Source organism: Salmo salar, chromosome ssa04 (genome assembly GCF_905237065.1).
Source record: "Salmo salar chromosome ssa04, Ssal_v3.1, whole genome shotgun sequence".
NCBI classification, from domain to species: domain Eukaryota; kingdom Metazoa; phylum Chordata; class Actinopteri; order Salmoniformes; family Salmonidae; genus Salmo; species Salmo salar.
Window position 1 is genome coordinate 83,126,793 of NC_059445.1, and position 112,952 is coordinate 83,239,744.

Genomic DNA, 112,952 nt, shown 5'->3' on the forward strand with positions numbered 1-112,952 from the left:
TGTGACCATTGCCCAGTCATGTGAAATCCATATATCAGGGCCTAATGAATTTCACTTGACTGATTTCATTATATGAATTGTAATTCAGTAAAATTGTTGAAATTGTTACATGTTGTATTTATATTTTTGTTCAGTATAGAATTTTCCTTATACCCATCACGAGTTTGCTACAACCTAGCCTATGAATGAAAGTTTACAATGTAGGTGCATAGGTCAAGAGACATTTTGTAGTAATCAAGGTGACAGACAGTGAGTGACACATTCATTACTGCCTTGCACACTATTGCATGCATCTAGCTGATCTAGGGTGTAATCATTAGTCCAACAGTTGCAAACGAAAGTTTCTGTTGGACAAATTCAGGTATGTTTATCCCCGTTTTGTTCCATTTTCCTCCGTTTAAGAAACATTTTTCAGCAGAATCGACGGAATGAATACACCCCTGATCATAAGCAAACACAGTTCACTTCCATAGCAGCCACATACAAACAGCATGATCACCGACGGAATGAATACACCCCTGATCATAAGCAAACACAGTTCACTTCCATAGCAGCCACATACAAACAGCATGATCCCTTCCATAGCAGCCACATACAAACAGCATGATCCCTTTCATAGCAGCCACATACAAACAGCATGATCCCTTTCATAGCAGCCACATACAAACAGAGCAAGCACCGTATGGGTTTAAGCAAGCACAGTATGGTTTAGTATGGTTCGGTGTGGTTCAGTATGTTTCAGTATGGTTTGTACACTCTGTGTATACATAAAGCCTTTAAATTGCTGAAATAAGTAAATAAGAAAATCAATGATGAGAGAATAGTCAGATTAACGAATATCTTACACAGACATGGTGGCGTTGCAGGAACATCAGCACACCGTCAACCAAGAAGTTGTGAGTTCAAATCCCAGTAGAGGACATGTTGAATACTAATGACTGTATAAATGCTCAATGTAATCATGTCTGTCAAATGTGTATGTTACAAGCACTGTGTGTGTGAGTATCTGTAACCTTGCCAACAGACAAAGAGCTGTGAATGGATCAGTGGTTCACCAATCAGCGACTTGTTGTGTAATTATCCTTTTTTTTTTTGGACACAAATGTTCTTTCAACATTCCCATGAAACATGTCTAGAACATTCATATCTTAAATTCTGAGAACATTGTAACCACGTTCTGGGCACGTTCTATTTGACATTAAGGGGGAATGGTCTCTTAGAAACATTCCTTGCACATCACGGGGACATTCGTATGAAAACGTTAGTTAAAATGACCTAATGAGATTTTTATGGGAATGTTTTCTAAAGTTTCGGGAACATTTGTTGTTAGCTGGAATCACCCCAATCTCTTTCTGAATTGCTTTACTCAGCTGTATAGGAAGGAAGTACTGGGAACACAACCATAACTTTGTAGCTCTCTTCTACAATCTCTTTGTCTAGAGTAGTCCTGTGCTTTGCTGAAGATCTACTGTCAACACTACTCAATGTTTACTGCAGCTCTACTGTCAACACTACTCAATGTTTACAGCAGCTCTACTGTCAACACTACTCAATGTTTACAGCAGCTATACTCTCAACACTACTCAAAGTTTACAGCAGCTCTACTGTCAGCACTACTCAATGTTTACAGCAGCTCTACTGTCAACACTACTCAATGTTTACTGCAGCTCTACTGTCAACACTACTCAATGTTTACAGCAGCTCTACTGTCAACACTACTCAATGTTTACAGCAGCTCTACTGTCAACACTACTCAATGTTTACAGCAGCTCTACTGTCAACACTACTCAATGTTTACAGCAGCTCTACTGTCAACACTACTCAATGTTTACAGCAGCTCTACTGTCAACACTACTCAATGTTTACAGCAGCTCTACTGTCAACACTACTCAATGTTTACAGCAGCTCTACTGTCAACACTACTCAATGTTTACAGCAGCTCTACTGTCAACACTACTCAATGTTTACAGCAGCTCTACTGTCAACACTACTCAATGTTTCCAGCAGCTCTACTGTCAACACTACTCAATGTTTACAGCAGCTCTACTGTCAACACTACTCAATGTTTACAGCAGCTCTACTGTCAACACTACTCAATGTTTACAGCAGCTCTACTGTCAACACTACTCAATGTTTACAGCAGCTCTACTCTCAACACTACTCAATGTTTACAGCAGCTCTACTGTCAACACTACTCAATGTTTACAGCAGCTCTACTGTCAACACTACTCAATGTTTACAGCAGCTCTACTGTCAACACTACTCAATGTTTACAGCAGCTCTACTCTCAACACTACTCAATGTTTACAGCAGCTCTACTGTCAACACTACTCAATGTTTACAGCAGCTCTACTCTCAACACTACTCAATGTTTCCCCAGACGTATTCTTCCCTCCATCACCCTCATTGTGATTTCTCTTGCTTTTGCTTTTCCTACTTACAACAGGTGTAAATAGCTGATCATCAGTAAGAATTATTATTATTGTAAATATCAGTTGACCTACTGCTACCAACTAAACCATATGGACAACAGACTACAGTTAGACTACAGTTAGACTACAGTTAGACTACAGATAGACTACAGATAGACTACAGTTAGACTACAGATAGACTACAGTTAGACTACAGTTAGACTACAGTTAGACTACAGATAGACTACAGTTAGACTACAGTTAGACTACAGTTAGACTACAGTTAGACTACAGTTAGACTACAGATAGACTACAGTTAGACTACAGTTAGACTACAGATAGACTACAGATAGACTACAGTTAGACTACAGTTAGACTACAGTTAGACTACAGATAGACTACAGTTAGACTACAGATAGACTACAGTTAGAATGTTAGGCCAGTAACTGAAAGGTTGCTGGTTCAAATACCTAATCCGACATGGTGAAAAATCTCATTTGCACCAGGTGTACCTCTACTATTTTGGCTGACGCTGGAAAACAACACATTTCACCGCACCTATCTGGTGTATGTGACAATCCAAAAAAGTATCATAATTAAAAAAAAATTTTTAAAGATCCTGCATGCTGACCAAAGTAGAGTTGTGCTAATCATACAACTTTGTTTCAAACGCTCAGTCGTATCCACGTGCTATCTGTAGAGACTACCGCCTTGCCAGCGAGCTTGCCCTTCCGCTGTAAATACCGGTTGGACTCATTCACATGCTTTGAACTTGTTGAGAAATGCCTTGGTTAATGGCCAACAAGCTGCATTAACAATAAACTAAAATGACAGTTAACATGCTTGTAAACAGAATATAGAGTTCAAAACCCTATTAATAGATTGCTTTTTATAAATAATGTTTTGCTGTTGCATTTAGCTGCCGAAAATGCTGTTATCCAGGTCATTTCCTTAGAAGGTGGGGTCAGAGGTCAACATGTAGGCGGAGTCAGAGACCAGGGATGATAGACGAGTTTTCTACTAGTAATTACCAGTTGGAGGTCTGTTCAAGTGTTTTTTTTTCCTGTTGTATGTGGTAATTCCCACTTCCCAATTGGTTACGAACACAGCATGAGTCCAGGCCTGCCTCATGCTGTGTTTATAATTAAGTGGGAAGTGGGAATTACTGTTAACTGTTAACTCAGAACTGGGAAATCTTACTTCAGTGAGTTCAAGACAAATGGGGAAATACGTTTTGAATGGTCATCCAACTCGGAATTGTAAGTCGGGAATTCGGGCCTGAAGATCACTGACGTCATCATGAATCAACATTGTTTTTTCTGAGTTCCCAGTTGTCTTGAAAGCACCATAAATCCAGAGAATGCCAGACTTTGATGACAAAGTTTGATGACAAATTGTACCCACGAAGGACTGCCGCACCACCTTCCTGTTCAAGTGAGCACAACACAACAACGTGAGTCCAAAATGTCTTGTATGCTGCTGCATAAAAGATGTTCTATGCCAGGGAGATATGTATACTGTAGCTTAGAAAGTAATACTAAGTGTATGTTGTGTAGTAAGATGTTAGTAGCCCATGTGCCTCATCCCAAAAATGTGGTCTATTTTCCGTTCTTAATTTCACCTACTGTTCTGACTTGGTGGTGCACATATAGCCTATAACCAGTTTTAGAAAAATTTAATCATTGAATATTGTAAGAGCTTTCATTGTCTGCTTATATGCCCCCTTTATTTATCCTACAGTTCTGACTTGGTGTATAGGGAGAACACTGTAAGTACACCCATGTTCTGAATTCTGTCTCTGTACATTTTAAAAGTGCTAAACAAGTAGTTATATTGACTACGTCCATCCTAGCTCACTCATTAATGTCTTAATCAAAATTACAGATTGCCTTTTATCTGCTTGTTGTCCCCTTTATGCCATAGTTTGTACATCTCAATTGTCATTAGAAACCACATTTGTTTAAGCAAGTCCACCATATCAGCTATGTTTTTTTTAAAAGCAGTAAATGAGGCTGAATGAACTGTTTCGCTGCCAGACAAGGCTCTACTGATAGCCAGCTATAGCGGTGGATTCACTCCATGGTGCTGAAAAGAAAGCTGATGTTTGGGGGTTTGGGGGTGGGGTTACTTCCGATTTTGGGGAGGGGGGATTCCAAGTAATGGCCTACGTTCTACCACACCACCTTCAGAGATAGCTGCACACATGGAGATGTTTCCTCGACGTTGTCCATGCTCTTGGCCGATGAGGTTCCGCCCACAGAGTCGTGTTTAGGCTCGGTTGAAACCCGCTTTATCGACAAAGATATACTTGTGATGGTTCACAGCAGCATCAAGCACCATCTTAAAATATATTTTGGTTAGTTATTTTTACAGTATAATTCCAATATGATATTTTGAAATAGCATGTGCATCAAATAGTAACAGATACACAGTATATAGTGCTGTACCTGAACATACTCGGCCCGCATTTGTTTCACCCGGTCGTTGTTTATCTCAAAAGGCACCAGGTAGATGTGTTTCATAGACACCTGCTGACTCTTCAAAAAAGCCGGGCGATTGTTGATAGGCTGACGGATGCAAAATTGGCCTTCTTTATTTCAGACAGCCACATGTCATTGAAAATGTGCTTCAAGCTTTTTGAAAAACAGCCTTTTTGATCATCTGCTTTGAGTTTTGTACTAAGAGTTGTGAAATTCTACCACATACTTGTGAAAATAGTACCAAAGCGATAAAAAAAAACACAATCTATCCTGATTGTGAAAATAGTACCAAAGCGATAAAAAAAAACACAATCTATCCTGATTGTGAAAATAGTACCAAAGCGATAACAAAAAAAAAAAAAATCTATCCTGATTGTGAAAATAGTACCAAAGCGATAAAAAAAAACACAATCTATCCTGATTGTGAAAATAGTACCAAAGCGATAAAAAAAAAAAAAAAATCTATCCTGATTGCCTAGTCACTTTTACACCTACCTACATGTACATATTACCTCAATTACCTCGTACCCCTGCATGTTGACTCAGATGGCTCATTCATCACAAAATCAACTGATATTGCCAACTACTTCAATGATTTTTTTCATTGGCAAGATTAGCAAATTTAGGCATAATATGCCAGCAATAAATGCTGACACTACACATCCAAGCGTATCTGACCAAATTATGTCATTTTAAATTCCGTAAAGTTAGTGTAGAAGAGGTGAAACAATGATTGTTGTCTATCAACAATAACAAGCCACCGGGGTCTGACAACTTGGATGGAAAATTACTGAGGATAATAGCGGACGATATTGCCACATCTTCAATTTAAGCCTACTAGAAAATGTGTGCCCTCAGTCCTGGAGGGAAGCTAAAGTCATTCTGCTACTGGCTCAAATAGCCGACCAATCAGCCTGTTACCAACCCTTAGTAAACTTTTGGAAAAAATTGTGTTTGACCAGATACAATGCTATTTTACAGTAAATAAATTGACAACAAACATTCAGCATGCTTATAGAGAAGGACATTCAACAAGCACAGCACTTACACAAATGACTGATGATTTGCTGAGAGAAATTGATTGTGGGGGGCTGTTTGGTTAGACTTCAGTGCGGCCTTGGATCATAGCCTGTATTTGTATTTGGGACAAATCATTCACTAAACCCTAAACCTCAACTAAATCTTGTAATAAATAATGTGGAAATTGAGCAAGTTGAGGTGACTAAACTGCTTGGAGTTACCCTGGATTGTAAACTGTCATGGTCAAAACATATTGATACAACAGTAGCTAAGATGGGGAGAAGTCTGTCTATAATAAAGCGCTGCTCTGCCTTCTCAACAACACTATCAACAAGGCAGGTCCTACAGGCCCTAGTTTCTACCTTCTTAACAACACTATCAACAAGGCAGGTCCTACAGGCCCTAGTTTCTACCTTCTTAACAACACTGTCAACAAGGCAGGTCCTACAGGCCCTAGTTTTGTCACACCTGTTCAATCGTGTGGTCAGGTGCCACAAAAAAGTACTTAGGAAAATTGCAATTGGCTCAGAACAGGGCAGCACGGCTGGCCCTTGGATGTACATGTAACAGTGTAGGTTCCGTCCCTCTCTTCGCCTCAACCCGGGCTCGAACCAGGGACCCTCTGCACACATCAACAACTGACACCCCACGAAGCATCGTTACCCATCGCGCCACAAAAGCCGCGGCCCTTGCAACGCAAGGGGAACAACCACTTCAAGTCTCAGAGCGAGTGACATCACTGATTGAAACGCTATTAGCGCGCACCACCGCTAACTAACTAGCCATTTCACATCGGTTACATACACAGAGAGCTAATATTAATGATATGCATGTCAATCTCTCCTGGCTCAAAGTGGAGGAGAGATTGACTTCATCACTACTTGTATTTGTGAGAGGTATTGACATGTTGAATGCACTGAGCCGTCTGTTTGAACTACTGGCGCACAGCTCGGACACCCATGCATACCCCACAAGACATGACCCCAGACGTTTCTTCACAGTCCCCAAGTCCAGAACAGACTATGGGAGGCACACAGTACAACACAGAGCCATGAGTACATGGAACACCTTATGGAACAGCGGGGACTGTGAAGCAACACAAACATAGGCACAGACACATGCAGACACACATTATAACAATGGGGATCCATAATAAATACAAATAGAAATATAGCGTCGTCATTGTTATTTTATTGTTACTATTTCCATTTTTTATTTAGCAATTATTATTTTTTAACTTTTTATCTCCTCATTGTTGTTGGGATAGGGCTCTTAGGGAAGCATTTTCACGGTAAAGTCTACACCTGTTAGTTGATTTACATTACCCTTACAGAAACATAATACTGTAGTTGCATATTTTACCACTAGATGGTAGTAAACAGTCATTGGATAGGTTAACGTCATGCTGCTCTCGCTCAAGGAAAGGTGATAAAAAGGGAAGCCATGTAAACTATGTTTTTACATGTTTTTAATGTGACCTTTATTTAACCAGGCAAGTCAGTTAAGAACAAATTCATATTTACAATGACGGTCCTACCCCCGGGCCAAACGGTAACGATGCGGGGCCAATTGGCCCTATGGGACTCCCAATCACGGCCGGTTGTGATACAGCCTGGAATCAAACCAGGGTCTGTAGTGACACCTCTAGCACTGAGATGCAGTGTCTTAGACCGCAGCGTCACTCGGGAGGCTGAATATTGGTGGTATTGAGTAACGGTGGTGTGTAGACATGCAAAGCTAACAAGAAGACTCACAAAAGAGTTAAGTTGGCAACAGACACTGTTTTGGAAAAACAAGCACACTAATTAAACATGCTTTTACAATCTAAATTAAAATTACAACACATTAATTACATTTTCTCAGCACATTAGAAAAATTATTTAAAATTAATATAACTTCTTCCATAACTACATGCCACAACTTTTGAAAAAAAAAAGATAAAAGAAAATAAGAAATAAATTAATATAATGTCCAAAGCTCAGTGCAACTACACACCGTTGCTGGCAGGTGTATATAATTGAGCACACAGCCATGCAATGTCCATAGGCAAACATTGGCAGTAGAATGACCTGTACTGAAGAGCTCAGTGACATTCAACGTGGCACTGACATAGGATGACACCTTTCCAACAAGTCAGTTTGTCAGATTTCTGCTCTGCTAGAGCTGCCTCAACTGTAAGTGCTGTTATTGTAAAGTGGAAACGTCTAGGAGCAACAACGGCTCAGCTGTGAAGTGGTAGGCCACACAAGCTCACAGAACGGGACCGCCGAGTGCTTAAGTGCGTAGAAATCGTCTGTCATCGGTTTCAACACTCACTACTGAGTTCCAAACTGCCTCTGGAAGCAACGTCAGCACAAGAACTGTTCGTCGGAAGCTTCATGAAATGGGTTTCCATGGCCGAGCAGCTGGCTATAGTGGTGTAAAACTCGTCGCCACTGGACTCTGTAGCAGTGGAAACGCGTTCTCTGGAGTGATGAATCACGATTCACCATCTGTCAGTCCGACGGATGCCAGGAGAACGCTACCTGCCCCAATGCATAGTGCCAACTGTACAGTTTGGTGAGGGAGGAATAATGGTCTGGTGCTGTTTTTCATGGTTCAGGCCCCTTAGATCCAGTGAAGGGAAATATTAACGCCCCAGCATACAATGACATTCTAGACGATTCTGTGATTCCTACTTTGTGGTAACAATTTGGGGAAGGCCCTTTCCTGTTTCAGCATGACAAAGCCCCCATGCGAGGTCCATACAGAAATGGTTTGTTGAGATCGGTGTTGAAGAACTTGACTGGCCTTGACAGAGCCCTGACCTCAACCCCATTGAACACCTTTGGGATGAATTGAAACGCCGACTGCGAGCCAGGCCTTATCGCCCAACATCAGTGCCTGACCTCACTAATGCTCTTGTGGCTGAATGGAAACAAATCCCCGCAGCAATGATCCAACATCTAGTGGAAAGCAGAAGAGTGGAGGATGTTATAGCAGCAAAGGGGGGGACCAACTCCATATTAATACCAATGATTTTGTAATGTGATGTTCAACCAGCAGGTGAGGTCCACATAATTCATGGCCAAAAGTATGTCAGACTAATTTGCACATTAAACACATTAAAAGTATGTGATGGTGAGTTGAGAAGACAATCAGAAATACTGTTACAATGTTTTTCAATTGACTGACATAGCCCCAAATAAAAAAATAATCGTTGGCTGTTAATACTCTCTCTGTGTATTTTACGTTTTATTAGAAACTTAAGGTGTACATATTATATATATATATCCTCTAACTAAATACTTACTTGTAGGTTCTTTCCTCAGTAGGGGCTCGTAGGTCAGCATTTCACTGTAAGGTCTACAGCTGTTGTATTCAGCATTTCACTGTAAGGTCTACAGCTGTTGTATTCAGCATTTCACTGTAAGGTCTACAGCTGTTGTATTCAGCATTTCACTGTAAGGTCTACAGCTGTTGTATTCAGCATTTCACTGTAAGGTCTACTACACCTGTTGTATTCAGCATTTCACTGTGAGGTCTACAGCTGTTGTATTCAGCATTTCACTGTGAGGTCTACTACACCTGTTGTATTCAGCATTTCACTGTAAGGTCTACTACACCTGTTGTATTCAGCATTTCACTGTGAGGTCTACTACACCTGTTGTATTCAGCATTTCACTGTGAGGTCTACTACACCTGTTGTATTCAGCATTTCACTGTAAGGTCTACTACACCTGTTGTATTCAGCATTTCACTGTGAGGTCTACTACACCTGTTGTATTCAGCATTTCACTGTGAGGTCTACTACACCTGTTGTATTCAGCATTTCACTGTAAGGTCTACTACACCTGTTGTATTCAGCATTTCACTGTAAGGTCTACTACACCTGTTGTATTCAGCATTTCACTGTGAGGTCTACTACACCTGTTGTATTCAGCATTTCACTGTGAGGTCTACTACACCTGTTGTATTCAGCATTTCACTGTAAGGTCTACTACACCTGTTGTATTCAGCATTTCACTGTGAGGTCTACTACACCTGTTGTATTCAGCATTTCACTGTGAGGTCTACTACACCTGTTGTATTCAGCATTTCACTGTAAGGTCTACTACACCTGTTGTATTCAGCATTTCACTGTAAGGTCTACTACACCTGTTGTATTCAGCATTTCACTGTAAGGTCTACTACACCTGTTGTATTCAGCATTTCACTGTAAGGTCTACTACACCTGTTATATTCAGCATTTCACTGTGAGGTCTACTACACCTGTTGTATTCAGCATTTCACTGTGAGGTCTACTACACCTGTTGTATTCAGCATTTCACTGTGAGGTCTACTACACCTGTTGTATTCAGCATTTCACTGTGAGGTCTACTACACCTGTTGTATTCAGCATTTCGCTGTGAGGTCTACTACACCTGTTGTATTCAGCATTTCACTGTAAGGTCTACTACACCTGTTGTATTCAGCATTTCACTGTAAGGTCTACTACACCTGTTGTATTCAGCATTTCACTGTGAGGTCTACTACACCTGTTGTATTCAGCATTTCACTGTAAGGTCTACTACACCTGTTGTATTCAGCATTTCACTGTGAGGTCTACTACACCTGTTGTATTCAGCATTTCACTGTAAGGTCTACAGCTGTTGTATTCAGCATTTCACTGTAAGGTCTACTACACCTGTTGTATTCAGCATTTCACTGTAAGGTCTACAGCTGTTGTATTCAGCATTTCACTGTAAGGTCTACAGCTGTTGTATTCAGCATTTCACTGTAAGGTCTACAGCTGTTGTATTCACCATTTCACTGTAAGGTCTACTACACCTGTTGTATTCAGCATTTCACTGTAAGGTCTACTACACCTGTTGTATTCACCATTTCACTGTAAGGTCTACAGCTGTTGTATTCAGCATTTCACTGTAAGGTCTACAGCTGTTGTATTCAGCATTTCACTGTAAGGTCTACAGCTGTTGTATTCAGCATTTCACTGTAAGGTCTACAGCTGTTGTATTCAGCATTTCACTGTAAGGTCTACACCGGTTGTATTCAGCATTTCACTGTAAGGTCTACAGCTGTTGTATTCACCATTTCACTGTAAGGTCTACAGCTGTTGTATTCACCATTTCACTGTAAGGTCTACAGCTGTTGTATTCACCATTTCACTGTAAGGTCTACAGCTGTTGTATTCACCATTTCACTGTAAGGTCTACAGCTGTTGTATTCACCATTTCACTGTAAGGTCTACAGCTGTTGTATTCACCATTTCACTGTAAGGTCTACAGCTGTTGTATTCACCATTTCACTGTAAGGTCTACAGCTGTTGTATTCACCATTTCACTGTAAGGTCTACAGCTGTTGTATTCACCATTTCACAGCATTTTCACTGTTGTATTCCTCGCGTGTGACAAATACAATTTGATTTGATTTGATTCTGGACAATGCAACAACTAATAAAATATAATAATAAACATAAAGTAAATGGTTCGGTAGAATAGAATATATTGTTTTAGCATAAGTATAATACAGGAATGAACAATTTATAGTCCAATATTTACACGTGTTTTGGGGAAGGTGGAGATTGGAGGGGGCAAGTGTTTAAATTGTGAATTATTTAGAGATAATAGGAGTCAGGTAGAAGCAATTGTGATGTATGTGTAGCATGAATGTATATTATATGTATGTGTCTATCTGTATGGGTGTACACTCATCCACACACACACACACACACACACACACACACACACACACACACACACACACACACACACACACACACACGTTTCCTTCAAAATGTCATACATTCCAGAACTTTTTATAAAAGGAAAACTTTTTTTGTTGCAAACAACCAATTGTAAAATATTCTCATGTGTTCTTCTTAAAAAAAATACCTTCATACAGAAGTAAAATTGTCAATACTAAACATATGAGTATCAAATACGTAACAATCAGCAGTTTTGAAGAGTACACTGACTCCGCCCTCTCCATCTGCTCAACAAGAGGCATCTTTCTGGTAGGGAGGGAGGCTGAGGAGCGCTATCTGTACCCAACATGTATGACACACCCTGCCCTGATAACTGTTCCTCCTCACACTGGGAGGAGTTGATTGCAGGAACATCCCCTACAGACAGACATCACACCGGGAGTTCACTGTTCATAACCTCCCCTATCAAGAGGACCTATATTCAGAACTGAAACACATCAACTCCACTGTAAATGTAGCCTAAGTCAGGAAGCAAAATGTGTTAGCAAAACGGTAACAAAAAGTGTCTAGAATTGCAGGAAATTAGCTTTTAAAAGTGCTAAATTCTCTCTCTCAACCTCATGGCCAAAAAAAATGTGTAGAATAGCATAAGGCCTATTCTCGCTCACTCATCAGTATCTGGTTACAGGAACATCCCATAATTCACTGGGAGTTTATTGTTTATAACCTACCCAACACAGGAACTAGCTGAATTCCAAACCAAAAAACATCAACTCCATTCGACCTGGTCATACAGTGCCTCCCATTCATTACAGTTTCTTACAATTGCTAACAAGCGTTTACCTGTACTTAAGATACTTTTACTAAACTCTTAACACAGCAACACACCTACATCACACAATTAGACAAATAGTACATTTTCTGCTCGAAAAACACATTTTGTTTATTAAATACCAACTCTACATACATTAACTCTATCAAAACTGTGGCTGGGTGCTAGTCTGTGGTTGGGTTCTAGTCTGTGGTTGGGTTCTAGTCTGTGGCTAGGTTGTAGTCTGTGGTTGGGTTCTAGTCTGTGGTTGGGTTCTAGTCTGTGGTTGGGTTCTAGGCTGTGGTTGGGTTCTAAGCTGTAGTTGGGTTCTAGTCTGTGGTTGGGTTCTAGTCTGTGACTGGGTTCTAGTCTGTGGTTGGGTTCTAGTCTGTGACTGGGTTCTAGTCTGTGGTTGGGTTCTAGGCTGTGGTTGGGTTCTAGTCTGTGGCTGGGTTCTAGTCTGTTGTTGGGTTCTGGCTTGCTACCTATAACTGGGATCCTACAAACTGTGTGATTAAAACTAACTAACTACACTGGGTTCCAAAATGGGTTCCAAAATGTTCTTCAGCTGTCCCCATAGGAGAACCCTTTTTGATTACCGATTGAACCCTGTTGGGCTCGAATTAGAACCCTCTGTGGAAATGGTTCTATCTTGAACCCAAAAGGGTTCTACCTGGAACCAAAAAGGGGACAGCCAGAGAACCATTTTAGGTTCTAAATAGCACCATTTTTCTAAGAGTGTATCACACTGTGTGGAATGATTGACTTTAGCTGTTTCCTCGCCAATCTATTTTATTTGTGTAGATTTAAACTGACTTTTTCCAAAATGGCGTCTGTCACTTTCCACCATACGAGGAAACAGACTTTTTTCCAGATTGGCGGCTACCAACTTCAGAGACTACGGTGATTGTTTCATCACATGTAGGAGCTGCACCTATTTTGCATAGTTCCTGGATAGTATGGACCGGCCAAATTTCACAGAGAGGAACTTTAAAAACTTAAATGAACATGATCTTAATTTTAGTGACCTTGATTATATCTCAGGTATCCCTGAACCTGATTTAGCTTTGAGCCTTTATGCGGATGTCTTCTTCAATGCTATTGTGGATAATTATGCTCCCTTCAAAAAATGAAGGGTTGAAGGTAGATGGAATGCCTGTTACACTCCAGAATTATCAGAAGTCATTCATAAAAGAGATGATGCTTGGGTCAAGGCCAGGAGAACATAGGCTTAGGCCCTGACTGGCAAACTTTTATTAAGCAACTGAGGAATCATTGTGTAAGACAATTCACAAAGGCTAAATCTGATTATTATGTAACCGCTCTTTCGGCTTGTAATGGGAATCCGGCTAAATTCTGGAAAACTGTCAATTCCCTGAAGGATTCTACTTCCTCCTCTCTGCCACAACAAATGTATTCAGACACTGGCCTCATTACGGAAAAAAAATACTATGATTGATGCCTTTAATCACCATTTATTTCAGCTGGCTATTTCTCTTTGAAATAACTTCTAAGCCTATTCACAATGATGCTGGGCTGGATGCTGATAGGGGGAAACTTGCTGAATGATCCGAGAAATTATAGTCAAAGCTTTTCTTTTAGGCTATTTACAGAAACAATAAGTTGTGGATTCTTTGCTAGCAATAGACAAGAAATCCACGGGGGGGCCGACCAATTGGATAGGCTAAATGTGCATCACCCATCGTTGGCAGCTCAATAACCCACATGTTTCATTTAGCATTGTTATCAGGAAATATTCCAAAAGTATGGAAATCAGCTCTTGTGCTGCCACACCATAAGGACGGGGATGGTAGAGATCTTAATCATTAATCGCCCCATTTCAAGGCTTCCTTCACTGGCTAAGATTCTTGAATCCTTGGTAAAATGTACAACTTTGCTTGTTTTTATCTGAGAAATGTATTTTGAATGTTATCCAATCAGGGTTTAGGCCTGGTCATAGCACTATTATAGCAACCACGTTAGTTGTTAATGATCTTGTCAACGCTTTAGACACTCAAATGAAATGTGTTGATTTGTTTGTAGACCTGTCGAAAGCTTTTGATTCTGTTGATCATGTTATTTTATTGAATAAGTTGTCCTCGATGGGCTTGAGCTCTGATGCCTGTTCATGGTTTCATCATTATCTTGGTGACAGAACTCAGGCCATCGTGATTGTCTGAATTTTTTGGAGTACGTAAAGGGGTACCACAGGGGTGTATTCTGGGACCTGTTCTCTTCACTGTTTATATAAACACTATTGGTCAATCTGTTTTAAAAAAAATAAACTTCATCTACTGTATAAACACTGAGCATACAAAACATTGCTCTTTAAATAAAATAGACTGACCAGGTGAAAGCTATGATCTCGTATTGCATTCATTCGTTAAATCCATTTCAATCAGTGTAGACGAGACAGGTTTAAGAAGGATTTTTAAGCCTTGAGACATGGATTGTGTATGTGTGCCATTCAGAGGGTGAATAGGCACGACAAAAAATGTAAATGCCTTTGAACAGGGGTATGGTGCCAGGCACACCGGTTTGTGTCAAGAACTACAACGCTGCCGGGTTTTCACCCTAAACAGTTTCTCGAGTGTATCAAAAACGGTCCACCACCCAAAGGACATCCAGCCAATGTGACACAATTGTGGGAAGCATTGTAGCCAACATGGGCCAAGCATCCATGTGGAACAGTTTCGACACCTTGTCCATGCCACGACGAATTGAGGCTGTTCTGAGTGAAAAAGACAGGGGGTGCAAATCATATTAGGAAGGTGTTCCTAATGTTTGGTGTACTCAGTGTATACAGGTCATTTGGAAACCTGAATTTGGGGAGTTTCTCCCATTCTTCTCAGCAGATCCTCTCAAGCTCTGTCAGGTTGGATGGGGAGCGTCACTGCACAGCTGTTTTCAGGTCACTCCGGAGATGTTCGCTGGGGTTCAAGTCTGGGCTCTGGCTGGGCCACTTAAAGACATTCAGAGAGTTGTCCCAAAGCCACTCCTGCATTGTCTTGGCTGTGTGCTTAGGGTCGTTGTCCTGTTGGAAGGTGAACCTTCACCCCAGTCTGAGATCCTGAACGCTCTGAAGCAGGTTTTCATCAAGATTCTCTCTGTACTTTGTTCCATTTATCTTTCCCTCGATCCTGACTAGTCTCACAGTCCCTGCCGCTGAAAAACATTCCCACAGCATGATGCTGCCACCACCATGCTTCACAGTAGGGATGGTGCCAGGTTTCCTCCAGACGTTACACTTGGAATTTAGGCCAAAGAGTTCAATCTTGGTTTCATCAGACCAGAGAATCTTGTTTCTCATGGTCTGAGAGTCTTTTAGGTGCCTTCTGGCAAACTCCAAGCAGGCTGTCATGTGACTTTTACTGAGGAGTGGCTTCCGTCTGGACACTCTACCATAAAGGCCTGATTGGTGGAGTGCTGCAGAGAGGGTTGTCCTTCTGGAAGGTTCTCCCATCTCCACAGAAGAACTCTGGAGCCCTGTCAGAGTGACCATCGGATTCTTGGTCACCTCCCTGACCAAGGCCCTTCTCCCCCGAATGCTCAGTTTGGCCGGGCGGCCAGCTCTAGGAAGTTGGTGGTTCCAAACTTCTTCCATTTAAGAATGATGGAGGCCACTGTGTTCTTGGGGACCTTCAATGTTGCAAACACTTTTTGGTATCCTTCCCCAGATCTGTGCCTCGACACAATCCTGTTTCGGCGCTCAACGGACAATTCCTTTGACCTCATGGCTTTGTTTTTCTCTGGCATGCACTGTCAACTGTTGGACCTTATATTGGCAGGTGTGCGCTTTTCCAAATCATGTCCAATAAATTGAATTTACCACAGGTGTTCTCCAATCAAGTTGTAGAAACATCTCAAGGATGATCAATGGACACAGGATGCACCTGAGCTCAATTTCAAGTCTCATAGCAAGGGTCTGAATACTTATGTAAATAAGGTATTTCTGTTTTTTATTAAAACATTTTATTTTCAAAAAAATTCTAAAAACCTGTTTTTGCTTTATCATTATGGGGTATTGTATGTAGATTAATGAGGGGAAAAAATATTTAATACATTTTAGAATAAGGCTGTAACGTTACAAAATGTGGAAAAAGTCAAGAGGTTCAAATACTTTCCGAATGCAATGTAAATAGGTTGGGTATAATGTGTATATTTATTTTGTATTCACAGGGCACATTTGTAAAAGGGACCTAGGTCTCAATATGTCTTCCCTGTTAATTAATAGAAAGGTTAAATAAAAATAACAATTTCTGACTGAGGGCAATATTGACACACCCAACAGTAGGATTTGTGATAGTTACACGATTCTTTAGTTTGTACTTGTGAAACATTCTATTTTATTTTTCATGTGTTTTTTTTCCAGTGCAAAAAAAAAACAGCAAGGCTTTTGAATGTTTAGAACCGCTACATTTCAATGATTTTGTAAAAAGAAAATAATTGAAATCAGTGACTACTACCACTAGGTGGGGCTTCGATTGATTTATCCATGAGAGTTCTCTTTTCAAACTGTTTTCACATAAATAGTCCAGCTGATATTGTTCAATGCATCGGCACAATTACTGTCCTTTTAAAATACTCTGGTTCTAGAAATCGCCTGTGTTTACATCTCTTCTAATCTAACATCTCGTTTCCTTCAACATGTCATACATTCCAGAACTTTTTATAAAAGGAAAACTTTTTTTTCAAACAACCAATTGTAAAATATTCTCATGTGTTCTTCTTAAAAAAAATACCTTCATACAGAAGTAAAATTGTCAATACTAAACATATGAGTATCAAATACGTGACCATCAGCAGTTTTGAAGAGTACACTGACTCCGCCCTCTCCATCTGCTCAACAAGAGGCATTTTCACACACCCATTGTATTTGTTCCAGAACATTCCCTGTTAGGCAGTATAGCATGCCTGTGGTAGGAAAACTGAGTAACAGTAGCACTGTCTATCTCCGTCTGTTCTCTATGGGCAGCTCCTGACCCCTTTCACTGTCCTGCTCCAGACCACTTTCACTGGCCTGCGCCAGACCCCTTTCACTGGCCTGCTCCTAACCCCTTTCACTGTCCTGCTCCAGACCACTTTCACTGTCCTGCTCCTGACCCCTTTCACTGGCCTGCTCCTGACCCCTTTCACTGGCCTGCTCCTGACCCCTTTCACTGTCCTGCTCCAGACCACTTTCACTGTCCTGCTCCTGACCCCTTTCACTGGCCTGCTCCTGACCCCTTTCACTGGCCTGCTCCTGACACCTTTCACTGGCCTGCTCCTGACCCCTTTCACTGGCCTGCTCCTGACCCCTTTCACTGGCTTGCTCCTGACCCCTTTCACTGGGCTGCTCATGACCCCTTTCACTGGCCTGCTCCTGACACCTTTCACTGTCCTGCTCCTGACCCCTTTCACTGGCCTGTTCCTGACCCCTTTCACTGGCCTACTCCTGTTCCTGACCCCTTTCACTGGCCTGCTCCTGTTCCTGACCCCTTTCACTGGCCTGCTCCTGACCCCTTTCACTGGCCTGCTCCTGACCCCTTTCACTGTCCTACTCCTGTCCTGACCCCTTTCACTGGCCTGCTCCTGACCCCTTTCACTGGCCTGCTCCTGACCCCTTTCACTGGGCTGCTCATGACCCCTTTCACTGGCCTGCTCCTGACCCCTTTCACTGGCCTGTTCCTGACCCCTTTCACTGTCCTACTCCTGTTCCTGACCCCTTTCACTGGCCTGCTCCTGCTCCTGACCCCTTTCACTGGCCTGCTCCTGATCCTGACCCCTTTCACTGGGCTGCTCCTGACCCCTTTCACTGGCCTGCCCCTGACCCCTTTCACTGTCCTACTCCTGTTCCTGACCCCTTTCACTGGCCTACTCCTGATCCTGACCCCTTTCACTGGCCTGCTCCTGCTCCTGACCCCTTTCACTGGCCTGCTCCTGATCCTGACCCCTTTCACTGGCCTGCTCCTGTTCCTGACCCCTTTCACTGGCCTGCTCCTGACCCCTTTCACTGGCCTGCTCCTGTTCCTGACCCCTTTCACTGGCCTGCTCCTGACCCCTTTCACTGGCCTGCTCCTGACCCCTTTCACTGGCCTGCTCCTGACCCCTTTCACTGGGCTGATCAAATCTAATCTAATCAAATGTATTTATATAGCCATTCTTACATCAGCTGATATCTCGAAGTGCTGTACAGAAACCCAGCCTAAAACCCTAAACAGCAAACAATGAAGGTGTAGAAGCACGGTGGCTAGGAAAAACTCCCTAGAAAGGCCAAAACCTAGGAAGAAACCTAGAGAGGAACCAGGCTATGAGGGGTGGCCAGTCCTCTTCTGGCTGTGCCGGGTGGAGATTATAACAGAACATGGCCAAGATGTTCAAATGTTCATAAATGACCAGCATGGTCAAATAATAGTAATCACAGTGAACAGGTCAGGGTTCTATAGCCGCAGGCAGAACAGTTGAAACTGGAGTAGCAGCACGGCCAGGTGGACTGGGGACAACAAGGAGTCATCATGCCAGGTAGTCCTGAGGCATGGTCCTAGGGCTCAGGTCCTCCGAGAGAGAGAAAGAAAGAAAGAAAGAAAGAGATAATTAGAGAGAGCATACTTAAATTCACACAGGACACCAGATAAGACTGGAGAAATACTCCAGATATAACAGACTGACCCTAGCCCCACGACACATAAACTACTGTAGCATAAATACTGGAGGCTGAGACAGGAGGGGTCAGGAGACACTGTGGCCCCATCCGATGATAACCCCGGACAGGGCCAAACAGGCAGGATATAACCCCACCCACTTTGCCAAAGCACAGCCCCCACACCACTAGAGGGATATCTTCAACCACCAACTTACCATTCTGAGACAAGGTCGAGTATAGCCCACAGACCCCTTTCACTGGCCTGTTACTGACAGTCTGCCCTAATAACCAACTAAGGGATCCTCCAAAAAAACAGGACCCTGAATTTATCCTGACCACCTGATCTGACTGGGACAAAGTCCAGTACCTAGTTATAGCTTATAATAGTTATATGTTGTAACTACATAGGACCAACTTCAGGCACTAGTTATAATGTATAACTACATGGCTCCCACTCCAGGGCCTACTTATAGCTTATCTCCATAGGACCCACTCCAGAGACTTATACAGTGCATTTGGAAAGTATTCAGACTCCTTCCCTTTTTGCATATTTTGTTACGTTACAGCCTTATTCTAAAGTGGATGACATGTATTTATTTTCTCATCACACAATACCCTGAGCAGGACTGTTTTTTAGGAATGTTTGCAAATGTATTAAAATTTTAAAACAGAAATACCTTATTTACATAAGTATTCAGACCCTTTGCTATGAGAGTCGAAATTGAGCTCATTGATCATTCCATTGATCATCCTTGAGATGTTTCTACAACTTGATTGGAGTCCACCTGTGGTAAATTCAATTGATTGGACATGATTTGAAAAGGCACACACCTGCACACACCTATATAAGGTCCCACAGTTGACAGTGCATGTCAGAGCAAAAACCAAGCCATGAGGTTGAAGGAATTGTCCACAGAGCTCTGAGACAGGATTGTGTTGAGGCACAGATCTAGGGAAGGGTACCAACAAATGTCTGCAATGAAGGTCCCCAAGAACACAGTGGTCTCCATCATTCTTAAATGGAAGAAGTTTGGAACCACCAAGACTCTTCCTAGAGCTGGCTGCTCGGCCAAACAGTGAAATCGGGGGAGAATTGTCATAATCGTCGTAATGGACAGACCAAGGCGCAGCGGGTAAAGTGCTCATACTTAATTTATTCGATGAAAACACTTCAACAAAATAAACAAACGACGAAAACAGTTCCATAAGGCATCGAGGCTATACAGAAAATAACCACCCACAAAACACAAAACAAACCTCAACTAAATATGGCCTCCAATTAGAGACAACGACAACCAGCTGCCTCTAATTGGAGGTCCTACCAAAAACCCAACATAGAAATAGAAAACTAGATTTAAACATAGAAATAGAAAACATAGAACCTAAACCAAAAACACCAAAACACACAAAACAAACACCCCCCTTACCACGCCCTGACCAAACTACAATGACAAATAACCCCTTTTACTGGTCAGGACGTGACAAGAATGGCCTCTGACAGAGCTCCAGAATTCCTTTGTGGAACATCTCTGGAGGGACCTGAAAACAGCTGTGCAGCAATGCTCCCCATCCAACCTGACAGAGCCCTCAGAGGACCTGCAGAGAAGAATGGGAGAAACTCCTCAAATACAGGTGTGCCAGGCCTTTAGCGTCACACCCAAGAAGACTTGATGCTGTAATCGTTGCCAAAGGTGCTTCAACAAAGTACTGAGTAAAGGCTCAGAATACTTACATAAATGTGATATTTCAGTTGTTTTTTTAATAAATTTGCACACAAAAAAATGAAAACCTGTTTTTACTTTGTCACTGTAGGGTATTGTTTGTAGATTGATGAGTGGGAAAAAACAATGTAATCCATTTTAGAATAAGGCTGTAATGTAACAAACTGTGGAAAAAGTCAAGGGTTCTGAATACTTTCCGAATGCACTGTAACTACATAGTATCCACTCCAGGGACTAGTTATAACTACATAGTATCCATTCCAGGGACTAGTTATAACTACATAGTATCCACTCCAGGGACTAGTTATAACTACATAGTATCCACTCCAGGGACTAGTTATAACTACATAGTATCCACTCCAGGGACTAGTTATAACTACATAGTATCCACTCCAGGGACTAGTTATAACTACATAGTATCCACTCCAGGGACTAGTTATAACTACATAGTATCCACTCCAGGGACTAGTTATGACTACATAGTATCCACTCCAGGGACTAGTTATAACTACATAGTATCCACTCCAGGGACTAGTTATAACTACATAGTATCCACTCCAGGGACTAGTTATAACTACATAGTATCCACTCCAGGGACTAGTTATAACTGCATAGTATCCACTCTAGGGACTAGTTATAACTGCATAGTATCCACTCCAGGGACTAGTTATAACTACATAGTATCCACTCCAGGGACTAGTTATAACTGCATAGTATCCACTCCAGGGACTAGTTATAACTACATAGTATCCACTCCAGGGACTAGTTATAACTACATAGTATCCACTCCAGGGACTAGTTATAACTACATAGTATCCACTCCAGGGACTAGTTATAACTACATAGTATCCACTCCAGGGACTAGTTATAACTACATAGTATCCACTCCAGGGACTAGTTATAACTACATAGTATCCACTCCAGGGACTAGTTATAACTACATAGTATCCACTCCAGGGACTAGTTATAACTACATAGTATCCATTCCAGGGACTAGTTATAACTACATAGTATCCACTCCAGGGACTAGTTATAACTACATAGTATCCACTCCAGGGACTAGTTATAACTACATAGTATCCACTCCAGGGACTAGTTATAACTACATAGTATCCACTCCAGGGACTAGTTATAACTACATAGTATCCACTCCAGGGACTAGTTATAACTACATAGTATCCACTCCAGGGACTAGTTATAACTGCATAGTATCCACTCCAGGGACTAGTTATAACTACATAGTATCCACTCCAGGGACTAGTTATAACTACATAGTATCCACTCCAGGGACTAGTTATAACTACATAGTATCCACTCCAGGGACTAGTTATAACTACATAGTATCCACTCCAGGGACTAGTTATAACTACATAGTATCCACTCCAGGGACTAGTTATAACTACATAGTATCCACTCTAGGGACTAGTTATAACTACATAGTATCCACTCCAGGGACTAGTTATAACTACATAGTATCCACTCCAGGGACTAGTTATAACTGCATAGTATCCACTCCAGGGACTAGTTATAACTACATAGTATCCACTCCAGGGACTAGTTATAACTGCATAGTATCCACTCCAGGGACTAGTTATAACTACATAGTATCCACTCCAGGGACTAGTTATAACTACATAGTATCCACTCCAGGGACTAGTTATGACTACATAGTATCCACTCCAGGGACTAGTTATAACTACATAGTATCCACTCCAGGGACTAGTTATAACTACATAGTATCCACTCCAGGGACTAGTTATAACTACATAGTATCCACTCCAGGGACTAGTTATAACTACATAGTATCCACTCCAGGGACTAGTTATAACTACATAGTATCCACTCCAGGGACTAGTTATAACTGCATAGTATCCACTCCAGGGACTAGTTATAACTACATAGTATCCACTCCAGGGACTAGTTATAACTACATAGTATCCACTCCAGGGACTAGTTATAACTACATAGTATCCACTCCAGGGACTAGTTATAACTACATAGTATCCACTCCAGGGACTAGTTATAACTACATAGTATCCACTCCAGGGACTAGTTATAACTACATAGTATCCATTCCAGGGACTAGTTATAACTACATAGTATCCACTCCAGGGACTAGTTATAACTACATAGTATCCATTCCAGGGACTAGTTATAACTACATAGTATCCACTCCAGGGACTAGTTATAACTACATAGTATCCACTCCAGGGACTAGTTATAACTACATAGTATCCACTCCAGGGACTAGTTATAACTACATAGTATCCACTCCAGGGACTAGTTATAACTACATAGTATCCATTCCAGGGACTAGTTATAACTTATAACTACATAGGACCCAAACCTTTCCCTGATCAGGTATCACAGTCAGGAAACAATCAGGACACAGTGAGGAAGCAGTCAGGAAACGGTCAGGAAACACTCAGGAAACAGTCAGGAAATAGTTAGGAAACAGTCAGGAAGCAGTCAGGAAACGGTCCGGAAACGGTCAGGAAACAGTCAGGAAGCAGTCAGGAAACGGTCAGGAAACACTCAGGAAACAATCAGGAAATAGTTAGGAAACAGTCAGGAAGCAGTCAGGAAACGGTCCGGAAACGGTCAGGAAACAGTCAGGAAACACTCAGGAAACAGTCCGGAAACAGTCAGGAAATAGTCAGGAAATAGTCAGGGCCATATCCCAAAAGCATAATATGTTATTATGGGTGCTCCATACTGAAAGCCCAATTGAAAAGATCAAGCTGAGCTTGAGCTTACATCTAGATATGAATCACGTTCAGGGATTTACAGTTGATCTTTTTGATAGAGGTATGCCAATATCTCTCCATGCGATCACATTTCTGATTTTTCACACTGTGGCATTTGATTACACAGCCTATACTCTAGCTTGGTACACTAACACCATTCAGGTGATTTTAAATTAAAGGCACTTATTTCCCCCAGTCGTTTAAAAATGTATTCTGTTTTACATCAAGATTATTTTTGTGTTTAATTGTAGAGTTTTTATCTCTCTCTCTAGTTTAGAACAAATGTCATATTTACAGATGCCATAAAGAGACTGTTGTAAACACATTCAAATCACTATAACTCTCCTAGCTGCCTCACCTCTGCCCGAGCAGCAGGTCCACAATGCCCCCAGCATGCATTGCTTACGGAGCAATTCCACTATTTAAAGCTTTCATTTGTAATTTGCTGACCAGTTGCTGACTTGAGTTTTTATCCTTGTAGCCTGTGGTCATTTAACTGGCGATTACATTACTAAAGAGCTACAATGGACTGGACAATGCCAGAGAGCTTTACATGTCACTGATGTCATTGGCTGCAAAGAATAGGATTCTGCAGCTGGTCAGAATATCACAGTGTTTACAACGAGAGGCCACCACAGGGTTGAGAGAGAGAGAGAGTTTCTGGTTAGAAGGCGTGTGTTTATAGTGTGTTGGTTGAGCATGGTTCTATGGTTGAGCATTTGAGAGTCTGTGTGATGGTGTGTTGGCAGGCAAAAAGAGATGATATCCTTTCCCACAAGGCAACATGTTTTTTGAGATCCAAAGGAGTCTGGGTTTTAGACTTTTAATTTTCTGAAATGAAAGTTGTAATTTAAGTTGGTAATTAATATCATAGATAAATGTGGCAAACAAAATGACATTTATTGAATCTAATCTCATCATACTCTACTGTACCATCAAACCTGTCACGGGCGTCGTAGGGATTGGACCAAAACGCAGCAGGAATATGTATACTCATCTTTTTTTATTGAAGAAGGAAAACAAAAATAAACACGTATGCAAAACCAACGACGAAACAGTCCTGTAATGCTACTAGGCTATACAAAGAACAACTACCCACAAACCCCATAGAAAAAACACCCCTACTAAATAGGACCTTCAATTAGAGGCAACGAGGAACAGCTGCCTCCAATTGAAGGTCAAAACAATAAACTAGACATAGAAATATAAAAACTAGAAAATAGAACATAGAAATACAAAACATAGAACACAACCCAAAAAACCCTGACAACACAAAACAAACACACCCTCTGCCACGTCCTGACCAAACTACAATAACAAATAACCTCTTTTACTGGTCAGGACGTGACAAAACCAATCACCTATACCAAATATATCCTTTAGTGGACAGACGGATAAACTACATGTATCTATTTTATAGAGGGTGTGGATTTCCAGAGGGTATACATGTGGTGGGTATGTTATAACCTCACTCCCATTTAAAATATAATCATCCCTCTGTTACAGTACACATTCACCATTTAGTCATCTGCTTCAGGGCCACTCTTATCACACCAGATACTGTGATTCTAATATGAGGACGTACCGTATAGATTGCGGGAGGTCAGATAGAACAAAATGATACAGATAAAGCCACCAAGTATTAGGTTTAGTTGTGGAATTTGTTAGATATTACCTGTTAGATACTGCTGCACTGTCGGATCTAGAAGCATAAGCATTTCACTACACTCGCAATAACATCTCCTAACCATGTGTATGTGACCAATACCATTAGATTTGATGGTATTTAAATTAAAAAAAATCTAATGAATGTAAGGATACATAAATTGTGTTATTGTTTTTACCGTCTATCAATCAAACATGCTTGTGTTTTTAAATCATAAGGAATGGGCACTTCCCCAACTCATTAACATAAATGGTGTTACTGTTGATAACCATGTCATTCAGCTTCCTGCTAACATGCATTCAGCTTCCTGCTAACATCTTCCACAGAGATTGTAGCCTGAGTCTACTCCCTTCAACATTATCCCTGCCTGGTCCTGGGCTAATCCGTAGAATAATGAGCAAAACGATCAGGCTCCCTTCAACATTATCCCTGCCTGGCCCTGGGCTAATCTGTAGAATAATGAGCAAAACGATCAGGCTCCCTTCAACATTATCCCTGCCTGGTCCTGGGCTAATCTGTAGAATAATGAGCAAAACGATCAGGCTCCCTTCAACATTATCCCTGCCTGGTCCTGGGCTAATCCGTAGAATAATGAACAAAACGATCAGGCTCCCTTCAACATTATCCCTGCCTGGCCCTGGGCTAATCCGTAGAATAATGGGCAAAACGATCAGGCTTCAAAGGGAAAGACAGACACTTGTTGACCCTGTGTGTGATCCTGAGTGGCCAGCTTGTTTGTCTGTCAGCTGGCTAGTTGTGGGTACTGGGTAGGTAGTTAAAGTAACAGTAGTCAGATAGTATTAGTAGTAGTAGTTAGATTTCAACTAATTTAAACATTCTGTCATAAAGAACACACGTCCATAAAAAACATGTTTTCCCATCTCAAAAATACTATAGTAAGTGCCTATTAAGTGCCAAATAAAATAACAGAGTTGACAATTGTATCTTTTAAATCAGCCATAAATCCCCTTGCGACAGAGGAAATGGAAGCTTGTTGTGTGCAACAGGGAGGGGCAATTGAAGGCAAGCTTCACAAAGAAAATGCAATTGTTCTATTTCTAGGCTGTGTATCTATGGGTAACATAGACATGTTGACATGTTATGCTCGACACCCTCATTTCCCCATCACAAAACACCAGAAAATGGCCGGGTCACCTGCCACCTGCCACTATGACTTAACAATTAGATGTTGTGTTTTTTTTTTTAAATATATATATTTTTTTAAAGGAAAAGTTATCCCATATTAAAATGATAGTTCAGTTCACATAACAAGGTTGACCTGAAAATGAGGTAAATGAATCACTAATCACATGCCATAAATAAGAATCTTCAGAAATGACTTTATCAAAGCAACAAAATAACTAGGGCTTTACATTGATGGTGAAAATTTGAGAAGTTTGGGGATTAAGTTGAGGGAGGGACATGTAAAAAAGGCTGAATTTTGTCACTTAACAAAAAAATATGTCAATAAAGGCTTTCTAGAGATTTATAATTCTCTATGTGGTCTACGGGGGACCAGTACGGGAAGAAAAAAAAAATCAGTAGAATAATGAGCAAAACGATCAGGCTCCCTTCAACATTATCCCTGCCTGGCCCTGGGCTAAAAAAATAAATAAAAAATACATAAAAAAAAATATGTATGAAATGTATTCGCTACTGTAATTCGCTCTGGATAAGAGCGTCTGCTAAATGACTAAAATGTAAAATGAAATGTAAAATGTCTATATTAAAATAGCACTTCATTTAATATAACAGGCTTTTAATATGCAGTATTGGTGCGCAATTTCTACTTAAAATACGAAAGTCACTAATTTAAGCCACTCATTTAATTGAACTCATTTTCAACAGAGGGCCCTAGGATCTCACGTGGGTTGTTTACTACAGGCCCAGAGATGCATGTCAGGGTTTGCAGGCCTCATCATGTCCACCACTCCCATGAAGCGTAGTAGGTGTAACAGGTGTCACTATTCCTGTTTAACAGACCCAGTAATCCATTAGAAACACTATGCCTGTTTAACAGGCCCAGTAATCCATTAGAAACACTATGCCTGTTTAACAGGCCCAGTAATCCATTATAAAGACACAGGGCTAGAGAGCGCTTAAACCCTCCTACAATTGTCTGACTGCCTCAGTGTAGTGGTGAGGGCTCTTTCCTTAGTGGCGACATCACAGAGGATGGGAAGGACAGTTGTAGCCCAATGGAGTGTTCTCAGGGCGTGGACCTGAGAAATTCCCCAGGGGAAGCTCCTAGGCTGTAACTTTCTCTCTCACAAACGCTCACTCTCTGTCATCACCACTAGCTGGCAAGCAAATCCAACAATATTTACAGATAACTAGCTAGGTAGTTTAATCAAAGGAAAGTTAGCTTGTTACCTAGCTGGCTAAATTGACATGATTTGTCATTAGAGTACCCCAAATGTGAGTCATAATACCCATAAAACCTTGCAGTCAAACACGGAAATGGTTCCAATAGTTTTTTCACTATTCATTTTTCCCCATAGGGAATTATAGAAACACTTCAAATAAGGGCTGTGTTTTGTGTAGGCTTACCCTGGTGTGGCATTTTGATAACCGTGTAAATCACTCTCGGACAAGCTGACTTTTATCAATATTTTGCCTGTATTTACCCCCCAAAGTGCTAATTAGCCGCTAATGTGCCTATCATACAGAACCACACATGCCTGTCCAAAGCTTCATGTCACTCACCAGTGCAATGATGATCTGGACGAGACTGACGTATCAAGGCAAAGGTTCGAATCCAGGCCCCAAATCCAGAACAAATTCAAGAAAGCGTATAGTATTATATAGAACCCTTATTGCATGGAACTTCCTTCCTTCTCATATTGCTCAAATAAACAGCAAACTTGGTTTCAATAAACGGACAAAGCAACACCTCGCGGCACAACGCCTCTCCCCTATTGGACCTAAATAGTTTGTGTGTATACATTGATATGTAGGCTACGTGTGCCTTTATAAAAAAAAATGTATGTCATTCTGTCCTTGAGCTGTTCTTGTCTATTGATGTTCTGTATTATGTTTCATGTTTTGTGTGGACCCCAGGAAGAGTAGCTGCTGCTTTTGCAACAGCTAATGGGGATCCATAATCAAATACCAAATACCAAAAATAATCTTTGCTAAATTCAGTAATTCATATATTGGCTAAATTTGTTTAAATGGACAATTCTATGAACTGTCTTGGGCAAGTTTTCAAGTTTACACACTACATGTTATCTAGCTAGCTAGCTCGTGGTTGCTTGATAGAAAATGAGTCTAGCTAGATGTCTAGATTAGGGCTCTATTTGTCTACCCATTTAAATTGCACGAGAAATGTGTCATTCAAACAAGTTGATCTTTTTTGGGGGGGGGCTTTTATAAACCAACAGTCTAGCTTGATAGTTAACTAGCTACCTAACTTAGATGCCGGTCTTGATAATGTTGATTTGTGTCTTTGTGAGTTAGTTAGTTACTATTATGACTACCCTAGCTACCCTAACTAGCTGGATTATTTAGGTTTGGCTTTTTGAGAGGTTTCAGAGATGGACTGATTTAGCATCCTCTCTTGAGTCAACAGTGTGCTAACTTTACTGCGAGAAGACATTGATCTGTTTGCTGTCACCCTGTCGTAGGGTAAAGGTCAAGACGCAGCGAGAAAAGATATACTCATCCTCTTTTTTATTTGGTAAAGAAGGAAAACACAATAAACGTATACAAAAAAAAAAAAAAAACTGGACAGTCTTGTCAGGCACACAGCTAAACAAGCACAATCTCCCACAAACTAACAGGTGAAAACAGGGCTACCTAAGTATGACTCTCAATCAGCAACAACGATGTACAGCTGTTCCTGATTGACAGCCACACCAGGCCAACACAAAGAAATACAACACTAGACCAGCCCCCTAGAAATACAATACAAGAACATACCCAACAACCCGGAACACCTAAATCAAACACCCCATCTTACATAAATACATATCTATTAAACCCCGAACCACTTAAATCAAATACCCTTTCGACATAGATACACCACTAAACCCAGAAACACTCTACACAGAATAACCCTCTATATAAACACATAACCAAAAAACATGTACAACAAATACCCTCTGCCACATCCTGACCAAACTACAATAACAAATAGGCCCTTTACTGGTCAGGACGTGGCACACCCTCCGCTTATTAGTGTAGCTACTACGCAAGGTTATGTAACTTTATTTAGTCCTACCTGCTATGGTGGGTTTTAAATTAATTGATATTCACACGTTTGTTGTTAAATTATAATTACTGTCATATTACTGATGCCAAATTGCAAACTTTATTTGCCACTTCTCTATTCTAGAACCAATGGGTGTGCCTGAGTCTCATCACCTCTCAACTAGTTCAGCTGGTTCAACCTGGAACACTAGCCTGAGTCTCATCACCTCTCAACTAGGTCAGCTGGTTCAACATGGAACACTATTCTGAGTCTCGTCACCTCTCAACTAGGTCAGCTGGTTCAACATGGAACACTAGTCTGAGTCCCGTCACCTCTCAACTAGTTCAGCTCGTTCAACCTGGAACACTAGTCTCTTGCTTTGGGCTGTTTCAGTCGTTGTAGGAAGTCCTGAAAGAGCAAGTGTGTGTGTGTGTGTGTGTGTGTGTGTGTGTGTGTGTGTGTGTGTGTGTGTGTGTGTGTGTGTGTGTGTGTGTGTGTGTGTGTGTGTGTGTGTGTGTGTGTGTGTGTGTGTGTGTGTGTGAAGGGTTTTGTCCCAGCCCAGCTCTAACACCTGACTTAAATAATAAACTTAACGAATCAAGGCAATAGGCTATGAGCTGGGCTGGAACAAAACCTTGCACACACTCCTGTCCATTCAGATCTGGAGCTGTCCACCCTTCGATGATATATATATATATATTTGGGCTCCCGAGTAGCGCAGTGGTCTAAGGCTGCATCGCGGTGCTAGAGGTGTCACTACAGACCCTGGTTCGATTCCAGGCTGTATCACAACCGGCTGTGATTGGGTGTATTGGATGGTACTGTATGTGCCTTTAGGTTCCTCTCCATGTGCAGGCTATTGTACTGGCCTGTGTGGTACAGTCTTTCATATGTGTGGTAGTTTGTTGCATCGTTTTGCTTAGTTTATCGTTTGTGTCAACTTTGAATTAAATCAAAGCCACAGATTGTTAATGTCCTCCATTTTTGTCCTTGACCTTTATAGACGCAGACCGGATGACGTTCAAGCAGCACTTTGAGAGCAAGTATCCCTTTTACTGCAGTGGGCTAAATCAGAGTGTTTCTTGGTAGTCTTAAACAAATCTACTTTGAAACAAAAGTATACACCTCACACACGATTCTAATTATTATTATATATTTTTTTAATGTAACCTTTATTTAACTAGGCAAGTCAGTTAAGAACAAATTCTTATTTACAATGACGGCCTAGGAACGGTCAAACCCGGACGACGCTGGGCCAATTCTGCTGCCCTAAGGGACACCCAATCACGGCTGGATGTGTTACAGCCTGGATATGAGCTTAAAAAAAAAGAAAACACCATGTGAGAGATAGAGTTGAAATGTATTCAATTTTGAGTTTGCATGCCAATATTACACTTTATATACATCACAGAAGAATGAAATATAACAAAACTGTTTGACATAGAAACACCGGATTTTGGGCATTAAAAAATGTATATGTTTATTAATTATGAAAATATGAAAAATATTAATAATGTTCCACCCATGAGGCCACCAGAGGGCGATATGATAATTTGACTGCAGGAAAGGGCTACAAGTGTTGTACTGTTTTTGCTACCTTTTTTTTTTTCACCTGTGTAATGCTGTCCTCATCCTGCTTATTCTGGGGTTCAGACAGAGGTAAATGTGCTGCTCACAATTGACATTAGTGTGCTTGCCCACATATAGCTGCGTATAGGCTTCAGTGTGGCTAAACGACTGTTTGGCTAATGACTACACTCCAGTTGTTTCTCCATTTACAACTCACCCACCAAAAATAACTATATGCTATTTTACATTTTATTTATTTATTTTTATTTCCTATAATTCCCGAAAACGGAAAATAATATAAATCTCTCTGCTCTCGGATAGTAATAATAGAATGAACAAAAATATAAACATAACTTGTAAAGTGTTGGTCACATGTTTCATGAGCTGAAGCAAAAGATCCTAGAAATGTTCAATATGCACAAAAAGCTTATTTATCAAAAATGTTGCGCACAAATTTGTTTACATCCTTGTTAGTGAGCATTTTTTCTTTGTCAAGAAAAAGATAATCCACCTGACAGGTGTGGCATTTCAAGAAGCTGATTATTATACAGAGTGATCATTATACAGGTGCACCTTGTGCTGGAGACAATAAAAGGCCACTCTAATATATGTAGTTTTGCCACACAACACAATGCCACAGATGTCTCAAGTTTAGAGGCAGTGTGCAATTGGCATGCTGACTACAGGAATATCCTCCAGAGCTGCTGACAGAGAATTGAATGTTCATTTCTCCACCATAAGCCGTCTCCAACGTAGTTTTAGAGAATTCGGCAGTACGTACAACCGGCCTGACAACCGTAGACCATGTGTAACCACGCCAGCCCAGGACCTCCACATCCGGTTTCTTCACCTGTGAGATAGTCTGAGACCAGCCACCCGGACAGCTGATGAAACTGTGGGTTTGCACAACCAAAGAATTTCTGTACAAACTGTCAGAAACCCTCTTGGGGAAGCTCATCTGCGTGCTCATTGTCCTCACCAGGGTCTTGACCCGACTGCAGTTTGGCGTTATAACGGACTTCAATGAGCAAATGCCCACCTTCGATGGCATGCTGGAGAAGTGTGTTTATTTTGTATTTTTTCACCCCTTTTCCTCCCCAATTTCGTGATATCCAATTGGTAGTTACTGTCTTGTCTCATCGCTGCAACTCCCGTACGGGCTCGGGAGAGGCGAAGGTCGAGAGCCATGCGTCCTCCAAAACACAACCCAACCAAGCCGCACTGCTTCTTGACACAATGCCCATCCAACCCGTTCGTATTATTATATTTTATAAGTTGTTGCATTGTCGAGAATCAAATCAAATCAAATTGTATTTGTCACATGCGCCGAATACAACAGGCCTTACAGTGGAATGCTAGGGCCTGTAGGACTTGTTTTGTTGATAGTGATGTCAAGAAAGCAGAGCAGCGCTTTATCACGGACAGACCTCCCTCCATCTTAGCTACCGTTGTATCAATATGTTTTGACCATATCAGTTTACAATCAAGGTTAAACCAAGCAGTTTAGTCTACTCCACTTGCTCAATTGCCACATTATCCATTACAGGATTTAGATGAGGTTTAGGGTTTAGCAGGCCATTTGTCCCAAATAAAATGCTTTTAGTTTTTGATATATTTAGGACTAGCTTATTAATTGACACCCATTCTAAAACTTACTGCAGCTCTTTGTTAAGTGTTGCTGTGATTTGACTTGCTGTGGTAGGTGGCGTGAATAATGTTACATTATCAGCGTACATAGACACACACTTTACTCAAGGCTAGTGGTAGATCATGAGTAAAAATAGAAAAGAGTAAAGGACCAAGACAGCTGCCTTGAGGTAAAGCACAACTGGTTTATGTTTGAAAGGCTTCCATTAAAGAACACCCTCTGTGTTCTGTTAGATAGTTAGCTCTCAATTCCCAAAATGGCAGAAGATGTAGCAAATTATGATCGATAAATCTCAAAAGCTGGTCTGAAGTCGAACAAAACAGCTCTCACAATCTTCATATTATCAATTTCTTTCAGCTAATCATCAGTCATTTGTGTCAGAGCCATACATTTTGAGATATATATATATATATATATATATATATATATATATATATATATCACTGCTCCAAAAAATAAAGGGAACACTTAAACAACACAATGTAACTCCAAGTCAATCACACTTCTGTGAAATCAAACTGTCCACTTAGGAAGCAACACTGATTGACAATAAATGTCACATGCTGTTGTGCAAATGGAATAGACAATAGGTGGAAATTATAGGCAATTAGCAAGACACCCCCAATAAAGGAGTGGTTCTGCAGGTGGGGAGCACAGACCACTTCTCAGTTCCTATGCTTCCTGGCTGATGTTTTGGTCACTTTTGAATGCTGGCGGTGCTTTCACTCTAGTGGTAGCATGAGACGGAGTCTACAACCCACACAAGCGGCTCAGGCAGTGCAGCTCATCCAGGATGGCACATCAATGCGAGCTGTGGCAAGAAGGTTTGCTGTGTCTGTCAGCGTAGTGTCCAGAGCATGGAGGCACTACCAGGAGACAGGCCAGTACATCAGGAGACGTGGAGGAGGCCGTAGGAGGGCAACAACCCAGCAGCAGGACCGCTACCTCCGCCTTTGTGCAAGGAGGAGCAGGAGAAGCACTGCCAGAGCCCTGCAAAATGACCTCCAGCAGGCTCAAACAGTCAGAAACAGACTCCATGAGGGTGGTATGAGGGCCCGACATCCACATGTGGGGGTTGTGCTTACAGCCCAACACCGTGCAGGACGTTTGGCATTTGCCAGAGAACACCAAGATTGGCAAATTCGCCACTGGCGCCCTGTGCTCTTCACAGATGAAAGCAGGTTCACACTGAACACGTGACAGACGTGACAGAGTCTGGAGATGCCGTGGAGAACGTTCTGCTGCCTGCAACATCCTCCAGCATGACCAGTTTGGCGGTGGGTCAGTCATGGTGTGGGGGGGCATTTCTTTGGGGGGCCGCACAGCCCTCCATGTGCTCGCCAGAGGTAGCCTGACTGCCATTAGGTAGCGAGATGAGATCCTCAGACCCCTTGTGAGACCATATGCTGGTGCGGTTGGCCCTGGGTTCCTCCTAATGCAAGACAATGCTAGACCTCATGTGGCTGGAGTGTGTCAGCAGTTCCTGCAAGACGAAGGCATTGATGCTATGGACTGGCCCGCCCGTTCCCCAGACCTGAATCCAATTGAGCACATCTGGGACATCATGTCTCGCTCCATCCTCCGACGCCACGTTGCACCACAGACTGTCCAGGAGTTGGCGGATGCTTTAGTCCAGGTCTGGGAGGAGATCCCTCAGGAGACCATCCGCCACCTCATCAGGAGCATGCCCAGGCGTTGTAGGGAGGTCATACAGGCAAGTGGAGGCCACACACACTACTGAGCCTCATTTTGACTTGTTTTAAGGACATTCCATCAAAGTTGGATCAGCCTGTAGTGTGGTTTTCCACTTTAATTTTGAGTGTGACTCCAAATCCAGACCTCCATGGGTTGATAAATTGGATTTCCATTGATTATTTTTGTGTGATTTTGTTGTCAGCACATTCAACTATGTAAAGAAAAAAGTATTTAATAAGATTATTTCTTTCATTCAGATCTAGGATGTGTTGTTTAAGTGTTCCCTTTATTTTTTTTAGCAGTATATATATATATATATATATATATATATATACGAGAGAGAGAGAGAGAGGGGGAGTTGAAACAGCAGGTCCAGGACAAAGTAGCACGTCCGGTGAAACAGGTCAGGGTTCCATGGCCGCAGGCAGAACAGCAGAACTGGATTGGCAGCATGACTGGGTGGAATGGGGACAGGAACAGCCAGGAGTCGTTAGGCCAGGTAGTCCTGAGGCATGGTCCTAGGGCTCAGGTCCTCCGGCTAATCTGGCTTTGAATCTGCAACAGAACATGTCAACAAGGTACTTCTGAATTCTGACACCACGAATTGAAATAGATTTCACCTCATTATAGTTGGCAGAAATTGTAAGGGATTAAATATTAGACCACTGGCTGAAGAAGTAGAGGATCTGGTCAAATAAGTGTATGTTGCTAATATCATCTAGGTTGCAGAAAACTAGCCTATTCATGGCACATTGTAAATGTCATCGACTGTGTCATCGACTGACAGATTGCTATACCATATGATGTGGTTAGCTGATACGCACAAATACCTATCCAGACATTTTAAGATCTAGCAGGCGTCAGCAACGCCTGGGCAGAGGAGCGCGGCCATGATGTGGTTAGCTGATACTTATGCCTCGTTCACATGCTAGGAAACTCTGAAATGTTCTGGTCCATTCGCGTGCTAGTCGGATCTAGGAAACTCTGAAATGTCAGACTCACTAACTGGTTGTCGTTATACACGTTGCGCATTCAACAAATCAGCATGTCAGAAATGTCAGAGTTTCCTAGTTCTGACTAACATGTGAATGCGGCATTCGACTTGCTAACTGGTTGTAGCTATACACGCCCCACATTCAACCAGTTAGCGAGTCGGAATATTTTTAGTTCTGACCGGCACTGGAACGCAGCATTAAATTCCTACTTCACTCTCCTTTTCAGCTAATTTATCACCTGGTTAACTTAAAACAAAAGGCACATCTCAATAGGTGGTCCAGGTATCCTCACGACATGGCACAAGTGGAGGAGTGTGCCTTTGCTCTTTTCTTCTCTAATGCTCCTCCATTGTTCCTCGAGCAAGGGAGGAGACCGATGACATCACGAATTCCCATCAGATCAACTCCTTGAATGCCCTACTCATGGAAATTTGCAGGTGTCTAAACAACACATTTCTTTCTCATAACGAATTTGTTTACCCTTTAGTGTGTGTTCTTTACTGTATTTATACTTGGGATATCGCTTTTCAACAGTAACAGTTAAAAAATAAAAAATAAATGTTGGAGGATGTCTTTAAAACACCTATCAGAAGTTGTAAGATCTTGCATGCATCAGCAACGCCTGGGCAGAGGAACGAGCCCATTCTCATGTCTGTCTTCGGCAGGAGCAATGGTGACTAAACGGTCTTAAAACAATGTTGATAAGGGGATAATGTTAACTATCTAAGTTACAAGTTTTAATGTCACATGCACAAGTACAGTGAAATACCTTTCTTCACTGTACTTGTGCATGTGACGTTAAAACTTGAAACTAAGCTAGCTAACATTATCCCCTTATCAACATTGTTTTAAGACCGTTTAATCACCACTGCTGCTGCACAACGAGACAGATATGACAATGGGCTCGTTCCTCTGCCCAGGCGTTGATGATGCGTAGGTACATTGGTTGGAGAAAAAAAAGTACATAGCTAATTTACCACAATGTTTAGGCAGATTTACAAAGTTCCTGTAAACATTACTTCTAGCTAGCTTGCTAGATGGGCAAATGTGCCCTTCTGCTGCTTGACAGGCAGAAACCACCACTTTTGACTGGTACACAGTACCAGTCAAAAGTTTGGACACACCTACTCATTTCTTTATTTTTGCTATTTTCTACATTGTAAAATAATAGTGAAGACAACAAAACCATGAAATAACACATATGGAATCATGTAGTAACCAAGAAGTGTTAAACAAAGTAGACACCCTTTGCCTAGATGACAGCTTTGCACATTCTTGGCATTCTCTCAACCAGCTTCAACTGGAATTCTTTTCCAACAGTCTTGAAGGAGTTCCTACGTATGCTGGGCACTTGTTGGTTGCTTTTATTTGAGCTGTTCTTGCCATAATATGGACTTGGTCTTTTACCACATAGGGCTATCTTCTGTATACCAACCCCTACCTTGTCACAACACAACTGATTGGCTCAAACGCATTAAGAAGGAAATAAATTACACAAATTAACTTTTAACAAGGCACACCTGTTAATTGAAATGCATTCCAGGTGACTACCTCATGAAGCTGGTTGAGGGAATGCCAAGAGTGTGAAAATCTCAAATATCAAATCTATTTTGATTTGTTTAACACTTTTTTGGTTACTACATGATTTCTACAATGTAGAAAATAGTACAAAATAAGAAACACCCTGAAATGACTAGGTGTGTCCACATTTTTGACTGGTACTGAATATGGCTAAAACATTTACCTAAAAACAATACTTGTCACGTAGAGTACACTTGTATTTTATTATTATTATTATATCACTCAAATCGAATTAAATTGTGGCCAATATTGAGAGATAGAGGTATACTCCAGCGATGTTTATGCACTGTAATCCATTGGAGCGGGGTGTAGGTTTGCCACCCCAGCTGGGAATCGGATTGCTTCTTAGACGTAACGAAAATATGGCGTTATTGATAACAACCTATTGCGCGCACATCTTTGCGTGGTTACGCCCCTCCGTCGTACGTGCGCGCACCCTTCTATCGCGTGGTGGTGATCATCCATATTGCTGCTAGTGGTGGAGATTATCTTGTAAATTTTAAAGTCTTTCGGACGCTTTTTTATATGTTTTAATTCAACACAAACCCACTCTGCGTCTTAGACTGAAGGCTATTTGGTCTAGGGGTGGAGTGGAGTAACGATAGAAACGAGTTTACTCGAGGAATACTGAAACATTTTTCATTCTTGAGTTGAAGGCGAATTTGGGGATATTGTGAGGAAAAGGGGAAATGGCCACTCAGGTGGAGACTCTCCTACCCAACAATCCTCTTATCAAAGAAGAGGAGCATGGGCATGCGAGCAAGATGATACAACACGGAGAGGACTGTCTGGAAAAGGGGGCCAAGCAGACGGGTGTTGCCGACGACGGTAGCAATATGAAAGCAGACAACTCGGAACTGGGGGTGGTCGCAATGAAGGAGCAAAACTCCAAACAGGCTAAAGAAGAGAGTAACAATCAAGAGAAAGACATCCTCGATCAAGAGAAGCACACGACTGGACAAACGGAAGACTGTGTGAAATGTAACAAAAAGGAGTTTGCTGAAGCACCCCCACCCAAGGTGAACCCATGGACTAAGAAAATGAATGCGGTGACCGTGGTCAACGTGAATGGACAAGCACATCATGGTTTGTATTCCTCCCATAACAATTTTTGTGTGTGTGTGTGTGTGGTGACTACTGCGTTTATGGTGCATTCACCTGAGCCACTTCAATGCCAAACATGATCTGCTGTCAGATATGATAGTGGCGAGTTCCTCGCAGGATAATGCTGCATTGCAAGCTTGCTCGCGTCTACTAGACTGCTCTAACTAGCTATATATAGAGCAAGGCCCCAAACTATTTCTGGAATAGTCGATTGTAAGCTTCTTCTACGATCTAATTGGAGTTGACGTTCCAAACATGGTACTCGTCTCTTTCAGAAGAACACCTACTTTGTACATTTGTGTAAATGCAATAACAAACATTGGCTAGCTAAGGTTTTTTTTATTTTAATTTTTTGTTGCCAGCGTCAGGCCTCAGTCGGGTACAAGTTGAACCAAGTGAGGTTTCATGTGTCGTGATATTTTAACACCATCGGTTACACTTACTAGACGCCTGGGCGTAATTTTCTTTGCACAATTGTATCTCTTTGTGCTAGTTGCCGATGAAGTGACTTGCTAACTAATTTATCTAGTTAACATGGCTGTATAGACGAAGTCTGAACTGAAACAGCAATGCGAATGACTACCATTGTCACGGGTGACACGCGCTTTAGGCTTTAACTTTTACTATTTAACACCAGATATAGTTTAGTCATTTTTACTAGGCACTTTTTTTTTGGGGGGGGGTCGTCCAGGTTTTGCGAAGCACTGTTTACAGTGACATACTACCAGTTTTGATATTTGAAGGTCCTGTTTTCAGTTGATAAATAGTAGCCTAGCACGCTGAAAGTGAGTGCTGAATGCTAACAATAGCGACTAGGCCAAGGTAGCTAATCCTCATGTTCCAGTTAGCTTGCTAAAGCAGACAGCTACCGGAATCCAAATCACCTTATTTTATAAAACACTACATGTTTGACACATTGCTAAAAATATATATATAATGCAGCCCCCGTAGAAACAATTTGCACATTTTTATCTTAAATCTTTATTAAGTCGTTTAAAACAAATGGCTACGTTTATTGGGACGTCACGTGTCCTCTCCACGTGTTCCCTTCCACTAAAATGCATAGGAACAATGGTTGTATTTTTAAAAAATGTAGCTGGCATATGTTTTTATTACGAATTTCTAACAATTTAATTGGTGTCTGTCGTAGAACACGCCAAGTTGTGTGTTAAGATTAGACTGTCAATACGGGCAGATGGCTTGCTCTTAAATTGTAATGATTCATCATGGCTACATTCATCTCATGGTCACATGCTAGCTTGGAGCTAGCCACTAAACTAGCTAGCCCTTTGCTATGCTAACCACTCAGCTAGATATATATATAAACGTGGACAAATCCGATTTGATTGCTTGTGGACCTGTCTCCAAGAGACGAATAGTCGGATCCGCTTGATAAAGAATAATATGTAGAAAAGACGTCGTTTTTAATAGCTAGTTAAGTTTGCCGTGTCACCCACATGCGTTTGACACCACCGATATTTGGGAGGAGACCGGTGCAAAATGTGTGTATCCCAGAATCCCTCAGTAGTTATGTCAAGACAACGTGGTCCCTCGGCCATGTGATTTTTTTCTTTTTCTTCTCTTTTTTTCTTCTATATCGTCGATTTATAACAGCGATAACTAATTGTCGGTACATTCTAACAGCACACCACAGCAGACTGTGGTCGTTGTCGTATTATAACGGGGCTTTGTTTGCTTGGCTTTTTTCGGTAAGGACAAAAACGGGCGTAAACAAGGTAACTAGGCCTCAGTACTCAGACGCGCTCCCCCTCCCCCACGCACAGTCAGCCAGCTAGCCACTAGCTAGTGTCGCTAGCATCATCAAGTCCTGCCACATGTTGTTTTGAAACATGGCGAAATGTTATGCCTTACTGTGAAATCTAATGTGAATTGATTCAACACAGTTTTTCTTCTTAATCACTAAAGCTGTCATTCGGTGTATGATTTAAAGTAGTTGACATGTACAAATATTGTCGTGTTTGCCGTAAAGTCTTATTTCATGGCATCTGATTTGCCTGAAACGCCAGTGATACTCAAGAATCATTGTCTACCCCTTCGAGAAATGCTGATTAGGAATCCAATACGGATGTACAGTGATGAGCTGTACATGAAGTATGGTACACGTTGTGCAATAGGCCATATGTCTACATCTTCACACATCCCTACTCGTTTCTCTGATATTATCATGCTTCCTTGAAGCATGGACTATCCCCCAATAAACAGCTTTTAAGGGACTGTTTTATTTTTTATTAAATGAGGACATATAGCTAGATTTTATTCAACCAATGTCTTGGGATGTGGCTTCATTTTGAGTTAGACTAGAGGTCTGAAAACATCTGACACTTTTGATTTGAAAGTTTAATATCCTTTTAAGTATTTTTGTTATTTGTCTGGTTGATATTTTGAGGTTATTTCCATATGCCGTTCGGTACTAAACCTGTTTGTGTCCTATTACCCCTTACAGATGCTTACTTGTTGCCATATTCTCACCAAGTTGGATAAGTACAGGAAGGAAGGGAGGGACTGAAGCATGTTTTGAAGAGTTAAACTGACCATATATTTTTTTTTTTTGTCAAATCTCGTCTTAGATGTTTAACTTGAGTCTAGTATGCATGTATGCATGTACTGTAAGGGCTCAGACACCCAATAGAGATTTGAGTACACTGATTTTTACATTGTGTGTGTGAAATATCGGCAGTCAGACGTTTACAGTGGGTGGTCCCTAAAACACAGCGTACTGAATGATTGGCAGCCGAACGTTAGATCAGGCGGGACTCTCCAACCCTGTTCCTATAGAGCTTAAAGCCTATTGGTGCTTGATCCGGAGAAAGGTGGTCAGAGGATCCGTGTGGAAGGTGTGGCTCAATTGCTGAGCCTCCGGAAGCATGCGGAGGCCAAATTGATCTCCGCATCGCTGTGCGCCTCCCAAATTTTGTAACAATGCGGAGGGCTGTGTATAGCTCTGCATTGACATGATTGATTGATTGATTGATTGGTAGATGGGGGGGCGAGAGCATGTATAAACTCAAACTCACTTCTTTGACAAGATCTTTGAATGCCCTGACTTATGCAGAGGCTGTATCACCAGAAGGGGCTGCACGGACAAATTCAGGTGTCGGATCGACCATGCAGCGCCGTTTACCGTCCTGTAGGTTTTTACCGCCAACCCTAATCTAGCACACCTGATTCTAATAATTATATTATCTAATAATAATTTAATAATTAACCGGGTTAGTTACAGCTGTGGTTGGAGTGAAAACCTACAGGAAGGAAGCTGTCCAGGAATAAGGCTGGTTTCCTGATCTAAGTGCGGTGCGGTGTGTGGAAGTATTGGTCGTATTGCTGACTTGTTTTGGTGACTCAGGAATGACTGTCAGGTTTAGTCCTGAAACGTTAGCATTCCTTTAGTGCTCTGGAACCTTCAAACAAGTGAAAATGGAGGCACTTCTGTTTTGAATTGCATTCGTACTAGTACAGAGCTCTCTAAACATGTTCCTGAGGTTTTTTTTAGCTCCAACCCCAGTTGTAACTAACCTGATTCAGAGTTTAACAACTATTAGAATCATGGTGCACTAGATTACGGTTGGCGTGAACCTACAGGACGGTAGCTCTTCTGGAACAGGGTTGGAGAGCCCTGTAGTAGAGGATCCTCTGATTTCTGGAACAGGGTTGGAGAGCCCTGTAGTAGAGGATCCTCTGATTTCTGGAACAGGGTTGGAGAGCCCTGTACTAGAGGATCCTCTGATTTCTGGAACAGGGTTGGAGAGCCCTGTACTAGAGGATCCTCTGATTTCTGGAACAGGGTTGGAGAGCCCTGTACTAGAGGATCCTCTGATTTCTGGAACAGGGTTGGAGAGCCCTGTACTAGAGGATCCTCTGATTTCTGGAACAGGGTTGGAGAGCCCTGTACTAGAGGATCCTCTGATTTCTGGAACAGGGTTGGAGAGCCCTGTACTAGAGGATCCTCTGATTTCTGGAACAGGGTTGGAGAGCCCTGTACTAGAGGATCCTCTGATTTCTGGAACAGGGTTGGAGAGCCCTGTAGTAGAGGATCCTCTGATTTCTGGAACAGGGTTGGAGAGCCCTGTACTAGAGGATCCTCTGATTTCTGGAACAGGGTTGGAGAGCCCTGTAGTAGAGGATCCTCTGATTTCTGGAACAGGGTTGGAGAGCCCTGTAGTAGAGGATCCTCTGATTTCTGGAACAGGGTTGGAGAGCCCTGTACTAGAGGATCCTCTGATTTCTGGAACAGGGTTGGAGAGCCCTGTACTAGAGGATCCTCTGATTTCTGGAACAGGGTTGGAGAGCCCTGTACTAGAGGATCCTCTGATTTCTGGAACAGGGTTGGAGAGCCCTGTACTAGAGGATCCTCTGATTTCTGGAACAGGGTTGGAGAGCCCTGTACTAGAGGATCCTCTGATTTCTGGAACAGGGTTGGAGAGCCCTGTACTAGAGGATCCTCTGATTTCTGGAACAGGGTTGGAGAGCCCTGTACTAGAGGGTCCTCTGATTTCTGGAACAGGGTTTGAGAGCCCTGTACTAGAGGATCCTCTGATTTTAAAGTCTTTGTAGTAGGGCCCTCAGATGGTTTTCTTAGTCAGCATACTCCAGTTTCAATCTAAAACACATTTTATTTAATAATTTTACAAAGACTTCTATTTAACTAGGCAAGTCAGTTTAAGAACAAATTCTTATTCACAATGGCGGCCTACGCCAATTATGCACCGCCCTATGGGACTCCCAATCACGGCTGGGTGTGATGCCGCCTGGATTTGAACCAGGTGCCTCTTGCACTGAGATGCAGTGTCTTAGACCACTGCGCCACTTGGGAGCCCAAGTGGTGGTAGTCAGGTCAAAATTAGCATGGTGACTGTCACTTCAGTGTCTGCGTTCTCACCTGTCTGTCTCCACTTTAGTGTCTGCATTCTCACCCACGAGAGGAGACTTCTTTGTTGTTACCCTGAAACAGAAGGCTACTAGTGAGTTGTCCTGAGCCTTTGTAGTTTCCTGCTGGGGTCACGACCTGGAAGTGCTGATGTGTAGATGGCTAAAGTGGCATCACAGTGCAGGACATCTTTATTCATGCGCTATGAATGAAAGTTAAGGCGTCGGCGTGCTTCAGTTCGGCTGGCGGCTAACCTGTAGGTTCTACCTTCAGTTCGGCTGGCGACTAACCTGTAGGTTCTACCTTCAGTTCGGCTGGCGGCTAACCTGTAGGTTCTACCTTCAGTTCAGCTGGCGACTAACCTGTAGGTTCTACCTTCAGTTCGGCTGGCGACTAACCTGTAGGTTCTACCTTCAGTTCGGCTGGCGACTAACCTGTAGGTTCTACCTTCAGTTCGGCTGGCGACTAACCTGTAGGTTCTACCTTCAGTTCGGCTGGCGGCTAACCTGTAGGTTCTACCTTCAGTTCGGCTGGCGGCTAACCTGTAGGTTCTACCTTCAGTTCGGCTGGCGACTAACCTGTAGGTTCTACCTTCAGTTCAGCTGGCGACTAACCTGTAGGTTCTACCTTCAGTTCGGCTGGCGACTAACCTGTAGGTTCTACCTTCAGTTCGGCTGGCGACTAACCTGTAGGTTCTACCTTCAGTTCGGCTGGCGACTAACCTGTAGGTTCTACCTTCAGTTCGGCTGGCGACTAACCTGTAGGTTCTACCTTCAGTTCGGCTGGCGACTAACCTGTAGGTTCTACCTTCAGTTCGGCTGGCGACTAACCTGTAGGTTCTACCTTCAGTTCGGCTGGCGACTAACCTGTAGGTTCTACCTTCAGTTCGGCTGGCGACTAACCTGTAGGTTCTACCTTCAGTTCGGCTGGCGACTAACCTGTAGGTTCTACCTTCAGTTCGGCTGGCGGCTAACCTGTAGGTTCTACCTTCAGTTCGGCTGGCGGCTAACCTGTAGGTTCTACCTTCAGTTCGGCTGGCGGCTAACCTGTAGGTTCTACCTTCAGTTCAGCTGGCGACTAACCTGTAGGTTCTACCTTCAGTTCGGCTGGCGACTAACCTGTAGGTTCTACCTTCAGTTCGGCTGGCGACTAACCTGTAGGTTCTACCTTCAATTCAGCTGGCGACTAACCGAACAAGTGTGCTCGCTAGTGCCGTCCCAGGCAACAAGAAGTCGTCTGTTCTTTCGACCAGTCGATTAGTCTAAATTTTAAAATCTCTATTTTTTTCCCCCATATATAGACACCGTATGTGTTTTAGTGAAATCGACTATACAGGCACTGTTTGCTGAAATAAGTTACAAACGACTCGAGGGAACCAGAAATCAAGATAACCAGACGAAAAATAACCTTAACCTTTCCCGTCCGTCCTCTACTGGCTTTCACAGATTCTGCTGTTACTCTCCGGAAGTTGCCGGTAATGGTCCACGTGAGGAATTGGCAAACTTTCATGTGGAATGCCAGTTTATCTTACAATTTCTACCGATCTGCGTGCTAGTTATGGTTTTTCATATGCACATTGTTGTGGAACAGTTTCATTTATATCTTTGTATCTCAAAATAATTGTGGTTTAATCAAAATTCTATCTAAATGAAAATGATACAAACTTAAAAAGTAACTTTTATTGCCATTGCCAACTATATAAAAACAGCCTATAAAGCCAACAAATAAAAACATTGCAGCCTGCAGGTAGAACATTTCCCGATTTAAAAAAAAATAATAAAAATAAAAATTTGGCAAAACTTTGGTCCTATAAATCATATTGGCCAAGCATGGCCCTTCTGCAATGAACTTGAAACATTGTATTAACTAATAACTTGGGTCCAGCCTGAAGCTCCTTAAAACAATGTATAAAATATTCTGGGCCCTCAGAGTTTACTGCACCATTGTGCAGGTAGGCCTATTGTATGACTTTCCACTGGATTAGACTATGACATTTTTCCCTTTCACGTTGAGTGGTTATCAAAAGGGGCGGAGCTAGAAAGATTTTAAATACCATCAGACCCCCAAATGGAACATTTCTATGCCTACATTCGTGCGCAGGCCTGGTAGCCTATAGGCCTACTTCTATGTGTAATCATTGACATGAGAGGTCCAAACAAAAGACAATGACTCAACTCGTAAAAAGAATGAAATTAACCAAAATGTATTTCTCGCAAGTGTAGCGCTCTGCAAACAACGTGTCCACTCTGACAATGACAACGGTAAAAGACTGGAATAATATATTGACTACATTAACAGACCTTACCGTAACCAAACAAACATTGTAGATTAGGAAATTATATTAATTAATGGTAAATATGAAATGGGGAATAGATAGATGCTAACAATCAAAAACAATTCACACAATGAAGTTATGAAACAATGAATGTGCACAAATTGGTGGGAGAGAGCTCATTCTGGAGAGAGAAGTGCATTGTGCAGCCATCCTCCCATTCTTGGGACTGTAAAAGACTGGAATAATATATTGACTACATTAACAGACATTACCGTAACCAAACAAACATTGTAGATCAGGAAATTATATGAATTAATGGTAAATATGTACTACTGGGGATATATGTAATGGGGAATTGATAGATACTCTTCCCTGTGGCCTTCGCAATGGATTAGTTCACTGAGATGGGCGTGAATAAGAGGGTATCTTGTGTGCCTATCTATCTATCTATCTATCTATCTATCTATCTATCTATCTATCTATCTATCTATCTCAGCAACAAAAAAAAATGCATCCCTTTTCAGGACCCTGTCTTTCAAAGATAATTCGTAAAAATCCAAATAACTTCACAGATCTTCATTGTAAAGGGTTTAAACACTGTTTCCCATGCTTGTTCAATGAACCATAAACAATTAATGAACATGCACCTGTGGAACAGTCGTTAAGACACTAACAGCTTACAGACAGTAATGAAAACATAGGACACTAAAGAGGCTTTTCTACTGAAGAACACCAAAAGAAAGATTCCCAGTGTCCCTGCTCATCTGCGTGAATGTGCCTTAGGCATGCTGCAAGGAGGCATGAGGACTGCAGATGTGTCCAGGGCAATAAATTGCAATATCCGTACTGTGAGACACCTAAGACAGCGCTACAGGGAGACAGGACGGACAGCTGATCGTCCTCGCAGTGGCAGACCACATGTAACACCACCTGCACAGGATCGGTACATCCGAACATCACACCTGTGGGACAGGTACAGGATGGCAACAACAACTGCCCGAGTTACACCAGGAACGCACAATCCCTCCATCAGTGGTCAGACTGTCCGCAATAGGCTGAGAGAGGCTGGACTGAGTGCTTGTAGCCTTGTTGTAAGGCAGGTCCTCACCAGACGTCACAGGCAACAACGTCGCCTATGGGCACAAACCCACAGTCGCTGGACCAGACAGGACTGGCAAAAAGTGCTCTTCACTGACGAGTCGCGGTTTTGTCTCACCAGGGGTGATGGTCGGATTCGCGTTTATCGTCGAAGGAATGAGCGTTACACCGAAGACCTGTATTCTGGAGCAGGATCGATTTGGAGGTGGAGGATCCGTCATGGTCTGGGGCGGTGTGTCACAGCATCATCGGACTGAGCTTGTGTCATTGCAGGCAATCTCAACGCTGTGCGTTACAGGGAAGATGTCCTCCTCCCTCATGTGGTACCCTTCCTGCAGGCTCATCCTGACATGACCCTCCAGCATGACAATGCCACCAGCCATACTGCTCGTTCTGTGCGTGATTTCCTGCAAGACAGGAATGTCAGTGTTCTGCCATGGCCAGCGAAGAGCCCAGATCTCAATCCCATTGAGCACGTCTGGGACCTGTTGGATCGGAGGGGAGGCCTGGGGCCATTCCCCCCAGAAATGTCCGGGAACTTGCAGGTGCCTTGGTGGAAGAGTGGGGTAACATCTCACAGCAAGAACTGGCAAATCTGGTGCAGTCCATGAGGAGGAGATGCACTGCAGTACTTAATGCAGCTGGTGGCCACACCAAATATTGACTGTTAATTTTGATTTTGACCTCCCCTTTGTTCAGGGACACATTATTAAATTTCTGTTATTCACATGTCTGTGGAACTTGCTCAGTTTGTCTCGGTTGCTGAATCTTGTAATGTTCATACAAATATTTACACGTTAAGTTTGCTGAAAATAAACGCAGTTGACAGTGAGAGGACGTTTCTTTTTTTGTTGAGTTTATTTTCATACATATTTACTACTGCTCGACTAAAAATCTTGTTCTACCAGCAGTCTATCGACCAGTCGAATAATTGGGGTGAGCCCAAGTACTCCCTTAAGACATTTGCTTGGAAAAAAGCAGAAATAATATTTGTCCATTTTGATACTCCGTAGCCAGTATACACTTCTTCAAAATAGTCACAATTAATCTAGGAACTTAAATGACATTAATTTTACTGTTTTTGCCGAGGAGATTTGTTTTTACATCTAACTAAGCTGTGTAATTCTGTATTTCTACGTGAAAACGAGCCGTCTCTTGTTGCATGACCAAGACTTTACTGAAGAATCCCTACTGTTGACCGTGTCTTGTTCGACTAGCAGCCTATCGACCAATCAGTCCCCAACGAAGGAGCGTGGACTTCGGCTACGGGAGACTTCGGCTTGCCTCCAGAAAGAATTTGTGCCCGAACAACCGAAAAACTTTGACCCAAGTCCAAAACAAATAAAAAAACGTCTGAATATATGCACAAACTCTTCCTAATTTTTATTTTGGGGGGGCTGGGAAGCATACGGATGCCTTTACTGTCTGCTTACTAGTTGGTGTAAATGAAGTTCTCTCGCCGTAGTGAGTGATGCTAGGCTGCAAGTGTTTTGTCTTTTCTTATCAAGTTGTGGCTAAAATAAATAATGTTAGACGTTAATCACTAGTTAGTTGGCTAATAAATGAACTGAGTCTGAGCAAACGTAGCTGACTGGTACAGCCTGATACCAGTGCTGGTGTAGGCCTAAATCAGCAGGTTTGTGCAACAGAAGAATAGGTGAAGAATTAGCTAGCTACATGAAGTAAAATAAAACATTTTAATGTTGGGTCCCCCCTGGGAAACACTGACTAACACTAATGGTTCCTACTGTGGCACAATAACTCCTCACTGGCTTTTTCATTCATTGTAATGTCAAACACTGTATTTAAATTACCCACTCATTCTATAAAAGAAAACAATACAACAAAAATGAATTCCAAAAAGTAGATGAATAGACAAATAGTGCCCACTTATATTCTAATTATAGAAATAGATTAATTATATTTTCATGATTCCAGCAGTTCACCCATGTGTTTTTGACCTAAATTGCATTTGCAATATTTAGTTAAAAATAAGCCCTGGATTTTTTTTAAATAAATTTTTCCCATATCGTGCAGCCCTACGTGGCAGTATGGAAATGCTGAAATGTATGAAAATCGTGGTTGAAGTTTGTTTTTATACTGTTAAATCAGAATGGAGAAAGACCCATATGAAATCACTTAGAATTTGTATTGCCACTCTAGGCTCATGCAGTACTCATAAAGCAAATGTAAAACTTTTATTATTCAAAAAAACATACTGTCAAAAATGTGAAAAATATTGTGACATATTTTTTTGCCCTCTTCACCCAGCCCTAGTTTGTGGTGGAGTAGACTCTCTCTCTTTTTGACGTCAGGTTTTTCGCCCAGAACATAATGGTCAGGGCCTCTTTTGACCAGACAGTATGAACTATGTATTCAGCTTTTGCGTTTTTGTTTGAGAAAGACCCTTTTGGCTTCACTGAGGTACCAGTCTACCGTGATAATAGGCAAAACTATAGGTAGTGAAGTCCTCCATTTCTCTCGGCTGTTTCCATAGATCAACGCCGTCTACCCAGGTTTGCGTCTCAGCTCTGGCCTTATGTATTTTTTTTTATCTTTTAAAGAGCTGCATCTGTCTGGGCACAGCGATATGGACACATCCCAGTTAAAACTCACTGTTCTAGGGTGTGGGGTGGGTGGCTACAAGCAGAGACGGTGACCTCCTCTCTGCAGCTCAACCAGCGCTGTAGTCTCTGAGCCTGTTACTCAGCGGGTGGTGATGTCACCCTTCTGATCATGTGAACTAGCAAGAGTCTTCAAGAGGGGGGAGTGGCTGTGTGGCTGCTGGTGGCATGCATCCTGTCTTTTCCTCCATATTTGGTTCTCACTGGCCTCAGTCATCCTGTGCTGCAGCAGCTCTGCTACCGTGCTCCTTGGGTCTAATCCGGCCCAGTTCTAGATCGGCTTCTGTCCGAAATAATAACTAATGCTTAAAAAAAAAAAAAAAAAAAAAAATTCGTAAACAAGATTTTATCTGGTGTCTTTTCATATCTGCTGCGTGAGCATGTAATAAGCACTTCTCACATGCTCTAATTAAGCTCTCAGAGACAGACGTCCCATTTATAGGTGGCTTGCTTTGATTATCTTGTTTGTGGCAACTGGGATGTTTTAATCCAATTCAAAATGTTAGCTGGTTAGCTGTGCTTCTTAGCGTGGCTTGCAACACAGCTGAGCACAGTACAAACGTCCTACAGTAGCAACATGATTGGCTAGCAGTGGCCCTGTTCCGTTCTGTCTCCTTCTGGTGGCTCTCTGCTCAGTAACAGAGTTGGATAGATATTGCCCCCCCCTCCTACCCCGTACACTGTTTAAGACCTTGGTGCTTACGTGGCACAGTGCTTATTAATAGCCCCCATATCGTGTTGTTTGTTGCTGATTTTCAGGGACTCTGCACTGAGAATGAGGCTGTGGTCTTCACCTGAAGAGGTTTGGAGGGGGGCTATGAGTATGAGCGAGTAGGATGGGAAGAGGGAGTGACACGAGGTGGATAGAGGGAAGCTGGTTTGGTGGTGGTGGGGGGGGGGCATGACAGCTGGCTAATGCTAATCATTGCCTCTGGCTGTGTTGTGTGTGTGTGTGCACGACTGCAGAGACTTGCTCTGATCTTGACTGCAGGGAGGGAGAAATGGACTGAGGGAGACCGACGGTGATTGAGAGAGAGAGGGGCGACTGGCCATAGTGCTGCATTTCCCAGGAGCTGTCACAGGGCTGCAGCCCACGTGGCTGACGGATCCCTCACAGGTGGAGGTTGGACCAGAGCGGCTTGCTGCTGGGCTGAACACACACACACACACTGAAGTGGTGTAACAGAACACTTATCAATGCTCTCACGAGGTTGAGCAGGTTGAGCACACTGCTGAACTTCCCTTGAAGTCCTAACTACACACACACACACACACACACACACACACACACACACACACACCACACGGTTATATATATATCTTTTTTTTTTTACTTAAAGTGTATTTGTTTCAACTTCTTTACTTTTGGAAAAAAAGACAACGCCTGATATCGATCTGGAGACATCATTTCAACTTTGTTTTACAGTGTAAAACTTCCCATCAGCTAAACTGAAATTGTATTAAAATATGAACAGAGGCTCTATGTATCATATTCCAGGTAATTACGTGTTATTTCTGATTAACGCACGGTTGGTTCTGCCTTTATCGCTGGTATTCTGCAGTACAGGCTACAGCAGGGATCATTAACTAGATACCTCCTCTACTCCTTCTCCCCCCTTCTCTACCCTCTGTCCCTCTACCTCCTCTACCCTCTGTCCCTCTACCTCCTCTACCCTCTGTCCCTCTACCTCCTCTACCCTCTGTCCCTCTACCTTCTCTACCCTCTGTCCCTCTACCTCCTCTACCCTCTGTCCCTCTACCTCCTCTACCCTCTGTCCCTCTACCTCCTCTACCCTCTGTCCCTCTACCTCCTCTACCCTCTGTCCCTCTACCTCCTCTACCCTCTGTCCCTCTACCTCCTCTACCCTCTGTCCCTCTACCTTCTCTACCCTCTGTCCCTCTACCTCCTCTACCCTCTGTCCCTCTACCTCCTCTGTCCCTCTACCCTCTGTCCCTCTACCCCCTCTACCCTCTGTCCCTCTACCTTCTCTACCCTCTGTCCCTCTACCTCCTCTACCCTCTGTCCCTCTACCTCCTCTGTCCCTCTACCCTCTGTCCCTCTACCTTCTCTACCCTCTGTCCCTCTACCTCCTCTACCCTCTGTCCCTCTACCTCCTCTGTCCCTCTACCCTCTGTCCCTCTACCCCCTCTACCCTCTGTCCCTCTACCCCTCTACCCTCTGTCCCTCTACCTTCTCTACCCTCTGTCCCTCTACCCCCTCTACCCTCTGTCCCTCTACCCCTCTACCCTCTGTCCCTCTACCTTCTCTACCCTCTGTCCCTCTACCCTCTGTCCCTCTACCCCCTCTACCCCCTCTACCCTCTGTCCCTCTACCCCCTCTACCCTCTGTCCCTCTACCTTCTCTACCCTCTGTCCCTCTACCTTCTCTACCCTCTGTCCCTCTACCCTCTGTCCCTCTACCTCCTCTACCCTCTGTCCCTCTACCTCCTCTACCCTCTGTCCCTCTACCTCCTCCTACCCTCTGTCCCTCTACCTTCTCTACCCTCTGTCCCTCTACCTTCTCTACCCTCTGTCCCTCTACCTTCTGTCCCTCTACCTTCTCTACCCTCTGTCCCTCTACCCTCTGTCCCTCTACCTTCTCTACCCTCTGTCCCTCTACCTTCTCTACCCTCTGTCCCTCTACCCTCTGTCCCTCTACCCCCTCTACCCCCTCTACCCTCTGTCCCTCTACCCCCTCTACCCTCTGTCCCTCTACCTTCTCTACCCTCTGTCCCTCTACCTTCTCTACCCTCTGTCCCTCTACCCTCTGTCCCTCTACCTCCTCTACCCTCTGTCCCTCTACCTCCTCTACCCTCTGTCCCTCTACCTCCTCCTACCCTCTGTCCCTCTACCTTCTCTACCCTCTGTCCCTCTACCTTCTCTACCCTCTGTCCCTCTACCTTCTGTCCCTCTACCTTCTCTACCCTCTGTCCCTCTACCCTCTGTCCCTCTACCTTCTCTACCCTCTGTCCCTCTACCTTCTCTACCCTCTGTCCCTCTACCTCCTCTACCCTCTGTCCCTCTACCCTCTGTCCCTCTATCTCCTCTACCCTCTGTCCCTCTACCTCCTCTACCCTCTGTCCCTCTACCTCCTCTACCCTCTGTCCCTCTACCTCTTCTACCCTCTGTCCCTCTACCTCCTCTGTCCCTCTACCTCCTCTGTCCCTCTACCTCCTCTACCCTCTGTCCCTCTACCTCCTCTACCCTCTGTCCCTCTACCCCCTCTACCCTCTACCCCCTCTACCCCCTCTACCCTCTGTCCCTCTACCCCCTCTACCCTCTGTCCCTCTACCTTCTCTACCCTCTGTCCCTCTACCTTCTCTACCCTCTGTCCCTCTACCCTCTGTCCCTCTACCTCCTCTACCCTCTGTCCCTCTACCTCCTCTACCCTCTGTCCCTCTACCTCCTCCTACCCTCTGTCCCTCTACCTTCTCTACCCTCTGTCCCTCTACCTTCTCTACCCTCTGTCCCTCTACCTTCTGTCCCTCTACCTTCTCTACCCTCTGTCCCTCTACCCTCTGTCCCTCTACCTTCTCTACCCTCTGTCCCTCTACCTCCTCTACCCTCTGTCCCTCTACCCTCTGTCCCTCTATCTCCTCTACCCTCTGTCCCTCTACCTCCTCTACCCTCTGTCCCTCTACCTCCTCTACCCTCTGTCCCTCTACCTCTTCTACCCTCTGTCCCTCTACCTCCTCTGTCCCTCTACCTCCTCTGTCCCTCTACCTCCTCTACCCTCTGTCCCTCTACCGCCTCTACCCTCTGTCCCTCTACCTCCTCTACCCTCTACCGCCTCTACCCTCTGTCCCTCTACCTCCTCTACCCTCTGTCCCTCTACCTCCTCTACCCTCTGTCCCTCTACCTCCTCTGTCCCTCTACCTCCTCTACCTCCTCTGTCCCTCTACCTCCTCTGTCCCTCTACCTCCTCTACCTCCTCTACCCTCTGTCCCTCTACCTTCTCTACCCTCTGTCCCTCTACCTCCTCTACCCTCTGTCCCTCTACCCTCTGTCCCTCTACCTTCTCTACCTTCTCTACCCTCTGTCCCTCTACCTCCTCTACCCTCTGTCCCTCTACCTTCTGTCCCTCCTTCTCTAACCTCTCTCTCTCGTCTACTCTACCCTCTCTATGCCCCCCCCGAAAAACTACTTTTGTGTGCCTGTTGCTGACCCTGAACCACTGATTAGCAGACGCTCTTATCCAGTGCGACTTACATGAGCAATTAAGAGTTAAGTGCCTAGCTGAAGGGCGAATCAACATATTTTTAACCGAGTTGGCTTGGGGATTTGAACCAGCGACCTTTCGGGTTACTGGCCCAACGCTCTTAACTGCCAGGCTACCTCTTGGTATAGGCCATTTTGAGACGTAGCCCGTCTTCTCACAGCTGCCCTTTTTTAAATATCATCTGAGTTGCATGGAGCACAGTGTGAACGGCATGCCTAATACCCACGTGGGATACATAGTTCACCACTGAACACACCATCCCTGAGTTTGGTCTGTGTTCAGAGAACCCTTTTGAAGAGAGGGCATGTACAAAGTCAAAGCTTTTTTTCTTTCTCAGTCCCTCTTGACAGTTTGGTGGAACTGTATTACTGTAGTCCCTGGATCATTTTACTCTCCTGCGTCTTAACCTTAGGCTGTGAGTTGCATGTTTTTGCTTTTGTTCCAATGGCTTTATTAGCTATTTTCAACGAACGAGACCCTTTGGCCCAGGTCTTTTAATCAGTGTGACAATGGGGTTTGAGTGCTACTGCTTAAGTATGAAACACACCATGTCAAGAGCTCGTATGTTCTGTTTCAGCATTATTTAGTCATTATTTTTTTAGTTGTTTGAAAGGTCTTACTGAAAACACCCTGAGTTCACTATCAGCTTTGCTGATAACATTTAGGATTTTGAGAATTGGGGACGTTTATCTTTTTGAAAGTTAATGTTTAATCTGTTTTTAGGCCAGAGTACATACACCTTTTTTTTTTTGTTGATAAAAATGAGACTGGCTTGTTGCAGAGGGTAAGGCTGTTGCCTGAAAATCAGTAGCTTAGGTGGTGTAATAAAAGCAAATTCTAGTTGGGCTCTCTGGCATGAGTTCGTGCGAGAGAAAACAATTGGTGTCATCAGCTTTTGGCACATCAACACTTTGTTATCTAATAAATAGTTGAGGAAACCATGGCACTCAACATAGGCCTATAACACCCCCCCCCACCCCCCGTGCGCACAACTGTTTGCCCAAATCATCAGGTCAGAAGCGTTCAAGTTCTTTGACAGCCATTACCTTCGACTGTGGAACTCTCGGGTAATTCCCCCCCCCCACCCCATCAAAAAGGTCAGGAGGTCATTGGAGAGGGTCATAGTAAAACTTGTATTCCCAGTTCTGGTTTCCCCTTTAGTCCAAAGAGTTCAGTTCCACCCTGCCCTCGCGCCTCGTCGCTCTGGATTGGCCCAGTCGGCTCGGCTTCTGCTTTTTTATGTTTGGTAACCACACGTTATTTTATTCGGAGGTGAAAATCTGCCGCAATCTTATTAGAGATGAATATGATGAATCCTACAGATGGGTTTGTTGACGAGTGGCACAGTAGTCTAAGGCAGTGCTTGAGGCGTCACTACATACCCGGGTTCGATCCCGGGCTGTGTTGTCGTGACCGGAAGACCCATGAGGCGGCGCACAATTTGTCCCAGCGTCGCCCGGGTTAGGGGAGGTTCTTGGCTGGGATGTCTTTGTACCCATCGCGCTCTAGCGACTCCTGTGGCGGGCTAGGCTCAGTGCACGCTGATACGGAAGTCAGTTGTACGTTGTTTCCTCCGACGCATTGGCTTCCCGGGTTAAGCGAGCAGTGTGTCAAGAAGCAGTGTGGCTTGGCAGGGTTGTGTTTCGGAGGACGCATGGCTCTCGACCTTCGCCTCTCCCGAGTCCGTACGGGACTTGCAGAGATGGGACAAGACTGTAACTACCAATTGGATATCACGAAATTGGGTAAAAAGATGTTTTAAAAATAAAATAAAATAAACTTAGGCATGCATCCTTGGGAAGGGTTTTGGCAGAAGATGGGCATAGAAAACTACTAGAACCGATGCAGTTTGTTTCCCTACTGGTCTTGGCTCTGTTCACCTGAATCCTCGTTCATTAGTGCACAGGTAGTTCCTCCCTGTTTCAGTCCATTTTCTTCCGTTCGTTACCTAGGTAAATGCGATCCTGTCACAGCTCGTAACGCGGGATGCCGTGAGTACTACCACCTGTTTGAGAGTGACATCTGGAGTACTGCTGCCATCAGCACTTTTCACCAGAACTGCTATTAAGAAGACTCTTAGTGACAGACAACATTTGCAAAGTTAAACAGGGAAATTTCCTTACAAAAGATTAGGAAATTGGCTGTAACCTACGCACAAAGTGTAGCTAGTGTTAGTGCTGCAATGACTCTTAACCAGTTCATCTTACTGATGAACATAGAAAGTGATTTGAGTGGTATACAGTTCCTAAGTTGACGTTGTAATTAAGAACACAGGAAAGGGGGGGTTGTACTCCTCCTCCTAATCATTGTAGCTGTTGGTCGGTCACCATGCCTATCTTTAGTTGCTAATCGGTGGATTTGTTAATCCACATGAAAGGATTGTAATGCTGTATGAGTCTTAATTTTAACATCTGTACATTGAAACACAAAGTTAATCTCGCAGTTTTTTTTTTGTGCTTGATTACAATTATTTTTTTTAATCAAAACTATGAAATGATACATATGGAATCATGTAGTAATCAAAAAAGTGTTAAACAAATCAAAATATATTTTAGATTCTTGAAATAGCTACCCTTTGCCTTGATCGGAGCTTTGCATGCTATTGGCATTCTCTCAACTTGCTTCACCTGGAATGCTTTTCCAACAGTCTTGAAGTTTCCACATATGCTGAGCACTTGTTGGCTGCTTTTCCTTCACTCTGCTGTCCAACTCATCCCAAACCATCTCAATTGGGTTGAGATCGGGGGATTGTGTAGGCCAGGTCATCTGATGCAGCACTCCATCACTCTCCTTCTTGGTCAAATAGCCCTTACACAGCCTAGAGGTGTGTTGGGTCATTGTCCTGTTGAAAAACAAATGATAGTCTCACTACGCGCAATCCAGATGGGATGGCGTATCGCTGCAGAATGCTGTGGTAGCCGTGCTGGTTAAGTGTGCCTTGGAGTTGTAAATAAATCACAGACAGTGTCACCAGCTAAGCACCATCACACCACCACCTCCATGCTTCACGGTGGGAACTACACATGCAGAGATCATCCTTTCACCTACTCTGCGTCATACAAAGACACGGCGGTTGGAACCAAAAATCTCAAATTTGGACTCATCAGACCGAAGGACAGGTTTCCACCAGTCTAATGTCCATTGGTCATGTTTCTTGGTCCAAGCAAGTCTATTTTTGTTATTATTATTCATGACATAAAGTAATGGACTGTCATTTCTCTTTGCTTATTTGAGCTGTTCTTGCCATAATATGGACTTGGTCTTTTACCACCCCTACCTTGTCGCAACACAACTTAACTTGTAACAAGTCACACCTGTTAATTGAAATGCATTCCAGGTGACTACTTCATGAAACTGGTTGAGAGAATGCCAAGAGTGTGCAAAACTGTCAAGGCAAAGGGTGGCTACTTAAGAATCTCAAATATACAATCTATTTTGATTTGTTTAACCCTTTTTTGTTTACCACATGTTATTTCATAGTTTTGATGTCTTCACTATTATTCTACAATGTAGAAAATAGTAAAATATAGAAAAACCCTTGAATGAGTAGGTATCCAAACTTTTGACTGCTACTGTACTCAGAGCATTCGGAAAGTATTCAGACCCCCTTGACTATTTCCACATTTTGTTACATTAATGTAACAATTTACACACTACCTCATAATGACAAAGAAAAAAAACATATATTTTTTTGAAACCCAGCCTAAAACAGCAAGCAATGCAGATGTAGAATCACGGTGGCTAGGAAAAACTTAGAGGGAACCAGTCTGAGGGGTTGGCCAGTCCTCTTCTGGCTGTGCCGGGTGGAGATTATAACAGTACATGGCCAAGATGTTCAAATGTTCATAGATGACCAGCCAAATAATTATCACAGTTTTTGTAGAGGGTGCAACAGGTCAGCACCTCAGGAGTAAATGTCAGTTGGCTTTTCATAGCTGATCAAGTGGCTTGGGCTCTAGGAAGTGTCTTGGTGGTTCCAAATGAATGAAGGAGGCCAATGTGTTCTTGGGGACCTTGAATGCTGTAGAATCTTGTGTGTGTGCCTCTCCAAATCCTGTCCAATCAATGTAATTTACCACAGGTGGTCTCCAATCAAGTTATAGAAACATCTCAAGGGATGATCAATGGAAACACGATGCACCTGAGCTTAATTTCTAGTCTCATAGCAAAGGGTCTGAATACTTTTGTAAATAAGGTATTTCTGTTTTTGTGGGAAAAATAAAAGGGGTGTGAATACCTTCCCAATGTACTGTGCATGCATGCATGCTTACATACAAGCTGATTTAAAGAAGTGAGCACAGAGGTCATGTCCTGCTATAGTTTTGAAATTCATAACGCTTAGTGGAGGGCAGGCCCAACACAGAAATCCCACCCCACACACTTCTGTTGGCCGCTCACACATTTTGTTTTGTAAGTGGCTTTGGCTGAGTTTAAAAAATATATACTTTTTTTTTTCTCTCCTTTTTTTCCCTTCAACTTCTCACTGTATGTCTGGCTTTGTCCGAGGCCATGATTGCCAGTAAGGAGATCTATACAGATTTGCACGGTGTTGTCAACAGCCTAGCAACTGAGCAGAGTGCTACACAACCTCACCAGCTCAATGCTTCCTTCTTAGCTTCCTTATGGTATTCAGTTGTGTGACTACTTTCACGGCCATCAGGTTCACAATGGACAGGCGTTTGGTAGAGTACAGTATGGTCTACATAATCAGATGAATGTGAAGTCCGGTCAGGTGCACTACATTCACCGTCAGTCCTAATTCAACTTAAACACAGTGCAGTCTTTTAGTGGTTCAGTTTCTGCAGTATCACCAGAGCACATGCTTTCAGACAGTCCCATGCTGTTACTTAGGCCTGTATCAAGAGTTGACTGTGAATGCTTTCCTAATGCCTCCTCGCACATAACCGCTGCCCCTGCACATTGACTCTGTACTGGTACCCCCCCCTGTATATAGCCTCGCTACTGTTATTTTACTCCTGCTCTTTAACTTAGTTTTTTAAACATTTTTTTTACTTTATTTTTTTTTGTTGTATTTTTTGTAACTTTCCCAACAATGCTGTTTTAAGAGAAATAAGTGTTAAGGGCTTTTCAGTAAGCATTTCACTAAGGTCTAGTACACCTGTTTTGTATTTGGCACGTGACAAATAAAATTTGATTTGAAAAGGCACCCTATTCCCTTTATAGTACACTACTTTTAACCTTTGACCTATGGAGTACTTTGGAGGACTGAGAAGGTTTAGCAGCTTCATAATGTGATGTTATAACCTCCTAAATGAGACATCAGACTGGCTCAATGATGGGCTGTTATAACCTCCTGAATGAGACATCAGACAGGCTCAATGATGGGCTGTTATAATCTCCTGAATGAGTTGGGCTGTTATAACCTCCTGAATGAGATGGGCTGTTATAACCTCCTAAATGAGACATCAGTGTACAATGTTGTCATCAAGGCAAAGGGTACTTTGAAGAATCTCAAATATAAAATATATTTTCATTGGTTTAACACGTAAAAAAAAAAAATATTAGTATTTTTTTTATTTTTTTTTTTTTTACACGATTCCTTGTTATTTCATAGTTTTGTCTTCACTATTATTATACAACATTTTAAAAGGAAAAACCCTTGAATGAGTAGGTGTTGACTGGTACTGTATATTTAGTTAGTGTTGCATTATGTGCACAGAATTAGCATTTCAAAATGAAGAATAAGTGATCTACTGGATAGAGAATAGTCACTCGCTTTGACCCAACGCCATGAGCCATCGGATATCCTCCTCACTGAGCCACAACGTATTTCTCCTAGTTTGTTCTGCTAGTGGAATTGAAGGGGATGAAAATATGAATACATGACTCTTGTGACTGTGTAGTTATTAGTTAATTCCAGGACTCGTTGAATCCTAAAGACGACCCAGGTCAGCTTCCCAAATGGCACCTTAAGTTCCCTATACATTGTGTTACTGCTGTCCAGAGCCCATAAGGTTTTGATCCAAAGTAGAGTACTACATAGAGAATGAGGTGCTATTTGGGACGCAACCAAGAGGTTAAGTAGAACTGTTTTTATTGATGGCTGTACAAGGCAGACTTGTGTTGTGACATCCACCGTCCTTTTGTTGTTTCTACAGAGCTGCCGCCCACAACGGGCCCGGCCAAGGTGGTGAAGGCCCCAAATCCCCGGCCTCGGAGAGGAGGAAAGGTAACGATCCACCTACTGCTGGCCAATCCATTGCCTGTGTGTGTGTATTTAGAAACGGGTCATGCTTCCTGGTATGTAAATGATAGAAACCCTCTAAAAGTGCTTCATTCACACAGTCTGGATTTCTTCTCGCTCCCTTTATTGTAAAAGAGGACCTATTATGGGCCACACCTTGTTGATGTAGTGGAGCTTTAATATGATCGGCATAAAGTCATGTTGGCCTCCGGAATGGCACCCTATCCCCTATATGGTGCACTACTTTTAACCAGAGCCCTATGGAACCCCCTCTCTCTCTCTCTGTCCGTATGGGGCCCCCTCTCTCTCTCTCTGTCCGTATGGGGCCCCCTCTCTCTCTCTCTGTCCGTATGGGGCCCCCTCTCTCTCTCTCTGTCCGTATGGGGCCCCCTCTCTCTCTCTGTCCGTATGGGGCCCCCTCTCTCTCTCTCTGTCCGTATGGGGCCCCCTCTCTCTCTCTCTGTCCGTATGGGGCCCCCTCTCTCTCTCTCTGTCCGTATGGGGCTTGGTCAAAAGTAGTGCACTATATAGGGGTTAGGGTCCCATTCGGGACAAACTCTCTAAACAGTGTTACATTCCTTGGATGTTGTTGTTTAGGTTGGAGATTTTGGAGACGCTATGAACTGGCCGACACCAGGGGAGATCGCAACTAAAGAGACGCAGGTGAGTCAGCGCCCAGAGATGGATCTGCTAACACACACACACACACACACACACACACACACACACCAGTGGCCAGTTGAGTAGGGCACAGTACTGTTTGCAGTAGTAGCGAACACATAGCCTCTCTAGAAATCAGGTTTTCCTCCCACAATTAAATGTAAAAAAAATTCCTGTCTTAAAACGTCTGTACGTAACAGAAGGTAAGCTTGGCATAGAGGAACTACTTCACCACCTTTATCCGCTTGAATTCAATAGTAGCTAGCAAGATAAGAGGTCAAGGAGTTTCTATTTTTTTTTTGTGTAGAGTGCATTTCACAGGTGGCTAGTTGGCATCAACGACCTTCACTTTAAACCACTTAAACCAGGATTTTTCCTGCAAACTTCGGGTTTGAATCGCAACCTTCTGGCATGTCTGCCTCGTTATTTGTTTGAGAGAGAGTTGTCTGTCTGAAGAGAACCCACCCCAGAATGAATATATATTATATAGATAGATTTTTTTTTTTTTTCTTATCGAAGGTGACGAAAGAGTCCGTCATTGAAACTGGATCCTAGTTACTGCTGTTGCCTAGGGTTGGGACTAGAGAACACACAGCTCTTGTTTATTCAGAAGGTTACCGGACCTCCACAGACAGACACAGCCTCAACCAGTCTTAACCAGTCACCTTGACTTATCAATGAATAATACCTCTTAGAGCAGAAGACTCGGTCTAGCTCCTGATTGGTGGGGAAACAACAGTGTGCAGGCTAGGCGGAGACGCAGAATTTGAGGTCACTAGGAGGACCAGACGTAAATAAAGTTGGCTCTCTATTCTCCCCCCCCCCTCCTGATTATGACGCTGCTGTGGGTGTTTTGTGGTGGAGGGGTGGGGGGGGGTGTAATTGTAGAAGGCTTTCAGACAAGGGACTCGACCTGCTCTTTTTGTCTCTTAGGTTGCTAGTTAACGACACAGTAGGACTACTTGAGGCTACACGTAGCATGATTGGGTTGTCCTAAATGGCAACCTTATTCTCTACATAGTGTGAGAAAATAGTCTATTTTGAGAGCACACTTTGACTATGGCCCTGCAGTTAGAAAAATGCTCCACTTTCCCCTTCCCAGAAAAATACCCCCCCTCCCCTTCCCCAGAGGTATAGGACCCCCACCCACCCTGAGCGATCGACTTGAGGGCAAACATGAACTCCCAAGACTCGGCGCTGCAGGCTTAAATACACATGAGACTGGTAGAGGGACTCTGAGCTGTAGCAGTGCAGTTACCTGAGGCATCCATGCGTGCCAATCTTCATGTCCCCCCAGGTGCTGGGTACCACGGAAGGAGGATGCAACTCATTTGTGACCTCTTACAGTAGCATATCCCTGCAGGCTATTTCTGACAACTGAGATCGGGGAGATGTTTTCTCACTGGCAGAGTGACCCCCCCCTCCAAGTATAAACCCCTTTTTTAGACAGGTGGGGGGGGTGTTGAGGCGAGGGAGCGGCTGCTCTGCGCACGTTCTGCCAGGCTAGCGCAGGCCTGAGGAGATGTAGGTCAGAGCAGGGCCAGGAATAACCAGGCCTGGACGGGTCCCTATAGATGGGATGTCCTTTTAGGGACCCCCACAATAACTCCCGGACCTCTGCTGCTATTCTGGGGGGGTTGTCAGCAACCAAACGCTGCTAAATCAGTCAGTTACTTGAAAAAAATAAATAATAATAATTAGGTATCAGAATTTGATATTTTTAAGCTTTTAAAATAGGTTGGCTGTTTTTCCCAGAAAGGCTGTGAATGTTTTGGTTCAGTACTGCAATGAAACTAAAGCTTTAGTGTTATCATTACTATGTCCCCAAGGGCCATTGTATCTTTTCATATGACAACTTCACTGCCCATCATTTCCTATGAGAATTGTTCAGTTGTTTAAGGTTATTTTTCTAGAATTGAACTTGTTGGCATTGTGGTTAACGCTTAAAGGTTGTGTACTTTCAGTGGGTAGGTTTGTGAGTGTAGTTTGTGTTTGGTCGGAGGGCTTGGAATGTAAATGCCACACCTCAACTATCACAACCCTCCCTAGACACCAAACCTTTATTCTCTTTCTGTGGCGTTTTGTAAAGTCTTTTAGAAACACGCCTGTCAAATGAGAATCTTTTCTGTAGAATTCTGCCCATAGAACGTCAGCGAATTCTATAGAATGAATCAGCATTCTTGCTCTTTAGGTTTTAGAGGACATTTCATAACAATGACGAATTCCATACAATTTTCATTACACTCTCCAGTTACATGGCATTGAAACACAGGCATATACATCATCATCATCATCTATCATTGTCTGTGTGTGTGTTGTTGAAATGGTATTTAAAAAAAATATATATATTTTCATCCAGGACGCAATCCTGTACTTGTGATTGCACCCTTATCCTAAAATACCTTCCCTTCTGTCCCCCCTGTGCTCAGATTGAAGTTGTGACTGGGATTGTGTCATGCCCCATGCCTGTCAGGCAGGTCAGAGAGGTGAGCTCCCCACGGAGATCCCCAGTAAGTTCACCCCTTCACATGGACCTGAAGCAGCCTGGTCTAGGAGCCTCCATGGCCTCCTGGCTTCCGTAGAACCTGAATGACCTGAAATAAAGGATACTCCCTAGTGGGGGTGACGTTAACCAATCAAAAAGCTTGCTGGGGAATATAATAATAATAATCATAATAATAATAATAATAATAATAATTGGGGAGACAGACCCTGATTTTTAAGCCTACTCCTGGGTTGAACAGAACTATGGAGACCCAGCATTAAAATGGTTTAGTCCAACCGTAGACATAATGTGGGTCTGTGCAACCAGCTGTTTGTGGATGTCTAGAAGGAGGAAGATGGTGGAACGGCTTGCTGGTGGGGTGAACATAGCCATTGGAAAGCTTGACGAGTGTTATCGATTTAACTTCCAATCACACAAAAGGAATCCAGTATTTCTTCAGAAATTGGTATCGGGTTTGCAGTGGCCACAGGAAATTAGCATTATATTAGGTATTCAGTGCTCAATGGACGTTAACGTCCCATTTAGGCTATTGGTTTTCCCGTTAATTGCTCATTCATACTTAGTAATGTTAACAGCTATTCTGGCTCCTTGTTCAAATACAGAAAAGTGTACAGTTGTTCTATTTGAATGTGATTTACAAAGGTTTGTATAGCAAGTGAGCTATCTAACACATTTGAATGGACATCCTTATTCCAGTGCATTGTTAGGGCTGTCTTTGCTCACTATGTGACTGTTTTTTTTGTTGTTGTGTGAATTACTTTCATTTTTTTGCGACATGAAGAAGAAAAAGCAAGAGAAGAGAAGAAAAAAAAACATTTTTGAAATGTGTGTAGTACAAGTGTGAAAATGACTAGGTCTAGTCTTGCCAAACTAACCCTTCAACTGAATGCTTTGCATGGTCTTCTTCCAATGCAAAGTGCCCTGATAGAAGTTATTTAACTTAGTGAGTGAGCTCAAACATCCAAGTGAACTAAACTTGCATTTTAATTTGACTAAGTCTCAAATGGATACGCCGCATGACTAATTGAGTGGAGGTGATGAAACACAGGATCTGCAACTGTCTCTAGGCAGCTCTCTGGCCATGTTAAGACTTGGCACTTAATGCTGTTTTTCTATTCTGATCTTGGAATTCCGAACACATCATGTGTCTACACTTGGGTTTAAATGTGTCCCAACATATCCACATAGTGGATTCCCTTTTCTTCCCTGCACTATATTCAAATGCCCAGTATGCATACTGCAAATGGTGGAATAGGCTAAATATGACGACACAACTTGATGGCAGTAGCTAACCTCTGTAGCTAGCTAGCTAGTAAGCAACGCTAAAGGGATTGCAAACAGGTTACCATAACTGTAGCCAAACAAATATTTTTTTTGTAAATGTTAGCTTGATGGCTAGCAAAACATGTTCCTCACACGCTAGGAATGCATTTCTTCAACATTATAATGAAAATGAGTATGCCGCATAAATTAAATCGAAAAAAATATGTATTAAATAAAAGAAATTTGGAGTGAGATTGGACCATAAAGGAAAATCCACCTCAGTGTTCTCAATGCCTAACCCTAGGGTAGTTTTCTTTTTCAGCCGGACAATTAAACCATTTTTATGCCAAAGACGCACCAGAATAGCTTCCAAGAGGCGTTGAGGTTTCCTGAGTGGTCCAGTCTCAATGTTGACTTTAAATTTGCTTGAAAATCTGAGACAAGGTTTGAATGTGTGCTGTTCTGCCAGACTCGTTTTTTAATTTCTTTAATTTATTTTTTTACTTAAAGTTCAAATAAGCTAAACCATAGTCTGTCACATCACCATCGACGATGGCTGACCGAACATCATCGTAATATCGCCCAACCCTACTCACTAATCTTAACCCCAGGACAGGTTCTGTCCCAGAACAAGAAGGAATAGAAAGCTATTTCTATGTTGTGTTTTCTCTCCCCATGTTGTACTTTTTAAGAGCACCACACGGGGGGTGGGTCCTAACTTCCACCTCCGTCACATTTTCACTTCGTCTCCCACGTTAGCTAGGTTTCCGTTCCATTGGCGACAGATTGTCATGCTGATATTCTAAAATCATTTAGATCCCATCATGCAGTGCGAGTTATTTTTCTTCCCTATCCCGTGCTATCCAGCTTAATGGTGCTCTCTCGCGGGGGAGGGGAGAGAATCACGTGTGTGTGTGTGTCGCAAACGGCAGACTCTACTGCGAAGCACATGATCTGCAGGTTGAACATGGTGAGATTATGGACTCCTAAATTGATAGATAGTGCAGTTGGTATATATAGGCGATTTTACAGCTAGCTGGCTACGTATGCTGATATTGACTTTTGTATTATTGAATTCTGTATATACAAAAGTATACGGACACCCCTTCCAATTAGTGGATTCGCCTACTTCAGCCACACCCATTGCTGACGGGTGTATAAAATTGAGCAAACAGCCATGCAATCTCCATAGACAAACATTGGCAGTAGAATAGCCCATACCAAAGAGCTCAGTGACTTTCAACGTGGCACCGTCATAGGGTGCCACCTTTCCAACAAGTCAGTTCGTCAAATTTTTGCCCTGCTAGAGCTGCCCCGGTCAACTGTAAGGGATGTTATTGTGAAGTGGAAACGTCTAGGAGCAACAACGGCTCAGCCGCGAAGTGGTAGGCAAATTCCAGGAGAACACTACCTACCCCAATGCACAGTGCTAACTGTAAAGTTTGGTGGAGAAGGAATAATGGTCTGGGGCAGTTTTTCATGGTTCGGGCTAGGGCCCTTAGATCCAGTGAAGGGAAATTGTAACGCTACAGCATACAATGTCATTCTAAACTATTCTGTGCTTCAATCTTTGTGGCAAGTTTGGGGAATGCCCTGTTTCAGCATGACAATGCCCCTGTGCACAAAGCGAGGTCCATAGAGAAATGGTTTGTTGAGATCGGTGTGGAAAAACTCGACTGGCCTGCACAGAGCCCCGACCTCAACCCCATCGAACACCTTTGGAATGAATTGTAACGCCAACTGCGAGCCAGGCCTTATCGCCCAACATCAGTGCCCGACCTCACTAATGTTCTTGTGGCTGAATGGAAGCAAGTCCCCCTGCAGCAATGATCCAACATCTAGTGGAAAGCCTTCCCAGAAGAGTGGAGGCTGTTATAGCAGCGAAGGTGGGGACCTACCACTACCTGGTCATGTAGCTATCTAGCTAGCCAGCCAGCCAACCCAGAGAGCGAGCATTGCATTATGGGTTTTGTCGTCAACTTGAGCTGCAACAGATTTCCAAACTGTTTTTCACATGCTGCTGCCAACTTCATTATAATGCAGTGTTTCCCCTATATTCATTCAGCAGCGATGGCGTACTGCTGCTGTTTAACTTGTGGCCGCCAAGAAATTTTCAATATGGTATAAAACATTTTCAGTGTAAACCTTAAAGGACTAAAAACATATTTTAAATGATGTATAAAATATATTGGAGCAATATTTTGTTTGTTTGCTGAAATCGTCTTTGAGAACTAACAACAATCCAAATAAAACAGTCAGAATGTAAAATGTCATGCCATTCGGGCCCCTATTGATTCTGTTATAGCGGTTTTAGTTTCCCAGATGGCATAAGAACACGGCTTAAGGCAAAATGTGTCGAATTGCAAGAAATTAGCTTTACAGCAGCGGACGGCCTTGAACACTGCGCCATTGGCCACACCTACAACCCCCCCCCCACACACACACACACACACACACACACACACACACAAACGCCGCTACTCCTAGAGGAAACGCTAACGTCAAAATGTAATATTTGTTGACAAAAATATTCTCACATAGTGTTAGTGTTTTTCACTGTAGATCAATGGTTTCATGTGCTTTCTTCTCGGTGTACTGTAGGTGACCTGTGACCTTAATGTTAGTCCCAAATGGCTCCTTATTTCCTATTTATTGCGTTACTTTTGACCAGGGACCAAATCGAGAATAAGGTGCCATTTGGAATGCACACTAAGTGATGCTCCTAAACCTGGTTGTTGGAAGAAAAGAAAAAAAAAACCCTGCTGGAAACATTGTACCTTGTGTTAACCTACTCCCCAGGCCCCCAAGAAGCCCGTGGTTAAGAAAGAGTGGAAAGAGAAACGTGACACCAACGAAGAGAGCAAGGAGAACCAGAAGGCCAAGTCGGACGACTCTGGAGAGGAGAAGAACGGAGACGAGGACTCTCAGAAGAATGGACAGAAGAAAAAAGGTGGGTGACTTTACTCAGGATTTGACCTCCTTTATCTTTTTAACTAAACTACAGTGTAGAAAAAGTGCATTTTCACATATGTAGACACTGGAGATGGTGAATATGAGGTTAAAAAGTGGTGGCATTCCCCTTTAAAAAAAAAAAAAGGTTTTACAGGGCTCAGGGAAACAGAACCGTGTGTGGTCGGACATCCGACCTTAGGGCTTTTACACAGAACAAATGTTTGTCTGAACACACAAACTATAACAAATAGCCTACTCTACTGTCATTGTGTTTAACATCAATGATGTCGTGACTTGATTAACTGTATTCGGAAAAGCTGTCCCGTGTTTTTAATTTACTCTCATGCTGTAGGCCTAAACAATGTAGGAATATCCATTCCCACTTGAGGAAAATGAATCATGCTTCCTAAATGTTTTGCATGGTGCAGGCCGCAGCCTGGCTTTGTAGTGACTACTGCTCTGAATCTAACTCTCACGGAGTAGGAGGCGATGCAGGCAGGGAGATGTTTTGGCACTAATAAAGGGTTGAAATTCCACCAGTCTGCCAGCCAGCGAGTGTTTTCTGACCTTCGGAATGAGGTTTTTCCTCACTGACTAGAGAGGGAGGGAGGGAGAGAGAGAGGGAGGGAGGGAGGGGGAGGGAGAGAGGGGGGAGGGAGGAGAGGGAGGAGGGAGGGAGGGAAGGAGGAGGGAGAGAGGGAGAGGGAGGGAGGGAGGGAGGGGAGGAGGGAGGGAGGGAGGGGAGAGAGGGGAGGGAGGGGGAGAGAGGGAGGGAGGGAGAGTTGCCTCTTTCTGGCTCTAACAATGCTCGTATTCCTCCCTCCCTCCCTCCCTTTCACCACGGGCACCTCGTCTTCAAAAGAGTCCCCTCGGGCAAACAGTTCAGGTCAATCACAACCAAAACCTCCTTTCACTTGAACAGTGTTGTCCCCCCCCCCCCGCGCAGTGGCCCTCACCAACCGCCCACCTGGTCCACGTTTATCTTCCTACTTGGACTATGCACCCTGCACTTTCATCCTACAACTGCACTCAGCACTGCCTTAGACCTCTTCCATTGACAGACCCTCGTGTGTGTGTGTGTCTCTTTCTGGCTCTGCAATGCTCTTTTTCTCTCTCTATCTCTCTCCCTCCCTTTATCCATCCCTCCCTTTATATAAATACAACATGTAAAGTGTTGGTTTCATGAGCTGAAATAAAATAACCCAGAATTTTTCTAAATGCACAAAAAAATATATTGATCTCCAATTGTGCACAAATTTGTTTACATCCCTGTTAGTGAACATTTCTCCCTTGCTGAGATAATCCATCCACCTGACAGGTGTAGCATATCAAGAAGCTGATTAAACAGCATGATGATTACACAGGTGCACCTTGTGCTGGGGACAATAAAAGGCCACTCTATAAAATCTGCAGTTTTGTCACACAACACAATGCCACAGATGTCTCAAGTCTTGAGGGAGCGTTCAATTGGCATACTGACTACAGGAATGTCCACCAGAGCTGTTGCCAGAGATTTTAATGTTTAGTTTTCTCTTCCATAAGACCCCTCCAATGTCGTTTTAGAGAATTTGGCAGTACGTCCAACCGGCCTCACAACCGCAGACCACGTGTAACCACGGCAGCCCAGGACCTGCAACCATCCTGCTGCTTCACATGCGGGAGATATATGGTTATTCCTGTGACTGTAGTCATTTGGCTGACCAAAAAATGTAATCCAAAATGAGCATCACAGCCCTAATCTCTACACAGAGCGATAATGTAGTTTATAGTGCGGCCTGTAGTGTTTAGCTTCAGTGTTCATAGTGCAGTCTGTAGTGTTTAGCTTCAGTGGTCATAGTGCAGTCTGTAGTGTTTAGCTTCAGTGGTCATAGTGCAGTCTGTAGTGTTTAGCTTCAGTGTTCATAGTGCAGTCTGTAGTGTTTAGCTTCAGTGTTCATAGTGCAGTCTGTAGTGTTTATACCTTCAGTGTTCATAGTGCAGTCTGTAGTGTTTATACCTTCAGTGTTCATAGTGCAGTCTGTAGTGTTTAGCTTCAGTGTTCATAGTGCAGTCTGTAGTGTTTATACCTTCAGTGTTCATAGTGCAGTCTGTAGTGTTTATACCTTCAGTGTTCATAGTGCAGTCTGTAGTGTTAATACCTTCAGTGTTCATAGTGCAGTCTGTAGTGTTTAGCTTCAGTGTTCATAGTGCAGTCTGTAGTGTTAATACCTTCAGTGTTCATAGTGCAGTCTGTAGTGTTAATACCTTCAGTGTTCATAGTGCAGTCTGTAGTGTTAATACCTTCAGTGTTCATAGTGCAGTCTGTAGTGTTTAGCTTCAGTGGTCATAGTGCAGTCTGTAGTGTTTAGCTTCAGTGTTCATAGTGCAGTCTGTAGTGTTTATACCTTCAGTGTTCATAGTGTAGTCTGTAGTGTTTATACCTTCAGTGTTCATAGTGCAGTCTGTAGTGTTTATACCTTCAGTGGTCATAGTGCAGTCTGTAGTGTTTATACCTTCAGTGTTCATAGTGCAGTCTGTAGTGTTTATACCTTCAGTGTTCATAGTGCAGTCTGTAGTGTTTATACCTTCAGTGGTCATAGTGCAGTCTGTAGTGTTTATACCTTCAGTGTTCATAGTGCAGTCTGTAGTGTTTAGCTTCAGTGGTCATAGTGCAGTCTGTAGTGTTTAGCTTCAGTGGTCATAGTGCAGTCTGTAATGTTTAGCCTTCAGTGTTCATAGTGCAGTCTGTAGTGTTTAGCCTTCAGTGTTCATAGTGCAGTCTGTAGTGTTAATACCTTCAGTGTTCATAGTGCAGTCTGTAGTGTTTAGACCTTCAGTGTTCATAGTGCAGTCTGTAGTGTTTATACCTTCAGTGGTCATAGTGCAGTCTGTAGTGTTTAGCTTCAGTGTTCATAGTGCAGTCTGTAGTGTTAATACCTTCAGTGTTCATAGTGCAGTCTGTAGTGTTAATACCTTCAGTGTTCATAGTGCAGTCTGTAGTGTTAATACCTTCAGTGTTCATAGTGCAGTCTGTAGTGTTTATACCTTCAGTGTTCATAGTGCAGTCTGTAGTGTTTATACCTTCAGTGGTCATAGTGCAGTCTGTAGTGTTTATACCTTCAGTGGTCATAGTGCAGTCTGTCGTGTTTAGCTTCAGTGGTCATAGTGTATATGTGGATATATATTGTATTTTTTTTTTGTATATTGTCTCGAACTCTGTAGCACCATTTCACTGAGTCAAATTCGTGTACATGCAAATGTATTTGGAGAAATAAAGGTGATTTTTGTTATTCTCTCACCTACGCCTTCAGCAGACAGGGCGACGTCACTCTTACTCTCCCAGAGTGCACTATGAAGAGTGACGTGGCCCTGTGCCTATCTGCTGACGGTGTAGGTGAGAATCACTTCAGTACAACGTGCTCGCTCTAGTCTCCTGCCCTCGAGCACACTCCACTAGCAGAGCACTGACACCGCCAACTGGCCAGCAAGGGAACTACACCTCTGGCTGAATATAACATGGGGGGGGGAGGGGCACTGTTGCAGAAAACAGAGTAAAACGTGAGGTATTTATTTTAGATGTCAGTGTTATCAGATTTCTCTTTTATAGGATCTAATAAGCCTACAAGGAGACAGAGCAGCTTGTTGAGTGGTGCTCTGTCGTTCCCCCTTCTGTCCCCATCTGCCTGCATCTCACACTTGGTCCGACACTAATCAAAACTATTGGTATTGTGTAAATGTAACAGACAGGCGCCGATCTAACATCTGTGTGTGTGTGTGTAGGGAACAAGCACAAGTGGGTGCCGCTGATGATGGAGGTGAAGTCAGAGGGGCCCAGAGAGCGCTCTGCGTCCAGGAACAACACCCGTCAGAACGAGGTTCCCAGGATGCCCCCCAACAACAGGAACGACCTCCGAGGTGACTAACATCATCACCCAGCGCCGGCCTGACCCCTTATGTCAGCCTGGTTGGGTACCAAATGGCACCCTATTCCCTATATAGTGCACTGCTATAGCACCCTATTCCCTATATAGTGCACTACTATAGCACCCTATTCCCTTTATAGTGCACTACTATAGCACCCTATTCCCTGTATAGTGCACTACTATAGCAGCCTATTCCCTGTATAGTGCACTGCTATAGCACCCTATTCCCTTTATAGTGCACTACTATAGCACCCTATTCCCTGTATAGTGCACTACTATAGCAGCCTATTCCCTTTATAGTGCACTACTATAGCAGCCTATTCCCTGTATAGTGCACTACTATAGCACCCTATTCCCTGTATAGTGCACTACTATAGCACCCTATTCCCTGTATAGTGCACTACTATAGCAGCCTATTCCCTGTATAGTGCACTACTATAGCAGCCTATTCCCTGTATAGTGCACTACTATAGCAGCCTATTCCCTGTATAGTGCACTACTATAGCACCCTATTCCCTTTATAGTGCACTACTATAGCACCCTATTCCCTGTATAGTGCAGTACTATAGCACCCTATTCCCTGTATAGTGCACTACTATAGCACCCTATTCCCTTTATAGTGCACTACTATAGCACCCTATTCCCTGTATAGTGCACTACTATAGCAGCCTATTCCCTGTATAGTGCACTACTATAGCAGCCTATTCCCTGTATAGTGCACTACTATAGCAGCCTATTCCCTGTATAGTGCACTACTATAGCAGCCTATTCCCTGTATAGTGCACTACTATAGCAGCCTATTCCCTGTATAGTGCACTACTATAGCACCCTATTCCCTGTATAGTGCACTACTATAGCACCCTATTCCCTTTATAGTGCACTACTATAGCACCCTATTCCCTGTATAGTGCACTACTATAGTGCACTACTATAGCACCCTATTCCCTGTATAGTGCACTACTATAGTGCACTACTATAGCACCCTATTCCCTGTATAGTGCACTACTATAGTGCACTACTATAGCACCCTATTCCCTGTATAGTGCACTACTATAGCACCCTATTCCCTGTATAGTGCACTACTATAGCAGCCTATTCCCTTTATAGTGCACTACTATAGCACCCTATTCCCTGTATAGTGCACTACTATAGCACCCTATTCCCTGTATAGTGCACTACTATAGCACCCTATTCCCTGTATAGTGCACTACTATAGCAGCCTATTCCCTGTATAGTGCACTACTATAGCAGCCTATTCCCTGTATAGTGCACTACTATAGCACCCTATTCCCGTATAGTGCACTACTATAGCAGCCTATTCCCTGTATAGTGCACTACTATAGCACCCTATTCCCTGTATAGTGCACTACTATAGCACCCTATTCCCTGTATAGTGCACTACTATAGCACCCTATTCCCTGTATAGTGCACTACTATAGCAGCCTATTCCCTGTATAGTGCACTACTATAGCACCCTATTCCCTGTATAGTGCACTACTATAGTGCACTACTATAGCACCCTATTCCCTGTATAGTGCACTACTATAGCACCCTATTCCCTGTATAGTGCACTACTATAGTGCACTACTATAGCACCCTATTCCCTGTATAGTGCACTACTATAGCACCCTATTCCCTGTATAGTGCACTACTTTTGACCATGTTCAGTATTCCCTTCAGAAAATATTCACACCCCTTTTACTTTTTCAACATTTTGTTGTTACAGCCTGAATTTAATATAGATTAAATTGAGATTTTTTTTTGGGGGGGGGGGGCATTGATCTACACACAATACCCCCATGATGGCAAAGTAGAATTATGTTTTTAGACATTTATTTTACAAATGAAAAGCTGACATGTTTAATCTTTTTGTTATGGTGAGCCTAAATCAGTTCAGGAGTACAAATGTGCTTAACAAGTCACACTAAGTTATATAGACTCATTCTGTGTGTAATATGTTTTTTTTTGTTGATTGACTACCTCGTCTCTGTACCCCAATCATACAATTTATCTGTAAGGTCCCTCCGTCGAGCAGTGAATTTCAGAGGAAACCGTTCAGGAATTTCACTGAGGCCAATGGTGACTTTAAAATGGCTGCAATAGGAGAGAACTTGACCTGGTTGTGGTCCGGTCCCAGTTAAATAAATTAAAAAAATATATATATATATATATACACACACACACACAGACAGAGACAGACTCACAGCTGTAATCGTTGCCAAAGGTGATTCGAACATGTATTGACTCAGGGGTGTGAATACTTAAGTAATCCAAATAGTTTTTATTTATTTGTATATTTAAAAAAATTTTTTTTACACGTGATAAAGAATCTTCCGCATTGACATGAGTGTTTTGTGTAGATTGCTGTAAAAAAAAAAACACAATTAACTGTACTTTAATCTCACTTTGTAACACAACAAAATGTGACGTCAAGGGGTGTGAATACTTTCTGAAGGCAGTGTAGTGCATTAAATCTGACCAATAGGGGATGGATAGGTGCAGTGGTGATTTTAGCATATAAATCTTGGTGGGGCAACAAAACAAAAAAACATTTACATTTTAGTCATTTAGCAGACGCTCTTATCCAGAGCGACTTACAGTAGTGAATACATACATTTCATTTCATGCATTTTTTATTTTATTTTTGTACTGGCCCCCCGTGGGAATCGAACCCACAACCCTGGCGTTGCAAACACCATGCTCTACCAACTGAGCCACAGGGAAGGCATGCCAGCAAAGCCACTACACATACTAAACAATACATTAATTGCACTATAACGGTGACAAATGGTTCCCACAAACTGTTAGGGCCTACATAAAGCTGTCTTAACAGCAGAGATTTCTTTCCAGCACCATGGAGTGAATCCTTACCACTGCTGAACCTGGTTATCAGCAGAGCCTCGTCTGGCAGCGAAACAGTTCATTCAGCCTCATTTACTGCCTTTAAAAAAAAAAAAAACATAGTTGATATGGCGAACTTGTTTTAAACAAATTTACTTTCTGCTGATAATTGAGATGTACAAACTATGGAATATGGGGACGATGAGCGGATAAGAGGCAATCTGTAATTTCGATTAAGACGTTAATGAGCAAGCTAGGGCGGACGTAACGTTAGTCAATATAACTATTTGTATAGCACTTTTTAAATGTACAGAGACAGAATTCATAACATGGGCCATTCTTAGTGTTCTCCCTGTACGAGTCAGAACCGTAGGATAACTAAAGGGGGCATATAAACACGCAATGAATGTGATTTACAATATTCAATGATTACATTTCTCTAAAACAGGTTATAGGCTATATGTGCACCGCCAAGTCAGAACAGTAGGCGAGATTAATAGGTGAAAGTCCACATTAAGTACACAATAGTGAGAAAGTATTTTTAAAAGGTACCCTTTAATTCATCTGGTACCTAGCAAGGGACCATTGTGTTGCTTGTGGCGTTTCTGTACTGCACGCTCTGATTTGTTTTATAGGGCCCTGTATCTTAGTCCTATATCTTACCTTAGAAGTGTTTACTTCAAGCGGACTAGAGTTGCAATGACCCATAAATTGACTGTCCAAATAAAGTATTTACACAAAATACGTTTTGCAGCAACACAATCCAAAGGGTATGCTACAGCTAACAATTTATTCTTTTGACTGTTCACAATTCACAAATGATCATTTTGATTCCTGTGATTCACCATGTTTGAACCGAACCCCAACTACTATAATGGCAAAGCAGATCATTTGATTTGTAAATTCAAATAAATGAATATATAAGTATATATTTATTTTAACTTAAAAAAGATATATATATATGAAGTGAGACATCCGTTTATACAGTAATTTAACATTTGTATGGTCTAAATACTATATGTAATATATAATCATTTGACTCTGCCGGAACAAGGCTTGGTTTATCAACATTTTACATACATTTTGTTTTATTTTTGTGTGTTTTGCTAACTTAAAATGACACAACGACTAGGTTCCAGTTCAGCGTTTTACTAAACCGTATTTCCACAATACACGGTTGCCATAGCACTCAGGCCAGGTCCATCTCCAGTGACACTCCCGCGCAGGCGTACCAACAACAGACTGATAGCACCGTATATAACAGAAATATAGGGATACTTTTAAAGCAAACTTAACAGTTTAACGTGTTTTTTTCTTTCTCTCAGACTGGCACAGCGGGAAGTACGAACGTGAATGTCGTGAGGACCATGATGAGGTGTCCAGCGTGAAGAGTGAGGGAGCTCCCTTCCGTGCCGGGTTCCGGGGGCGTGGTCGTGGCAGGGGCCGGGGCCGGGGACGAGGCAGAGGAGGCAGCAGAGGTAAGGTCTCCGTGTAAATGGACAGATCTGTGGTATCGTAACAAGTTGGATGAGAGCCACGGTCTAAGTGATTAAAAGAACAGCGATGTCCTAATAGCGTTTTATTGAGAGTAGTGTGTAGAAAGTAACACATTACACTAGCAAATATTTCAAACTCCATTTCATGTCATGTTTTTAGTACTGATGTCTTAAAATACGTAATCATTTTCATTTGTGTGTTTCCAAGGCTCTCTGTAGAACAACTTTCTCTCTCTCGCTCTCTCTCGCTCTCTGTGGCTGTGGTCATGGCTTTGCCTTTGTCCTATGTAACCCTGATCTGGCCCCACTAAGGATACAGTCAAAACAATTTCATAACCGGAGTGTGGTAGTACGAGGCGAGTCCTGTGATCCCTCAGTGCCACGGGTGGAGGCAGGGGGCCTGGGCCTGCTGGTTCTAGCCACTAGCCTCTCCCCTCTGGCTTCGCCACAGGATAACTGCCCCCCCCCCTACATTTGAGAAGAAAGTGGGAGGAACAAGGGCAGTGGAGCAAAGTTAACACACTCCTTCCTAGCACCTGACACACCTACTGTCATTATGAAACCTGCCGTTCTTCTCCTTCTTACTAGGCCGAGATCCCTCTGGAGTTTTACCTCCCCTCTCTCCCCCCCCACACAGGAACACACCGTTTCAGCAATCTAAGAATGTTTTCCTGACAGGATGCCATATTTAAATTCTCTCTTTGTCTGCTGATCTTTTGACTAATATTTACTCTCTAGCTCTGTCAGCTTTCTCCGATTTTTAGAGCGTAATCGCACGCCTTCCTAGGCTCAACAGCTGTGCTGCAAATGTGTCTCTGCTGTTGCTGAACTGCCTCTGTAGCTTTGTTTATTTTAGTAGGTATGTGACAGCCGCCCTGTAATGGTTGACTACTGCCATGTCTCCTGCCAGGTCACTACGACTATCATTACGGCTACAAGGCCTACGACGGTAAGGACGGCGCCTACGGCCAGAAGTTTGGCGCTCCAGTGACCTACTACTACGACAACATGAGCAGCAACGACCTGTACTCCGTAGACCAGGACCTGCTCAAGGACTACATCAAGAGGCAGATGTGAGTACTGCCCGTTGGTTACTGCGCTTTAGAACTACTGCCCGTTGGTTACGGCGCTTTAGAACTACTGCCCGTTGGTTACGGCGCTTTAGAACTACTGCCCGTTGGTTACGGAGCTTTAGAACTACTGCCCGTTGGTTACGGCGCTTTAGAACTACTGCCCGTTGGTTACGGAGCTTTAGAACTACTGCCCGTTGGTTACGGAGCTTTAGAACTACTGCCCGTTGGTTACGGCGCTTTAGAACTACTGCCCGTTGGTTACGGCGCTTTAGAACTACTGCCCGTTGGTTACGGTGCTTTAGAACTACTGCCCGTTGGTTACGGAGCTTTAGAGCTACTGCCCGTTGGTTACGGAGCTTTAGAACTACTGCCCGTTGGTTACGGCGCTTTAGAACTACTGCCCGTTGGTTACGGCGCTTTAGAACTACTGCCCGTTGGTTACGGAGCTTTAGAACTACTGCCCGTTGGTTACGGCGCTTTAGAACTACTGCCCGTTGGTTACGGAGCTTTAGAACTACTGCCCGTTGGTTACGGAGCTTTAGAACTACTGCCCGTTGGTTACGGAGCTTTAGAACTACTGCCCGTTGGTTACGGAGCTTTAGAACTACTGCCCGTTGGTTACGGCGCTTTAGAACTACTGCCCGTTGGTTACGGAGCTTTAGAACTGCTGCCCGTTGGTTACGGAGCTTTAGAACTGCTGCCCGTTGGTTACGGAGCTTTAGAACTACTGCCCGTTGGTTACGGGCGCTTTAGAACTACTGCCCGTTGGTTACGGAGCTTTAGAACTGCTGCCCGTTGGTTACGGCGCTTTAGAACTGCTGCCCGTTGGTTACGGCGCTTTAGAACTACTGCCCGTTGGTTACGGAGCTTTAGAACTGCTGCCCGTTGGTTACGGAGCTTTAGAACTGCTGCCCGTTGGTTACGGAGCTTTAGAACTGCTGCCCGTTGGTTACGGAGCTTTAGAACTGCTGCCCGTTGGTTACTGAGCTTTAGAACTACTGCCCGTTGGTTACGGAGCTTTAGAACTGCTGCCCGTTGGTTACGGAGCTTTAGAACTACTGCCCGTTGGTTACGGAGCTTTAGAGCTACTGCCCGTTGGTTACGGCGCTTTAGAACTGCTGCCCGTTGGTTACGGAGCTTTAGAGCTACTGTTCTATTGAGCATGTCTTCGTAATAAAGGCATTGTGATTCTAGGAAGACTGATTTTTGTTGACTTCCTGTATTTTCTCCGTAGTGAGTATTACTTCAGCCTTGACAACCTGGAGCGGGACTTCTTCCTGCGTAGGAAGATGGATCAGGAAGGCTTCCTGTCTCTTGGCCTGGTCGCTAGCTTCCACAGGGTGCAGGCCCTCACCACCGACGTCAACCTCATCATAGAGGTACATACGCTCCCCTTCTTAGCTGTGTCTAGCAAGATGGCGGATTGCTTTAGAAACAAATACATCGCTCTACCTTCTGAACTCATCAGCTTTTAGAATTTGTAGATAATTCAAGGCTTTTTCATCGAGGTTTGACTTGTCAACAAACAGGAAAAACACTTTCTGCAGTAGTTTCTTTCCCTCTTAGGTTTTTAGAAGTTTTTGAATGTAATGCAGGAATGTTTTCCAACTTGCCAGGCATTGAGAATATTCTAGTTCAGGGATGTCAAACATTCAGACGGGGTGCCTGATTCGTCCAGCAAGGGGTTCCAATCCTGCCCTCGTGTGGTTTTTAGCAACAAACAAAAAAATACACACAAAACACACATGCGTTTATGATAGATGAGTAGATACTAATTTAACTGTGTTTCATACCCTCAACACTCTTAAATCTACCCCTAGTCGTTAAAGGGTAGCAAAGAGGTGGAGATCATTGAAATGAAGATTCGCCGAAAGGTGGAACCCGAGAAGTGGCCTCTACCGGGTCTTTCCATGGGACCGGACCACAACCAAGTGGACCTGACCCAGCTCATCCACTGCCCAGAGTTCGTTCCCCGACAGACGCCCGCTGAGCAGACAGGTATAGCAGCTACACCCACTGTAGAACAGATATTCACCCGTTCTGATATAGACTGTCCATTTTAGCTACTCAAAACGGGTGTATTGATCCACCTAGTCAGCCACATCCACATCCACTTTAACAGTCTTGTGTATTTAGAATCCTATCGAACAGACTGTGTGTGTGTGTATTTTCACTATGAAAACAGACGGTTGTACACTTGGCCATACAGAGTTGCTCTATACTTTCTATGAAATAAATAGTTTTCTTGTTTGTTGGAGCCATTTTTTATGTAAATTGAACAGATTTATTTTTATGTGGCCTAGCCAGCCACAGTCACCATATACTTGCTAATGTCTCACTATCCGCTTATAGCATCACAACACCCCGGAGAAGGCTAAAAGCCTCCCATGTTGGCTCAGTTTGGGCCCAGCCTAGACCCCTGAGGTTTTAAGGACGGGGGTATACTGTGAGGTGGACTCATTCTGATTCAGTCAAGGGCTCTCTTGCTGTGTCAAGTAGACCCTGATTAGGCAAAGCTGATTTAGTCCATTGGGTTGCTTATCTGGTGAGCTCACTCACCGGTCTGTCCACATGGTCTGTCTGTCTGTCTGTCTGTCTGTCGGTCGGCTCGTACATCTGTAGGCTCGTCTGTCCGTCTGTCTGTCGGCTCGTACATCTGTAGGCTCGTCTGTCTGTCTGTCTGTCGGCTCGTACATCTGTAGGCTCGTCTGTCTGTCTGTCGGCTCGTACATCTGTAGGCTCGTCTGTCTGTCTGTCGGCTCGTACATCTGTAGGCTCGTCTGTCTGTCTGTCGGCTCGTACATCTGTAGGCTCGTCTGTCCGTCTGTCTGTCGGCTCGTACATCTGTAGGCTCGTCTGTCTGTCTGTCTGTCTGTCGGTCGGTCGGCTCGTACATCTGTAGGCTCGTCTGTCTGTCTGTCTGTCTGTCGGCTCGTACATCTGTAGGCTCGTCTGTCTGTCTTGTACATCTGTAGGCTTGTCTGTCTGTCTGTCTGTCTTGTACATCTGTAGGCTTGTCTGTCTGTCTGTCTTGTACATCTGTAGGCTTGTCTGTCTGTCTGTCTGTCTGTCTTGTACATCTGTAGGCTTGTCTGTCTGTCTGTCTGTCTGTCTTGTACATCTGTAGGCTTGTCTGTCTGTCTGTCTGTCTTGTACATCTGTAGGCTTGTCTGTCTGTCTGTCTGTCTTGTACATCTGTAGGCTTGTCTGTCTGTCTGTCTGTCTTGTACATCTGTAGGCTTGTCTGTCTGTCTGTCTGTCTTGTACATCTGTAGGCTTGTCTGTCTGTCTGTCTGTCTTGTACATCTGTAGGCTTGTCTGTCTGTCTGTCTGTCTTGTACATCTGTAGGCTTGTCTGTCTGTCTGTCTGTCTACCTTGTACATCTGTAGGCTTGTCTGTCTGTCTGTCTGTCTACCTTGTACATCTGTAGGCTTGTCTGTCTGTCTGTCTGTCTGTCTACCTTGTACATCTGTCTGTCTGTCTGTCTTGTACATCTGTAGGCTTGTCTGTCTGTCTGTCTGTCTTGTACATCTGTAGGCTTGTCTGTCTGTCTGTCTGTCTACCTTGTACATCTGTAGGCTTGTCTGTCTGTCTGTCTGTCTACCTTGTACATCTGTAGGCTTGTCTGTCTGTCTGTCTGTCTACCTTGTACATCTGTCTGTCTGTCTGTCTTGTACATCTGTAGGCTTGTCTGTCTGTCTGTCTGTCTTGTACATCTGTAGGCTTGTCTGTCTGTCTGTCTGTCTTGTACATCTGTAGGCTTGTCTGTCTGTCTGTCTGTCTTGTACATCTGTAGGCTTGTCTGTCTGTCTGTCTACCTTGTACATCTTTAGGCTTGTCTGTCTGTCTGTCTACCTTGTACATCTGTAGGCTTGTCTGTCTGTCTGTAGGCTTGTCTGTCTGTCTGTCTGTCTACCTTGTACATCTGTAGGCTTGTCTGTCTGTCTGTCTGTCTACCTTGTACATCTGTAGGCTTGTCTGTCTGTCTGTCTGTCTGTCTACCTTGTACATCTGTAGGCTTGTCTGTCTGTCTGTCTGTCTGTCTACCTTGTACATCTGTAGGCTTGTCTGTCTGTCTGTCTGTCTGTCTACCTTGTACATCTGTAGGCTTGTCTGTCTGTCTGTCTGTCTACCTTGTACATCTGTAGGCTTGTCTGTCTGTCTGTCTGTCTACCTTGTACATCTGTAGGCTTGTCTGTCTGTCTCTGTCTGTCTACCTTGTACATCTGTAGGCTTGTCTGTCTGTCTGTCTGTCTGTCTGTCTACCTTGTACATCTGTCTGTCTGTCTACCTTGTACATCTGTCTGTCTGTCTACCTTGTACATCTGTAGGCTTGTCTGTCTGTCTGTCTGTCTGTCTGTCTGTCTGTCTGTCTGTCTACCTTGTACATCTGTCTGTCTGTCTGTCTGTCTACCTTGTACATCTGTCTGTCTGTCTACCTTGTACATCTGTCTGTCTGTCTACCTTGTACATCTGTCTGTCTGTCTACCTTGTACATCTGTCTGTCTGTCTACCTTGTACATCTGTCTGTCTGTCTACCTTGTACATCTGTCTGTCTGTCTACCTTGTACATCTGTCTGTCTGTCTACCTTGTACATCTGTCTGTCTGTCTACCTTGTACATCTGTCTGTCTGTCTACCTTGTACATCTGTCTGTCTGTCTACCTTGTACATCTGTCTGTCTGTCTACCTTGTACATCTGTCTGTCTGTCTACCTTGTACATCTGTCTGTCTGTCTACCTTGTACATCTGTCTGTCTGTCTACCTTGTACATCTGTCTGTCTGTCTACCTTGTACATCTGTCTGTCTGTCTACCTTGTACATCTGTCTGTCTGTCTACCTTGTACATCTGTCTGTCTGTCTACCTTGTACATCTGTCTGTCTGTCTACCTTGTACATCTGTCTGTCTGTCTACCTTGTACATCTGTGCTGTCTGTCTACCTTGTACATCTGTCTGTCTGTCTACCTTGTACATCTGTCTGTCTGTCTACCTTGTACGTCTGTCTGTCTGTCTACCTTGTACGTCTGTCTGTCTGTCTACCTTGTACGTCTGTCTGTCTGTCTACCTTGTACGTCTGTCTGTCTGTCTACCTTGTACATCTGTCTGTCTGTTTACCTTGTACATCTGTAGGCTTGTCTGTCTGTCTGTCTGTCTGTCTACCTTGTACATCTGTAGGCTTGTCTGTCTGTCTGTCTGTCTGTCTACCTTGTACATCTGTAGGCTTGTCTGTCTGTCTGTCTGTCTGTCTACCTTGTACATCTGTCTGTCTGTCTACCTTGTACATCTGTCTGTCTGTCTACCTTGTACATCTGTCTGTCTGTCTACCTTGTACATCTGTCTGTCTGTCTACCTTGTACATCTGTCTGTCTGTCTACCTTGTACATCTGTCTGTCTGTCTACCTTGTACATCTGTAGGCTTGTCTGTCTGTCTGTCTGTCTGTCTACCTTGTACATCTGTCTGTCTGTCTACCTTGTACATCTGTCTGTCTGTCTACCTTGTACATCTGTCTGTCTGTCTACCTTGTACATCTGTCTGTCTGTCTACCTTGTACATCTGTCTGTCTGTCTACCTTGTACATCTGTCTGTCTGTCTACCTTGTACATCTGTCTGTCTGTCTACCTTGTACATCTGTCTGTCTGTCTACCTTGTACATCTGTCTGTCTGTCTACCTTGTACATCTGTAGGCTTGTCTGTCTGTCTGTCTGTCTACCTTGTACATCTGTAGGCTTGTCTGTCTGTCTGTCTGTCTGTCTGTCTGTCTGTCTGTCTACCTTGTACATCTGTCTGTCTGTCTACCTTGTACATCTGTAGGCTTGTCTGTCTGTCTGTCTGTCTGTCTGTCTGTCTGTCTACCTTGTACATCTGTCTGTCTGTCTGTCTGTCTACCTTGTACATCTGTCTGTCTGTCTACCTTGTACATCTGTCTGTCTGTCTACCTTGTACATCTGTCTGTCTGTCTACCTTGTACATCTGTCTGTCTGTCTACCTTGTACATCTGTCTGTCTGTCTACCTTGTACATCTGTCTGTCTGTCTACCTTGTACATCTGTCTGTCTGTCTACCTTGTACATCTGTCTGTCTGTCTACCTTGTACATCTGTCTGTCTGTCTACCTTGTACATCTGTCTGTCTGTCTACCTTGTACATCTGTCTGTCTGTCTACCTTGTACATCTGTCTGTCTGTCTACCTTGTACATCTGTCTGTCTGTCTACCTTGTACATCTGTCTGTCTGTCTACCTTGTACATCTGTCTGTCTGTCTACCTTGTACATCTGTCTGTCTGTCTACCTTGTACATCTGTCTGTCTGTCTACCTTGTACATCTGTCTGTCTGTCTACCTTGTACATCTGTCTGTCTGTCTACCTTGTACATCTGTAGGCTTGTCTGTCTGTCTGTCTACCTTGTACATCTGTAGGCTTGTCTGTCTGTCTGTCTGTCTGTCTACCTTGTACATCTGTAGGCTTGTCTGTCTGTCTGTCTGTCTGTCTACCTTGTACATCTGTCTGTCTGTCTACCTTGTACATCTGTCTGTCTGTCTACCTTGTACATCTGTCTGTCTGTCTACCTTGTACATCTGTAGGCTTGTCTGTCTGTCTGTCTGTCTACCTTGTACATCTGTAGGCTTGTCTGTCTGTCTGTCTGTCTGTCTACCTTGTACATCTGTAGGCTTGTCTGTCTGTCTGTCTGTCTACCTTGTACATCTGTAGGCTTGTCTGTCTGTCTGTCTGTCTACCTTGTACATCTGTAGGCTTGTCTGTCTGTCTGTCTGTCTGTCTACCTTGTACATCTGTCTGTCTGTCTACCTTGTACATCTGTCTGTCTGTCTACCTTGTACATCTGTCTGTCTGTCTACCTTGTACATCTGTCTGTCTGTCTACCTTGTACATCTGTCTGTCTGTCTACCTTGTACATCTGTCTGTCTGTCTACCTTGTACATCTGTCTGTCTGTCTACCTTGTACATCTGTCTGTCTGTCTACCTTGTACATCTGTAGGCTTGTCTGTCTGTCTGTCTGTCTACCTTGTACATCTGTAGGCTTGTCTGTCTGTCTGTCTGTCTACCTTGTACATCTGTAGGCTTGTCTGTCTGTCTGTCTGTCTACCTTGTACATCTGTAGGCTTGTCTGTCTACCTTGTACATCTGTCTGTCTGTCTACCTTGTACATCTGTCTGTCTGTCTACCTTGTACATCTGTCTGTCTGTCTACCTTGTACATCTGTCTGTCTGTCTGTCTGTCTCTGTCTGTCTGTCTACCTTGTACATCTGTCTGTCTACCTTGTACGTCTGTCTGTCTGTCTACCTTGTACATCTGTCTGTCTGTCTACCTTGTACATCTGTAGGCTTGTCTGTCTGTCTGTCTGTCTGTCCACCTTGTACATCTGTAGGCTTGTCTGTCTGTCTGTCTACCTTGTACATCTGTAGGCTTGTCTGTCTGTCCACCTTGTACATCTGTAGTCAATCTAATCGACAGAATCTGCTCCAGGGTCTCCCCGGTCCTCCACACCCACCAGGGGCTCAACCAGGGCCTCCATGCAGCCCAAGGTGGAGCAGGACGTGTCCAACCTGAAGAGCATGTCCAAGGGCCTGTCGGCGAGTCTCCCCGACCTGGACTCTGAGTCCTGGATCGAGGTGAAAAAGAGGCCCAGGCCCTCTCCGGCCCGACCCAAGGTGAGTGGATCTGAAGGAGAGGAGAGGGACAGAGTGTGTTCGGAAAGGGGATTCAAACCTCACAATGTGATATTATCGCGATACTTGGGTGCCAATATGATGTATTGCAATTCTCACAATTCTATGTGTGTTGTGATTCAACACTGATTTTATTGCGTTTTGTTGTTCCAAACGTATTGCTCACCATATGTCTGCTGCAAAGGGACGAGAGTCATGAGAAAATGAGTTTTGATCAGTCAATGAAATAGAAGTGCTGAAAACGGAGTTGTCTCCCTATTTTAAAAAACAAGATGGAGGACAAGCTATGAAGGAAAAATACTCGAGTTTTGGTGCAGGTACAGCAAACTAGTGCAAAAATAATATTTTGAAATTGTCACCATGTATGATATATATATCCCTAATGTAGTCAACATTTATTCCCCCCTCTATCGCTTATATGGATATCAGGGCAATGTTGCATCGTCATGCTTGCAACAAAACCCAATGGTTATAAAGGCTTCCTTCAAGACACTTACAACCAATTTCATGACCTAATATCTGCATCCCAAATGGCACCCTATTCCCTATTTAGTGCACTACTTTGGACCAGATCCCTAGTCAAAAGTAGTGCACTACATAGGGAATAGGGTGCCATTTGGGGGGGCATGTCCATACCTCTACATTGCCCTCTCTCCACTTGTCTCCCTCTCCACCTTTTTGTCATCCATATCTCCCTCCCTCCTCACCTGGACGTTAACTGATGGTAGACCCCCTCGTTGCAGCAGAAGGAAGAGGCTGTCTCCCCGGCGCCCCAGCCAGGGCCCAGCCCGATCCCCTCAGCCGCCCAGGCCTCAGCCACGGGGTCAAGGAGGAGCAGGACGAGCCCGAGGAGCTGGACTTCATGTTTGACGAGGAGATGGAGCAGATAGATGGCCGCAGGAACACCTTCACCGATTGGTCCGACGACGACTCGGACTGCGAAATCGCCGACAACGACGTTAACAAAATCCTCATCGTGACACAGACGCCGCCCTACCTGCGCAAGCACCCGGGCGGCGACCGCACGGGCCACCACACGTCACGCTCTAAGCTGACCAACGAGCTGGTGAAGGTGATCAACGACGGCCTGTACTACTACGAAGCGGATCTGTGGGATGACAACTATGAACCAGAGTACGCCACCATCAAGGTCAGTCCCTTTCACTGAGACTTCAGCTCCGTAGTCAGCTATCAAGCACTCTTAACTAGAATAGGTACAGTCATGCAAGAAAGGTGAGTTTAAACCCACAGGGATTAGTATTTGTTTTGTTTTCAATTAGTTTTTACGAGTGTTGCCGATGGGAATGTGGTGAATAGCAGAATTTTACCTAACTTAACTATTTAGCGAATAGCCTAAATAATTCCATATCTCTAGTTAAATTAGGCATGTTACCTAGCTTCCACCAGACCCAGAAACGATTTAAACAATAATAAACAATAACAAAACAAACTGTTATGAACATCGTTTGTCTACCACTGATATAACTTAAGTGGGCTATTCTGAAAAGTTCCAGGTGTCTATTCTGGCTGCAGTGTGGACGTTTCTGTCCAAGGCCTGTGCGCACGCGTGCTTCTGGATGTGGCGGGCCACAGAATGGTCGTGTTGCCATTTTGAATGTGTGTTTGTTGTCCCTGCTCTCATTGTGACAGGGCTCTTTGTGTCGTTCACGTGCCCCTCCATCCAGTGGTGTGTGGAAAAAGAGTTCCCTTGTTTAGAAATAAACCCTAGCTAGGCTGCCTCCGCTTAGCTAAAGGCTCTGTGAAGTGGGTTTCGGGGGGAAAAAACAGTTCTTCAAATGTCTTCAGAGGTAACTTTGCTAGACTTCGCGATGGCTGGGGCTGGAAATGTAAGTCTTGTTTCAAAATGGCACCCGTTTCCCTATTTTAGTGCACTGCTTTTGACCAGAGTCCTATGGACCCTGGTCAAAGCAGTGCTCTATATAGGAAATAAGGTTGCTATTTAGGACGCAGGCTCTGTGTGTAGAATTTCAGTGTAGTACTTGTTGTTTTGCTATTTTTCTACCAGTTTTTTTTGTCTTAGAGGAAAGTTGATTCTGTGTTGTTTTGGAGATGGTTTCCAGACCAGTTTGAAATGGCAGTTAGATGAAGGCTGTAATGTAGCCTTGTAGTTTCTTGGTCACCATGCCCTGTTCGTGTGTGTCCAACCATCACCAAACCATTAGAAGGTACATTAGGCTACATAGATCATTGCTGATGACAGGCCATTAACTATCTCCTCAGGCTTTTGTTGTTTTGGACATGACAGGTAACGGCTAGTCCTGGACACAGGTAACGGCTAGTCCTGGACACAGGTAACGGCTAGTCCTGGACACAGGTAACGGCTAGTCCTGGACACGGGTAACGGCTAGTCCTGGACACGGGTAACGGCTAGTCCTGGACACGGGTAACGGCTAGTCCTGGACACAGGTAACGGCTAGTCCTGGACACAGGTAACGGCTAGTCCTGGACACAGGTAACGGCTAGTCCTGGACACAGGTAACGGCTAGTCCTGGACACAGGTAACGGCTAGTCCTGGACTAAAAACCACTTTCAATGGAGAATCTCACATTTTTATTCTAGGACTGGGCTTTAAATGTGCCTCTGGGGAAACCAACCAGCTCATTAAGTTTGACCACTGTCTCACTGAGGCTCTCGACCATGTTGTCTCTGCAGCAAGAGGTGGAGAACTTCAAGAAGGTTCACCTGATCAGCCGAGAGGAGTTTGACTGCCTGACCCCAGAGCCCCCTGTCGACCCCAACCAGGAGGTACCCCCGGGACCCCCCAAACCCCAGCAGAGTGAGTACCACAGACACTGACTACACACACACACACACACACACAAACGAGGCAGACACGGACGGGCGCGACGCAGACCTCTCAATTAAACAGGGGTTACACAGCTGTGACTTATCCAGTTCCACGCTCAACCACTCAACTGAACCAACAGGAAATGACACCAGAGAGCAGAATAATGAGTTGGAAGTGGTTCTATGGCTTTTGCAACACACACACTGACAAACTTGGAAACTATAGGAATACTTCCACATAAGATACCTGTCTTACTCATGTGCATATCCTTTATATAGCTGTGATACTAAAATGACCCATAACTGCATTCCAGATATCACTCATGACTCCTCTCTCGCATCTCTCAGTTCCCGTAGACGCCTTGGCGAACAAACTGTTCGGTGCCCCTGAGCCTTCCACAATAGCACGCTCCCTCCCGACGACTGTGCCTGACTCGCCCAACTACCGCAGTGCCCGGACACCCCGCACGCCTCGCACCCCGCACCGGAAGGACCCCCCCATGACGCCACGCTTCTACCCTGTGGTGAAGGAGAGCCGGCCTGTCGACGCCATGGTAACAAATAAGAGTTTCTGCCATTTAGCTTCAACTCATGTTAGATCTCCCAGGGGAAGCAGCCTGTTAGATCCCCCCCGGGGAAGCAGCCTGTTAGATCCCCCCCAGGGGAAGCAGCCTGTTAGATCCCCCCCAGGGGAAGCAGCCTGTTAGATCCCCCCCAGGGGAAGCAGCCTGTTAGATCCCCCCAGGGGAAGCAGCCTGTTAGATCCCCCCCAGGGGAAGCAGCCTGTTAGATCCCCCCCAGGGGAAGCAGCCTGTTAGATCCCCCCCAGGGGAAGCAGCCTGTTAGATCCCCCCAGGGGAAGCAGCCTGTTAGATCCCCCCCAGGGGAAGCAGCCTGTTAGATCCCCCCCAGGGGAAGCAGCCTGTTAGATCCCCCCCAGGGGAAGCAGCCTGTTAGATCCCCCCCAGGGGAAGCAGCCTGTTAGATCCCCCCCAGGGGAAGCAGCCTGTTAGATCCCCCCAGGGGAAGCAGCCTGTTAGATCCCCCCAGGGGAAGCAGCCTGTTAGATCCCCCCAGGGGAAGCAGCCTGTTAGATCCCCCCCAGGGGAAGCAGCCTGTTAGATCCCCCCCCAGGGGAAGCAGCCTGTTAGATCCCCCCCAGGGGAAGCAGCCTGTTAGATCCCCCCAGGGGAAGCAGCCTGTTAGATCCCCCCCAGGGGAAGCAGCCTGTTAGATCCCCCCCCAGGGAACTGTGCCGTGAAAGGTATTTGCCCCCTTTTGCATATTTTTGCTACTGAATATTATCAGATCTACAACCAAAACCCGGTATTAGGTAACAGGGCCCGGTATTTAGGTAACAGGGCCCGGTATTTAGGTAACAGGGCCCGGTATTTAGGTAACAGGGCCCGGTATTTAGGTAACAGGGCCCGGTATTTAGGTAACAGGGCCCGGTATTAGGTAACAGGAACCGGAGTGAACAAATAACACAACAATTACATACTAATTTCACAAACAAAGTTATGCAACACACAATTCCCCCGTGTGAAAAATGAATTGCCCCCTTTACACTCAATAGATGGTGGTGCCATGTTTAGCTGCAATGACTGCAACCAAATGCTTCCTGTAATAGTAATATAATCAGAAAGGGGGGAAAAAACTTTTCCACAGCACTGTACATATAGATGATATCAGACTTATACTGCGCATCTGTTTATACATATGATTTGTAAAGTGTCTTTCACTTCAAACTGATGACTAGGGCTGGATTTGGGTGTGGGTGTCTTGACTTCTGTCGCTCTCTTGGTGTAGTTAACTGTCCTCTCTCTCTCTCGATCCCTCTCCCCCTTTCTCTCTCCAGACCCCCAGGAAAAGGAAGACCAGACACAGCTCTAATCCCCCCATGGAGTGCCACGTTGGCTGGGTGATGGACTCGCGAGAACACCGATCCCGCACTGCCTCCGTCAGGTGAGACAAGTCTCCTCTCCTGTGGCGATTTGCCAACGTGTTCATTTTACCTGTTCATTTTACCTACAAAAAGGCTTTATCTTATGTCATAATTACAACATTTCACCACAATAACAATTGTTGAAGTCATTGAGTGGTTTATCACTTACACATTGGTAAATCTACTTCTATGTTCAATTTGAGGTTTAATTTATCGTTGATGTTTGTGTGTTTAATGACTCGTTCCCCCTCTGTCCAGCTCCAACGCCAGCCCCTCAGAGGGTACCCCTGCATTGGGGGGAATTGGCTGCACCCCCCAGTCGCTCCCCAAGTTCCAGCATCCCTCCCACGAACTGCTCAAAGAGAACGGCTTCACTCAACATGTTTACCACAAGTACCGTCGGCGCTGCCTAAACGGTACTCATAGCTACCCATATCATTTTTTCCCCCCCTGAATACACACACACACACACACACACACACACACACACACACACACACACACACACATACAGAGAGAGAGATAGTTAATCACTCATTCACACACTTAAACAGTACAGGCGTAGCACCTTTACCATGTCATATACTGCTTCTATTGCTTACGATCTTCCATTCAGAAACTTCTGACTTTGTCACAGGCTAGAAAGTGAAGTTGACACGCACATTTCACATTACACTTGTGAATAAACGGTGAGAAACATAGCATGTAAATTGCGGAGGCTTACTTTGATGCACAGGTTACGTCCCAAATAGCAACCTGTTCCCTAAATAGTGCACTACTTTTGAAAATATGGGGAATAAGTTGTCATTTAGGACACACAAGCACACAGCCATAGTGTCTGACCTTTCACCCCTCTACTCCACCAATCACAGAGCGCAAGCGGTTGGGCATCGGCCAATCCCAGGAGATGAACACGCTATTCCGTTTCTGGTCGTTCTTCCTGAGGGATCACTTCAACAGGAAGATGTACGAGGAATTCAGGCAGCTGGTGGTGGAGGATGGCAAGGAGGGATACAGGTAATGCTTCATTTCCTTCTTTGCTTAATACTTATCTATCTACGGATTATACATAGATATTTGATTGTATGGAGTGGCTGCGCATCCGACCTTTCTTCCCGACAACGAAAGGTTTGAGAGGGTCTGCTCATGTGCGGTATAGGGTGTAAATCAATGTTACCTTGATTGTATAATGTTTTACTTATGGGCCAGTCACGATATTTCTACATTTGAAAAAAATATATTTGTTTTCTCTAAATAAGCTTTGTTGCACAATTAAGGCTCAATACAGTGCATTTCAAACAGTCAGGAATAATCTAATGAATTCAGGGCTTGTAAAAGTATACCCAGGCTAAATGTAAACCTTCCATAACAAGACACACTAACGATTTAATTATTGTATCAAAATAATTTAACCTGTTAAATTATTATTATTTATTTTTTTAAATCACTGTTCTGGCTTTCAAGTCTGTCTTTGAAAATGCAGTTTTTTTTTTTTTTTTACCAGCACCTTGCATAATGCACATCCACAAATATTTTAATTGTACCTTTATTTTACCTTCATTTAACCTTTATTTAACTAGGCAAGTAAGTTAAGAACAAATTCTTATTTACAATGATGGCTTACCAAAAGGCCTCCTGCGGGGACGGGGGCCTGGGATTAAGTGTATATACACTACCGGTCAAAAGTTTTAGAAAACCCCTTGAATGAGTAGGTGTTCTTTATTTTTACTGTTTTCTACATTGTAGAATAACAGTGAATATATCAAAACTATGAAATAACACATGGATTCATGTAGTAACCAAAAAAGTGTTAAACAAATCAAAATATATTTTATATTTGAGTTTCTTCAAAGTAGCCACCCTTTGCACGCTCTTGGCATTCTCTCAACCAGCTTCACCTGGAATGCTTTTCCAACAGTCTTGAAGGAGTTCCCAAATATGCTGAGCACTTGTTGTTGGCTGCTTTTTCCTTCACTCTGTGGTCCAACTCATCCCAAACCATCTCGATTTGTTTGAGGTCGGGGGATTGTGGAGGCCAGGTCATCTGATGCAGCATTCTATCACTCTCCTTTTTGGTCAAATAGCCCTTACACAGCGTGGAGGTGTGTTGGGTCATTGTCCTGTTGAAAAACAAATGATAGTCACGCTAATTCCAAACCAGATGGGATGGTGTATTGCTGCAGAATGCTGTGGTAGCCATGCTGGTTAAATGTGCGTTGAATTCTAAGTAAATCAGACAGTGTCACCAGCAAAGCCACCCCCACACCATCACACCACCTCCTCCATGCTTTACGGTGGGAACTACACATGTGGAGATCATCTGTTCACCCACACAGCGTCTCACAAAGACACGGCGGTTTTAACCAAAAATCTCAATTTTGGACTCCAGACCAAAGGACAGATTTCCACCGGTCTAATGTCCATTGCTCGTGTTTCTTGGCCCAAGCAAGTCTCTTCTTCTTATTGGTGTCCTTTAGTAGTGGTTTCTATACAGCAATTCGACCACGAAGGCCTGATTCACACAGTCTCCTGTGAACAGTTGATGTTGAGATGTCTGTTACTTGAACTCTGAAGCATTTATTTGGCCTGCAACTTTCTGAGGCTGGTAACTCTAATGAACTTATCCTCTGCAGCAGAGGTAACTCTGGTTCTTCCTTTCCTGTGGCGGTCCTCATGAGAGCCAGTTTCATCATAGCGCTTGATGTTTTTTGACTTCACTTGAAGAAACTTTCAAACTTCTTGAAATTTTCCATATACTGACCTTCATGTCTTAGTGATGATGGACTGTCATTTCTCTTTGCTTATTTGAGCTGTTCTTGCCATAATATGGACTTGGTCTTTTACCAAATAGGGCTATCTTCTGTATACCACCCCTACCTTGTCACAACACAACTGATTGGCTCAAACGCATTAAGAAGGAAAGAAATTCCACAAATGAACTTAATAAGGCACACCTGTTAATTGAAATGCATTCCAGGTGACTACCTCATGAAGTTGGTTGAGAGAATGCCAAGTGTGCAAAGCTGTCATCAAGGCAAAGGGTGGCTACTTTGAAGAATCTCAAATATAAAATATGTTTTGATTTGTTTAACACTTTTTTTTTTTGGTTACTACCTGATTCCATATGTTATTTTATAGTTGATGTCTTCACTATTATTCTACAATGCAGTAAAAATTTAAGAAAAACCCTTGAATGAGGTGTTCTATAACTTTTGACTGTGTGTAGATGGACAAGACAGCACTACATAGAGACCTAAGACGACACCATAGCAACACAACATGACAACAACATGGTACAAACATTATTTGGCACAGACAACAGCACAAAGGGCAAGAAGGTAGCGACAACAATACATCACACAAAGCAGCCACAACTGTCAGTAAGAGTGTCCATGACTGAGTCTTTGAATGAAGAGATTGAGATAAAACTGTTCAGTTTGAGTGTTTGTTGCAGCTCGTTCCAGTCGCTAGCTGCAGCGAACTGAAAAGAGGAGCGACACAGGGATGTGTGTGCTTTGGGGACCTTTAACAGAATGTGACTGGCAGAACGGGTGGAGGATGAGGGCTGCAGTAGATATCTCAGATAGGGGGATAATAATAATAATAATAATGACCATCTTCTTTTAGGATGCAGTATAACAAATTTAACCCGGGTCTCATAAACACTCTCAAGCCCACGTGCTAGTGAGTAGCCAGCCGAACTTTATATTTTAAGTCTATTTGCTCGCTAACAAGGCAGAACTGTTGTGAGGACACATTCCTGTCTGTCTCTAACTGTTTGTAAACTTTGTTTTAGATGTTTTAAATCAAGTGGCCTACCTACGATGATAAGATGCGTATTTCTCAGAATGAGAATGAGTTTCCAATTCCTTCATAAAAATGCATATTTTTTTTATGCTCATTGCACGTTAAGAAAAACAAAGATTCGACAACTGGAAACACAACGAGTGTTTGTCTAAAATGCGGTACGTGGTATTTTCCACAATCATGTTCATTGACGATTTCGTTTTAGTAGGGTGTACTCTGTTCTACATTTTGGGAGTTGAGACATTAAAAGGGTAGAAACGTTAAGTTCTCGTCTTTTACAGTAAAGTAATGTCTAAGCATTTCGGTGTCCATATGACTTCATTTTGCTCCCTGTTGGGCCAGTCCTCAAATGCAAAACGGCTAGTTTCAAACTGCTTGTCAGAGAATAAGTTGATCTTCTGTTGTTGTGAGTGGTAAGGGTAGGGGCTTGTGGGAAGATGTACAGGTGATGAAACCAAAAAGACAGAACATTCATAAAATTATTTTTATTTTTTTTTAAACGTGATTCTGGCGACACAGGCATTTGAGACATTGGTTTTAGCGCGTTCATTTGAATGAATTATATATATATATATATATATAACACCGCCCAGCCCTAGCTCTTAACACACCTGATTTAATCAGTCTTCCATTTAGACTACTGCAATTAGTTTAATCAGCCATCTTACTGCTGGGTTAGAACAAAAGCCAGAACTCAGTGTGGCCTTCCAGGATCTGAGTTGCCCACTACTAGTGTTAGATGGGTGTTGGTTTAGTCTGCTTGATCTCGCCACACAAGGCAGATGTTTTAAATTCCTGTTGTGTGTTGCAGGTACGGTCTGGAGTGTCTGTTCAGGTACTATAGCTATGGACTAGAGAGAAAATTCAGACCAGACATCTTCAAAGACTTCCAGGAGGAGACCATGAAAGACTACGAAGCTGGTGAGCGGTTGCCTAGGGAACGCCAACTGTACACATTCTCACAGAGCAGTAACTCTCCATACTACGCTTCCAAAAGGAGTGCATGTCTACGTCCCAAATGGCACCCTATTCCCCATAAAGTGGGCAACTTTTGACCCAGAGCCTTACATAGGGATTAGGTTGCCATTTTGAAACTTACCCTTAATAACATTAGCCCCCTTAACACTGTCCTTTTTTTTTTTTCCTGTGTCCCTGTCTCTCGCAGGCCAGCTGTATGGACTAGAGAAGTTTTGGGCGTTTCTTAAATACTCCAAAAACAAGAACATGGAGATCGACCCCAAGCTGCAGGAGTGCCTGAGCAAGTTCAAGCGTCTTGAGGATTTCAGAATCGATGTAAGTAGAGAAACCTGTGAAAGAATTGTTTTTCTACATCAACTTTTTACTACTAGGGAAACCTGTTTTTAAAGTGTGAATTTAGACACGTTTACTACCAGCAACATGCGTGAATAACAACGGTTTTACAAGGCTGTTATCAGAGTGGTATCATCAGGACTCTTAACGTGCTACCAATTTGGTCGAAATATTTTGCTGTGCGACCAGAAGTTCTATTCTGGAAGTACTGTGTGACTATGAATTCTTTTTTATTTTATTTTATTATTCTCCCAGATAATAATTGTTTTAATAAGGCGTTGGTTCAGTCACACACTGTAGCGTTGTGTCCCGAGTTTCCGAGGAAAGATGATGAAGATTCGACAGTGTTGGCTGTACCATTATTACAGCAAAAAAATAAATACGGATTGCTTCTCGTCCAATCAGATCAAACCTGGTCCCGGCTTCCTGATAGTGACGGAACTTAGGCTTACGAGTTTATTTATTTATTTTTACAATTATTTTTAAAGATGCCGCTTTCCTACAATGGCTGAAGATGTAAAAATGAGTTTTCCTAAAAACTTCCCTCAGAGAACGGTCGCTTAGTGTGTTGTTGGAGAAGGTGTTGATACTGATGGGATTGAAAGAAAAGGAGCCCTGCTGATCTCCATCAGCTTTCTCCATTCAAAATATATTTCCCGATACTGACGACAGATCAGCTCCTAGAGCAGGGTTTCCCAAACTTGGTCCCGGGGACACCAAGGGGTACATGGTTTTGGCCCTAACGCTACACAGCTGGTTCAAATGATGAACTTTTGGGGTCCCCAGGACCGAATTTGGGAAACGCTGTCCAAGAGAGAGAATACCATCTATGGCTGCAAATATCAAAGCGGCTTATTTTAGTGCTTACCCTATAATAATGCACTTCATAGTTGGTGTCGGCAGGTAGTCTAGTGGTTAGTGGTAAAGTAACCGAAAGGTTAGGTTGGATCGAATCTCCGAGCTGTCAAAGTAAAAATCTGTCCTTCTGAACAAGGCAGTTAACCCACTGTTCTCCGGTAGGTCGTCATTGTAAATAAGAATTAGTTTAACTGACTTGCCTAGTTAAATTATATATATTTTTTTTTTACTTAGTCTTAAGATGCTTTTTGTGAAACTGGGCTGTGGTAATTTGACCAGTTCATTTAAACATTTGGAGGCACAGAAGATGAATGATCATCGCAATGAATTAATTACACATTTCTTGCATGTCCACGTCACAAACCTGACATTTTGAGACATTATCTATGTAATACATCTCAATAGGAAAATAGTACTCATACACAATGTAGGAACCTGATATTCCACAAATTACTTTGTAATTTCAATGACAGGTGTTCGTATCAATATTTGAGCTTTTATAATAAACTAATGTATTTAGTTTTACACATTAGCTTCTAAGGCACAACACGTGCTTCCAGAGTAGCTAGAATTCATCATATTGTATTTTCTGGTGCTCCTAACCTTTTTTTAAGTGGGAGCACCAGTGCTACCAATTATTTTGTATTTTATTTAGTGCTTTGGCTATCATACTCGTTTGACAAGGCTTTTATCAGAGTGCTATCATGCTCCGTCAGGCTTTTGTAGGTTCAAAGTACTGAGCAAGTGGGTTTGTTAAACATTAACAAAATGGCAGCCATTGCTGCAGGACTCATCTCTTGGCTGCCCTGTTCACCCTGTAGTTTTTGACTCCACCTCAAATGGCATATAAGACTCTGGTCAAAGTTGTGCACTATAGGGAATACCGTGTAATTTGGTGATGCGGACTTTGTTACAGAATGTTCTGTTAGAATGTCTGTAGGGCCCCAGTCAATCCCAAATCTCACCGTTGTCCTTCATTTCAGCCCCCGATGGAGGAGGGAGGCCGCAAGAGACACTCATCCAGTGGAGACGGTCGTCGCCGTCACCCTTCCCAGGGTTCCAGCCGCCCCCACAGCCAAACTGGCTTCGGCCCGGCCCCGTTCGCCCAGGGCCCCGCCAAGGATGATGCCAAAAACAGCAGCCAGAGCCAGCGACCCGCAGCCCAGGCCTCGGCCACCGCGTCAGACACCAAGCCACCAAAGTAGCCCCGGACAACCCTCGGATCAACTCAACGTCATCAAATCCTTTCTGCAACACAAGGGGGTCCAATGGTTCACGCAAAGCATGAGAGAATGACTTTGATGAATGTCTCGTGATTTTAAATAAATCAAGGCACTTCCATTTTTAATTTCTTTTGTTTGAAACAGAGTTTTGTCTTGTTGGAGACAAAGACATTTGAAGGAATGGATGAAGTGTTCCATTGTTTTTTTTCTTTAGTTTTTTTTTCGTTGCGAACCTTAGCATATATTCTCCCGGTGGTTACAATGTGGGAATGAACATGGGTTTTGAGCACGTTTGATGGCAACTGCAAACCTTGTGGCCCCCTTTTCTATCGTTGGACCTCCTTTCCATTTGACACCATCTGTTGGCTGACAGATGAGTGATTTTTCAAGATCTGATCTTTTTTTTTTCTTCTATGGGGTGAGTGGTGGATTGGAAACTGATTCTTTGAAAAATTAAGGAAAACAATATTTGACTTGTTTTGGGCTGGAGGGTAGAGGAGGGAAAAAAAAGAGAAAAAAAAATCAAGAAACCAAATGATTAAAATAAGACTTGTACCAGTCCCTCAGTATGAGCAAGATCGTTGAAAGTTGCCTTATTTTAATGGTTTTTCTGCTTAATTTGTGCCCGCCACCTTAATGTCGATTGTACAGCATTGATAATTGCAAATATGCAACATCGGTCATCACCTACAGTAGTGGCCACTCAGTGACACCCCCCTCCCCCCCTCTGAACAGCACCCCCTCTGAACTGTCTTCCAAGTGTCATATGGTCTGTTACGAAGCCTACCCACCCTTCAGTGTGTTTGCAATTTGTGGCTCTTTGTGCTAAAATGCTTTGCTGGGGGGGGCACCCACCCCTGACCCCCCCCAATCACCAGCCTCCAAAGGACAGTCTGCGTCCAGCCATCTATCTGTTCATCCTATCATCCATCCATTGTACACCATTCAGGCTACTGGACTGGAATCACCAATCCGGATGACTTGACGACAGAGGAACGGCTCTCAGTCCCAGTAGATCTGGCATGCTGCAGCAGGTGCTTCAGGTGTATGGTGGGCTTTGTTTTAAGGGGGGGGGGAATGGCCTGCTTTCCAGGGCTAAACAAGGCTTCAGTCTGCAGCTTGGCATGGACTATACCCTCGCATCCCACTACCACACACACACACACCAGTGTTTCTTCCAGAGAGTGGTGGCTCTAATCTGTTCTTCTGGAGGAGTACAACCAATGTACAGGCTATGTATCCCTCTCTGACCCCAACCAACCTGTTTTTTATTCCCCTACATCCATTCAGATCAACTATAATAACCTAGTTTAGATAACTTAATCTTTATCTGACATGAGTACTGATGATATCAAATAGATGAGTGTTTTTTTGTCCACTAATGTAAATGTGAATTGGACAGATGAAGAGAAATTACTCCTCCCAGCTACTTGTTTTATTGTTTATAGAACAGATTATATATTCGCCTTACATGTGTACGTACTCAACTTTTCTTTCTGTCTTTATTTTGTTTCCCCCCTTTCGTTTCATCTTTTAATTCTTTTTAATTTGCTGTGTTTCAAGCTAGGGTATGTCTCTGTATTGAATATGTGTTTGAAACCTCTGGACTTTCAAGAAATGGGAAATTTAATATAGTACAAATGAAAGGGAAATTTACATTAGGGCATCAACTGACATTCAATGCAACAACAAACATTATACATTTCCAGGAAGTAGAGTTCAATTTCAAATCAAAGTTTAATTTGCAGAATTACATTTTTTTTTATTTAGATGAATTTTGTTGACAAATTGCGTGATGTGAATCGCGCAACGTCAATTTAGAACGAATTGTATCATGAGTTAAAGGTGGTTTGTTGAATAATCCCCCCTGACTAGTTATTGGATCAGTGACGTACAATGGTCCTCTTTGTTAAATATTAATTGGCATAAATAACTGGAGGTGCATTGAAGTGATTCAGATTCACTGGTGGTTCCCCTGTGTTAGAATGTCCAGTTGTCTTCATGTTTTTGTTTCAAAGGAAATTTTTATTAACCCGCCATTGTTGAACAATTTACAAGAGTTTAGCGAGAATTAGCTACGTTTTAGCTTTATTTTTATTTTTTTTCTGTTTTGTTGTGGGCTTAGCTCAAGGGAGCTGCGGGTCAATTCAGGAGGCTGATATGAATCACTCAAGAAATCATTTTACTCGAGGAATAAAGACAAAATACGACAAAACTCCCAACCATTTCCCAATCCAGTTAATCCTCTGAGAGGATGTGGTGTGTCACCAGGGGGGTGCCCTTCCAGACAGCCACACAGACAGATTTCTTCCCCCCCACCCCCCCAGTGAATGTTGCCTGTGCCCCCTCCCCCTGGATAGAGGGGACAGGTGCTCTGGGGTCCAGCCTTTTCTTTAGCATAGTGACAAACCCTGCGGATTGAACAGCTGGCGCTCCGATGAACTCTAGGGGGCGCCATGTCTGGCATCCTGCAGGGTCAGGTGGACTGGGCCGGACTTTTGAAGAGAAAGAAGGGGAAGGGAGGTTCGAGGAAGATGGACGTAACCCGCCTTGGGTTTTGTCAGTGATGTCACTATTTTAGAGGATTTGAATGGCTATGATGTCTGGGAAATGAACTAGGAGAAAGAATTCCATGAAGCCATATAAATAGAAAAACAGCTGTATATCAACCATGTTAATAGTTCATTATCTTTACAATATCCCAGGCTTGTCATGAGAGAGAAAAAAAAAAAGATTTAAAATAAAGAAAAAGGAACCAAAAAAATATAAAACAGAAAAATGTAAAATACTTGAATGAGATCTTGTATTATAACATTTAATATTCATAATATCTGCTTTGTAGGCTGATGTGATTCGCTATTAGTGTTATTTGTAATTTGTAGTAATTATGCTTTTCCTTATTAAATACAACAAAAAAAAACACAAAATGGACAAAAAACTTCACACCGCCTGTCATCGTCCTCTCATTTACTTGTTTGTCTTTTCCTGTGGGGATCTCCAGAAAGCAGGATTATTAAATTAGCCAGGTAACTTTGATAAACCGTTACATATAAGAAATCCAAATTCGTATACAGTAAGTATTCTGACTTTTTTGACTTTTTCACACATTTTGTTACGTTACATCCTTATTCTAAAATGGATTAAATTAAACACATTCCTCATCAATCTACAAACAATATCTCATAATGACAAAGTGAAAACCAGTTTTAAATGTTTGCTAATTTATTGCAAATAAAAAAAGACATGAATATCTTATCTACTTTAGTGTTCAGACCTTTTGCTATGCGACTCAATTGAGTTCAGGTGCATCCTGTTTCCATTGATCATCCTTGAGATGTTTCTACAACTTGATTGGAGTCCACCTGTGATAAATTCAATTGATTGGACATCATTTGGAGAGGCACATATCTGTCTATATAAGCTGCCAGAGGAAAAAAAAACAAGCCATGAGGTCGAAGGAATTGTCCGTAGAGTTCTGAGTCAGGTTTGTGTCGAGGCAAAGATCTGGAGAAGGGTACCAAAACATTTCTGCTGCATTGAAGGTCCCCAAGAACACAGTGGCTTCCATCATTGCTAAATGGAAGAAGTTTGGAACCACCAAGACTCTTCCAAGAGCTGGCCGCCCGGCCAAACTGAGCAATCGGGGGGGATGGGCCTTTGTCAGGGAGGTGACCAAGAACCTGATGGTCACTCTGACAGAGCTCCAGAGTTCCTCTGCAGCACTCCACCAATCAGGCCTTTATACACTTTAAATACAGGTGTGCCAAGATTGTAGCGTCATACCCAAGAAGACTCAAGGCTGTAATCGCTGCCAAAGGTGCTTCAACAAAGTACTGAGTAATGGGTCTGAATACTTAAGTAAATGTAATATGATGTATAGATATATATTTTTTTGTACATTTACTATTTCTAGAAATCTGTTTTTGCTTTGTCGTTACATGGTATTGTGTGTAGATTGATGAGGGGGAAGAAAACAATGTAATCCATTTTAGAATAAGGCTGTAACGTAACAAAGTGGGAAAAAGTCCAGGGGTCTGAATACTTTCCTAATGCACTGTAACCTGCTCCAGGTTAGGCTAAATAAGGGCTAATGCAGCGTTCACATGCTAGGAAACTCAAATGTACGACTTGCTAACTGGTTGTAGTTATACACGTGCCTCGTTCAACCAGTTAGCAAGACGGAAATGTCAGTTTTCTAGTGTTGATCAGCACGTGAAAGCGGCATAACTCCATTTATCCTGAATGATGTCTGAGCTGCGAGTTGAGCACCAATGAGATCAGATTCATCCGTATTACAATGGTGGATATTTGCTCGTCCACCTGCCGCTAACTCTAGCGGGCTTGTAATTGAGCGTGTATGTCGCACATGGCTAGTCGAACGCCGAAGTCTTCATTGAGACAACGCTGAAACATTAATCCGTGGGTGAATCAGGGCAACATTTTCATGTGTCAACTAATTTCATATTGATTATCTTGCAAATTCAGCAGACTATGGTGTGAAATAGGCTTTTAGAAGTGAAGTCTTTATTTATTTTTTTACTTCTCGTTAATGCCGTTTATGTTGTTCTTATCAATGCACAACCACAAGCAGTCCCCTCCCCAATCGTATGATATAATGATTGTATTAAGTCATACAAAAGTGTGCCTGAAGTTTTAAATGCATTCTGTCATTACTAAATGTGTAATGTGATAGGTATTTTAAGATGACCGTTTTCTAAAAATGATTTAATCAGTCTTCCTCGAATGAAGGGGGGGAAGATGACGCAATCTTTTGAGAGCGGGAGGGAATCTGATTTCATTGGTCCTCAACACGTTGCTCAGACGCTTCATTCAAAATAAATGGAGTTAGCCCTGAGTTAGCTTATTGTTTAGTTCTGAGGGATTTGTTATCATAGAAATGTACCTGGCTAAAAGGTGAGCCACATTTGTGTGACCGGTTATCCCAAATTTAACTCTGGAGTTAACCAAAGTTACCTCTTAATTTCACAAACGTGGTTTGTAGTGTAATAAAGCTCTGACCACTGATGGATGATATTGTTTCGACTAATACTAGGGAATATCTGGGAATATTCCAACCGGAAAAGTTACCTTCATTTTCCAACTCTTACTGTAGCAGACTATTGATTATGTGTGAGAGAATGAGTATAAAATATTTACAGATGTAATGATGCTGTTGAATGAGTATAAAATATTTACAGATGTAATGATGCTGTTGAATGCTGATTTTTGTGTCGACGCTTAGAAGAAAATTCAAATAACACGTCTCATTTCTTTCAAAGGTTTTTTGCTACAACAATGCACAGATTCGGACAGATCACGACCCTTCAAAGGCCCCATTTATCAATCAGGGCAGAGGTTGTACATTACGAACTGGTGACGAGGATGGGATTGTTGTATGGTTTTCCATGGATCTACAAACCTAAAATTTAGGCCTGTCAAATGATGGGGGAAAAAAATAGAATTTTTATATAAAATATAATTTGCTGTGATTTGCTCAAATGGACTGTAATTTAACAATTTTCATACAAAAAATATGGATTTAACAGTTAAATCAAATTAGTTAAATGGAGAGCACACTTTCTTTAATCTCAATGTCCACTTGTTTTTTACATGGCATTGTGGATTTTAGCTGTATAGATGATGATGTATTTTTGATATTTTCAGTAAATTTACAATGCTTTCACACAATGTGATTCATCGCAGGGGAAAAAAAGTGCACTAAAATTACAAAAAAGTGAATCAGTTAACTCTTCACAGTCCTAACAATAAAACAAGCTTACATGCATTTAATGCGATACTTTGGGATTTTGGCAATAAGGCTCTTTAACTACTTCCCCAGATTCGGATGAACTAGTGGATACCGTTTTTACGTCTATGTCTACTATGAAGGAAGTTAGCGAGAGTTTCACAAGCCAATGCTAACTAGCGTTAGCACAAAGAAGTTTATGGAAGTCTTGGGTATGTGCTAGCCTGCTCTTTGGGTAAGTAGATAAAGGGCATCATTGCCAAAATCCCAAAGCAATCCGCTTTATAAAATATAGAGATTGAAAAAAAACTTGCAGCAGAGAACAACGTTAGACTAAAGAGAAGGTTAGACTTACAGTAGAGAACAAGGTTGGACTGAAAAGGTAGAGAACAAGGTTAGACTGAAAAGGTAGAAAATGCTATTGCTATCAACATTCACATTTCTTAAATAATAAAACAAAAGTCAATCTTCTGATCAAGCAGGTAAAACGTTGTGAAGTATCACATGATGTGCGTTCAGTGAGAAAGTGTCAAACTTAATAAGGACCCCACTGTCTCCTACTACCAAGAGTAAACTGATCCGTGAGAGTCGAGCCATCTCAGTGCCACAACTGAGGATAGGAATTCTCTGATTGACAAAGTTTTCAGCTGTGCTAACATAATTGCAAACGTTTTTATTTTATTTCCCCAATTTCGTGGTATTCAATTGGTAGTTACAGTCTTGTCTCATCGCTGCAACTCCCGTACGGACTCATGAGAGCCATGCGTCCTCCGAAACACAACCCAACCAAGCCACACTGCTTCTTGACACAATGCACATCCAACCCAGAAGCCAGCCGCACCAATGTGTCAGAGGAAACACCCTGTACACCTGGCAACCTGGTCACCATGCCCGCCACAGGAGTTGCCAGTGCATATCCCTGCCGGCCGGCCAAACCCTCCCTAACCCAGACAACACTGGGCCAATTGTGCATCGCCACATGAGCCTCCTAGTCACAGCCAGCTGTGGCAGAGCCTGGGCTCAAACCCAGAATCTCTGGTGGCATAGCTAGCACTGCGATGCCTTAGACCACTGCACCACCCAGGAGGCCCTTGCAAAAGGGTTTTCTAATGATCAATTAGCCTTTTAAAATGATAAACTTGGATTAGCTAACACAACATGCCATTTGAACACAGGGGTGTGTTCAAATGTTCTTGCTGTGAGATGTTACCCCACTCTTCCACCAAGGCACCTGCAAGTTCCCGGACATTTCTGGGGGGGAATGGTCCTAGCCCTCACCCTCCGATCCAACAGGTCCCAGACGTGCTCAATGGGATTGAGATCCGGGCTCTTCGCTGGAAATGGCAGAACACTGACATTCCTGTCTTGCAGGAAATCACGCACAGAACGAGCAGCATGGCTGGTGGCATTGTCATGATGGAGGGTCATGTCAGGATGAGCCTGCAGGAAGGGTACCACATGAGGGAGGAGGATGTCTTCCCTGTAACGCACAGCTTTGAGATTGCCTGCAATGACAAGCTCAGTCTGATGATACTGTGACACACTGCTCCAGACCATGACGGACCCTCCACCTCCAAATCGATCCCGCTCCAGAGTACAGGCCTCGGTGTAACGCTCATTCCTTCGATGATAAACGCGAATCCAAGGTGAGACAAAACTGCGACTCGTCAGTGAAAAGCACTTTTTTCCAGTCCTGTCTGGTCCAGGAAAGGAGGGGTTTGTGCCCATATGCGACGTTGTTGCCGGTGATGTCTGGTGAGGACCTGCCTTACAACAAGGCCTACACGCCCCCAGTCCAGCCTCTCTGTCTATTGCGGACAGTCTGAGCACTGATGGAGGGATTGTGCGTTCCCAGCTTCACCCCGTCAACCTACGGGATAGGGAACGTGTGATGACGCTGGGTGTCAAGTAAAGTGTTACCTAATCATTGATGGGTTCGCTTATTAGTTAGACAAATCAAACTCAAATCAAACACTTGCTGCATACTTCTGGGAGTATACAACATCGTAACATCTTTCAATCTTAATTTCAGAAATAGATTTATTAAATAATAATTAAACAGATCTCTTCTTTCTAATCAGATAAAGAGGTTATGTCTGACTGGTAAAGTATCATTGACCTCTGTGCTGTAATTTTTCCTGAGCTTTGTACCCTCACATGGACGTTATCACAAAATGTTGAAACTCACAGGGATGTTCTTCAATATCTGGCTACATAATTTTTTTTATTTGCTACCTAAGGTGATTATATCTAGCTGCAACAGGGAATATGTATGACTAATAAAATACAGGCTTGGGTTATGCTAGGTCACTAGAGTATCTTCCACAGATTGCTTGAGGGGGCAGGCACTGGGGGTAAACACTGTAAAGGGTTAATCTGCAGTTCCTACATTCCTTTTTGGACTTATTCATTAATTTAACTTTTAAATGCCTCATGAACTTGGTTTCATTGTCATACCCCATCAGAATCCAAAATATAAGTTTTACTCCAACGTTTAAACCTTATTTAGCCTCAAAACATGGTTTAAACAGTCCTTGCATCCATAGCTCTGTCTATGAATTTGAGTGGTTACATCTCTCCGTTTTTTTTTTTTTTTTACCAAAACAGTGGTGGGGATAACGCTTTGTTATTGTTTCAACTTCTGATTGCTGCTTTAAGTAACCAGCGGTTATCAGTAATGGTGGTCGTTATCTCACCAATGTCCTGTCCAACAACATCTATTAATTCAACTCAGTAAGAGTACTTTGGACCGATCGACAGATGGGCACGCCGTTCATAGGGACCGGAGTTTTCCCTGACCACGTGACCTGAACATCTGACCTCAACAGGAGAGAAACTCCAGGTCCTATTTACAGTGTGATTATTATGAACTTCACAACACACACATGCTAGTACAAAACACGCACAGCAGTGAAAATATGAGGATTTCATAAGGATGGTGATTATCCGTGTTGGACGCTGTAATAATTTATGGAAGTCATGGTGAGATATTGTGTGTGTGTGTGTGTGTGTAAAACAGGATTCGATTGACTGTACCGGGTTGTTCTTGTTCAGTGGAATTCTGTACCGGGTGATGAAGTTGGGCTTTCCAGTGTATGAATTCTGTACCGGGTGATGAAGTTGGGCTTTCCAGTGTATGAATTCTGTACCGGGTGATGAAGTTGGGCTTTCCAGTGTATGAATTCTGTACCGGGTGATGAAGTTGGGCTTTCCAGTGTATGAATTCTGTACCGGTGATGAAGTTGGGCTTTCCAGTGTATGAATTCTGTACCGGGTGATGAAGTTGGGCTTTCCAGTGTATGAATTCTGTACCGGTGATGAAGTTGGGCTTTCCAGTGTATGAATTCTGTACCGGTATAGTTGGGCTTTCCAGTGTATGAATTCTGTACCGGGTGATGAAGTTGGGCTTTCCAGTGTATGAATTCTGTACCGGGTGATGAAGTTGGGCTTTCCAGTGTAATCAACCAGCATGAGCAGAAGATTGGAGCCCCAGAAATCCACAAAGGGCCCCATGTTCAGCACAACACAAATCAATACATTAACGTCCAATACAAAACAACGACCACATCACGTACACATGGTTCAATTCAAGATACAGCATCATGTCATAACACTGTCATAGAACAGCTCAGTGTGTTTCACTCAGTCCAGTACATTCACATCTCATAAAAGTGATATAACCACAAGGCTACTTGGGGTGGCAGGTAGCCTAATGGTTAGAGCGTCGGGCCAATAACCGAAAGGTTGCTGGATCAAATCCCTGAGCATGACAAGGTAAAAATCAGTTATTTTGCCCCTGAATGAGGCAGTTAACCCACTGTTCTCCGGTGATCTGTCATTGTAAGTAAGAATTTGTTCTTAACTGACTTGCTTGGTTAAATAAAAATATATATATTTAAAAGCAATACCAGAGCTGGTGACTTAATTACTTACCTCCCATATCCTAAGGCAATATTACATACTGACCATGTGGCCTAATAACAAGCCAAATTGCTCCTGAAGTTCCCTGTCAGACAGGTTTCTATTTAAAAGACCCTAGTGTGTTGGAACAGAAATGGATTTCACAACTGAATTCTGGGGAGAATAAAAAAAATAAGCCTTTACTGTTTACTTGTTTTGTACGTATTAGGCCTCTGTCACACAGATTTCAGAGCAGTGGAACATCAGAATTCCAGGAGAGTTCTACTGGGCTGTTCGCCACAGTCAATTCCTTCCGGTTCCTTTGTGCATCCCAGAATGCTTCCCTTAGTTTATGTCAGATGAATATTTCCAGCCTGTCATGTATGTCACACCTGTTATAAATCTGTATGAGGAAATGTTTTTCTGTTGTACTCATCCTGTCGTGATGAGGTAGCCTTGCGTGCAACATATAATCACTATCAGGTGGGAAATAGTTCATGGTCTAATGGTTAAGAATTTTGTTTCCCAAGTGGTGGCCAGTGGGAGACCAGGGTTCAGATCCCACCAATTATATCAAATCAAATGTATTTATATAGCCCTTCTTACATCAGCTGATATATCAAAGTGCTGTACAGAAACCCAGCCTAAAACCCTAAACAGCAAGCAATGCAGGTGTAGAAGCACGGTGGCTAGGAAAAACTCCCTAGAAAGTCCAAAACCTAGGAAGAAACCTAGAGAGGAACGAGGCTAGGAGGGGTGGCCAGTCCTCTTCTGGCTGTGCCGGGTGCAGATTATAACAGAACATGGCCAAGATGTTCAAATGTTCATAAATGACCAGCATGGTCAAATAATAGTAATCACAGTGAACAGGTCATGGTTCCATAGCCACAGGCAGAACAGTTGAAACTGGAGCAGCAGCACGGCCAGGTGGACTGGGGACAACAAGGAGTCATCATGCCAGGTAGTCCTGAAGCATGGTCCTAGGGCTCAGGTTCTCCGAGAGAGAGAAAGAGAGAATTAGAGAGAGCATACTTAAATTCACACAGGACACCGGATAAGACTGGAGAAATACTCCAGATATAACAGACTGACCCTAGCCCCCCGACACATAAACTACTGCAGCATAAATACTGGCGGCTGAGACAGGAGGGGTCAGGAGACACTGTGGCCCCATCCGATGATACCCCCGGACAGTGTTAAACAGGCAGGATATAACCCCACCTACTTTGCCAAAGCACAGCCCCCACACCACTAGAGGGATGTCTTCAACCAGCAACTTACCATCCTTAGACAAGGCCGAGTATAGCCCACAAAGATCTCCACCACGGCACAACCCAAGGGGGGGCGCCAACCCAGACAGGAAGACCACGTCAGTGACTCAACCCACTCAAGTGACGCACCCTTCCTAGGGATGGCATGGAAGAGCACCAGTAAGCCAGTGACTCAGCCCCTGTAATAGGGTTAGAGGCAGAGAATCCCAGTGGAGAGAGGGGAACCGGCCAGGCAGAGACAGCAAGGGCTGTTCGTTGCTCCAGTGCCTTTCCGTTCACCTTCACACTCTTGGGCCAGACTATTCTCAATCATAGGACCTACTGAAGAGATGAGTCTTCAATAAAGACTTAAAGGTTGAGACCGAGTCTGCGTCTCTCACATGGGTAGGCAGACCATTCCATGAAAATGGAGCTCTATAGGAGAAAGCCCTGCCTCCAGCTGTTTGCTTAGAAATTGTAGGGACAATTAGGAGGCCTGCGTCTTGTGACCGTAGCGTACGTGTAGGTATGTACGGCAGGACCAAATCGGAAAGATAGGTAGGAGCAAGCCCATGTAATGCTTTGTAGGTTAGCAGTAAAACCTTGAAATCAGCCCTTGCCTTAACAGGAAGCCAGTGTAGGGAGGCTAGCACTGGAGTACTATGATCACATTTTTGGGGTTCTAGTCAAGATTCTAGCAGCAGTGTTTAGCACTAACTGAAGTTTATTTAGTGCTTTATCCGGGTAGCCGGAAAGTAGAGCATTGCAGTAGTCTAATACATTTTTCTGCATCCTTTTTGGACAGAAAATGTCAGATTTTTGCAATGTTACGTAAATGGAAAAAAAGCTGTCCTTGAAACAGTCTTGATATGTTCATCAAAAGAGAGATCAGGGTCCAGAGTAACGCCGAGGTCCTTCACAGTTTTATTTGAGACGACTGTACAACCATCCAGATTAATTGTCAGATTCAACAGAAGATCTCTTTGTTTTCTCTATTGTCTCTTACCATTTATAGAACAAGGCTGTCTGATGTCCCTCCCACCTATGGACCTCCACTGGTTCTGCCAGAAGTCTCCTGATGCTCCCCAAAACCTCTGCAGATGCCTGGGATGAACAGGGAGAAAGCTACAGATTTTTTCGGGGAGGAGCGCAAAAACTAGTAAATATTGTGCTTATTACTGTATGTAACTAATTAATATCATTCACGTAAATATAACATTGGTTTATGTTTCTTCTGAAATCATCCCTAGATGCTGTGTAAAGGTCTTGTCGTCATTAACAAGTTAGGAACGCTGCCGAGACAAAGAGGCCGTATCCAATGACGATGACTGCTTTCATCACAGAGTCTGTCTGAGACATCTGTGGCATTGTGTTGTGTTACAAAACGACATATTTTAGAGTGGCCTTTTATTGTCCCCAGCACATTTAATAAATGGATCACTAGTCACTTTAATAATGCCACTTTAATAATGTTTACATATCTTGCATCACCCATCTCATATGTATATACTGTATTTTATACCATCTACTGCATCTTAGCCTATGTCGCTCTGTCATTACTCATCCATATATTTATATGTATATATTCTTATTCCATTCCTTTACTTAGATTTGTGTGTATTAGGTAGCTGTTGTGAAATTGTTAGATTACATGTTAGATACTACTGCACTGTCGGAACCAGAAGCACAAGTATTTCGCTACACTCGCAATAACATCTGCTAATCACGTGTATGTGACCAATACGATTTAATTTGACAAGGTGCGACTGTGTAATGATCATTCCTTTTAATAAGCTTCTTGATATGACACACCTGTCAGGTGGATGGATCATCTTGGCAAAGGAGAAACGCTCACTAACAAGGATGTAAACACATTTGTGCACAACATTTTTGAGAAATAAGCTTTTTGTGCATATAGAACATTTCTGGGATCTTGTATTTCAGCTCATGGGACCAATGCTTCACACGTTGCGTTTTATATTTCTGCTCAGTGTATATGTATTGCGATTCGATACTGTGATTTTATTGCGATTTGATGTTCCAAACATATTGCTCACTATATGTCTGCTGCAGAGGGACAAGAGAGAGAGCTTGAGAACATTTGTTTTGATCAGTCATGGAAATAAAAGTTCTGAATGGACTTTTATTGGAGAACAAGCTATAGGATGAAAAATACTGGCATTTTGGCGCTGGTACTGCCAACTAGCACTAGCTAACACTACCTAGCAAAAAAAATACAAAAATACATTTTTATTTATTTTTAATTGTTTACAAATTGGAGTAAAATATCATCCAAAAATCATCCAAAATAATATTGTGATGTGTAACTGTATCGATTATTTTCCCCGTCACTATTGTTTATACCTTTTATGACCTGCTAACCCTGATCCTGACCAATCACAGGGGAGTATTACCACCCTAGAGCTCAGGGCTTCGTCTGCTCGTTCTCACCTTTGACCTCACGTTCCCTCCTTCTTTTCTTGGAATAATAACTCATCTAACACGGTGGAGGGGTAGCTAGGTTTAGAAGAAAGAGTGTTTGGGTCAGGTTGTTGGACTGTGCTCTCTGCCCAGTTAAAGAGTAAGCAATCGTGGGGGGTTCGTGTGTGTGTGTGTGTGTGTGTGTTGCTTTAAGCAGTGTTGTAATCAGGGCCAAGCTGTAGCCTGATTTGAGGTCATGGGGTCAGTTTGAGCTCTAAGCTGCAGGCCAGAAAGCAATACTCTCTACAAAGATGTTGGATAAATGAAGATGCGCCACTCAGGCCATGTCTCATTGGGAAAAAATGGTCACAGATCCGATCTGCTTAAGGGGTGGCTCTCCCATAGGCAGCAATGCATTAGCAGCTAGGTCTGGTCTGCTTAGTTCATTGACTGTTAATGAACCAGAAAAAGGAGAGCGAGTGTCTCTCTTCCTCTTCCAACTCTGCTCTCTCTCTTTCACTCTCCCTCTCGCTCTGTTCTGAACGCCTTTAAACATTTGGTTAAAACATTGTATCAAAGGTTTGGACACTGGAGGCCAATTTGCCAGAGAGCCAGAGCCACTCAAGACCTGTGTCCTGTGGGGATGACAACTCGAGGAGTATTGACGTCACTGTCAAATGACCTGCCACTGGCATTAAACAAAGCCTGCGCATCCATGTATGCTGATGATTCAACCATATACGCATCAGCAACCACAGCTAATGAAGTCACTGAAACGCTTAACAAAGAGTTGCAGTCTGTTTTGGAATGGGTGGTCAGTAATAAACTGGTCCTGAACATCTGTAAAACTAAGAGGATTGTATTTGGTACAAATCCTTCCCTAAACTCTAGACCTCAGCTGAATCTGGTAATGAATGGTGTGGCTGTTGAACAAGTTGAGGAGACTAAATTACTTGGTGTTACCTTAGATTGTAAACCGTCATGGTCAAAAAATATATAGATTCAATGGTTGTAAAGATGTGGAGAGGTCTGTCTGTGATAAAGTGATGTTCTGCTAACTTTACAAGGCAAGTCCTGCAGGCTCTACTTTTGTCTTATCTTGATTATTGTCCAGCCAAGTTGTCAAGTGCTGCTAAGAAAGACCTAGTTAAGCTGCAGCTGGCCCAGAACAGAGTGGCACATTTTCTTCATTGTAAATCAGAGGACTAATATAAATACTATGCATGCCAGTCTCTCTTGGCTAAAAGTTGAGGAGAGACTGACTGCATCACTTCTTTTTTAAGAAACATGAATGTTTTTAACATTCTAAATTGTTTGCATAGTCAACTTATACACAGCTCACTTACCCCAGCAGACATTCCACCAGGGGTCTTTTCACAGTCCTCAAATTCAAGAAAGCTTGAATTTATTACATAAATATCTAATTTATTAGATATTTATTAGTATTAGATAGAGCCATTATTACATGGAACTCACTTCCATCTTATATTGTTAAAATGAACAGCAAACCTGTTTTAAAAAATATATATCTAGCAACACCTCATGGCAAAGCAACACCTCATGGCAAAGCAACACCTCATGGCAAAGCAACACCTCATGGCAAAGCAACACCTCATGGCAAAGCAACACCTCATGGCAAAGCAACACCTCGCGGCACAATGCCTCTCCCCTATTTGACCTAGATAGTTTGTATGTATGTATTGATTTTTTTTTCACCTTTATTTAACCAGGTAGGCCAGTTGAGAACAAGTTCTCATTTACAACTGCCACTTGGCCGAGATAAAGCAAAGCAGTGTGACAAAAAAACAACAGAGTTACACATGGAATAAACAAACGTACAATCAATAACACAATAGAAAAATCTATGTACAGTGCGTGCAAATGTAGTAAGATTAGGGAGGTAAGGCAATAAATAGGCCATAGAGGCAAAATAATTACAATTTAGCATTAACACTGGAGTGATAGATGTGCCGATGATGATGTGCAAGTAGAGATACTGGGGTGCAAAAGAGCAGAAAAACAATATGGGTATGAGGTAGTTGGGTGGGCTATTTAAAGATGGGCTGTGTATAGGTACAGTGATCGGTAAGCTGCTCTGTCAGCTGATGCTTAAAGTTAGAGAGGGAAATATAAGTCTCCAGCTTCAGTGATTTTTGCAATTCGTTCCAGTCATTGGCAGCAGAGAACTGGAAGGAAAGGCGGCCAAAAGAGGTGTTGGCTTTGGGGGTGACCAGTGAAATATACCTGCTGGAGCGCGTGCTATGGGTGGGTGTTGCTATCGTGACCAGTGAGCTGAGATAAGGTGGGGCTTTACCGAGCAAAGACTTATAGATGACCTGGAGCCAGTGGGTTTGGCGATGAATATGAAGCGAGGGCCAGCCAACGAGAGCATACAGGTCGCAGTGGTGGGTAATATATGGGGCTTTGGTGACAAAACAGATGGCACTGTGATAGACTGCATCCAATTTGCTGAGTAGAGTGTTTGAGGAGTGTTGGAGGCGCTGGGGACATTAAAAGGCCACTCTAAAATGTGCAATTTTGTCACACAACACAAAGCCACAGATGTCTCAAGTGTTGAGGGAGTGTGCAGTTAGCATGCTGACTGCAGGAATCTCCACCAGAGCTTTTGTCAGAGAATTGAATGTTCATTTCTCTACCATAAGCTGCCTCCAACATCGTTTTAGAGAATTTGGCAGTACTTCCAACCGGCCTCACAACCACAGACCACGTGTATGGCGGTTTGCTGATTTCAACATTGTGAACAGAGTTCCCCATGGTGGCGGTGGGGTTATGGTATGGGCCCCATGGTGGCGGTGGGGTTATGGTATGGGCCCCATGGTGGCGGTGGGGTTATGGTATGGGCCCCATGGTGGCGGTGGGGTTATGGTATGGGCCCCATGGTGGCGGTGGGGTTATGGTATGGGCCCCATGGTGGCGGTGGGGTTATGGTATGGGCCCCATGGTGGCGGTGGGGTTATGGTATGGGCCCCATGGTGGAGGTGGGGTTATGGTATGGGCCCCATGGTGGCGGGTTTGGTTGGGCCCCATGGTGGCGGTGGGGTTATGGTATGGGCCCCATGGTGGCGGTGGGGTTATGGTATGGGCCCCATGGTGGCGGTGGGGTTATGGTATGGGCCCCATGGTGGCGGTGGGGTTAGGGTATGGACCCCATGGTGGCGGTGGGGTTATGGTATGGACAGGCATAAGCTACGGACAACTAACACAATTACATTTTATCAATGACAATTTGAATGCACAGAGAAACCGGTGATGAGATCCTGAGGCTCATTGTCCTGCCATTAATCTGTCTCCATCATCTCATGTTCCAGCATGATAATGCACGGCTGCATGTCGCAATGATCTGCACACAATTCCTGGAAGCTGAAAATGTTCTTCCATGGCCTGCATACTCACCAGACGTCACCCATTGAGCTTGTTTGGGATGCTCTGGAACGACGTGCACGACAGCATGTTCCAGTTCCTGCCAATATCCAGCAACTTCGGACAGCCATTGAAGAGGAGCGGGACAACATTCCAAAGGCTACAATCAACAGCCTGATCAACTCTATGTGAAGGAGATGTGTCACGCTGCATGTGGCAAAATGGTGGCCTCACCAGATATGGAGATACCTAGAAATGTGTCAGGGAGGGCTGGCGTAATCAACATCCACAGCATCCGGGGAACAGTGGGAACAGTGGGTTAACTGCCATCAGGGAACAGTGGGTTAACTGCCATCCGGGGAACAGTGGGTTAACTGCCATCCGGGGAACAGTGGCTTAACTGCCATCAGGGGAACAGTGGGTTAACTGCCATCAGGGGAACAGTGGGTTAACTGCCATCCGGGGAACAGTGGGTTAACTGCCATCCGGGGAACAGTGGGTTAACTGCCATCCGGGGAACAGTGGGTTAACTGCCATCCGGGGAACAGTGGGTTAACTGCCATCCGGGGAACAGTGGGTTAACTGCCATCCGGGGAACAGTGGGTTAACTGCCATCCGGGAACAGTGGGTTAACTGCCATCTGGGGAACAGTGGTGAGTGGTATAAGGGGC

General features: G+C 43.4%; 1 protein-coding gene across 1 annotated transcript; it reads left to right on the forward strand.

The window, feature by feature from the left end:
- Positions 1 to 37,265: 37,265 nt before the first annotated feature.
- On the forward strand, positions 37,266 to 98,526 carry larp1 (La ribonucleoprotein 1, translational regulator). Its single transcript, XM_045717411.1, has 20 exons — positions 37,266 to 37,930; positions 59,169 to 59,239; positions 59,852 to 59,917; positions 62,344 to 62,424; positions 66,483 to 66,633; positions 70,395 to 70,529; positions 74,704 to 74,856; positions 75,785 to 75,947; positions 77,182 to 77,326; positions 77,768 to 77,945; positions 83,417 to 83,679; positions 84,464 to 84,781; positions 86,305 to 86,428; positions 86,788 to 86,993; positions 88,298 to 88,404; positions 88,643 to 88,800; positions 89,257 to 89,401; positions 93,003 to 93,112; positions 93,357 to 93,484; positions 95,344 to 98,526. The coding sequence occupies exons 1-20, from the start codon at positions 37,534 to 37,536 to the stop codon at positions 95,563 to 95,565; spliced, it is 3,321 nt and encodes a 1,106-aa protein (XP_045573367.1). The 5' UTR covers positions 37,266 to 37,533; the 3' UTR covers positions 95,566 to 98,526.
- The last annotated feature ends 14,426 nt before the right edge of the window (positions 98,527 to 112,952 follow it).

Excerpts from the sequence above, each read along its gene's own strand:
- larp1 (XM_045717411.1), top strand. The coding sequence starts at position 37,534 with ATGGCCACTCAGGTGGAGACTCTCCTACCCAACAATCCTCTTATCAAA. Across the intron at positions 37,931-59,168 it reads GAATGGACAAGCACATCATG|AGCTGCCGCCCACAACGGGC; the intron begins GTTTGTATTCCT and ends TTGTTTCTACAG. Across the intron at positions 66,634-70,394 it reads GAATGGACAGAAGAAAAAAG|GGAACAAGCACAAGTGGGTG; the intron begins GTGGGTGACTTT and ends GTGTGTGTGTAG.